The sequence below is a fragment of the Glycine soja genome, chromosome 7, assembly GCF_004193775.1.
Source record: "Glycine soja cultivar W05 chromosome 7, ASM419377v2, whole genome shotgun sequence".
In the NCBI taxonomy this organism is placed as follows: Eukaryota; Viridiplantae; Streptophyta; class Magnoliopsida; order Fabales; family Fabaceae; genus Glycine; species Glycine soja.
The window spans coordinates 1811120-1955298 of record NC_041008.1 but is presented as its reverse complement, the minus strand read 5'-3'; the positions used below and the strand labels follow the sequence as shown (position 1 = coordinate 1955298).

The 144179-nt window shown below is 31.3% G+C and overlaps 13 protein-coding genes, 2 long non-coding RNA genes and 1 pseudogene across 22 annotated transcripts; 8 read left to right on the top strand and 8 right to left on the bottom strand.

Moving 5' to 3' along the window:
- Positions 1 to 4525: 4525 nt before the first annotated feature.
- Positions 4526 to 8561, bottom strand: LOC114418067 (Golgi SNAP receptor complex member 1-1-like). 2 transcript variants are annotated; one of them, XM_028383215.1, is made up of 5 exons: positions 8318 to 8561; positions 6284 to 6523; positions 5476 to 5643; positions 5068 to 5181; positions 4526 to 4826 (listed from the first exon to the last, which is right to left on the bottom strand). In XM_028383215.1, exons 1-5 carry the CDS (start codon positions 8354 to 8356, stop codon positions 4713 to 4715), a joined length of 675 nt encoding a protein of 224 aa, XP_028239016.1. In that variant the 5' UTR covers positions 8357 to 8561; the 3' UTR covers positions 4526 to 4712. The 2 variants fall into 2 exon arrangements, with proteins under 2 accessions (XP_028239016.1, XP_028239015.1); XM_028383214.1 differs by having other exon boundaries at positions 6284 to 6813; positions 8318 to 8556.
- A 3647-nt stretch (positions 8562 to 12208) lies between these two features.
- LOC114417815 lies at positions 12209 to 12857 on the bottom strand. The gene is made up of 2 exons (XM_028382857.1): positions 12702 to 12857; positions 12209 to 12488 (listed from the first exon to the last, which is right to left on the bottom strand). The coding sequence occupies exons 1-2, from the start codon at positions 12813 to 12815 to the stop codon at positions 12309 to 12311; spliced, it is 294 nt and encodes a 97-aa protein (XP_028238658.1). The 5' UTR covers positions 12816 to 12857; the 3' UTR covers positions 12209 to 12308.
- Positions 12364 to 13046, top strand: LOC114417816. The gene is made up of 2 exons (XR_003667934.1): positions 12364 to 12480; positions 12721 to 13046. It is a non-coding gene; the product is annotated as an uncharacterized LOC114417816 (long non-coding RNA).
- A 6562-nt stretch (positions 13047 to 19608) lies between these two features.
- On the bottom strand, positions 19609 to 31697 carry LOC114418064 (annotated as a pseudogene).
- Positions 31698 to 35119: 3422 nt separating this feature from the next.
- On the top strand, positions 35120 to 37598 carry LOC114418776. The gene is made up of 4 exons (XR_003668094.1): positions 35120 to 35316; positions 35892 to 36395; positions 36934 to 37023; positions 37136 to 37598. It is a non-coding gene; the product is annotated as an uncharacterized LOC114418776 (long non-coding RNA).
- Positions 37599 to 51325: 13727 nt separating this feature from the next.
- Positions 51326 to 54432, top strand: LOC114419524 (aquaporin NIP6-1-like). Its single transcript, XM_028385207.1, has 6 exons — positions 51326 to 51571; positions 51909 to 51962; positions 52054 to 52272; positions 52494 to 52688; positions 53554 to 53648; positions 53912 to 54432. Exons 2-6 carry the CDS (start codon positions 51939 to 51941, stop codon positions 54087 to 54089), a joined length of 711 nt encoding a protein of 236 aa, XP_028241008.1. The 5' UTR covers positions 51326 to 51571; positions 51909 to 51938; the 3' UTR covers positions 54090 to 54432.
- A 5593-nt stretch (positions 54433 to 60025) lies between these two features.
- On the bottom strand, positions 60026 to 62951 carry LOC114419298 (putative pectinesterase/pectinesterase inhibitor 28). The gene is made up of 3 exons (XM_028384947.1): positions 62851 to 62951; positions 61382 to 62403; positions 60026 to 60828 (listed from the first exon to the last, which is right to left on the bottom strand). The coding sequence occupies exons 2-3, from the start codon at positions 62388 to 62390 to the stop codon at positions 60089 to 60091; spliced, it is 1749 nt and encodes a 582-aa protein (XP_028240748.1). The 5' UTR covers positions 62391 to 62403; positions 62851 to 62951; the 3' UTR covers positions 60026 to 60088.
- A 12710-nt stretch (positions 62952 to 75661) lies between these two features.
- On the bottom strand, positions 75662 to 78623 carry LOC114419279 (putative pectinesterase/pectinesterase inhibitor 28). Its single transcript, XM_028384919.1, has 3 exons — positions 78530 to 78623; positions 77116 to 78136; positions 75662 to 76555 (listed from the first exon to the last, which is right to left on the bottom strand). The coding sequence occupies exons 2-3, from the start codon at positions 78122 to 78124 to the stop codon at positions 75816 to 75818; spliced, it is 1749 nt and encodes a 582-aa protein (XP_028240720.1). The 5' UTR covers positions 78125 to 78136; positions 78530 to 78623; the 3' UTR covers positions 75662 to 75815.
- Positions 78624 to 81413: 2790 nt separating this feature from the next.
- LOC114418063 (factor of DNA methylation 1-like) lies at positions 81414 to 86722 on the top strand. Of its 2 annotated transcripts, none has more exons than XM_028383211.1 (8): positions 81414 to 81735; positions 82298 to 83187; positions 83346 to 83527; positions 84068 to 84157; positions 84270 to 84557; positions 84935 to 85150; positions 85463 to 85700; positions 86284 to 86722. In XM_028383211.1, exons 2-7 carry the CDS (start codon positions 82305 to 82307, stop codon positions 85691 to 85693), a joined length of 1890 nt encoding a protein of 629 aa, XP_028239012.1. In that variant the 5' UTR covers positions 81414 to 81735; positions 82298 to 82304; the 3' UTR covers positions 85694 to 85700; positions 86284 to 86722. The 2 variants fall into 2 exon arrangements, with proteins under 2 accessions (XP_028239012.1, XP_028239013.1); XM_028383212.1 differs by having other exon boundaries at positions 81415 to 81735; positions 86293 to 86722.
- Positions 86723 to 88803: 2081 nt separating this feature from the next.
- LOC114418061 (probable CCR4-associated factor 1 homolog 7) lies at positions 88804 to 90260 on the bottom strand. 2 transcript variants are annotated; one of them, XM_028383210.1, is made up of 2 exons: positions 89957 to 90260; positions 88804 to 89808 (listed from the first exon to the last, which is right to left on the bottom strand). In XM_028383210.1, the coding sequence occupies exon 2, from the start codon at positions 89800 to 89802 to the stop codon at positions 88969 to 88971; it is 834 nt and encodes a 277-aa protein (XP_028239011.1). In that variant the 5' UTR covers positions 89803 to 89808; positions 89957 to 90260; the 3' UTR covers positions 88804 to 88968. The 2 variants fall into 2 exon arrangements, with proteins under 2 accessions (XP_028239011.1, XP_028239010.1); XM_028383209.1 differs by having other exon boundaries at positions 88804 to 89866; positions 89957 to 90257.
- Positions 90261 to 93501: 3241 nt separating this feature from the next.
- LOC114418060 (40S ribosomal protein S12-like) lies at positions 93502 to 95497 on the top strand. Its single transcript, XM_028383208.1, has 5 exons — positions 93502 to 93649; positions 94012 to 94054; positions 94600 to 94897; positions 95032 to 95097; positions 95180 to 95497. Exons 2-5 carry the CDS (start codon positions 94047 to 94049, stop codon positions 95237 to 95239), a joined length of 432 nt encoding a protein of 143 aa, XP_028239009.1. The 5' UTR covers positions 93502 to 93649; positions 94012 to 94046; the 3' UTR covers positions 95240 to 95497.
- Positions 95498 to 97989: 2492 nt separating this feature from the next.
- On the top strand, positions 97990 to 98664 carry LOC114419236 (sister chromatid cohesion protein PDS5-like). The gene is made up of 3 exons (XM_028384874.1): positions 97990 to 98073; positions 98218 to 98406; positions 98578 to 98664. The coding sequence occupies exons 1-3, from the start codon at positions 97990 to 97992 to the stop codon at positions 98662 to 98664; spliced, it is 360 nt and encodes a 119-aa protein (XP_028240675.1).
- A 1623-nt stretch (positions 98665 to 100287) lies between these two features.
- Positions 100288 to 112045, top strand: LOC114418059. 4 transcript variants are annotated; one of them, XR_003667974.1, is made up of 17 exons: positions 100288 to 100695; positions 103091 to 103294; positions 103453 to 103634; positions 104734 to 104860; positions 104978 to 105175; positions 105750 to 105809; positions 105977 to 106036; positions 106202 to 106261; positions 106430 to 106489; positions 106620 to 107654; positions 107753 to 107848; positions 108331 to 108404; positions 109261 to 109312; positions 110139 to 110297; positions 110503 to 110543; positions 111303 to 111371; positions 111453 to 111471. XR_003667974.1 is itself a non-coding variant. In XM_028383206.1 (17 exons), the coding sequence occupies exons 1-17, from the start codon at positions 100579 to 100581 to the stop codon at positions 111595 to 111597; spliced, it is 2664 nt and encodes an 887-aa protein (XP_028239007.1). In that variant the 5' UTR covers positions 100289 to 100578; the 3' UTR covers positions 111598 to 112045. The 4 variants fall into 4 exon arrangements, 3 of the variants coding, with proteins under 3 accessions (XP_028239008.1, XP_028239007.1, XP_028239005.1); XM_028383206.1 differs by having other exon boundaries at positions 100289 to 100695; positions 110139 to 110225; positions 111456 to 112045; XM_028383204.1 differs by having other exon boundaries at positions 100290 to 100695; positions 110139 to 110225; positions 111453 to 112045.
- Positions 112046 to 116906: 4861 nt separating this feature from the next.
- Positions 116907 to 119924, top strand: LOC114418058 (cinnamoyl-CoA reductase 1-like). The gene is made up of 5 exons (XM_028383203.1): positions 116907 to 117123; positions 117227 to 117381; positions 117951 to 118136; positions 118574 to 118926; positions 119552 to 119924. The coding sequence occupies exons 1-5, from the start codon at positions 116991 to 116993 to the stop codon at positions 119721 to 119723; spliced, it is 999 nt and encodes a 332-aa protein (XP_028239004.1). The 5' UTR covers positions 116907 to 116990; the 3' UTR covers positions 119724 to 119924.
- Positions 119925 to 120914: 990 nt separating this feature from the next.
- Positions 120915 to 129149, bottom strand: LOC114418057 (metal transporter Nramp6-like). 2 transcript variants are annotated; one of them, XM_028383201.1, is made up of 14 exons: positions 129002 to 129149; positions 128581 to 128734; positions 127364 to 127442; positions 127231 to 127271; positions 125463 to 125541; positions 125239 to 125343; positions 124768 to 124877; positions 124435 to 124616; positions 124054 to 124123; positions 123480 to 123653; positions 123241 to 123345; positions 122716 to 122847; positions 121945 to 122040; positions 120915 to 121648 (listed from the first exon to the last, which is right to left on the bottom strand). In XM_028383201.1, exons 2-14 carry the CDS (start codon positions 128701 to 128703, stop codon positions 121307 to 121309), a joined length of 1638 nt encoding a protein of 545 aa, XP_028239002.1. In that variant the 5' UTR covers positions 128704 to 128734; positions 129002 to 129149; the 3' UTR covers positions 120915 to 121306. The 2 variants fall into 2 exon arrangements, with proteins under 2 accessions (XP_028239002.1, XP_028239003.1); XM_028383202.1 differs by lacking the exon at positions 129002 to 129149 and adding an exon at positions 128871 to 128995.
- A 9507-nt stretch (positions 129150 to 138656) lies between these two features.
- Positions 138657 to 140907, bottom strand: LOC114418056 (CBL-interacting serine/threonine-protein kinase 25-like). Its single transcript, XM_028383200.1, has one exon. The coding sequence runs from the start codon at positions 140269 to 140271 to the stop codon at positions 138946 to 138948; it is 1326 nt and encodes a 441-aa protein (XP_028239001.1). The 5' UTR covers positions 140272 to 140907; the 3' UTR covers positions 138657 to 138945.
- Positions 140908 to 144179: the final 3272 nt, after the last annotated feature.

The following is a 144179-nucleotide window of genomic DNA, read 5'->3' as shown; positions in this document are numbered from 1 at the left end:
AGAATAATGACAAGAAAAGGATACGTTGTGTGTCTACATCATATGGGAAATGCATATAGGGGTTAAAGATAAGTAATCATCGAGTGAATTAAACTAATTGTACTTGTGTGTTTGGATGCGCGGGATATTGTTGATAGGCTCTTAATTACTTGGTTAGTTTTGAAGTTTGAACGATAAATCTGATTGGAAGATGCGGTTTGGCTTCCCTACTTTGTTTTTTTTTATCAACTATCGTATTGCACATAACAACGTGATGTTTGGCCTATATGTAGATGGAACTGATTAATTAAGTGTAAGGAGGAGGATTTAAGATTGATACGAGACATTCGAATATCATACTCATATATCAAATAATTAATATCTATTTTTTCTTTTTTTATTACATTTATCACTAACTATTCATGCCTATTTTTTTCTCTTAGAATGTATTTTGTAGAAAAAAATATATGTGAAAAATAAGGAGGAGAAAAACAAACTAAAAATAGAATGAAATAAAAATAAGAAAAATAGAATGAGAATGAATGTATTTAGTTTAAGAGAAATGAATAAATAAATAAAAATGATTTATTCAATTAAAATAATTTTTATCAAAATGTAAAAATGTATTATCAAAATGTATAATCAATTATTCAAAAAAAAAAACTTGATAATCAATTGTATTTATGAAGTTTTTATGTATATGCACTACACTTGTCCAGGAAAAATCCCTAAAATGTATGACAAATTACAAGGAGTGAGTTACATGCGGAGAATTCAAAAAAACAGTATATATATATACATATATATAAACTTATTTATCATAATAATAATATTAATATAATGTGTTCCATTATAAAGAAAGACTGACTTCTCGAAAAGAATATTTACATGATGGATCGCGTAGGTGAAATTCATTGTTGTCGATCGAAGTTATTGAAACATCAGAATATGAATTGATATGGTTGGAGATAAATTAAGGCGTAATGGGATAATTAAGTATTAAGTTTCTCTCAAAGTTATCTGCTCTTTTGTATTGTTACGTTTGCTAAGTCTAATTTGACTAAAAATCCTTTTGAAGAACTTCTTGCTTATTTATTAAGTATGAATCAATGTAATAAAAGTAGTAGGAACTCAAGAATTTGTCCATTAACAACCCATCATATCAACATGAGAACATGTAGCGATAACTTGAACATCACCACTTATTTTCACTATCACACAAATCACAACACCATATGTTTCAAGGAAGTGTAAATCTGAATATGACAAAAGAGATACACGTAAACAAGTGTCTATGGCTCATTTGTAGTTATATTGCTACATACTATATCATGTATGATAATATTTAATGTGAAGTAGAAAAAGTTAGGTCAAAAGTAGAGGCAAAGTAGCCTCAATAATGATATTTCAAATGAGTTAAGGAGGCTGACTTTTGGATAAGTAATAGTATATTTGATTTGAATTCTGTCCAATTTATTCATGATCATAGGATACAAATAAACAACAATAAATTATATGTAAGAATTTCTCATTCGGATTGTTGATGATTTCCAATCAAACTAATATGTAAAGGACTAAAGGCTACCACTCCAAAAACATTAAAAACTAAAAAATTCTATGTTGCATCCTTTTTCTAAAAGTAAATTCTGTCAGTTTTTTTTTTCAGAATACGTTAGCAGTGTTGTTTGTTTTTTTAATAAATAAAAGATTCATACCTCTATGACTTGGTCCAGCTACCCGGCCATCTACTACCCTTGATGAATCTTGGCAAAGTCTGACTAAATTCTATTCAGTCCTGTCTAGCCCATGTAACAGATGTTGTTAGTTTGATTTGCTTTCTCATGGGAGAAGCCTGACAGCCTAATGTACCATGTCTGGATTAGGCCTATGAATATTACGCAGCACCATTGGAGTAAAAACTTGCGGAGTGCAAAAAACTAGTTCTGTGGCTAAAGACAAATATAATGTTTTATAAGTGGACTAACATTCACAAGTGCTTGGATTATGTAGATCTCGAGTTATTCTAGCTGTTCCTTGCTGACTAGGTCATATCACATTTAGAACAAGAGAAATGCTATAAAATATTTTCTAACTTTCCTTATTACTAACTGACACTTGTTGGAAATTATAAAATTATGTAAATCACATTTCTTATTTAATAAATCTTATTCATAATTTTTAATAATTTTAACCAATAAAAAGTGCATTAAAAGATTGTTGCTTGCACTAAAGTACAATAACCACTCTTAACTAAAACTCTCTCTTATTTACGTCTTAAAATTTAAAATTATAAGAATATCAAAATAAATAATTTTTTAAAATTTATTTCCTTTTCTTCATAACTAAATAAAGTATCTAATCAAAATCTTTTTTCTTTCTTCCATTGAAATCACTCACGTTTCCTACTCTCTATCCAAGCAGTCCCAGAAGCCACTATTTCAGTTTTATTTCTTCTTAATATAACAATGTAAAAATTAGTAACCATCTGCCCAAAACCTCATCAATTATATCATTCAACGAGAAACTCAATATATTTTGGTTGGATTTTCAAGATAATTTTTTCTTGTTTCAAACCATGAAAAAGAAAGAAAACACAAGTCCCACCTTGAAATGTTTTCCAGCCCCTCACCATGCCAAAATATCCTGGCAGGCAGTGACTACAAGGGCATATTTTGAGCAAAAAGTCTAAGATCTTGATTTCACCTTCTCTCAAATGATAACTACATAAGATAGAAGGTCTCTTATAAGGTTGATTTAACGGTTGGAAGAGAGAACTGAAGGGTGAAGAGTGAAGAAAAAAGGAAGAAGAGATTGCAAGTTTAAATCTTTCACCGATATTTCTAACAAAAACTAACAAAATAACATTTATAAATAAAAAATTAACAATTCTTGTTTCTCAAATTCCTTCTTATTATTAGAAGGAGAAGAAAAAAAAATTCAAAAAAAAACTCTTTTATTTGTAATCTCCTTGATAACTAGTGATGAAGATTGAGATATAATCTAGGAGAACAAGAATGAGTGTAGAGAAAAGATGAGAAGATTTTATATGACTTTAATCTTCTTTCTTGAAATAACTTTTATATTTATATTTTTTTTCCTCCCTTTATAAAAGTGGACATTGCTTCTTTATCTCCTTTAAATGAGATATTTATGTTTGTTCCCAAAAAGTCTTACTTAAACCCTCAAAGATCAAATATGAAATATGACTAATTTTAATTAAAAAAAATATGAAAAATATCAAGGAGTCTAACTCAATTATTTAAGTATCATGCATAAATTATTGTAAACTCTTTATTGTATCTATCTTTGATTCGATGAAAATAAACACACAAAAAAACTATATTTTAGAAAACTGAAAGCAATACAAGTCAAGAAGAATGATATTACTAAGACATAGCATTAGATTTATGAAATTTCAAGTATTACAGTACAATTTAAATTTTTAATAATTTAACCAATAATAAATACATTAAAAAAGTATTGCTAGCTCTACCCTTAAATACAATGACTTGGAAAGAGACCAAGATATTCAAGTTGTCACTTGCTAGGTAGGTAGGTTATATTACATCACATTCAGAAGAGAAATTTTAGCAAAGATAAATGTTAACACTATTATTAACTGAAATTTGTTATAAATTATAAAATTATTTAATTTTTGTTAAATTATAATTTTGCTTTTTTTTATTTTTTAAATTCATGATTTTGATCCTTCTGATTTTTAATTGTAATATTTGATCTTCCTAATTTTATAAATTTATAATTTTAGTCCTTCTAATAGAATATTAGACTAATAATTGTGATTCATAGATTTATAAATTTAATTATAAATTAAATAAAACATATTAATTATTAAAAAAATTGACAAAAGATCATTAACTCTAATGTGGTGTTGTTGCTAGCGGAGTCCCATGTGATGATAGAGGTGGAAAAAATATTTGCAGGAGAAAGGAAGAACACCATATTATGGAGGTTCAAGGTTAATATTTTTTATTAAAATTTTAATAATTAATAATTTTTAATTAATTTATAAATAACTTAATAACTATTTAATCATAATCATTTGTTGATAATCTACCGATGGAACCAAAATCATTAATTTATAAAATTAGAAAAATTAAATGTTACAATCAAAAGTCAAGAGGACCAAAATCTTAAATTTTAAAAAATAAAAGGATAAAAATTATAATTTAGCCTTTATTTTTATTATTTATTTAATAAATCCCATTAGTGATTTTTAAATTTTTAACAAATAAAATGGATATTAAAAAGTTTAGATAGAACTTCTCTTTAGAACATTATCTTCCCAAAAGACCCCGTTAAGAGGGTAGTTATGTCTCGACAATATTGGCAAGTTTTTCTTTTTATTCCATACCACTAAGATTAATTCAGGAAATATAATCATGTTTTATTTTCAATTTTTCAAAAACTATTTCAACAAACTGATATAAAAGTAATTCCTCAAAATAAATTGAGCCGAACACACTGTAAAAAAATATATTCTTTTCACTCACTACAAGTTATGATATATGAAATCGGAACCAAGAAATGGAACACTATGTAATATGTAATTTCTGATCTTTACTCGGTATTGCTTTCTGATACATGGATAAACAATCGATTAAAAAATAGACTACTTGCAAAATGTGTTTCAGCATGGCACGAGCTACCAAGGCCAATAGACAAGGAACATACAAGAGTTTACAAAAGTTGAGCACCCAACACAAACAACAGCTTCACTTGGATAGCCAGTACATGAAAATGAGAAATGTGCATACGGCAGAAACAAGGGAAAGTATAATGGTCTCCATTGACTTTTTTCTCTTTATTGCTGAAAGTATGTTATTTACCTGCAAAATTATTCAAAAAGTGGTACATCAAACACCAGAATTTCAAGTAACATCCATCCATGTTTAATAAACAAAAACTTCAGAACCAAAAGGTGGTTTCAACATTCTCAAAATATGAAATCCATCAATCATATTTTATGTATAACTTAACATCCTTATTTAATCTCACAAGACATGGACAATGTAGATGGCCAAAAGGAAATGATTAAAACACCAAAATCCATGATGATGAGAATCATACCGTTGGGAGGCGACTGCTCACATTGCCAAGCTTTGAATTGATACCGCCAAATGTCGAACGTTGGAAGACAAGTGCTCCTAGTGATGCTTGTGCTTGTGAAATTACATTGTCCATCTGCAGCACAAGAATAGGCAGAAAACCTCAAAATAAGACTAGCCCAATTGGACATCAGACACAATTTTGAAAAATCAAAGGCCTCTCAGAAAAGCAGTTTTTTGCAACAAGTTAAAAAGCTGCTAACCCAGTTAAAGAAAATTAGATAATATACAAATCAGATGCATTGTAGGGGAAAAATAAATCATATAATAGTGTAATATTCCGTTGGGAATATCAGGAATCTATGGATTAAAAAGAAAGAAAACAGCACTTTATATCAGAAAAGCAAAAAAAGTGTTTTGTATCACTGACATGTCCTGCACTTCGGCTGATAGATGAGCGCTCTTTTAGGAGTGCATGCTGTTCAGAGTCTACACCTTGTTCCAAATCTAATCTTGTTCGATCAAATTCTTTAAAATCTTCTAGCAGTGAAGCATGTTCTTGCTTAGCTTTAACACTTGAGTGAAGACGATAAAACTCCTGCAGTTCAATTACATCCAAGCTTAGTGCAAAAAGTTTGAAGAAATAAAGTAATTAATAAAAACAAAAACAAATAAAACATTACAAAGTAAAGACAAAGGTAAACTTTATGTCAAATATCTAAGAGCAAATTATGGATGTAATATATAGTAAAACTTTGAAAATCAGTATCAAGTATCACCTAGCTTAAAATATCTTAAAGACTTTGAGAAAGAAATTGGGATACAAAATAGGGAGATCATAGTGTTGAATACTGGTGGATAAATTAAAGATTAAATAACGTATATAATCCAATAACAATTCACAAGGTTATGGCATTAACAAGATACGATGCTGATTACAGTTACAAGCAGTTTGTCAAATCTCCAGGCAGTGAAAGGATTCTTTCTATACAAAACCTTATAAATAAAATTGGGAAAGTTCCAATATTCACTTGCCATTAATCGAAGTGAAGAAGTTGGACACATTTGTTTTAAAATCCTTAGTTATCAGAATAAACCATTGGTCTCAGGATACATGAAATGTATACCCCTATTTGCATGCAGAAAGCAATTCAAAATAATGAAACCACCACATAATGCATAGGCTCACCGCTCACACAAAATGATATAGGCTAACTCAAGCTCAGACTGTAGAATACCTGGGTGAGATCTTGAAGAATTTCTTGGTGTCTAGTCAATGTATGAGAAACCATTTCTGAACCACCAGATGATACCCAAGCTTGCATCTGTGTGTTTACTTGTTGGAGTTGCTTTAGTAAACGCTCAATCCAAGACCCTAGATCACTCTCTGCAATGTCAGCTTTTGTAGAAACATTAGCAGAAACCAATTTACGATAAGAATTCATCTGCTCATCCAACTGAGCTTCAAGTTTTCTCGCCTGCAAAAGATTGGGCAGGGGGAGATTTCTGCTATCAATCATTTGCAATATACATGAATTGCAAGCTTGAAGATGCAAACTACTAATACAACTAAAATTCCATAATACTATGTACAGTTATATCATTCATATAACTATTTTTTCCCTCTATATTACATCGACCATCTTATCTCACACTCTTCTTTCTTCTCTTTCCATCTCTCACTTTGTTGTACACAAAATTGTACAACTTCAAATACAATTTCTCTATTGCATAAGCTTTTCCATCAGGACTCCAGCAAATACTAGCACTGCCAAAAACATGGAAGGTTCTGACAAAATTAACATTCTAATCCATACTGTGTCAGTGTAGATAGAGAAAAGGCAAATATTGAGAAGCATATCTAAAAAATCTACTGATTTTAACCACCAGTACATATAAACAAAAGGTTTGAATTGTCAACGGCTTGCAACTTAACTATTCAGCATAAAATCTTACGATTCATGATTTTAATCATATGATTTGATGCGATTCAGCTAGCTATCAATTCGTATCATAAGATCAATTGCAATTTTCTTTGGATCTTATAATGTATGAATGAATTGATGCAATTTCATATAATCAACACCAATCACACGATTCAAGAATTTGTTATTTTTTTTTCTTTTTACTTTTCCTTACGCAATTCACATAAAGAAATTTGAAAAGTCATATAAGCTTAAATTGATAAATGAAAAATAATTGAAGAAGCATTTTTGAACTTATCCTATTTTATTATTCCACTACTTTATTTGTCACTCAATGCATGAACTCTAATTGGTTGTTGCATTTCTTCATTTCCATTCTTCCAAAATAGAGGCTTCACAAACTAAGATATAACTAATAATTTTGTTTTACAAGGCATTTTATCTATCTATAAATATTACATTGAACACCATGTATCATCTATGTGATATATTTAAAACTATTTTTCGTTGTCTTAGAATGTTACGATTCAATACAAATTATGATTAAAATTAGCTCAACAATTCACGTTTCACGATTTGAGTCTCAATTCAATTGCCTATTTGGTTTAGCATTGGAGTAAAGACAAAATAGAATTAATTTTGAAAAAGCTGAAAGAGGAATTGCACTGAAAATTTTATTATCATTGGAAAGTGGGAAAACTGATTTTATAATGGTAAAACAAATAGGGCATTAGTCACTCAAAATCACTTCATATTTTCGAAAGAGTTTACATCACTGTGCTCCAGTGTTGTTTAAGCACAAAACAATATCTCTACACCATCTATGATCACCTTGTTATCACAGAACATTTTTTTAGCTGGTAGCTTCACATAATATTCTTCTGCCTAAACTCATCCTCTGTGGATGTAGATCACAATGCAAAAACCTTGATTCCTAAACAAATCAGGTGCATTCCTAGCCTGCCAATCCTATCCTAAGCACCTAAATGTACGAACAAAACAATCATCTAAAGCATTGCAAAAATTCATAATCCAATCCATTAACAATTCAAAAAGCAAACTAAAGCCTCGTCACCGCGGGGGGGAATTCCAACACTGAAAACCTGCAACTCAACAAATCAAACCATGTTCAAAGCACAGATAGCAAAAGGGTAGTAGAATCCCATCCTTGATCCCATGAATTCCCCATCACCGACAAAATGAAGAAACCCTAGAAGAAGAAAAAACCGAAGTTTTACCAATTTGGCACTCGAATTGTGCATGCCCAGATTAATTGAATCATTTACAACATAATCAGAAGCAGAATCTGGCAAATTAAAGCATGATAAGGAGGAGAATAATTGGAACCTGTTTGCGAAGAGCATCCCAGGAACTCGGCACCTCCATGAATGGATCAGAAACAAAACAAAGATAAAAAATCGAAACTTGTTTTTATTTTATGATGAATTAATAGTGAACGTTGTTGAATGTTTTTGAGGTTGTTTGGCTATGAAGACAGGTCGTCTGCACCTGCGGGACAGACGACTTGCGATTCCTTCCTTCCTCTTCCTTTTTCTCTTTTAATGATTTTTATTCTCTTACTATTTATTGTGTTTTTCTCCAATAGGGCTAAAAAAGAAAAATAAATGAGTTTGCTTTCTTTCTAATCCAGAATTTTAGATAGATCTGAGTCTTTTCTTTTCTTGGATAAGACGTGTGTCGAGCAATGTTTATGGGGAAGAAAAATTAAAGAATCATTAACATGTAATCAATAGTTGAATTTGATAAAGTTCTTCTAAAATTCACAATGAATTGAAATTTTCTTTCATAAATTGAATATAAAAAAATTATTAATTCAGAATTATTTATATTTTATTTATATAAATTAAAATTAACTTAATATAATGTTTTTAAAATATATTAATAAATTAATCATTTAATTATTTTTATTATTACTCATTTTAAATAAAATTTAGATAAATAATTTTAATAATATATAAATAAAAATTATATTTTATATTAAATTATTGAATGATGTTATAATTATTTAAATTACACGGATAAAATTAGATCTTATATACATGTGACAAAATTAAAATTTACATTCTTGCTAAAAGATATATTTATATTGTTAATTAAATACACAATTAAAATAGAAGTCACAAGATATTGTTTTACTTTTTTTTAGACCATAAATATTTTTATTGAAGGACTCAAACTTGAGACTTACTTTTAATTAAGTTGAAATAATTTTATATACATTTATTTACACACTTGATTATAAAAATGACTAGTTAATTTTGAATTTGAATATTAAATATGTAATTTTCTTAAATATTTGGATTTTGTATTCATAACCGTCTGATTCATTGTGAACATATTTTTCTCCGTTGTACTGTACATATAATTTTAAAAAAGTGGTACAACTGTTGTCACCACTGTGCAAATATAACAACTTTCTATATTGTTATTGTGCATTTAATTAAATGTAAATTATTGCCACATTATATCATTTGCATACAACTTTATTTTGGAATTATGTCATAAAAAATGATTAAGAAAGTATCTGCATTTGATGGGGCTTTTTGGTACGTTTGTACTTTGCAGGCATTTGGCAGAGAAAACACCAGCTTTTCCAGGAAAGTTTTTTGCTATCCATTTCAGGGATAAAGTTGTTTTTGTGGCGCTCTGCTAACTGTATAATTGATGATTATTAATTCATGGGCCGGGCTCGCTATTGTTTAGGAAATTGCTTCCTGCACCGAAAACTTTTCTTCTTCACCAACAATTTTAGTGAAATGGCGAAATTGCCCTTCAGTTAAAATTAAGAACAGCATCCCCTACATCCATCCCCTTTCCCTGCTACTAGTTTTGTCGTGCTCCCTTGCTTCATCATGATCTCCCCTCCTTCATCCGTTCATCAAACGCTCCCTTGCGCCGCGAACTCCCCTTCGTTTGTTGCTTTCATCGTCACCATTGCATGAGTATGTATCTTACCCTTTAAGCTTTTCTTTGTTGCGAAAGGAAATCCATATGCAACATACGGATTGACAATTCATATGAATCTTACGAATTGTAAATTTGTACCAACTAATTTTTTTAAAAAGATTAAAAAATATATATTTTTAATGTTTTTTTAATTAATTTAATTATAGCTTTTTATAATTATTACATTAAATAGATTTTTGTTTTTGACCGTATTATAATTAATTTTGATCTAATAATGTATTTATATATATATATATATATATATATATATATATATATATATAAATTTTAAATAAAAATCATAGATTTAATAAAAATTTATATATGTAAAATAATTAACTATTAGATCAAAATTAATTATCAAAAAAATTATTATATAAACTTACATGTGCATTAAATATACATTAGAAATTTTAGTATTATATATAACTACATTAATTATTTTATAACATAATTGATCTATTAGCTCAATTGATTATGGATCATGAATCCGTAAGTCTCTTAAGGATTATGAATTGTATGTTTTATTAGCAAGGATAATTTTGGAAAATTTGAAAAAAATGTTGGGTGTAAAAAAGATCTTGACGCAGGAAGAAAAGGCGTATTTTTTTTGTTGGTTGGTATTTTTCCAGGTAGCTAGCAACATTTGATGCAACTTGGGTCTGTTACGTTCTGCTAGTCCAATTTTTTGTTGTACGCTCTTGCTATTTACGCTTAGGTATTTCCTAAGTACACCCCTGTACTCCCTCTACCTCTCAATTACCCTTTATATTCTTTTTCTTAAAAAAATATACCCCTTTTCTTCCCGAAACATCTTTCTCGAATTACACATACATATTCCCCTTTTCTTCCCGAAACATCTTTCTCGAATTACACATACATATTCCCAGAAATGTATCTCTAAAACTATGATTGATAGTTTCAGAAATATACTTATGCAATAGGTATACATTTTTTAATAAAGGGTGATTTTTCCATAACTGGGTTAGCAGCTTTTTAACTTGTTGCAAAAAACTGCTTTTTAATCCGTATATTTCTTTAAAAATAAAAAATATTTATTATCACAAATTTTTTACTATTACAAAATTTAATATATATTAAATAAATGTTTTTTATTTTATAATAATAACCCGAATTAAATATGCACTAAATTTTGTAATAATAACCCGAATTAAATAAAAAATATTTAATGTATATTTAATTGTCGTTACTATTACAAAAATATTTAATACATTAAATTTTATAATAGTAATCCGAATTAAATAAAAAATATTTAATGCTTTAATTCGGGTTACTATTACAAAAATATTTAATGCATTAAATTTTGTAATAGTAATCCAAATTAAGTATACATTAAATTTTGTAATAGTAACCCAGATTAAATAAAAAATATTTAATCCATATATTTTTTTAAAAATAAAAAATATTTACTTTAACAAAAAATTTTACTATTACAAAATTTAATATATATTAAATAAATATTTTTTATTTTGTAATAATAACCCGAATTAAATATGCACTAAATTTTATAATAATAACCCAAATTTAAAAAAAATATTTAATGCATATTTAATTCTGGTTATTATTACAAAAATATTTAATGCATTAAATTTTATAATAGTAATCTGAATTAAATAAAAAAATATTTAATGCATTAATTCGGGTTACTATTACAAAATTATTTAATGAATTAAATTTTTTAATAATAATCCAAATTAAGTATATATTAAATTTTGTAATAATAACCCAGATTAAATAAAAAATATTTAATCCATATATTTTTTAAAAATAAAAAATATTTACCATCACAAATTTTTTTACTATTACAAAATTTAATATATATCAAATAAATATTTTTTTTATTTTGTAACAATAATCTGAATTAAATATGCATTAAATTTTGTAATAGTAAAATACAAAATACAAAATAACATAGACAAATATAAAATAATCCAAAAATTTATAAACCAAAAACATAAATTAACTCACGGAAAAAGGTTTTTCCGTGGCTTCTTGCGGAAGAAGTTCTTTCGCGAGATGGCACAAAAGAAGGTTCTTCCGCATTTAATGTTACAACTGTGGAAGAACCTTCTTCCGTAAGAATTCATGGAAGAAAGTTCTTCCGTTGTTGTAATTTACAACTACGGAATAACCTTTTTCCGTGGCTTCCTGCAGAAGAAGTTCTTCTGTGAGATGACACAGAAGAAGATTCTTCCACAGTTGTAACATTAATTGTAGAAGAAGGTTCTTCCGCGAAAACGTTAAGGGGTATTTTGGGAATTCTAAAAATTACTGGATGCACCAGCAATCTTGCTGGGTGCCCCTAGCAATTTCCCTTTTCTGAGAGGCCTTTGATTTTTCAAAATTGTGTCTAATGCCCAATTGGGCTAGTCTTATTTTGAGGTTTTCTGCCTATTCTTGTGCTGCAGATGGACAATGTAATTTCACAAGCACAAGCAACACTAGGAGCACTTGTCTTCCAACGTTCAACATTTGGCGGTATCAATTCAAAGCTCGGCAATGTGAGCAGTCGCCTCCCAACGGTATGATTCTCATCATCATGGATTTTGGTGTTTTAATCACTTCCTTTTGGTCATCTACATCGTCCATGTGTTGTGAGATTAAATAAGGATGTTAAGTTATACATAAAATATGATGATGGATTTCATATTTTGAGAATGTTGAAACCACCTTTTGGTTCTGAAGTTTTTGTTTATTAAACATGGATGGATGTTACTTGAAATTCTGGTGTTTAATGTACCACTTTTTGAATAATGTTGCAGGTAAATAACATACTTTCAGCAATAAAGAGAAAAAAGTCAATGGATACCATTATACTTTCCCTTGTTGCAGCCGTATGCACATTTCTCATTTTCATGTACTGGCTATCCAAGTGAAGCTGTTGTTTTTGTTGGGTGCTCAACTTTTGTAAACTCTTGTATGTTCCTTTGTCTATTGGCCTTGATAGCTCGTGCCATGCTGAAACACATTTTGCAAGTTGTCTATTTTTTTAATCGATCGTTTATCCATGTATCAGAAAGCAATACCGAGTAAAGATCAGAAATTACATATTACATAGTGTTCCATTTCTTGGTTCCGATTTCATATATCATAATTTGTAGTGAGTGAAAATAATATATATCAGTTTGTTGAAATAGTTTTTGAAAATTGAAAATAAAACAGGATCATTTTTCCTGAATTAATCTTAGTGGTATGGAATAAAAAGGAAAAGTTATCAATATTGTCGGACATAACTATCCTCTCAACTAGGTCTCTTCGAAAGATAATGTTCTTTCACTAATGAGATTTATTAAATAAATAATAAAAATTAAAGGTTGAATCAATGTAATAAAAGTAACACGGCGGAAGAATTTGTCCATTAACAACCCATCATACTAACATGAGAACATCAAACAATAACTCAAACATCATTTATTTTCACTACTATACAAATCACACCACCATGTACTTCAAGAAAGTGTAAATCTGAATAGGACATAAGAGATATACCTATACACGTGTCTATGGCTCATTTGTAGTCATATTGCTACATACTATATCATGTCTAAAGATCTAATGCGAAGTGGAGAAAGTTAGGTCAAAAGTAGAGGCAAAGTAGCTTCAATAATGGTGTTTCAAATTATTAAAGCTACTTTGTCTCTACTTTTGACCTAACTTTCTTCACTTCGCATTAGATCTTAGACATGATATAGTATGTAACAATATGACTACAAATGAGCCATAGACATGTGTATAGGTATATCTCTTCTGTAAATTATTAAAGCTACTTTGTCTCTACTTTCGACCTAACTTTCTCCACTTCACATTAGATCTTAGACATGATATAATATGTAGCAATATGACTACAAATGAGCCATAAACATGTGTATAAGTATATCTCTTCTGTCCTATTCAGATTTACACTTCCTTGAAGTACATGGTGGTGTGATTTGTGTGATAGTGAAAATAAATGATGTTTGAGTTATCGCTAGATGTTCTCATGTTAGTGTGATGGGTTGTTAATGAACAAATTCTTCAACCCTGTTACTTTTATTACATTAATTAAATCTTTAATTTTTATTATTTATTTAATAAATCTCATTAGTGATTTTTAATTTTTTTAATAAATTTAAAATAGAAGGACTAAAACTCTCTCTTATTTAAGTTTTAAAATTATAAAAATAAGAAAATAAATAGTTTTTTAAAATTTCTTTCCTTACCTTCTTAACTAAATAAAATATTCAATTAAAATCTCTTTTCTCTCTTCCATTTAAATCACTCACATTCCTTCCAGAAGTTATTGTTTCGGTTTTATTTCTTCTTAATATAAATTAGTAACCATTTCTCCAAAACCTCATAAATTATATCATTAACCGAGAAACTCAATATATTTTAGTTGGATTTTCAAGATAATTTTCTCTTGTTTGAAAAGTGAAAATTAAAGGAAAGAAAACTCTAACACAAATCTCACCTCGAAATATTTTCCAGCAACCGACGATGCCAAACTATCCTGACTGACTTTGAGGAAAAAATCTATTGTCTTGGTTTCACCTTCTCTCAAAAGATAACTACATAAGATTTGAGATCTCTTATAAAATTGATTTAGTAAGAGAAATTAAGGATTAAGGGTGGGAAAAAAAAGAGATTGTAAATGTAAATCTCTCACCGATATTTCTAATAAGAACGATCACAATAACATCTGTTAATAAAAAAAATTAACTACACTTGTTTCTTGTATTCTTTCTTACTATTAAAAGGAGAAGAAAAAAAAAGTAAAAAAAAAAAAAACGCTCGTTTGTTTGTAGTCTCGTTGATAACAAATGATGAAGGTTGAGATATATTCTAAGAAAAAGAGAATAGAGTGTAGAAAAAAGAAGAGAAAATTATATACGAGTTAAGTTTAATCTTCTTTCTTGAAATAAATTTTATATTTATAATTTTTCCTCTTTTATAAAAATGAACATTGCTTCCTTATCTCCTTTAAATCAGACATTTATATTTGCTTACGAAAGTTCTTGCTTAAAACACTCAAACATCAGATATGAAAGTCGACTAATTTTGAAGAAAAAAACATGAAAAATACTAAAGATTTTAACTCAATTATTTAAGCATGATATATAAATTATTGTAAATTCTCACATTATCTATCTTTGATTTGATAAAAACAAACATGAAAAAACTCTATATTTTAGAAAACTCAAAGCAATAAAGTTAAAAAAATGATATTACTAAGATATAGCATTAGAATTATGAAATTTAAGTATTACAGTACAATTTAATCCGTATGTATTGCTAGTCTCATAAATCTATAAATAATAAAAAAAAAGGTTAGTCTTATTACCTTTCACTTTTCACCTCCTATCTAAATGTCGTGCACCTAACCAAATCAACCTTCTATAAATCTATGTACAAATTCAATTTTTCACTTATCACCTCCCGACCATATTCTAACAGCACCTAACCTTCGAAATCCACATGTTTTGACTCTTTCAACGTCACCTTCTCCATTTGATTATTCAAAATTACCAAATCAACAACAACTCAACTCCCCTTCCTACGTCAATCTCATATTCCACCTAATGCAAAATCAACCATAATTTTGTCTCAAAGATATAAGGTGGACAAAAATATACAATGGATTAATGATTAAAAAAATAATAATAAAAATCACAATTTAATCTATTTTGTTAATGATACTAATAATTAATATTTATTGTTCGAGAAAAAAAAAACATGATTTTATCTCCACGTTTCATGGGAAATGCCTAGTTATGAACTGATGATGCACTCAAGTAATAAATTGACATACATCATTTCCTCTCCACAATTGACACCTCAATTTCGTTTTCCTCTCCAAGGATAAAAAAAAAAAAAGACTTCAATGTAATTAGATTAGATATCTCTCCTTAAGTTGTAACAACAGTTACAACATTTCCATGGTTTCACCTATTTCTCGAGGTGTGTGGATTATCTCCTGCCATCTTGCCTCTCCAGCAAGAAAAACCAAGAGAGGAGAAGACATAGAATAGAAAAGAGAGAGATAAGTTGAAAGATAAAAGAAAACATAGAAAAGGAAGAGAAAGATGGAGATGTTGAAGAAGGTCGGAGAGGATCTCAATATTTACTCAAGCTAAGCTTGTAGTATCTAATAGAATTATTGTTTGTATTTTAAAAAACTCAGGATATTTTTTTTCCAAAAATTAATAACTAATCCTTTGAAGTATTGAAATGTATTTAAAAGACCAACCTTTTCTTATAGATTTTTTTTACTCCAAATAGATATCAAGAATTACAAGACTTAATTTAATAAAAAAAAATGAGAGACACAATAATAACTTTAAATAATTTAAAACTAACAAATTATAACTGCATTAAAATAATAAAATGTATACTAAAAATAATAAGATACAATTTTGACAATAAAATCATGAAAACAATAATTGAGTATTGTAATTTTATAATATATAATATATAATTATATAAATATGAGTGAAAAATATTTTCATAAATAAAATCATATGCTATACACATATACAAATATTTCACCAAAAAAAATAGATGTAGTAATATAAGTTCAATTTGATTTTTTTAAAATTAGATTTAAAATTTAATTTAATCTGATTTTTTATTCACAATTCCTTTTGCTTGAAGGGTCACCTAAGTTCTAAAAAGCATAAAATGAATAGAAACCATATCACATGCTGTATTCATGAAAATGGTATGGACTTTTTGCCTTACTAATACATTGTCAGAAACATTGTTTTCGAGATATTTTTAACCTTGGTTTTTGTATGGTAGAACCTCATTTTTTTTTACGTAAGGTTGAACTCAATTGAGGTGCTATATTCACTTTGTCTCTCGTGTGGGTTTCAAAGACAATAAGGTGGGTTAAATAAGGCGAGTGTTAAAAAAATTACCTTTAATGATAGCAACAACACCACTTGAGCCTTGAGCAGGAAGGCCCACAAAGTCCACCAACAGATCAGCTCACTTCAACGACTATGTGTAAAAGTGATGAGGATAGAAGTGTAAATTTGATTGAAGAAGATTTCCCACTACTTTAGTGAAGAAGATTTCCAACTACTTGACCATAATTTTATTACAACCACCTAGAAATATATTGCAAAGAATCTAATATTACAATTATCTTTCGTAATTCACTGTAAATACCACATCAATGAATAAAACAGGAAAGAGAAGCTTATCAGGTAATTCTAGTCCTTTTAGCATATTAGAGTTATAATAATTTGGTCTCACCTACCCTTTTCTGCTCCCTTTGTTTTCACCATGCTAGACCATCACACCTGCCAAACCACCACGAACCGCCTCGAATAAGCCATAAATCACCTCACGTAGGACCACCATACCCTCACTCAGAACCATGCTTCCCTCTCAGAGGCCCAAACAACCCTTAATAGCAAAATTGATTCCATATTGGAACGATTTGCTGTAATTCCAGCCACCAACACTTCGCCCAAATCCCCACCATCTTCCCTCATCCTTGCACTCATATGAAACTTGAGGTTCCCTGGTTTGATGGTCAGGATCCTCTAGGTTGGATTTTCAAGATTACACAGTTTTCCAACTATCAAGGCATACCTAATGTGGAGCACCTCATTGTCGGCTCATTCAACATGGAAGGTCCAGCCCTCTGCTGGTACCGATGGATGTCCTGGAATGGCTTCCTCACCACATGGTCGGCAATGCTTCATGCCTTGGAGTCGTGTTTCACCCCATCCTTTTAAGACGATCCTCACGACGCTCTTTTCAAACTCCAACAACGTGGGTTCGTGAATGATTATCTCACGGAGTTTAAGCGGTTTGCCAATAGAATCGTAAGCCTTGCACCACCATTTCTCCTCAACTGTTTCATTTTCAGCCTAAACCTTGAGTTGCGCAGCGTAGTCCAGGCCCTACAACCAATGTCCCTTCCGCTGGCTGTCGCCTTGGCTAAAGTACAGGAATACAAACTTTTGGATCATCGTCACGGTGCATGATTTTATCCCACTCCCTCAACCTCCCATGCGTCATCCTTCAACACAACTTCTACTTCCCGTTTGCCCCTTAAGCACTTCTCACCTGAGGAACCACCGTCGTGCTACCATTGTGATGACAAGTGGGTCCAGGGCCATCGTTGTAAACCATGCCTGCATCTATTTATCGCAGACGATGATAAAGAGGTCCAGCCTCTGTCCCCACTGTAGGTGTCTGAACCTCTGACGGAATCATCCCTCTCGAATTCCCCCGCTTACATCACACCTCAATGCACTAGTCGAGATACTCTAACCAGAAACCTTCCATGTTTATGGCCACATTCATCGCCATAGTGTCATGATCTTTGTGGATGGTGGGAGCATCCACAACTTCATCCAATCCAGTGTGATGAAGTATTTGAACCTCCCTTCCTCCCTGAAGCTGTGGCTACAAGTTATGGTGGGAAACATAACTAACATGGAGTGTAACACCACCTCCTATTCTCAGGTTCCCATCGATATCCAAGGCCATCATTTCACCCTTGGTCTATTTGCCCTTCCCCTCAACGGCGCAGATTTGGTACTAGGGGTCCAGTGGCTTAAAGAGTTGGGCCCCATTACCATGGACTATAATACTATCACCATGTCTTCTTCACATTTGGGCCACCCCGTTATCCTCCAAGTTGACGTCCCATTACAAGCCACTCAGCCTTGTTCTAGTTGTCCCTCACACACGACCTGGCCCAACCCTTCATTCTTTCAATGCCCAATTTTGACTTCTTTGAGCAATTACGCAAATCATTGCATTCTTCAACTATTTATTTGGACATGCTGTAGAATATCCGCCAAAATCCTAAGCAACAGTTAGGTTTCTAGGTCGATCGCTGGCTTATCTTTTTGCAGGAAAGGATATGGATTCCTTCGGACAATCCATTCATTTCACTTCTTCTGGCCCTTACATGTACATAAAAACTTCATAAATAATATATATATATATATATATATATATATATATATATATATATATATATATATATATATGGCCCTTACATGTACATAAAAACTTCATAAATAATATATATATATATATATATATATATATGTAATTATTTTTTACAATTAGATTAAAATATTTTATAGACACCTAGGTGCTCATTGACACTTACTCTTTATTTGATGTCACATAAATAATGAAAAAAAATAAGGTATAAAAAGAATAAATGCATGAGAATTAGAAAATTGAGTATATTTAGAGAAATTAAAATGTGACATTCACACATTTTCTCTCCAAAATAGTGTAAAAATGAATGGTACTACGTGTTTGTCCGTAAACACTCAAATGAAAATCAATTTAGAAAACTTAAAAATTGATTTTCATGTCCTACAATTGATTGTCACGTTTTTTTTGTGAATAATTGATTATACATTTTGATAATCGATTTTTACATTTTGAAAAAAAATATTTTAATTGAATAAACCATTTTATTTATTTCTCTTAAACTAAACACATTCATTCTCATTCTATTTTTCTTATTTTTATTTAATTCTATTTTTTCTTTGTTTTTGTCCACCTTATTTTTCACATACTTTTATTTTCTTATCTACCCAATACAATGTAAGAGAAAAAAAAACATCAATAGTTAGTGATAAAATGTAATAAAAAGAGGAAAAAATAGATATTAATTGAATATATTATTATGATATTCGAATGTATTATATTAATAAATCCTCCTCCTTACACTGAATTAATCAGTTAAACATCTACATATAGACCACATGTCACATTCTCAGCCACTATGTGCAACATGACAGTTGAACAAAAAAAAACAAGGTAGGAAAGCCAAGCCGCATCTTCAATTAATTAAGAGCCTCTCAACAATATCCCACCCAAGCACACAAGTACAATTAATTTAATTCACGTGATGGTTCATTATCTTTAACCCCTATATGCATTTCCCATATGATGTAGTCACAATGCATATCCTTTTCTTGTCATTATACTTTTTTGTTAAGCATTTGATTCCAAGCCAACGTGAGCTCAAGCAAAAGAGTTAAACAATCTCAAAAGTTATTAGTTATCCATCAAATGCAAAGGAATTATTTGCTAGTTAGGTATCACATCAAGTGTTTCCGCAATACAAGCCAACCATATGGCCTCAATTGCTTGTATACAACATTTTGTGTTGGCTGCTGTTACAATCAACAATAAAATGAAGTTAGTTTCAACCTCCACAGAAGGAAAAATTTATAAGAGTTTTAAGGGAGACTTCACATTTCTCATACCATTTCAAGATTATTGTCCATTTTCTTTGGTACTTAAAATAAGATAAAAAATTAATCATTCCTTGATTTATATCAATGCTTCATGTGAAGATGTGGCACAATTGTATTATGTGGTACAGCTGCCCCACTCCAATTTGCATTATGATGGTTACATTATATACATACATATGCTTTCTTTATATTAAATATGACAAACATTTATTAGGAAGAATTGTACCTTAGTACCAAGGCCAATTGTCTTGTTGTCAAAAGAAATTCATTTCTTGAGGAGCTACAATTAACAACATAAACGAGTTAAGGAGCTACAAGTAATAAAATGACTACAATTGAAAACACAGCACTCATAAATCATGCAGATTTTATCTTGTATAAACTGCCTCAATTACATTAGTGCCTCCTCAAACTAATATTTTGAATATAATAACTGCCCAATTTCATTGTTATTTAACATATATGTTTTTCTTTAGACTTCGAAGGATTTAATGAAACACAAATCAAAGGGAAAAAAAGCACCAAAATAGAAAATTGTACGTATTAGTAAAAATAGAGTTAGCTAGGGGTATGGATATTTATCCCATAATGGTGAATACAACAACACAAGACACCAAACAAAAGGAACAAGAAATGAGGCTAGAAACTAGCAAAGCACAACCCATGCCACTTCCATACATTTTGTCCAAATCACACTAGCACCCGTCACCACCTTGCAACCTTTCTTTCTCTCTTTTTGCGTTATGTTATCTTCACCCAATAACGCTCACGTTGGTGGCACTACTACACTACACTGCAACCAGCATCATCAGTGTACATATTCACTTAGTAGTATATAAAAATTTACTTAATTATTTAAATAACTTTTTCTTATCTTCTTCATGGTAATATTTTAAGCACCACTTTATAGGATACCTTAATTACACTGCAACCAGCATCATCAGTGTACAGATATTAACGTAGTAGTATATAAAAGTTTACTTAATTATTTGAATAACTTTTTCTTATCTTCTTCACAGTAATATTTTAAGCACAAAATAAACTAATCACATGATGCATATAAACCAAGCAAACCCCACTTTATAGGATACCTTAATTTCCTATATTTTAACCTCTTAATTTTAAATAAAAAAATAAAAAAAGAAACCACATGTAATCTGAACAAAAACAATTCAAAACTCATAAAAATCAATAATTAGACAATTTAAAATTCAAAGTTAAGATAATTCATTAAACTAAATTAACGCAGCTTAAATAATAAAACTTAAATAAATAAAGTCATTTAATTCATCATTGAGTAATAATAAGACTAAAATAACAAGAACAGGAACGAATAAAAGTTTATTAAACTCGAGATCAAACAAGTTTTACCTGAATGAAGTCTTAACAAGTATAACTAAATCATATAAAAAGAATAAGTATAGAAAGAAACCAAGGATTAACGCATTAAGCATGACACCACAGATCTAAATCATTGTTTTTTCATTTAGAACTAGAGCTAAATAAGCTAACAGCAGCATTAACAACTAAAATAACTCAATAACCGAACAAAAATCCCCACAATTAATACTGAAAATCATTTAATTAATGTCTCAATACTAATAAGTTTTATACATTGATCTTCAGTAGACAAGCCTAAGCTGATTCATTTAATTGGTGGGAATTCCAGGCAATTCCCGATTCCTGATCCCAATATATAAAAATTGTACTACATTTCGCAAAGCTCCATTCCAGTGAATGATTCACCCATTTAACTCTTGGGTGCTTTTAAGGTTCTGCTCTCTCTGCCCTATAATAGGATATACTAGTGGACACTCTCTGCCCTATAATAGGATATACTAGTGGACACTATTATGTGTGTAGCGTGTACACTTACCATGACTCACTCACTCAGCCTTTAAACTTTCATATAAACATATGTACCTACCTATTCTATGAGCTTCTAAACATTTTTTCCCTTATGCCAAAGATGTTTTCTTTGGCATAAGGGAAAAAATGTTTAGAAGCTCATAGGATAGGTAAGTACATATGTTTATATGATTTTCAGTAGACAAGCCTAAGCTGATTCATTAATTAAATAATTTTCAGTATTAATTGTGGGAATTTTTGTTCGGTTATTGAGTTATTTTAGTTGTTAATGCTGTTGTTAGCTTAGTTTAATGAATTATCTTAACTTTGAATTTTAAATTGTCTAATTATTGATTTTTATGAGTTTTGAATTGTTTTTATTCAGATTACATGTGGTGTGGTTTCTATTTTTATTTTTTTATTTGAAATTAAGAGGTTAAAATATAGGAAATTAAGGTATCCTATAAAATGGGGTTTGTTTGGTTTATATGCATCATGTGATTAGTTTATTTTAACATCTGTACACTGATGATGCTGGTTGCAGTGTAATTAAGGTATCCTATATAGTGGTGCTTAAAATATTATCATGAAAAAGATAAGAAAAAGTTATTTAAATAATTAAGTAAATTTTTATATACTACTACGTGAATATTTACACTGATGATGCTAGTTACAGTGCAGTGTAGTAGTGCCAACGTGAGCATTATTGGATGAAGATAACGTAACCCAAAAAGAGAGAAAGAAAGGTTGCAAGTTGGTGACTGGTGCTATTATGGAATAGCTTTCTTGATTTGGAAAAAATGTATGGAAGTGGCATGGGTTGTGCTTTGCTAGTTTCTAACATCATCCGCTGTCATCTATTGTTCCTTTAGTTTGGTGTCTTGTGTTGTTGTATCCACCGTTATGGATAAATATTCATTCTCCTAGCTAACTCTATTTTTTTACTAATACGTACAATTTTCTATTTTGGTGCTTTTTTCCTCTTTGGGTTGTGTTTCATTAAATCCTTCGAAGTCTAAAGAAAAACATATATGTTAAATAACAATGAAATTGGGCAGTTTTATTATATTCAAAAGATTAGTTTGAGGAGACACTAATGTAATTGAGGCAGTTTATACAAGATAAAATCTGCATGATTTATGAGTGTTGTGTTTTTAATTGTAGTCATTTTATGTTGTTAATTGTAGCTCATCCAGAAATGAATTTCTTTTGACAACAAGAGAACTGGCCTTAGTACTAAGGTACAATTCTTCCTAATAAATGTTTGTCCTATTTGATATAAAAAAACATATGTATGCATATAATGTAACCATCATAATCCAAATTGGAGTGGGGCAGCTCTACCACATAATACAATTGTGACACATCTTCACATACAGCATTGATATAAACCAAGGAATGATTAATTTTTTTATCTTATTTTAAGTACCAAAGAAAATTGGCAATAATCTTGAAATGGTATGAGAAATGTGAAGTCCCCCTTAAAACTCTTATAAATTTTTCCTTTTGTGGAGGTTGGAACTAACTTCATTTTATTGTTGATTGTAACAGCAGCCAACACAAAATGTTGTATACAAGCAATTGAGGCCATATGGTTGACTTGTATTGCGAAAACGCGTGATGTGATGTGATACCTAACTAGCATATAATTCATTTGCATTTGATGGATAACTAATAACTTTTGAGATTGTTTAACTCTTTTGCTTAAGCTCACGTTGGCTTGGAATCAAATGCTTGACAAAAAAGGATAATGACAAGAAAAGGATATGCATTGTGACTACATCATATGGGAAATGCATATAGGGGTTAAAAATAATGAACCATCAAGTGAATTAAATTAATTGTACTTGTGTGCTTGGGTGGGATATTGTTTAACTGATTAATTCAATGCACGGAGGAGGATTTAAGATTAATATGATACATTCGAATATCATAATAATATATTCAATTAATATCTATTTTTTCCTCTTTTTATTACATTTTATCACTAACTATTCATGTTTTTTTTTCTCTTACATTGTATTGGGTAGAAAAAAAATGAAAGTATGTGAAAAATAAGGTGGACAAAAACAAAGAAGAAATAGAATTAAATAAAAATAAGAAAAATAGAATGAAAATGAATGTGTTTAGTTTAAGAGAGATGAATAAATAAATAAATAAAATGATTTATTCAATTAAAATATTTTTTTTCAAAATGTAAAAATCGATTATCAAAATGTATAATCAATTATTCACCAAAAAAAAAACATGACAATCAATTGTAGGACATGAAAATCAATTTTTAAGTTTTCTAAATTGATTTTCATTTGAGTGTTTACGAATAAACACGTAGTACCATTCATTTTTACACTATCTTGGAGAGAAAATGTGTGAATGTCACATTTTAATTTCTCTAGATAGACTCAATTTTCTAATTCTCATGCATTTATTCTCTTTATACCTTATTTTTTTCACTATTTATGTGACATCAAATAAAGAGTAAGTGTCAATTAGCACCTAGGTGTCTATAAAATATTTTAATCTAATTGTAAAAAATACATACATACATACATATATATATATATATATATATATATATATATATATATATATATATATATATATATTATTTATGAAGTTTTTATGTACATGAAGAAGTGAAATGAATGGATTGTCTGAAGGAATCCATATCCTTTCTTGCAAAAAGATAAGCCAGCGGTCGACCTAGAAACCTAACTGTTGCTCAAAGAAGTCAAAATTGGGCATTGAAAAAATGAAGGGTTGGGCCAGGTCGCGTGTGAGGGACAACTGGAACAAGGCTAGACACTTTACATACGAAGAAGGCATTTAAATTGTTGTGTTGAAGCTAAAGTTGGCTTGTAATGGGACGTCAACTTGGAGGGTAACGGGGTGGCCCAAATGTGAAAAAGACATGGTGATAATATTATAGTCCATAGTAATGGGGCCCAACTCTTTAAGCCACTGGACCCCTAGTACCAAATCGCCGTTGAGGGGAAGGGCAAATTGATCAAGGGTGAAATGATGGCCTTGGATATCGATGGGAACCTGAGAATAGGAGGTGGTGTGCACTCCATGTTAGTTATGTTTCCCACCATAACCTGTAGCTACAGCTTCGGGGAGGAAGGGAGGTTCAAATACTTCATCACATTGGATTGGATGAAGTTGTGGATGCTCCCACCATCCACAAAGATCATGACACTATGACGATGAATGTGGCCATAAACATGGAAGGTTTCTGGTTAGAGCATCCCGACTAGTGCATTGAGGCTAAGTTGAGGTGTGATGTAAGCGGAGGAATTCGAGAGGGATGATTCGGTCAGAGGTTCAGACACCTACAGTGGGGACAAAGGCTGGACCTCTTTACCATCGTCTGCGATAAATAGATGCAGGCATGGTTTACAACGATGGCCCTGGACCCACTTGTCATCACAACGGTAGCACGACAGTGGTTCCTCAGGTGAGAAGTGCTTAAGGGGCAAACGGGAAGTAGAAGTTGTGTTGAAGGATGACGACGCATGGGAGGTTGAGGGAGTGGGATAAAATCAAGCACCGTGACAATGATCCAAAAGTTTGTATTCCTGTACTTTAGCCAAGGCGACAGCCAGTGGAAGGGACATTGGTTGTAGGGTAAAAAAAAGAAGATTTATAATGAAATTTGCCCAGGCTGACTCAAATATGAATCCTGTAGGAGACTGGCCAATTAGCAGAGGCAGAAACCTGAATAATCTGGGAAAATACTGCAAAAGGATTGCTGCACGCAGAAGATTTTTAGCAAAATTTGCTCCTGATATTCCCAAGTACTTTCGTAGGACAAATGATATCATTATCTGCAAATATTTCATCACATGTCATGACATGGAATTTGAAGAGTACACAATAAATCATTAGTCTTTTTCACAAATCGAAAACCCTTTCCTTCCCCTGCTGCCTGCTTGATCTCAAGTATATGTTCATGTTCATCGTCCACAGACTATTAATTCATCAGACACAATGAAAGGTTCAATCCTTGTGGTTCATTTCTATTTGAAAAAGCTGATATAGAACACTAAGCAGTTTATAAAGATAAAGATAGAAAAATGACAACAAAAATCTTCAGAGTTCTAATTGTAACAAGGTAATTGGTTGGTAACAAGGTACCATAGCCTTTATGACTAATTGTAGAGGACAGATCCCCAATTCTCTCATGTTCTAAATTAATTTCAAATTGATTACAAAATAAGTGGGCCTTTGGCATTTGTATGCTTCAAGGAGAAAGAGTTTTTGCATGCAGAGTTTGTGAGAGATGAAAACTATTTATGTGAAGGCACTTGACAATAGCAACTACAATAGTCCTATTATAGAAAACTTAATAGCTCATCACAAGAACTCCTTATTTATTTTGAATAAGAATATCACAACTAAAAACTGATATTTTGAAAGAAACAAGAAAAAACTCAACTTCATATGGCAACATCAAAGACCTCCTTATTTTCTAGTAAATCAAAGATACAAAGCCACTGAAAATTCAACGGAACAGATATCACACAATATGAGTAGAGAGAAAATACCGATAAGCATTCATGTTCAATTGTAAGACTGGTACGTCTCATAATTCACATCATAAACTTTGTGCTTTGTGGCACATAAAAGTGAATACCCAAAATACTAAGTTACGATGAGCAAACTCAGCCAAGGAAATTATATAAAGAAAGTTTCCACAAAGCAAAAAAGGGAGATGGTAAGAAGTTTACCTGAGGTAGAGGCAATACAACAAATAGGTCAATGAAAAAATAACCCTTCAGATAATTAAGAGCAATTTTCTTGGGATGATCAACTAAATCTCCAGCACCTACTACCCTTGACTCAGGAGAAACATAAGCCAACCTAAACTGTAAAGAAGCAAAAAAGACTTATAAAATAAAAAAAACTTACAAAAGGAAATTGAAAAGGTCGCAAGATCAAGTATAAGGATACAGAAAAGTTTGTATAGTAGCCTTCAGAATGTAAGTGTTGCATAAATAATGAAAAAAAACTGAAATTGTTTATTGACAATACTTCTATTGCCCCTATAGTGGACAATGATATCAACAAAAGGAACAACGTAAATAGTTCATCTTGAAGACTTGAATACAGTTTTTTTTTTTTTTTTTTTTTAATTTTAAGAGAGTGATCTATTTTAATGTACATGTACCTAAACAATGTAAAAAGCCTTTGTAATTTTAAAGCAAGGCAAAAAGGTCCATCTCCAAATATGGAATAAACTAAACTAATGGAAAGCAAATTCGCAATATTTGAAAAATATACAGACTTTTTAAAAGAATTTGAAAGATAGGGAATAAATAGAGCTTGACTAAAACAATAGTGATCAAATTAATAATTCTACATTAAATTTTTATTGAAATTAAATTCTACACTAAATTTTAATATGAATATTATATTAATTATATATAATATTAATATTTTAATTAATTTAATAAGCATTTAATCTAATAAAAAAATATTTATATAGATGATGATAATATATAATTATATAATAAAATTTTTATATGTTGACAATATATTTAAATTTAATGAATTGGTAAGTAATGACGTTAGATCCAAAAAATGTGGTGTCAGTCTATGATGAGAGTTATATATCCTCAGAAGACACAGTTATATCAGTGGATGACAATTTGAGATATCAATAATAATTGAATAATATACATAATATTATTATTATTATACGACAAATAAAAATAGTAATAAAATACTCGTATATGTTTTTCACGTGTTATACACACATCATCTATTCACTGAGAATTCAAGATTAAGAATAGTAATTAGTAAATGAACATAATGTATAGGCACTGATCAACAAAAGTTATATATATATATATATATATATATATATATATATATATATAAAACTCATATTTGGAACTAGTGGATATGGTGTGGACTCTGGATTCAATTGTGCCGGCTCCGTACTTTAAAAATTTATGATTATAAAGAGAAGAGATAAGCACCAAGCAAGCAAAAGCTTCTCCTAGAAATCAGTTTCCTAGTAGGAAATGCTAGTAAACATGATCAGAGTGGTGCCTTCAACTTAGAGAACATAAGTTATTTCCTAGAAATCAGTTTCCTTCTTTTCAAACAGTATTTTTTCTTAAAAAAATAATAAACATGTAGGAGCATCTAACCTGTTTAGAATCCCATATTCACAGTAGAAAAGCATAGTCAAATTAGTGTTTAAAAAATTTAGGAATTAAGTTACAGACTGCACATTAAACAATGTATAGTTTTAATTTTTTTTAGATTTTCCGAATTTTCTACAACATTGGCTACTTCTGATAAACCAAAATTACATAGCAGGAAAACTTTAAAACCTTAAAGCTAAATAGGGTCTTAGGACAATAAATCCGCAATCTTTTATCTTGAATATAGATGTAAGTAAATAGCAATTGAAACAGAGAACTTCTCATAGAAATATCATTCTGATAGACCAAAAGCCATCACTATATATTCATTGTATTGATTGATAATAACTGAACATAAAAGTTTGCTGATAAAAAAAAAACTGAACATAAAAGTGAAGTTGTGCATAAATATGAAAATTAAATGCTACTTAAGACCACAAAGTTACAGCATAATTCAATCAAATGTCTATAAATTATTAGATTAGTAAAATCATCTACATGAACTCCAGACTATGGTCAGAATAAAGATGATTGTACAGTGCAAAATCACATCTGTAAAATGATTTTTTTGGCTATGCAGCACATAATTAAAGTCAAGTTCAAAACATAGAATTCAACGTTCTCTTAAATTTAAGGAGAAACAAAAGTCTATTTTTGGAAGAAAAGCACCTTGGGATCAAATATAGCTGAAGTTCTCCGGGTTCTTGGCTGAGAAGCCTTGAAATAAGTGGGGCAAGTAGTACAATAAGGATCATTACACATTCCAAGTTGCCCAGACCTCATCAAGTGCTCATTCTTTCTATTGTAGTCGTTATCCCAACGATTTTCATCTGTGCCATTGAAAGTAGAAAACTTTTCTGTCTTGCTCTCCACTACTTTGGTTCGTGTCGCAACTATATTCTGTCATGAAAGATTTCCAGTTCCATTGGTAGCATACAGTGGACCACTCATCTGCACAGAGGGGGTTTTTCTCACACTACAAAGTGGACCAGTATGTCCCACAAGACTAGTTTCTTTCTCATATGATTCCAAGGAGGCCATAGGAATAGAAATTGAAGCACTTCGTGTCCTAGATACAAGCCTTCGGAAACTAGAATCCACAACTTCATCAGATAGTTGAGCATGTGTTTCTGACAGCATTGGCACCTCATCCTTTTCAAAATGAGCCATGTTTCCTAGATGATTCTCCAATTTTTATGAAACTAGCAAAACATCAATGTATACATTTCTGCACGATATCATCAATTTTAAAGCAAAACAATCCAATTTAGCTCACAACTTGAAAAGAGAAAGCATAAATTTTTGTTAAAAAAACAGTAAATGAAAAGCCAAAGACTATATTTGTTCCCAAGTGACAAAGTCAAATGGAACTCAATGCATCCTCATGAGGAAGATCATTGTTCTCAAGTGGCTGAGAGTCCAATTTGGTTAAAAGGACATGATGAGAATCGAAGTGGGTAACATAGCAAGGACCATTTAATTGCATATTGATTTTCATCCCAATTCCCAATCGCCATCGCAACGGAACATGAAAATGCAGATTTCAAATAATAATAAAATAGATGAAAAGTTGTTACCTTACCTTATTTAGTTGATCAAGTAACTGAGTATCATCTCATTCTCAGCTCAGCCTCCGATTTTGAGGTTTGAGAATTGAGAGCGGGAACGAACGAAATCCAGAATAACTAAACTACGATTAGTTTGCACTTCCTATCATGTCGGCCTTGGACGTAGCCAACACCTATAACAAGAAAGAAGGAACACCATCACTACTCACCTCATTCCACAAAGCCTATACACTGACATTTTTCCAGTTGTGTAATGTCAGAGCCACAGCAGCATCTGCATTCTACACCAATGCTCTAAAATAGGAGATTATTATATGGGGGAACATTAACTTAATTAATTAACATTGTTTTTTTTATCAAGGACTGAACTACTATTTAGTACTATGCTTTTCACCAAAATAAATTAAATGTATAGTAATATGCTGATTGCTGCAAGACTAACAATTAAGATCAAACCAAGCTAAACATGTGTTTGCATAGGCATTCGTTCCATAGAAAAATTATACATTCCAAGCATAAGCTCCGACGTAAGCTCTGACGAACAGAGGCCAAACTTTGACGGCATGAAATAATAGGATTTCCCATTTGTAGACACATGATCAATGCGTTATTTCTTACTCTAACTAAATAAAACTTAGTACATGTCAAATGTTTTCGAGCCATATGTGTCTGCAATATTGATTTCATGATAATGTCAATAAATTCTAGTTTTGGATTCTAGTGTTGTTATTGATGGACTAAATCCAAAATGATTTGCACTTGCCTTCAAGTAATGATTGGGTACTATGACGGCTATGGTGTAATGGTTTGAATTGAGAAAACGCAATACCGACTTCACATTTGAATTCACAAAAAGTCACTAATCCATATAAGACTAAAAGAGCCGCTAAAAAAATACTGAGGACGAAAACTCCCCCAATTGCCTTTTGAGTGTGGATAGTGGAGAGTGGAGACCCACCATTAGATTGAGAGGTCACACCAAATAACAGGGTTTCAATGCTAATGCATGAACCTGCATTATAAGAAAGTAAAAAAGCAATCATATTCATATATTATGCACAGTTTTGAGCGCACGCACGAACAGATTATAATATATTAGTAAAAATCTACGTGTGAGATTTTGTTGGTGAATTTCCTGCTGATAAAAGCCATCCACGTGTTAGGTGTGTGATTTTATTCTATTCTATTATAGTTAGAGTAAGAAATAACACACAGAGCATAGATTCAAACAGAAAACAAACAGAGCATAGATTCAAACACATTGATATTAGTTCTGTGAATGGTTTTGAACTGCAAAACGAACAGAGCATAGATTCAAACAGAAAACACACCTGAGGTTCACCGGGAACCATGGAGATGCAATCGGTGCATCCAAGCATAAGCTCCGACGTAATCAGAGGCCAAACTTTGACAGCAACTCGAACACACTGCGTCGATTTGGAATTTTCCATCTCCAACCAAACCGAATCAGCCTCGAGGCTGGAAACTCTAAAATCCAATCAAAACACAGAAATTAAATCAAACAACGCCATTTAGAGTTGCATTGCGCTCAAAACTCACAGAAATTGGTGTAGAATGGAACCAGAGGTTTGATAATCGTGTTTGTCATGACTATATATGTTAAACTTCTGTGGCGCGCTTTTATGTATTAGTAAAACCAAATCCACAAACAATAGATAATAGACAAATAGATATACCTTATGGAGAATCCATCAAACGTAGCCGCCACCATGATCAGTGATTACAAGAAGGGAGAGACTATGAAGAAGAAGAAGAAGAAGAAGAAGAAGAAGAAGAAGACTGAGAAAAGAGGAACATGGATGATTAGATGAGAGAGAAAGAGAGTAATTAAAGTTTTGCGCTCTCAGACTAGGAGAGAAGAAGAAGGAGGAATGGGAGAGAGTATTGTGTGTAGCTGTCTGCTTGCTTTTCCCTAATTTATGACTGAAAGGGACATATGAGAGAGAGAGCTCTAAAGTGACGACAGATACAGAAGAAACGAAGGTGAGAGAATATTTTATTAATTATTAATTAAACTCGTACAATTATTTAATTAACACTCATGCTTTATTATAATGTTAATGTTGGTGCTTGTTACTGTAATTGATTTTCGTTGATTAATTATTTTATTATTGCTAATCAACTCTTGTGCTTTATTCGTTTCTTTCCATGCATGTTATTTTCATTTTAAAAAAAGTACTTTTGAGGTTATTTTCGTTGATTAATGTTAATGTTCTTTGGATTCTCCAATTTGTCTTAAAGAGTTTTACTTACACCAACAATTGTAGGGATAAGACTTTTGAAATTATACCTACATCAATCACTTATAGGCACATATTTTGTAAAATTTTATCTACATAACATAGTTGTAGGTATAAGTTTTTTAAAAAAATTTAAAATTTTGCCTACACGGTGCTTCTGTTAATTCTTTTAAGTTTTACCTACACTATAATCAATTATAGGCATAAGTTTTTTTGGAGTTTTACCTACACAACATAGTTGTAGGTAGAAGTATTTTTTTAGTTTTAATGAATTTGCCTACATCAAATAACGGTTAGTACAAGTGGTTGACTTTTATCTACAATAGTTAGTTGTAGGTAAAAGTGTTTTTGAGATATACCTACACTAATTTGCATAGGTTATTTTTATTTTGGTCTGGAACTAAGAAGTGTTGTAGACATAGGTTATTTTTCTTGTAGTACAATTGTATTATGCAGTACAGCTACCCCACTCCAATTTGCATTATGATGGTTACATTATATGCATACATATGTTTTTTTATATTAAATAAGACAAATATTTATTAGGAAGAATTGTACTCTAGTACAAAGGCCAATTGTCTTGTTGTCAAAAGAAATTCATTTCTCTAGGAGCTACAATTAACAACACAAACGAATTAAGGAGCTACAAGTAATAAAATGACTACAATTAAAAACATATGTATGCATATAATCGTGTTTGTCATGACTCATAAATCATGCATATTTTATCTTGTATAAACTGTCTCAATTACATTAGTGCCTCCTCAAACTAATATTTTGAATATAATAAAACTGCCAAATTTCATTGTTATTTAACATAACATATATGTTTTTTTTAGACTTCCAAGGATTTAATGAAACACAAACCAAAGTAAATATAGAGTTAGCTAAGGGATGAATATCTATCCGTAATGGTGGATACAACAACAGAAGACACCAAAAGAAAGGAGAACAAGAAATGACAGCCAGCGGATGATGCTAGAAAATAGCAAAGCACAACCCATGTCACTTCCATACATTTTTTTCCAAATTAAGGGAGCTATTCCACAGTAACACCAGTCACCAACTTGCAACCTTTCTTTCTCTCATTTTGCGTTATGTTATCTTCACCCAATAACGCTCACGTTGGCACTACTACACTACATGCAACCACCATCATCAATTCAGTGTACAAATATTCACGTAGTAGTGTATAAAAATTTACTTAATTATTTAAATAACTTTTTCTTATCTTCTTCAGGGTAATATTTTAAGCACAAAATAAACTAATCACATGATGCATGTAAATCCAGCAAACCCCACTTTATAGGATACCTTAATTACATTGCAACCAAAAAATTTACTTAATTATTTGAATAATTTTTTCTTATCTTCTTCACAGTAATATTTTAAGCACAAAATAAGCTAATCACATGATGCATATAAACCAAGCAAACTCCACTTTATAGGATACCTTAATTTCCTATATTTTAACCTCTTAATTTCAAATAAAAAAATAAAGATAGAAACCACATGTAATCTGAACAAAAACAATTCAAAACTCATAAAAATCAATAATTAGACAATTTAAAATTCAAAGTTAAGATAATTAATTAAACTAGATTAACGCAGCTTAAATAATAAAACTTAAATAAATAAAGTCATTTAATTCATCATTAAGTAATAATAGGACTAAAATAACAAGAACAGAAACGAATGAAAGTTTATTAAACCAGGGATCAAACAAGTTTTACCTGAATGAAGTCTTAACAAGTATAACTAAATCATATAAAAAGAATAAGTATAGAAAGAAACCAACGATTAATGCATTAAGCATGACACCACAAATCTAAATCATTGTTTTTTCATTTAGAACTAGAGCTAAATAAGCTAACATCAGCATTAACAACTAAAATAACTCAATAACCGAACAAAAATCCCCACAATTAATACTGAAAATCATAATTAATACTAAAAATCATTTAATTAATGTCTCAATACTAATAAGTTTTATACATTGATTTTCAGTAGACAAGCCTAAGCTGATTCATTTAATTGGTGGGAATTCCCCGCAATTCCCAATTCCTGATCCCAATATATAAAAATTGTACTACATTTCGCACTGCTCAATTCCAGTGTATGATTCACTCATTTAACTGTTGGGTGCTTTTAAGGTTCTGCTCTCTCTGCCCTATAATAGGATATACTAGTGGACACTATTATGTGTGTAGTGTGTACACTTACCATGACCCACTCACTCAGCCTTTAAACTTTCATATAAATATATGTACCTACCTATCCTATGAGCTTCTAAACATCGCTTACTTTTTCTGGCAAAACCACTCCCAATCTATATTTACTCCCCTAGGGTCACAAGTGAAGTGATAATAATGCTTAAAATACGTTTATTATGAAAGTTCAGTGCAGGTTTAAAGGCATCATTTGGTATGCCAAAAGCTATCTTCTTCAAAGCAAGCTTAAAGGAATTATTTAGATGGAATTGTTTTAGTATAACTTTATTCAATGATGCCACACTCATACATATGATCTATTTTTGAAAATAGAAATCTATTGTTTAATAATGCGGGATCCTGTCCCAGCAATGAATACAAATATATATGTGATCATTATATTAAAATGTGAGATTCACACTTTCTCTCTCCAAAAGAGTGTAAAAATGAATGATATCATGTGTTTATTCATAAACACTCAAATGAAAATGGATTTTCAAAACTTAAAAATTAATTTTCATGTCCTACAATTAACCATCAAGTTTTTTTTTTGAATAATTGATTATACATTTTGAGAAAAAATATTTTAATTAAATAAATTTATTTATTTATTTATTCATTTTTCTTAAACTAAACACATTTATTTTCATTCTATTTTTTTATTTTAATTTTATTCTATTTCTTTTTTGTTTTTGTCCATCTTATTTTTCATAAATTTTTTTACTTTTCTACCAAATACAGTGTAAGAGAAAAAAAATACATGAACATTTAGTGATAAGATGTAATAAAAAAAGAAAAAAAAATATTTATTGAATATATCATATCAATCTTAATTATCCTCCTTACACTGAATGAATAAGTTCAACATCTATATATAGACCAAAATCCTGCAGCCTCAGGAATAGGAATCAGAATCAAACAATTCCACTCATGGTTAGCTTCAACCAATGGCAAAATAAGGCTTTCCGTTAAACCTGTACAGCGTCGTCACAGCTGCTCATTTTTCTCTAGCTCGCACACACCCAAATCAACTAGGGCTTGCCTTTCTCATTTCTCACTTTTACTGCACCGATCGTTTCACTCTCAAACTGTAAGTTCAACTTCTCACTATCTCAGCTCATAATGCGGTTGAAAATCATGTGTGATTTCTCGAATGTCACGTATGTTTTCATTTTTGCGATTTGCTGCATGTGCTTTGTTGCATGTGCTAAGAGACGCATTGTTCGAGGGTTTATCTGTTTGCTAGCCAAATGTGGTTGTTCTTGTGTCTGATTTAGGGGTTTGGTGACTATTGTTTGTGATACTTGGAGAAATTTTGTTAATAACTCAGTGAACGGCGGATTAACTAAGAAAATTGGCAATCAAAACTCTGAAGCTGCTGATGATAACTTGCGTCCCTGACTGTTTGCTATTATTGCTGTTTCTTTTTTGTTCTACTCATTTCATGAAGATGTGGATAGTCTGCCAAGGCAGACCATTGTTTGCTTGTCACTCGGTAGCATTATTTTTCTGTCGTTGTCTGAATTTTTTTGCGTGCAAATTATTAATGTACATTTCCTTAGTTTTTTCTGCAAGTTTTTGCATTGGTGCTTTCTGAAAATTTGTCTCCCCTCAAATTGTACACAACCGTTGTTCCTGGACTGATTTTTTTGTATTTGTATGCAGAGCTTCAATGGACTACAGCTCTGAAGAAGATTCTGATATCAGCGAATCTTAGATTGAAGAGTACGCAGAGAAACGATATGAACAGTTAAGGGCTGGGAAATACAAGGTTAAAAATTTGAATGGAACTCTTAGATGTCCTTACTGTGCTGGGAAAAAAAACAAGAATTCAAATATAAGGATTTATTGCAACATGCATCAGGAGTTGGTAAGAGTTCTGCTAACAGAAGTGCACAACAAAAGGCAAACCACCTTGCTCTAGGAAAGTATTTGGAGACCGACCTAGCCTGTGAAGCAGAGCCAATCCAGCGCCCAGCTCTACCTCAAGCTGTCAATCAACCTTTACATCAACAAGATCTTTATGTTTGATTCCTGGATGAACAAGAAAAGCTGAGTAGTGAATTGGAGGAAAAAAAGCGGAAGCTTGATTCCTGGAGTAGAGATCTAAACAAACGTGAGGCCCTAACTGATCAAGAGAAGAAGAAACTTGAAGAGGACAACAAGAAGGTAATGTATATTATATTTTTTGGCCTGTAAATATGTACTCATTTTAAATATAATTTTTATACCTGGATCTTTCTGGCTTATAAATAACTGTCAGTTCAAAACTTTTTGGCATGCTTTTGTCTTTTTTCTGTCACTAAAATTATTTTATTGGTTGCTACTGATTTGAGCCAAGTAATTTATTCTGATTCTATTCACTCCCTTAAGATTGGACCCTTAAGTCAATATTGGCAAATTTATGGCTTCCATTCATTGTGAGGAAATATCAATTCATAAAAATGGTTTCAGTTTTATTTATGTGATTATGCCATCTATGACAATAATTATTAAAAACCATTTGTATATAATATTCATATATTATGCGAAACAGTAAACTCTAACGTCTAAAGAGCCAATGTTAGTTTTTGGAGGAAAAAAAGCAGCATACTTGAAAACATTTATAGCTTCCACACTGCCTTGCTTAAGGTGCTTGCAGACTTTGAAAACAATAGCATTTATGATGTGCCTTTATAGGATTCTTACATAATATTTGTCTTCCTAGAAAGATCTGAGGAATGAGTCACTCCTATTGGCTTCAAAGGAAAAAAAGATAGCCCATGAGAGTGTCTTAAGGCTTGTTGAAGAGCAAAAGGTTTGCCTCTTATTTACTATTTAGTGTCTTGGTTATGAAAAGATTGCTTTTTATCACTTCATTCTTATACATTGTGAATACATCTTATTGGTGTAAACTTCAAAATTTTCAGCGAGAGAAAGAGGAGGCCTATAACAAGATACTTCAGTTGGAAAAACAGCTAGATGCCAAACAAAAGTTGGAAATGGAAATTGAAGAGTTAAAAGGGAAATTGCAAGTTATGAAGCATCTTGGAGATGAAGATGATGCAGCTGTTCAGAATAAAACAGAAGAGATGAATGATGAATTGCAAGAAAAAGTAGATAATTTGGAAAATATGGAGGCCATGAATCAAATCCTTGTTGTGAAGGAGCGTCAGAGTAATGATGAACTGCAGGAAGCTCGTAAAGAATTAATAATAGTATGACCTTGTTTACTTTCTCCCTAATAAAAGTATACCCCGTGGTTCCCTTTTCTCTATCCATATATAGAGATTTGCTAATTTACCCCGACCTTATTTAGTAGTATTTTAATTTAGCAAACTATACCTTGACCTTGGATGCATTTAAGAAAATCCTAGTTATATCATTCACTTAGATTCCATGGCTTAACTTTTCTCTCCATTGATTCTTGCAGATAACCGCTCTAAAAAGCAACTGTTTCTGTTCATGCGTCTTTTTATGCTATAAGCTGTGAATATGTTTGTACCAATGATTGATGTCTGACGTTAAAGGCCTCTTTCTCAAATTCCATATTACATTTGTCACATTCCACGTACAAGTTAACAGATAACTCTTCTTTTCCTTTGTATCTAACAGCCATCAGTTTTCCAAACTCGCCACACCCAACATCAGTTTCAACCAATGTATCTTTCTCACATCGAACACTTCTCTGTACAAGTAAACAACTACCTCTTCTTTTCCTTTGTGCCTAACTGTAATAAATTTCAAACCTCATGTATTTTTCCTTTCTTTCCATCTCGATTCTCTAGTCAATCACATTCCTCCTATGTAATACATACTTCTTCACTCTTTGTATCCTCGTCCCAGATCTAATAAACCAAAGACATAACAATTTTAACATCAATCTCAAGGGTATCTTTCTCTCTTTTTTCTCTTCCTATTTAGTCTAATATAGTTTTTCTTGTCTTATCTATCTACCCTTTATTTGGTTTTAGGGTACCAACTAATTAGAGATTAATAGAGAAAAGAATGAACATTATTCTTGCAAAAAAGATATATCCAAAATTGCACTAAGCTAAGTTCCTTATCTAGTAAAATGATATATGTGAATTGATGTTGTTGAGTTGAAAATTAAATCAGGTTGGAGCAGAGTTTATTGGCACATTTATTCTCATGTTTGTGACAATAGGCTCTGCAATTGAGAATGAAAAGACACATGGATCAGAAACTCTAATTATGCAGCGCTAGTGGACTTGCTGTCATGATCGTCATATTCTCCACACACCACATCTCGGGGGTTGAAATGAGCCCCAAAGATGTGGCATGTGGAGGATATGACAGATCATGACAGCAAGTCCACTGACGCTGCATAATTAAAGTTTTGCTCTGTCTTTTCCTTCTCAATTGCAGAGCCTATTGCCGCAAACATGAGAATGAATGTGCCAATAAACTCTGCTCCAACCTGGTTTAATTTGGAGTCAACTCATCAATTCACGTATATAATTTATTTTGTTAGATAAGGAACTTAGCTTAGTGCAATTTTGAACATACCTTTTTTGCAAGAGTAATGTCCATTCCTTTCCTTTCTCTGTTGATCTCTAAGTAGTTAATAACCTAAAATCAACTAAATGGTTGATAGATAAGACAAGAAAATATATATTAAACTAAATAAGGAAAGAGAAAAGAGAGAGAAAGATACCCTTGAGATTGATGTTAAAATTGTTTTGTCTTCGATTTGGTTTGGTTTAGGGTGAGGATGCAAAGAGTGAAGATGTATTATATAGGAGGGGTGTGAGTGATTGCAACTGACGTGGAGTGTGACAATGCAATATGAGATTTGATAAAGAGGCTCATAGTGGAAATTTGAGCAATTAAGGGCAGTTATTGTTGTATATAAGGTGTATCAATATATATTTTCAAAAAATTAGGGGGTTAGTGTAGGAGTAGATAAAAGTAGGGGAAATTTGTGTAATTTCTCAAAACTTTAGGGATAATTAGTGTAATTTACTTTTTAAACTAATATGTTTAATTAACATGTGTCTTCTTGAACTTTAGGTGTACTGGGACAAATATTTAATATTTTAAACCATATGAATATTAGATAATTTTTTTAATATTTCAAAATAAATGCTATTAGATATATGGTTCGGGGTAAGGTGTATCATCTTATGAGTGATGTATGACAAAGCATTAAAATTGATTTGATAAGTGATGTATGACAAAGCATTAAAATTGATTTGATATAGAAGGTAATTTAAACCGGTAAAGTATGGGTAAAATTGACCTAAAATAAAAGTTTTTATATTTTTTATTTGACCCTTGCCACTTTGTGGTTTATCATTTTGTAGAATATGTCTTTCATCTCTCAAATTTCTAATGTCTGGTTTTATTGTGTCTAAAAATTTGTTCATTTTTTTGTCCTTCTAATATTGAAGCGCACCACTTTTTATCTTTAATGTGACTTTGATAGTACTTATAGAGAGACAAAAAGTGGTTTAAATAATACTTGATGGGATAAAAATGATACATTATAAAATTAGAAGGAGAAAAAACAAACCAAATTTTTTAATAGACTAAAACTAAACTTCAGAAGTTTTATACAGATCAAAAACATGTTTTACCATATTATTGTTTAATCTCTATCATATTGAAAAGCTAACACTCTGAATCTCACAAATTCAAACTCGTTTGAAATTTATTAATTTATATATGCTAATAATCGAAAAACATTGAAATTCTTCATAAACGAAGTTCCTCCATGAGGGCACCATTTGCCTCAATACCCTTTGTTTGCTAATACAATGAGTAAAATAACATTGAGATATCTATAGATGGACCACAAGAAAACTACATAATCTAAAGCCATAAAACAAGTGATTTGCAAGTCATTTTCACTTAAATGTTGTTCAACAACATGTCTATTTTTATCCAATGTTTGACTTGTTACTTGCACTTGGACTCTAATAATGTTTCATCAAACTTTATTACTTTAAACAACTTGGTGCACCAAAGAAATTTTCTCTTGGTGTCAATAATCCTAATTTTTGGACAAGAATTATTTCAATTTTTTTATAAAGATAAACATAGAAACATTCAAAATTTATACAAATGAAAATTATTAATATACTTAAATTTGAAGTTTTAAATAAATAAATGAGATAAAAAGATTTGAGAGAAGGTGAAACCAAGATCATAGACTTTTTGCTCAAAATATTCCCCTATTGCCGCTTCCTGCCAGGATTGGCATGGTGAGGGGCTGGAAAACATTTCTAGGTGGGACTTTTGTTGAGTTTTCTTTCTTTTTCACGGTTTCAAATAAGAATAAGAGAAATTTATCTTGAAAATCCTACCAAAATATATTATGAGTTTCTCGTTGAATGCTATAATTGATGAGGTTTTGGGCAGATGGTTACTAATTTTTACAATGCTATATTAAGAAATAAAACTGAAATAGTGGCTTCCGGGGACTGCTTGGATAGAGAGTAGGGAACGTGAGTGATTTCAATGGAAGAGAGAAAATAGATTTTGATTAGATACTTTAGTTAGTTAAGAAGGATAGGAAATAAATTTTAAAAAATTATTAATTTTCATATTCTTATAATTTTAAATTTTAAAACGTATATAAGAGAGAGTTTTAGTTAAGAGTGGTTATTGTATTTAAGACTAGTGCAAGCAACACTCTTTTAATATCCTTTTAATTGGTTAAAGTTATTAAAAATTAGGAATAAGATTTATTAATTAAGAAATGTGATTTATGACAATTGCGAAATTAATTGATAGTCAAGTTTGACTAAAAATAATTAAAATTCATTTACTCTACTATTGTTTTTTATCAAATAATAAGGAATTTAATATGTTGTTAATTTTTAACCGGCAGGATTCAGAAGAAGAAAATTAGTATTTTGGAGAAAAATTGATACAAAAATTTGAAAAAAAGTTAGAGATTGAAACAGTTCAATTAGCAAATAAGACAAGTCCAGTGTGTCTCCTCATGGTTAGCTCATGTTGAACACGAAGAAGATACACAAAGAAGCTCAAAGTCGTGTTTAGTGTGAATACCGTGTTAACCACATTATCACGTCATACTCGCTAAGCCCAGAGGCCCACTTAGCAATGAAGTCAGGTGAATCTTAAGTGACCTTAGGCCTATAAAAAGATTAGGATGCAAAAGAGAAACACACACTGAGACTTAGAGCTCTATAATGAATACATACTGAGTATCTCTAATAGGGGAAACTTTCTCTATGTTCATTATTCTCTTCTCTTCCTTTATCCATCTCTCTTCTCCTATCCACATCAGTCCCTAAAGTGTAAAGACTCTCATAACAATGAGAGACTAAACCTCCATTGTTAGGAGCTGAACAACCAATAATGTCATTGTAATGTAATCTTTCCTTACTATCTATTGATCGAATGCAATGTCAATTTTTATTGTTTCTTTCTTGCGCTTTATTGTATTGTATGGTCTGATCATTCATGCATTTGTTTAGGGATTAGACATTGGAAAATGGTAATTTCTAAATAATTGGAAAAGAGCATCTAAACAAATCATTGCCAGGGAAAGAAAATCCTAACCTCATGCAATTTATTGTTTTATCTTTGCAAAGGAATTTATGAAATAATAGATAAATTAGACTCTTCATCATCATGAGGGACCAGGATGTGGGTGAAAATCAAATAACATTAAATAGAGAAACACCATCAAGGGTTAGGCATGCTTTGCCCCAACATATTTTAAATTTTGAATTTATCTTTAAGCATTTGAACATATTATCATCATTTTTATCTTCTATCTTTATCATCTTTTAATTTAAATATTTATCTTATCTTTTAACTCTTTAATTATCTTTTATTTTAAATTTCTTATCTCTTACTTGTTAATTATGTTTGCATCAATTTAAGTACAAATAAAATTCTTATGAATTCGACGCTCGTACTTCAATTTTAACTTTACTATTTGTGATAAATTAGTACACTTGACAATGAGTTAACAATTTATATAATTTTATAATTTCCAACAAGTGTAAATGATAAGGAGAGTTAAAAAATGTTATAGCATTTCTCTTGTTCTAAATGTGATATGACCTAGCCAGCAAGGAACAACTATAGTAACTCGAGATCTACATAATCCAAGCACTTGTGAATGTTAGTCCACTTATAAAACACTTGTCTTTAGCCACTGAATTAGTTTTTTGCACTCGGCAAGTTTTTACTCCAATGGTGCTGCATAATATTCATAGGCCTAATCCAAACATGTTACATTAGGCTGTCAGGCTTCTCCTATGAGAACGCAAATCAAACTAACAACATCTGTTGCGTGGGCTAGACGGGACTGAATAGAATTTAGTCAGACTTTGCCAAGATTCATCAAGGGTAATAGATAGGTAGCTGGACAAAGACATAGAGGTATGAATCTCTTATTTATCAGAAAAAACACTGCTAACGCAGTCTAGGAAAAAAAAAGCTGAAAGAATTTGCTTTTAGAAAAAGTATGCAACATAGAATTTTTTTAGTTTTTAATGCTTTTGAAGTGGTAGCCTTTAGTCCTTTACATATTAGTTTGATTGGAAATCATTAACAAATCCAAATGAGAAATTCTTGCATACAACTTACTGTTGTTTATTTGTATCCTATGATAATGAATAAATTCAGCACAGATCCCAACCACGGTATCACCGTAGAATTAGGCATAATTCAAATCAAATATGTTATGACTTGTTCAAAAGCCAGCCTCCCTGACCCATTGAAATAACATTATTGAAGCTACTTTGTCTATACTTTTGGTGTAACTTTCTTCACTCCGCATTAAATCTTAGACATGCTATAGTATGTAGCAATATGACTACAAATGAGCCATAGGCACATGTTTGCTTATAACTGCCATATTCAAAGCATTTTGATTATCCTTTTCTTGCCATTATCCTTTTTTGTCAAGCATTTGATTCTAAACCAACGTGACCACAAACAAAAGAGTTAAACAATCACAACAGTTATTAGTTATCCATCAAATGTAGGTGCCTGTGTATATTGGTGCACAAGTTTTGGCATCAGTGAGTGCTGCATTTGCTCTGAAGGCGCTTTTTCATCCGTACATGAGCGGTGGAGTGACGGTCCCTTCAATGGGATATGGGCAAGCTTTCGCTATAGAGTTCATTGTCAGCTTTATGCTTATGTTCGTTGTTACTGCAGTGGCCACCCGCACAAGAGTTGTGAGTATTTTATTCTACTAACCACTACTTTCTTCATCTGATAATTAAGTAACTAAGCCGAATCAGTTGAAGTATGCGAAAACAATGTTCTGAGACCGACAAAGCTTACTTAATTACGTCAAACAAGTGTTAATTTGAAGGAGATAAGTGATACTGTAAACTCTGAAGAACGTTTTGGTCTATTTCTAGGTTTTTATATGCTTTTGTGTCATATCAGATGATAAGTTTTGTTCGATTAATACATGATTTCAATTTTAAAAGTACACAAGTCAACGACAATATATAGGAGGCCCTCATGCCCTGTCACCTAGATCCAAGAAGCTGATATATTCGTGCATGCACCAAAAATAGACCATAAAGAAAACGGAGCATTCATTTAAAGAAAACAAGTTATAAATAAAATTATTTTTAAAAATTTGTTTGTTTTTTTATAATTTTTTTCCTATATTGTATATCTTTATTCAATTATTATCTTTCTAAAGTAATGAAATAGATTGAGAGATAAGGAAAATATAATTTTAGAATGATAATGTAATTAATTAACTTTTTTTTAGGCATGCACGTAGGGAGTAAGTTTCCGTAGTTGAGCCTGAAATTGGTTCTCATTGCTGATGAAATATGCAAGAGTCTACCTACCCAGACAAGAGGAGGGCGGTACGTACCACTTGAATAAAAAAAATCCAAAAATGGTTCTCACTGCAACCTATTTTCTTTATATTTTCAGCATCAAAGTAAGGCGGATTCCAGGTGATTTCCAGAACTCAAATCCCATAATTCATGACATAAATTGAATGCTCTATCTTCTGGTCTATTGCTAGAGAACCCTTCTTCATTAATGGAAAATAAATCTCCGCATATTTTTGTTCGTTAATTTGCGATATTAAACATGAACATACAGTTTGGTGTGTTTATGAGCTAAACAACAGAAGGGATTTGGAACGGTTAATTGCAACCCATATAAAAATTAAACATAGTTTGTTTGAAACAAAAGGGAAATGAAAGCTGCTGATGCTAGAAACTAGCAACACACAACCCATGTCACTTCCATACACTTTTTCCAAATTAAGAAAACTATTCCACAGTAGCACCAGTCACCAACTTGCAACCTTTCTTTCTCTCTCTTTGCATTATGTTATCTTCATCCAATAATAGTGCAACCAGCATCATCAGTGTAAACTAATCACATGATGCATATAAATCAACCAAATCCCACTTTATAGGATACCTTAATTTCCTATATTTTAACATCTTAATTTCAAATTAAAAAAATAAACTAATCACATGAGTTCATTGTCAGCTTTATTCTTATGTTGGTTGTTGCTGCAGTGACCAATGGCACAAGAACTGTGAGTATTTTACTCTACTAACCACTACTTTCTTCATCTGATAATTAAGTAACTAAGCGGAATCAGTTGAAGTATGTGAAAACGATGTTCTAAGATCGACAAAGCTTAATTAATTACGTAAAACAAGTGTTAATTTGAAGGAGATAAGTGATACTGTAAACTCTGAAGAACGTTTTGGTCTATTTCTAGGTTTTTATATGCTTTTGTGTCATATCAGATGATAAGTTTTGTTCGATTAATAATACATGATTTCAATTTTAAAAGGACACAAGTAAACGACAATACATAGGAGGAGGCCCTCATGCCCTGCCACCTAGATCCACGAAGCTCATGATATTCGTGCATGAACCAAGAATAGACCATAAAGAAAACGGAGCATTCATTTAAAGAAAACAAGTTATAAATAAAATTATTTTTAAAAATTTGTTTGTTTTTTTATAATTTTTTTATAATTTCTAGAATATTAATTTTTTTCCTATATTGTATATCTTTATTCAATTATTATCTTTCTAAAGTAATGAAATAGATTAAGAGATAAGGAAAATATAATTTTAGAATGATAGTGTAATTAATTAACTTTTTTTTAAAAACGTGAATTAATAAAAAAGATTTTAAAAAACATATTGTTATGATGAATAATTGAACAATATATAGCAATAACACAGGTGCATTAATATATGTAACAAATTAGTAAGTATATATATGCTATATTATAGTATATAGATTATTGATAACCGATAAATCGTATCGTTATTCAAATATGCTAATTGCTCGCGGGCCAGGTTATCCATAAAAGAAATTATAAACATATTACAACAAGCATCACTAGGAACATAATATATGCAGTCGTTAAATAATATAGTATTACGCAAACGTTTAGCTGTTGTTCTGATAATTTGGATTATTCTTGGAATAATCCAATCTTTTTTTTATTTATTTATAAAAAAATGGTCCCTTAATTAATATGTGGGGGAGGTGCATACACTGCTCAAGCTGCCTGATCACATCAGGAAGAGTGATCGCAACACTACAAGAGTGATAGCAAGACTTTACCCAGAATGAGTAATTTTTGCACATGCACTTATCATGCATGCATCTTCTGTGGCTGTTGTTGTTTTAATAAAAAAACACTGCTAACGCATTCTAGAAAAAAAAGCTGAAAGAATTTGCTTTTAGAAAAAGTATGCAACATAGATTTTTTTTTTTATTTTTTAATGCTTTTGGAGTGGTAGCCTTTAGTCCTTGACATAATAGTTTGATTGGAAATCATTAACAAATCCAGATCAGAAATTCTTGCATATAACTTATTGTTGTTTATTTGTATCCTATGATGAATAAATTCAGCGCAGATCCAAACCACAGTTGATTATCACCGTAGAATTGGGCATAATTCAAATCAAATATGCTATGACTTGTCCAAAAATCAGTCTCATTGACTCATTTGAAATAACATTATTGAAGCTACCTTATCTCTACTTTTGGCCTAACTTTCTCCACTCCGCATTAGATCTTAGACATGTTATAGTATATAGCAATATGATTACAAATGAGTCATAGGCACGTGTTTACTTATATCTCTTTTGTCATATTCAGATTTACACTATCACATGGTGGTGTGATTTGTATGGAGTGGAAATAAGTGGTTATGTTTGAGTTATCGCTAGATGTTCTCATGTTATATGATGGGTTGCAAATGGATAAATTCTTGAGTCCTTATTACTTTTATTATATTGATTCATACTGAATATATAAGCAAGAAGATCTTCTAAATGGATTTTTAGGTAAATTAGGCTTAGTAAACACAACAGTACAGAAACAGATAATATTAAGAGAAACCTAGTACTTAATTATCCAATTATACTTTAATTTAATTATATACCTCCAACTATATCAGTAAACACTCATATGAAAATCGATTTTGAAAACTTGAAAATTGATTTTCATGTCCTACAATTGTTTATACAGTTTTTTTTTTGTGAATAATTGATTATATATTTTGATAATCGATCTTTACATTTTGAAAATAAATTATTTTAATTGAATAAACCATTTTTATTTATTTATTCATTCCTCTTAAATTAAACACATTTCTCTTAAACCATTTTTATTATCCTTTTCTTGTCATTATCCTTTTTTGTCAAGCATTTGATTCCAAACCAACGTGAGCACAAATAAAAGAGTTAAACAATCTCAGAAAGTTATTAAATTATTAGTTATCCATCGAATATAAAGGAATTCTTTGTTAGCTAGGTATCACAACATGTGTTTCGGCAATGCAAGCCAACCGTCCTCATTTGTTTGTGCACAACACTTTGTGTTGCTGTTGTGACAATCAACAATAAAATGAGGTTGGGTCCAACCCTCTAGAAAGGGAAAGGTTATAAGAATTTCGTGGGACACCTCACATTTCTCATACCATTTTAGGATTACATCATTGTCAATTTTTCTTGGTACTTAAAAGAAGAGTAGAAATTAATCATTCCCTGATTTATGTCAATGCTTTATGTGAAGATGTGATACAAGTAACATGACAAAATATATAATAGTCTAGTTTTATCATTATAATAACTTATCTAACATCATGTGTCATGTCAAATTCAATGTCACCTAATTCTAATTAGCTATCTACTTAACAATACATTTGTGATCATAAATAGCAGTTTCGCTTAAAAGAGATTGAGGCATTTAATTTATTTCCTGAGAGAGGAGTAAGTGTGTGTTTGGACAAGAGATGCCAAAATTGATTTTGGTTAACTAAACATGTGAAATTTTCCATAAAATCATTTTAATTAATTAGTCTTTCAACATAATTTTGCAAGAATAGAAATGCTACAAGTATATTAGTTTTTGCTTGTCACCTTTACATGTCATATTTTTATTATTTATTATTAATATTCAATATTAAAGGTTCAGTGTTATGATGCAGTTTAATAATACTGTTTAATATGTGCGATAAAGTGTAAGACAGGTGCCAACCAAGTAGTATCTTAAAAAAAATCTAGAGTATAAACATTGCGGGAAAGAACCTTACGCAAAAAGACATAATATACAGCGCTGACAAAGAGATCACCATGCAGCAACATAAGATAAAGTTTGGCACCAAAGACCTTTGTCTAAGTACAACATGATCGATACTATAAATATAATTTTTTTTTCATGTTTGTTTTTATCAAATCAAACATAAATAATGTTAGAGTTTACAATAACATATGTATCACCCTTAAATAATTGAGTTAAACTCTTTAATATTTTTTATGTTTTTTTTTTAAATCAGTCATCTTTCATAATTGATCTTTGAGATTTTAAGCAAAACTTTTCGCAAGTAAATATAAATATCTCATTTAAAAGAGATAAAAAAGCAATGTTAACTTTTATAAAAGAGGAAAAAATTATAAATATAAAAATTTATTTGAAGAAATATAATCTTCTCTTCTTTTCTCTACAACCTATTCTCTTTTTCTTAGAGTATATCTCATTCTTCATCACTGGGATTAACGTGAAAAAACCAAAAGTACACAATAATTGTCAATTAATAATATCAAATCCTTAGGGATCACGTTTTATTTTAAAATACAAATGTAATACAAATGTAATACCGTTTTATATTTTAATTTTATAACGAACTAGCAATCATAGTACAAGGATTTTGCTTTTGGTATTAAAATAAAAATTTTAATATATTTTTTAATCCTTTGAGGTATCTTTTTCAAGTTTTCAGATAAAAATTTATATTTTTTATTCACTCAATTTTACAAAATGTTTGATTAGTCCTTCTATTAAAAAAAACTCCACAAATTATGTATCTAAACTATAAAAAAACTCAATTTGAAAAGACTAAAAAAGTATTTTATTATAAATTTAAGGAACTAAAAAAATATAAATTTTTATTTGAAGGACATATACCTTTTAATTTAATGAACTAAAAATATAATAAAGTTTAAAATAAATATTTGGATATGAAAGTAAGGTGGAATATATTTTTTCTATTAAGTTATTATTACTTGGGGTGCAATATACCTTTTAATTTAATGAACTAAAAATATAATAAAGTTTAAAATAAATATTTGGATATGAAAGTAAGGTGGAATATACTTTTTCTATTAATTTATTATTACTTGGGGTGCAATCAGTCAATCAAAGGTGCTATACATATCAAATCCCCACTGGTGCAACGGGCACTGAGGCCTATTTTCTTTATATTTTCAGCATCAAAGTAAGGCGGATTCCAGGGTGATTTTCAGAACTCAAATCGCATAATTCATGACATAAATTGAATGCTCTATCTTCTGGTCTATTGCTAGAGAACCCTTCTTCATTAATGGAAAATAAATCTCCGCATATTTTTGTTCGTTAATTTGCGATATTAAACATGAACATACAGTTTGGTGTGTTTATGAGCTAAACAACAGAAGGGATTTGGAACCTTGCCGGTTAATTGCAACCCATAAAAATTAAACATAGTTTGTTTGAAACAAAAGGGAAATGAAAGCTGCTGATGCTAGAAACTACCAAGCACAACCCATGCTACTTCCATACACTTTCTCCAAATCAAGAAAGCTATTACAGAGTAGTATCGGTCACCAACTTGCAACCTTTCTTTCTCAGTCTTTTGCATTATGTTATCTTCATCCAATAATGCTCACACTACTACACTATACTGCAACCAGCATCATCAGTGTAAACTAATCATATAATGCATATAAACCAAGCAAACCCCACTTTATAAAATACCTTAATTTCCTATATTTTAACATCTTAATTTCAAATTAAAAAAATAAACTAATCACATGAGTTCATTGTCAGCTTTATTCTTATGTTCGTTGTCACTGCAGTGACCAACGGCACAAGAACTGTGAGTATTTTACTCTACTAGCCACTACTTTCTTCATCTGATAATTAAGTAACTAAGCGGAATCAGTTGAAGTATGTGAAAACGATGTTCTGAGATCGACAAAGCTTAATTAATTACGTCAAACAAGTGTTAATTTGAAGGAGATAAGTGATACTGTAAACTCTGAAGAACGTTTTGGTCTATTTCTAGGTTTTTATATGCTTTTGTGTCATATCAGATGATAAGTTTTGTTCGATTAATAATACATGATTTCAATTTTAAAAGGACACAAGTAAACGACAATACATAGGAGGAGGCCCTCATGCCCTGCCACCTAGATCCACGAAGCTCATGATATTCGTGCATGAACCAAGAATAGACCATAAAGAAAACGGAGCATTCATTTAAAGAAAACAAGTTATAAATAAAATTATTTTTAAAAATTTGTTTGTTTTTTTATAATTTTTTTTAATTTCTAGAATATTAATTTTTTTTCCTATATTGTATATCTTTATTCAATTATTATCTTTCTAAAGTAATGAAATAGATTAAGAGATAAGGAAAATATAATTTTAGAATGATAGTGTAATTAATTAACTTTTTTTTAAAAGCGTGAGTTAATCAAAAAGATTTTAAAAAACATATTGTTATGATGAATAATTGAACAATATATAGCAATAACACAGGTGCATTAATATATGTAACAAATTAGTAAGTATATATAGGCTATATTATAGTATATAGATTATTGATAACAGATAAATCGTATCGTTATTCAAATATGCTAATTGCTCGCGGGCGAGGTTATCCATAAAAGAAATTATAAACATATTACAACAAGCATCACTAGGAACATAATATATGAAGTCGTTAAATAATACAGTATTACGCAAACGTTTAGCAGTTGTTCCAATAATTTGCTTTTGGTATTAAAATACAAATTTTAATATATTTTTTAATCCTTTGAGGTCTCTTTTCCAAGTTTTCAGATTAAAATTTATATTTTTTATTCAATCAATTTTACAAAATATTGGATTAGTCCTTCTATTAAAAAAAAAACTCCACAAATTATGTATCTAAACTATAAAAAAACTCAATTTGAAAAGACTTAAAAAGTATTTTATTATAAATTTAAGGAACTAAAAAAATATAAATTTTTATTTGAAGGACATATACCTTTTAATTTAATGAACTAAAAATATAATAAAGTTTAAAATAAATATTTGGATATGAAAGTAAGGTGGAATATATTTTTTCTATTAATTTATTATTACTTGGGGTGCAATCAGTCAATCAAAGGTGCTATACATATCAAATTCCCACTGGTGCAACGGGCACTGAGGCCTATTTTCTTTATATTTTCAGCATCAAAGTAAGGCGGATTCCAGGGTGATTTCCAGAACTCAAATCGCATAATTCATGACATAAATTGAATGCTCTATCTTCTGGTCTATTGCTAGAGAACCCTTCTTCATTAATGGAAAATAAATCTCCACATAATTTTGTTCGTTAATTTGCGATATTAAACATGAACATACAGTTTGGTGTGTTTATGAGCTAAACAACAGAAGGGATTTGGAACCTTGCCGGTTAATTGCAACCCATAAAAATTAAACATAGTTTGTTTGAAACAAAAGGGAAATGAAAGCTGCTGATGCTAGAAACTAGCAAAGCACAGCTCATGCCACTTTCATACACTTTCTCCAAATCAAGAAAGCTATTACACTAGATCCACCAAGCTCATGATAAACGTGAACCACGAAGGAGGCCCTCATGCCCTGCCACCCACCAAGCTCATGATAAACGTGCATGAAACACGAAGGAGGCCCTCATGCCCTGTTTTTATAATTTTTTTCAACATCTATATATAGGCTTTCCGTTAAACCTGTACAGCGTCGACACAGCTGCTCATTTTTCTCTCGCTCGCACACACCCAAATCAACTAGTGCTTGCCTTTCTCATTTCTCACTTTTACTGCGCCGATCGTTTCACTCTCAAACTGTAAGTTCAACTTCTCATGTGCTAAGAGACGCATTGTTCGAGGGTTTATCTGTTTGCTAGCCAAATGTGGTTGTTCTTGTGTCTGATTTAGGGGTTTGGTGACTATTGTTTGTGATACTTCGAGAAATTTTGTTAATAACTCAGTGAACGGCGGATTAACTAAGAAAATTGGCAATCAAAACTCTGAAGCTGCTGATGATAACTTTGCGTCCCTTTGACTGTTTGCTATTATTGCTGTGGATTAACTTTCTCTCTTTTTTTCTCTTTTTCTCTCTTTACCTGTTTAGTCTAATATAGTTTTTCTTGTCTTATCTATCAACCCTTTACTTGATTTCAGGTTACTTACCATTTAGAGATCAACAAAGAAATGGACATTAGTCTCGGAAGAAAGGTATATTCAAAATTACACTAAGCTAAGTTTTTTATCCAGCAAAATGATATGCGTGAATTAATGTTGTTGAGTTGACTTTAAATTAAACCAGGTTGGAGCAGAGTTTCTGGGCACGTTCCTTCTCATGTCTGCGGCAATAGGCGCTGCAATTGAAAAAGAGAAGTCGCAAGGATCAGTGGTGGGATGTGCAGTAATTAGTGGAGTTACTGTGATGATAATCATATGCTCCATAGGCCACATCTCCGGAGCTCATCTCAACCCCGCTGTCACCATCTCCTTTGCTGTAATAGAGCACATGCCGTGGAAGAATGTAATTCAAAATGAAGCCTTGATTAATTAATTTTCCTTCATTTTTTTGGACAAATTAAATAACAGTGACATACATATGTAGGTGGTCTTTCTGGTAATGTCTTTCAATAAAAATCCAGATAATGTTGATTAAGTAACTGCACCTAATTGATTAAGCTTTGTAGTATTTGTTATTTTCTGATTACTATATATTAAAGGTTTTTCTGAATTACTAATTTGTAGGTGCCTGTGTATATTGGTGCACAAGTTTTGGCATCAGTGAGTGCTGCATTTGCTCTGAAGTTAATTTTTCATCCATTCATGAGCGGTGGAGTGACGGTCCCTTCGGTGGGATATGGGCAAGCTTTCGCTGCAGAGTTCATGGTCAGCTTTACTCTTATGTTCGTTGTCACTGCAGTGGCCGACGGCACAAGAGTTGTGAGTATTTTACTCTACTAACCACTACTTTCTTCATCTGATAATTAAGTAACTAAGCGGAATCAGTTGAAGTATGTGAAAAGGATGTTCTGAGATCGACAAAGCTTAATTAATTACGTCAAACAAGTGTTAATTTGAAGGAGATAAGTGATACTGTAAACTCTGAAAAACGTTTTGGTCTATTTCTAGGTTTTTATATGCTTTTGTGTCATATCAGATCATAATTAAGTTTTGTTCGATTAATACATGATTTCAATTTTAAAAGGACACAAGTCAACGACAATACATAGGAGGCCCTCATGCCCTGCCACCTAGATCCACGAAGCTCATGATATTCGTGCATGCACCAAAAATAGACCATAAAGAAAACAAGTTATAAATAAAATTATTTTTAAAAGATTTTAGGCATGCACGTAGGGAGTAAGTTTCCGTAGTTGAGCCAGAAATTGGTTCTCATTGCTGATGAAATATGCAAGAGTCTACCTACCCAGACAAGAGGAGGGCGGTACGTATCCAAGACGAGGGTTATTAATGGAAAATAAATCTCCGCATATTTTTGTTCGTTAATTTGCGATATTAAACATGAACATACAGTTTGGTGTGTTTATGAGCTAAACAACAAAAGGGATTTGGAACTTTGCCGTTAATTGCAACCCATAAAAATTAAACATAGTTTGTTTGAAACATAACATATTGTTATGATGAATAATTGAACAATATATAGCAATAATACAGGTGCATTAATATATGTAACAAATTAGTAAGTATATATATGTTATATTATAGTATATAGATTATTGATAACAGCTAAATCGTATCATTATAATGCTGTTGATTTAATTTGACGTGTTATATTATGGTGCAGGTGCGAGAGTTCCCGGGAATCATTATGGTGCAGGTGCGATTGTTCGCGGGAATCGTGGTGGGAGCCACTGTCATGATCAACATACTCATGGCGGGGTATATATATGTCCCATCTTAATTATTATTCAAATATGCTAATTGCTCGGGGGCAAGGTTATCCATAAAAGAAAATATAAAACATATTACAACAAGCATCACTAGGAACATAAGATATGACGTCGTTAAATGATATAGTATTACGCAAACGTTTAGCAGTTGTTTCGATAATTTGAATTATTCTTGGCATAATCCAATCTTTTTTATTTATTTATAAAAAAATGGTCCCCTAATTAATTATTATCATGTACTACTAATTAAAGGGCAGCAACTGGGAGTTCAATGAACCCGGCTAGAACACTGGGTCCAGCAATTGCTGCACACAACTACAAGGGCATATGGATCTATCTCACAGCTCCAATACTTGGATCTCTATGTGGGGCAGGTGCCTACACTGTGCTCAAGCTGCCTGATCGCAACACTACTATGCAGGAAGAGTGATAGCAACAAAGGCACCTTCTGCTCATAATGGGAGCTTCAGAAGGTGATGATATGATTAACCATATCCCCGGCAATTCTTCATCACATGCTGCACGTACCTATATATTAGATTACATATCGATCTGTTTAATGTAAAGTATGAGTTATTTTTGCACATGCACGTACCATGCATGCATCTTCTGTGGCTGTTGTTGTTTTACTAAATATTATGAGTAGAAAGAAAACGAGCAGCATGGGATCTTTACCTCCCATTTTGTCATCTTGTTGTTGTGGACTTTTCCTATTCCATTCATCTTCACTTCACTCAAAATTAAATAATAAGGTTTCTTAATTTAATAATTTATCTTTTCTTCCCATAAGCAAAATTTTATTAGAAGAGAGTATTGCGATTAACGGGTATTTTAATCCTAGTACGTTAGTCTATATCAAGCTAGATTAGAGAGATAAATAAAGACAAGTCATAATATCAGTTCACTAATAAAAAAAACCATGTTCACGATCTAATATTTATTCAGTTCAAAACACTATGGAAGTTAATTTTTATAATACACAATATTGTTACACCACACCCTGCTTAATTTTGACCAACGAAAGCTCACGACAAAGAAAAGTAGGCACAGGCCGCGTAAATGAAATGATGAATTCAAAATGCAAAATTATACTTCAAGAATTTTTTTTTCCTTCCTAAAGATAAAATAATATTATGAAAATGATAGGTTCTTGCTATTTACATCCTCATTTTTTAAGTACATCCCTTATTTCCTTTTTTACCTCAATTAATTATTATGTCTTCTTCTTAAAGAAGTATACCCCTATGATTCATAGTTCCATAGTTTTAGAGATATACTTCAAGAATATGTATATTTTTTTAATAAAATATCACCTAAGAATTAAGATGGTTGACAAGAAACTAAAAAAGATTATAAACGTATTTATGTCCATGTTTATTAGTTTTATTTTCATCCTATCATTAATGTTCTTTAAATCTTATCTAAAATGTTATTTTTATCTTATCTTTATTATTCTTTAAATCTTAATTTTAAACTATTTTCACCATATATTTTTTATATTATATTATTTTTTAATCTTTATTATACAATATTTTATGTTTTACTTCATGTGAAAATGCGTTTCAAGGTACGTTCATCATTAACTTCACGTGACACTGAATCATTGACATAGACTATGATTATAAAATGAAGGAACACACTTAAAGAAAGAAAATCATCGTCAACAGTCTTGCTTTGTAATAAAGATGTATACTATATGAAGTTAGTGGTGAACGTATGTTGGAATTTAGTGTCACATAAAGGAAAACATAAAATATTCTAAAATAATGATAAAAATATTATATTATATAATGAATATACGGTGACAATAGTTTATGATTAAGGTTTAAAGAACATTAATGATGAGATGAAAATAAGACTAATAAACATGAATATAAGATAATTTTTTATTATATTTTTTTAATTTCTTATCAATCATCTTAATTCTTAAATGATATTTTATTAAAAAAAAATATACCAATTCTAGAAGTATATCTTTGGAACTATGAATCATAGTTTCGAAGATACATTTCCAGAATATGAATGTGTAATTCCATAAATACATTTCTGAAAGCAAAAGGGACATATGCTTTTAAGAAAAAGAGTATAAAGGGTAATTGAGAGGCATAGGGGGGTACAGGGGTGTACTTAGGAAATACGTAAGTGTAATAGCCAGAGCCTACATGAAATAGTTGGAGATGGAGAAAGTAACAGTCCAAGTTGCATCACATGTTGCTAGCGACCCTGGAAAAGTACCAACCAGTAAAAAGGTAGTTGTTTTGGTCACCCAACATTTTTGTTGGAACATCCAGTAACACGGGTGAAAGGAGTTGGTGATCCGTATGATTCATATGGATTGACGATCTGTATAAGTTATACGGATTAGTGACCTGTATGAATTTTTTTAAAACTCATACGAATTGTTGACCCGTATGAATCATATGAATTGTCAATCCATATGACTCATAGGATCACAAACATACAGGGACAAAGAATAGTCAAGAAAGCAAATTAAAATCTTCTTTTTCTCATCTTCTCCGGAATCAAAGTACACAGAAGAAAAACTTCACTGTGGACAAAGATACGCACTATTTATTTATTGTTTGTGAAAATCAATAGATAAATAGTGCATATCTTTGTCCATAGTTATAAAATTACAATACTCATATTTATATAATTATATATTATATATTATAAAAATACAATACTCAGTTATTGTTTTCATGATTTTATGGCCAAAATTATATCTTATTATTTTTAGTATACATTTTATTATTTTAATGCAGTCATACTTTGTTAGTTTCAAATTATTTAAAGTTGTTCTTGTGTCTCTCATTTTTATTTATCAAACAAATTTGATTAAGCCTTGTCATTCTTGATATCTATTAGGAGTAAAAAAAAATCTATAAGAAAAGGTTGGTCTTTTAAATCATTTCAATACTTCAAAGAATTAGTTATTAATTTATGAAAAATAAATATCCTGAGTTTTTTAAAATACAAACAATAATGTTATTAGATACTACAAGCTTAGCTTGAGTAAATATTCAGATCCTCTCCGACCTTCTTCAACATCTCTATCTTTCTCTTCCTTTTCTATTGTTTTTTTTTTTATCTTTCAACTTATCTCTCTCTTTTCTATTCTATGCCCTCTCCTCTCTTTGTTTTTCTTGTTGGAGAGGCAAGATGGCAGGAGATAATCCACACACCTCAAGAAATAGGTGGAACCATGGAAATGTTGTAACTGTTGTTACAACTTAAGGAGAGAGATATAATCTAATTACATTCAAGTCTTTTTTTCCTTGGAGCGGAAAACCAACGTGTCAATCGTGGAGAGGAAATGATGTATGTCAATTTAGTACTTGAGTGCATCATCAGTTCATCACTAGGCATTTTCCAGACAAAACTATGTTTTTTTTAAATCTAAATATTTATTGTTACTACTGTTAATAAAAGAGATTAAATTTGTGACTTTTTTCTCTTTAGTTTTTCTTTAATCATTCAATTCACCTTATATCTTTGACACAAAATTATGATTGATTTTGCATTAGATGGAATATGAAAATTGAGGTGGGAAGGGGAGTTGAGTTGTTATTGATATGGTAAATTTGAATAATCAAATGGAGAAGGTGACGTTGAAAGAGTCAAAATATGTGGATTTCGAAGGTTAGGTGCTGTTAGAATATGGTCGAGAGGTGATAAGTGAAAAATTATGTTTGTACATAGATTTATAGAAGGTTAATTTGGTTAGGTGCATGACATTTGAGGTTAATTTGGTTAGCAATACATACGATTTAAATTGTAATGTAATACTTAAAATTTCATAATTCTAATGCTATATCTTAGTAATATCATTTTTCTTGACTTGTATCCCTTTGAATTTTTTTAAAATATAGTTTTTTCAGGTTTGTTTTTTTTTAAATCTAAGATAGATAATGTGAGAGTTCACAATAATTTATGTATCATCTTAAGTTATTCAGTTAAATTCTTTAATATTTTTCATGTTTTTTTCCTTTCAAATTGATCATCTTTCATATTTGATCTTTGATGGTTTAAGCAAGACATTTCACAGTCAAACATAAATATATCATTTAAAAGAGCTAAATAAGTAATGCTCACTTTTATGAAACAGGAAAAATTATAAATATAAATTTATTTCAAGAAAGAATAATAACTCGTATATAATTTTCTCATCTTTTCTCTACACTATGTTCTCTTTCTATCTCTTAGAGTACATCTCAGCCTTCATCATTAGTTATAAAGGAAATTACAAATAAATGAGTTTTTATTTTTTATTTTTTTTCCTTCTCCTTTTAATAATAAGAAAGAATACAAGAGACAATTGTAGTTTATGATTTTTTTATCAACAGATGTTCATTTGTTAGTTTTTATTAAAAATGTTGATAAGAGATTTACCATTACAATCTCTTCTTCTTTTCTCCTTCACCCTTTATCTTTAAATTCTCTCACTAAATCATTCTTATAGAAAACTTGTATTTTATGTAGTTATCTTTTGAGTGGAGGTGAAACCAACACGTGAAACTATTTTCCTCACAATATGCCCTTAGTCGCTACCTGTCAGGATATTTTGGCATGATGGGGAGCTGGAAAACATTTCGAGGTGAGATTTGTGTTGAGTTTTCTTTCCTTAAATTTTTATCGTTTCAAACAAGAGAAAATTGTCTTGGAAATCCAAATAAAATATATTGAGTTTCTTGGTGAATGAATATTTCAGGAAGGAATGTGAGTGATCTAAACTGAAGAGAGAAAAAAAATATTTTAATTAAATGTTTTATTTAATTAAGAAGGAAAGCAAAGAAATTTAAAAAAAATTATTTTCTTATTTTTATAATTTTAAATTTTAAAACTTAAATAAGAGAGAGTTTTATTCCTTCTATTTTAAATTCATTAAAAGTTTAAAAATCAATAATGAGATTTATTAAATAAATAATAAAAATTAAAGGTTAAATTATAATTTTTGTCCTTCTATTTTTTTAATCTATGCTTTTGGTCCTCTTGATTTTTAATTATAACATTTGATTTTCTTATTTTTATAAATTGATGATTTTTGTTCCACTGATAGATTATTAATAAATAATTTTGATTAAACTGTTATTAATTTAATTATAAATTAATTAAAACCCACTAACTATTAAAATTTTAATAAAAATTATTAACCTTGATCCTTCACAAGAGAGTGTCCTTACTTTTTTCTGTAAATACTTCTTTCACCTCTATCATCACATAGGAATCCACTAGCAACAATATCATTAGAATTAATAATCATTTGTTAAGATTTTTTAATGATTAATAATTTTTATTTAATTTATAGTTAATTTAATAAATCTGTTAATCATAATTATTAGTTTAATATTCTATAAGGATGACCAAAATTATAAATTTACAAAATTTGGAAGATCAAATTTTAAAATTAAAAATCAGGAGGACCAAAATCATGAATTTGGAAAATGAAGGTAAGAAAAATTGTAATTTAACAAAAATTAAATAATTTTATAATTTCTAAAAAATTTCAGTTAATAATAGTATTAACAATATCTTTGCTAAAATTTCTCTTCTAAATGGGATGTAATATTACCTACCTAGCGAATAACAACTTGAGTAACTTGGTTTCTTTCCTTGTCATTGTATTTAAGAGTAGTGCTAGAAATACCTTTTTAATGTATTTTTTTATTGGTTAAATTAATAAAAATTTAAATTGTATTGATGGACAAGTCAAGAGGAAAATGTTTTATAGATGTAGGTAAGCTTAAGCTTAATGTCCTTGAAACCTATATATATATATAATTTCTTAATAATAATGTAGCTTGCACAAACAATGTTGTCATAAAATAATATGACACATTGATATTTTTTTTTATGTACAATGATCACACTAAGGTTCAAATCTAGTGGCTTTGATACGGATATACTTCATTTATAATAAAATATCATTAATTATTTGTTTGAAATATTATTTTTTATCCTTGTCATTTTTTTTTACTTATTTTTTTATCTATATAGAATACAATAAAGACTTGTGACAAGATTAATAAAACTTAAACAGCACATTCAATGAGTTAAATTTAAGTAGTCGTGTTGATTAAATTCACCAATATGTAAATGCTTCATCATAATTTTATTTTGATAAATGATGGTTGAAAAAGAAAAGGCCAAATGTAACAATTAAAAGTACATAGCAACAAATCACTTTACTTACGTAAAAATCAAATTAGATGCAAATGTAATTAAGAATATATAGAAGACCCATTTATTATCCACTAAACAAAAAGTTATCAAGAGAGGAATTGTGCTACATTGATTTCAATTCCTTGAGATAAAAAAATGTAGCTAACTCTAAAGTTAAGTAATGAAATAAAAATAATTAAAGAATAAAGAAGCACAATCATTACTTTTTAATTAATTTATATTGCTTGCTTTCGCAACTCATTACTTTTATTGCCAATTAAGTATTGTCTTTTTGTGCCTGTGGTGTTTCGGCACGCCAGGAAAGTAAGGAATTCCAGTAACCTCAATCCAATCAGTTCCATGAAAAAACTTAGATGGTGAGAACCAACGTGCTGCTTTTGAATTGAGGTTCCAAATCCCAGCCCATTTCACACGCTTGGATTTGTCTGAACCGGGGCCAATGTTGTGGTACTCGGCATAGAAGCAAGTATCCATACCAGAAGGACCCTCTAGTCCTTGCCATGGCAAATACCCATCAGCGTCAATCAAATCATCAATGTACGTGTCCATGATAATGGTCCTAGAGTAATTCTTCCATGGACGAGCTAGGTAAGCCTTGTTCTCAAATCTCACAGAGTAGAACTCAGGATCAGACACAATGGATCCCCCTTGGATTACTATTCCAGATGGTTGTTGTATCTCTTTTCTACCTTGTGCAGTCACAATGCATTGTTGGTTCTCCATTGGCTTTCGGACCACGAAAGTGCAATTTTGAAAAACAGCTAGTGCATTACCGAACACAAAGTCGATGGTACCTGAAATGGTGCAATCTCTATAGAATTGACGCATGGTGTGTGCATAAAGTGTGTCTTGATACCCATCCATTGAGCAATTGTAAAAGATGGACTTGTCTGCTTGGACTCTCAATGCCACCGCTTGATGCTTATGAGGTCCAGCAGAATTCTCAAACCCCATATTGATGGCCACAAAGTGATCTCCTTGAATAGCTGCATGCGTAAAGTAGTTAATTTATTTATTCGAATGAAAAATTTCCCTTGAATTGAAAATGGTTTATATTTTTATTTTTTAAATTTTGTAAATGTATCTTTTATTAATTTATTCATTTTGGGGCGGGTTAAAGGTGTTTTCAAATAAAAACTATGGACCTTAAAATGTTAAGTAAGGAAAGGACTTTTCAAAGAGTTTATTCAAGTTGAAGAACATGACATATGATATTTTTATAAACTTAAGAGTTTTATGGAGAAACTTATCAAATTTAGTTTTTTTAATCTCATTTTAGTAAGCTTCAAAGTTTGACTCAAGAATAAGGTTTCATTTAATAAATTTATTGAATAAGTTTTTAATTATGTTTTTTTTACCCAAATGCACATGAGTAATAAATTTAGTTTTTTTTAATCTCATTTTGGTAAGCTTCACAGTCTGAGTCATGAATAAGGTTTCATTTAATAAATTTATTGGATAAGTTATTAAGTTTTTTTTTTACTCAAATGCATAGGAGTAGTAAGTTAATTAAGTTGATAATCACGAAAAGAGACATACCGACAGTGGCAGTTCTATAAGTGTTCGTTCCATCTATGAAGTTTTTGTTACCAGATATTCGTGTCTTTTTCCCCCCTTCACCAATAAACACCACATGGGTCATTTTTTTTGTAACTTCAACATACTCTTGGTAAACGCCCTCCTTGATGTAGATCACAAATGGCTTTCGGTTTTTCTCAGGCACTTGCTTCAATGCCTCATTGATGCTTTTGAAATCTCCACTACCATCTATGGCTACAGTAACATTAGGCTTGCGTTTGAATGGACTTGCATTTTCATTAAGGAGTCTATGTTGATCAACCCATGACGGAAGCTCAGAATCTTGAAGGAGGCGACGCCCAAATGATTTTGTGATATTCCAATCATTAACAGTGTCAGCCAAACCTGTTACAATGGCAAGGGCATTGCTGCTCATATGCATGCCTATCGTCAACAAATCCTTCATCTTTTTGCCAGCATCACTAGTGGTGTTCTCAAACCCATCCAAGCAAGTATCTTGGTATGTAACCGCACCACTAAGCCAAACTTTTAAATTCATGAGGATTTTGTCAACATTTATGAGGTTAAACTCATTTATTCCATCAAGTGACCTTGTTAATTCCCCAATAGAAAGATCCATGAGTTGCTTGCAAGTGTCAAGTGCCATCTTGGCTCTGGGTTCCTCCTCAATCTCATGCAAAATATTAGTTTCTTTGAGTTTATCACCAATTTTTGTAATGGTGATGTTGAAGAAAATTTTGATGAGTTCTTTTGGATCTGTGGTATTTCCAGCCCCAGCTATAAGGCTTTCCTCGCATTCTTTCTCATAATTTGTGGGATGACAAAGGGTTTGGACGGCTTTTATGGAAGAAGCAACATGATCTTTCTTGTTGTCCTCTATATCATTGTTGGAACCATTCTCATTGAGATTGACCCCAATTGTGACCGCCACAACCATAGCCACCAACAATAAGGTTGAGACACCAATGATGGCGATTTTCTTTCCTTTCCCTGCATTTCCCTCGGACATTTCAACTACCTCCCTGTCATTAATGAGTATTACTGTAAAATTAGTTAATGTGACAAGTAATATGACCATAATATTCCTATACACTATTTAAGAATGGGCATGTTTTTAAACTCTAAACATGGCTTGTTTGATTTTGATTCTTTTTTCTTTTGTTTTTATCTCTACAATTGTTGAAAAAAACTTCATATAATGCGCTTGGTTATAAAATGTCATGCAGCTACTCATATCGCACCACCAACCATTTTGTTGTGACATGTAACAGGGTATAACTAAATGCATTTAACATCATCATCAAGTAATTATAGACACTATTTGAAATATAATAATTTTGTTGAAGATCAAAATAAACAAAATTAATTTTTTTAAAGATCAAAATCTAATAATAAGAAAGTCACATTTACATAACATATAAATATATTGTATTCCTCAAATTAACTTGTATATTAATTTATGCACATACTATGCGAAACAAGGAGCTTCAGGTAGAGAAGTCAAGGAAAATGGGATCGTTGGGGCAGTGGCTACTTTTTTGTCAAATTCCCTCAAAGAATACGTTTTTGTAGTTTAGGGATGCAATGTAAAGTGTTATTTATGCATACAAAAAATGGTATTGAACAGCTAATACAATTGAATCATTCAAATGCAATTTGTGGTTTGTTAAAACGTTAAAAATCATATTTTCTAAAATAAGAAAGGGAGAGAGGGAATGTAAAGGCCACATTGTGTATATGGTTAGCTTATATGACCTATTTTTGACAAATTTTATGCTAATCCACTAAGTTATAACCTTGATTTACGCTCTACCAATAGTAAATGTGGTATCAGACCAGGTCTATAGTTGGTAGTACAATATACACCAGTCTTAAACATGGGTTACAAATTGAAAGTTTTCTTACTTTAATTCACTCTTAAATGTCAGCAATAAAAAAATGATCAAACAAATAATTCTTTTTGAATACGAAATAATTAATATAATCTATTTTATTATATACAATTATTATCTTTGTATAATTTTTTTAATACTTTTTTCATATGCGTACACTTTGAAAATGACCTCCAAAGTTTAAAATTAAGGAACAAGTTTTGTTTGTACACAAATTCCTTAAGACAAGTTAGCACACACTCCATAAATATTTAACTATAATTTTAAACTATAGTAAAATACACTAATTAGCATTCCATGAGATTTGGTGTACATAAAGTTTTTCTCAATTTTTAATATTTACAAAAACCTCCCTTGTAGGGGAGGATGGCGTAATGTTTTTCAAAGCAATTAAGGGCGGTTAATGTAATGTATAAGGTGTATTGATATATATTTTCATAAAATTAAGGGTTTAGTGTAGGAGTACATACAAGTAGAGAAAATTTATGTAATTTCACAAAACTTTAGGAACGATTAGTGTAATTTACTTTTTAAACAAATATGTTTAATTAATGTGTCACTACTAGAGAAGGTGCATTCTACATCGATTAATTGAGTCATTCTAGATGACGTCGTAAAAAGGAGTAGGTATTCTACAACGATCGCGCAGAATCATCTTAGAATAGGTATATTTTTAAGACGGTCACGTGTGAAAGATCGTCTTAGAATGAGTATCAGGTACTCATTCTAAGACGGTCATTCATATGTGACCGTCTTAGAATGGATAGCATTCTACGACGATCTTTCTAGAACCAATGTAGAATGCAACTTTTTTTTGTTATTTTTGTTATTGGAGCTATTTTTTTTTGTTTCCTCATGATAGCACCCTTTGCCTACAAAGACAAACAGGTAGGAAAATGTTGTTTATAAGCAATATCAATCCGAAGTAATCACAAACATGTCAAGTCTCGTAATAAATTATAAATGAATATAAAGTGAAAAAATTTCGACACAGATACATAGGAAATGGTTTAAGAATATACCCTACAAAACACCTAGGTGGGTAACTCAGGCAACTATATAACAAGGGAAAATAATAAATATTGTTCTACAAATAAATCAACAGCATCATGGAACCAAATCTATACAAAAGAAAGGGGGGAGGCTCAGCTTGTATTAATCAACATGCAAGTGAAAATTACAAGTTATATCAAAGAGAAATGTTACCTCAGCAAGACTTGTTGCACTATCTTCCATTGAGGCATTTGAATTTCTGTCACCAGCAGCCTTTGCCTACTAGATCAACAACTGAGCCACCAGCCATGTATTCCATTATTATCCAAAGTTTAGTTTGATTGAGATAGGAACCATAATATTCAGTAATGTATGGACATCGACATTGGGACAGAACAGAAATTTCCTGAAAATATTGAACATAATCAAAATTTAAAAATTTGGGTACAACAAATATCAAGTACATGTAATCTACAAGATTATACCTTCTGGATATCATCAATTTCATCCTCTATGTGAAGTGATAAAAGAAAGGAAAGATAAATTACGAAGTATTAAGGAAGAAATGCATATAGATTCAGAGCACAAGACGGCAAAAATATGATGTTATTAATACTCCGTCCAGGGGTTTCCCATTCTACAATTGAGCTAATGCTCAGTTTTCTTAATACTAACTATTGAGAATGAAATCTCCTTCCACTCTTGTCCATCCATTTAACCTAATCACTTGACCAATTATGTAGCTAACTACTCTTAACCACCTAACAATGAAATTTCTTAACCATGTATAAATAAACCAAATGTGCAATTAGAATAAAAAAGAAAATGTGCATGAATTTTAATGATATGAAAAGGTTATGAAATTATTTTCGGAAAGAACGCAATTGAATAATAATACAATTCAGACCAAATCATCACCTGCACCGGATCAATTTAAATTATGTTGACGTCAAATCAGATCATTAACACTGCAAGTCCAATGATCTATAGGAAATTAATTTGAATAAAGTTGAGGGTGACTTAACTACTCCTCCAGCTAACTAATGAATATAATAAATAATATAGGCATTAAGTTTTTTTCCTTCTTACTGATGTAAATATTTACTTTCTAAAATGCCTAATTTCTATTGCAAAATGTAGCTAGTTTTCTCTCAATCATATATGTTTTACAATACAATTCAGATCAAATCACTTTAGTAAGATTTTTTCTTTTATATAAAAAAAGGAAAATTTCTTCTCTCAATCAAATTTTTATTTATTTATAAGATTCAAATTTAACATCTTAATTAAAAGATATGAATTTAGTTTCAGTACTCAAACTAATAGATATGAATTTAGTTTCAGCACTCAAACTAATGGCATGCATGTTAATATAAATCATATATGTGGAAATTAAGTCGAAATAAAATGAAAATAAAATAAAATAAGATAAAACATATATTACAGTCTCTGTTCTACTATTTGGATATTCATACTATATAGTATAAATAAGAAAACTTATTATTTACATTTTAAAATAGAAAAATAAGACCCTAAAAATAATAGAAAGAAATAAAAGAAATGAACACAAAATAGAGTAAATAGTATATATACGGATAAAATAATTTTTTTTACATTATTACTCAATCATAAACCTCATATTATATTATAAATTTATTAAATTTTATAATAATTATTTTATAAATTATACCAGATGACTTGTAATTAATTATTATGTAACTAACTACTCTTAACTATTGCATTACCATAATTGTTTCGACAGCCATATAGTTTGGTTCAAAGAAAAATTTAAATAGCACAAACATTTCTTAACTTACTCACTGCCTTAAAATAAATTTATCTCATGGTTATAAAAATAAATTTAAATAGCACAAATAATGGTGTTGCTTAAAGTGATATGTTGTAAGTGAGATATAACAATTTTCTTCGTATTTCAAAATTAATGTTATTAGATGTATGGTTCAGGGTAAGGTGTACCACCGAGTATCACCTTATAAGTGATGTATGACTAAATATTAAAATTGATTTGGTATAGAAGGTAATTTCAACTGGTAAATTTTTTGTCAAATTGACTTGAAATAAAAGTTTATATTTTTTATTTGACCTTTGCTACTTTGTGGTGTATCTTTTTGTAGAATATGATTTTGGTCTCTCAAATTTCTAATGTTTAGTTTTAGTTCCTCTAAAAACTTGTTCATTTTTTTTTATCTTTCTATTATTTAAGCGTGTCACTTTTTATTTTTGATGTGACTTATATAATACTTTATGAAGAGACAAGAAGTGGTTTAAATAATACTTGAGGGATAAAAATGATACATTTATAACGAAAAATAAACCAAATTATTTTAAGAGACTAAAACTAAACTTCAAATGTTTTATAGAGAACAAAAACATGTTTTACCATATTATTATTTAATCTCTTTCACATTCAAAATCTAACACATTCTGAATCTCACAAATTCAAACTCAGATTCACCTTTCATTACTTCTATTAATAGCGATTGATTAATAAATATCAAACAAATTGCAAATTTATATCTACCAATAACAGAAAAACACTGAAATTCTTCATAAACAAAGTTTCTCCATGAGGGATTGACGTGAAAAAACTGCAAGTACACAATAGTTGTCAATTAATAATATCAAATTCTTAGGAATCACGTTTTATTTTAATATATAAATGTAATACCGTTTTATATTTTAATTTTATAACATAAATTGGGAACTAGCAATCATAGTACAAGGATTTTGCTTTTGGTATTAAAATAAAAATTTTAATATATTTTTTAGTCCTTTGAGGTCTCTTTTTAAGTTTTCAGATTAAAATTTATATTTTTTATTCACTCAATTTTACAAAATGTTTGATTAGTACTTCTATTAAAAAAAACTCCATAAATTATGTATCTAAACTATAAAAAAACTCAATTTGAAAAGACTAAAAAAGTATTTTATTATAAGTTTAAGGAACTAAAAAAATATAAATTTTTACTTGAAGGACATATACCTTTTAATTTAATGAACTAAAAATATAATAAAGTTTAAAATAAATATTTGGATATGAAAGTAAGGTGGAATATATTTTTCTATTAATTTATTATTACTTGGGGTGCAATCAGTCAATCAAAGGTGCTATACATATCAAATCCCCACTGGTGCAACGGGCACTGAGGCCTATTTTCTTTATATTTTCAGCATCAAAGTAAGGCGGATTCCAGGGTGATTTTCAGAACTCAAATCGCATAATTCATGACATAAATTGAATGCTCTATCTTCTGGTCTATTGCTAGAGAACCCTTCTTCATTAATAACTGTAATTAAATACACTGCCTAATACACTGCTCTCGTGAGTATCATAATAACATATATATGAACATTTCCAAGATTTGAATTCAGAGAAACACAAACCTTATTATCCATATCTGTTTTTCTGTGGGCTTATACGTTTATGTTTGGACAAACTAAAACTGAGGGGAGCTGAGAAAAAAACCAGATCATGTTTTTTTTACACATAATAAAAGATGATGACACTAATTAACAAGTTGTTAATATACAAGTGATTTAGAATTTAGATTCTTTAACTAAGGATTAGGATTTAATTAATCTCAGTCATAAAAAGGGAATTGAGACTAGGTACCAACTTAATGCATTGATGTTAAGTTTGAGTCTTAGATCCAAATAAATAAATTGTTGACTCAATGTTGCTAACCCAAACTTTGACTAGAGTGAACATTTCTTTTAGGGACGTTTAGGAGGAAGAAGTTTTTTTATATTCAAGAATTATAATGTCTGAGAATCATATTTTTTAAAATAAATTAAATTTATTTGATTGATATTGGAAATCTTTAAATAAGTTTTATAAAAAATAAAGAATTACATATTTTTTATGATTTTTGTATTTATCATATTATATAATTTAATAAAAAATAATATGATATTTTTACTATAGGAAAAAAAAAATTTAAAAAATAAGATTCTTACTTCACATAGAAATTTTTTTCATCGGAAACTGATTAAAAAAATTCTTGAGAAACATTTTTTTTCAGAAATATTAATTTTTTAAAATACATATCAAATATTAAAACCTAATTTTTACCCCTCTAATTCACGGAAAATAAAAAATTTTCTCTGCCCCTTAATTTGAGAACTTTCGTTTTATACACTAAGATCTACCGTGAGATAAAAAAAAAAAAAGGTAATTAATTAATAAACGGACACAGCATATAACAGAATTGATCCCAGAATTATCTTACCTGCACGCATAATCACGCAAGAGTATTTATATTTGGTAACTGCCAACTTGTCTTGCCATTTCTTTGAGCCTGTTCTTATTCTTAAAATTTATCATGATATTAGTGGTGTTCGAAGTTTATTTTAATGTTAGTATAAAATAAATTGTTTTCAGTAAGATATCCTGGTCATAGGCCTAATCCAGACATGTTACATTAGGTGCTGGACAAAGTCATAGAGATATGTGATAACTGTTAAATAATTGTATTTTGATAATAGAAAATAAGGTAAAATTATCTTTATAAATAATTATTTAGTAGTTATTTGCGCTTAAATATTAAAGAATTGATGTTTTGTTGAATTTTGGCTGCAGATATAAAAATTGGGGGTGTAACAAGCAAAAAACTCAGAAAAATTGAAGAAAATAAAAAAATCTGAAGTAGGCCATGCCCAATATGTGCGCTTAGCGCACGTCACGCGCTAAGTGGGCCAGGAAGCACAGGCGCTAAGCGAGACATTAAGCTCGAGAGTTGTCATGTGCGCTAAGCTTGCAAAACGCGCACTAAGCGCGCGATCTACACGCGCTGAGTGAGGGGGTGTCGCGTTAAGCGCGCCTACGAAGGCTCAAAGCCCACTTCAGCAGCTATAAATAGAGAGTTAGTTCAAAGGAGAACAACACACCACCACAGAACCCCTCTCCCAAGGGTTTCATTTACTCCCTCTCTTTCTTTCACCCATTCTCATTGTAAAGTCCTCAATGATCATGAGTGGCTAAACCCTTAGTTAGGGCCTAGCAGGCCTAAAAGCAAACACGATGTATGATGTACTCTTCACTATTTATCAATGCAATATCAGGTTTTTCTTTCCTAATTTGTTTTTTGTTTTTATCTTGCATACTCATCCTTATATTTTGTTAGGGATTAGATGCTCGGGAAAGGGTAACTTCTAAATAAGATTTAAAGAAGATATGCATGCATTAGTTTTACGAGTTAGACGCTCGGGAGAGGATAACTTCTAATAGAATAAGAAGAAAAGATATCATAATAAAATCATTGTTAGGCATAGAGTGATTGCATTATGCCCATGTGTCAAAGCAAACATCTAGAATTAGAACTCCATGCATTTTATCTATTGAGTCTTTGCAAAGGCATTTGGAATATAGATAGGTAAAATAGGCTTGTCATCGTGAGGCATCAGGGGCAAGGCAAGTAAATAAATAGATGTGAGTAGGATAGAATTACCTGAATTGGTAAAGAAAAATCATAAACTAATACATCCTAGGCAGGCTAGGCAAGTCAGTTTCCAACATTATCTTATTTTATTTTGAAATTATCTTTTTTTATCTAAATCTTTTATCTTTCTTATCTTTCACTTTTCTAATCTTCTATCCTTTTCTTTATCTTTTAATTTTATCTTTAATTCCTTTATCTTTTTCTTTATCTTCTATTTTTATCTTTAAATATTTATCTTATCTTTTTTATCTTTTATTTTTGAATTTTTATCTCTTGCTTCTAAAATTGGATTTGCATTAATCTAAGTACAAACAAAGTTTTTGACGCCGTTGCCGAGGACTTTCGTACTTGATTATTTGCATATTCCAATTTTAAAGCAATTAGTTTTCACTTTTTATTTTTTATTTTTACTTTTTTTTATCTATTTTTATTATTTTTAGTTGCTTCATTTTTTTTCAATTTTTTTTCTTCTCTGTATTCATTCTTTTTTTATTCTTTTCTTTTTAACAAAGAAAAATAAAATTAAAAAAAAATATTTATTCTGTGATAACGTGCATGGTAGTTATTTCTCTTATGAACAATGCACATTTCTTCTTTGAAGAACTCATCATGGCAAGAGATCATCCACAAAGGATAACACTAGAGGATTACTCTAGTCCTATTATACTTCAATACTTCACCAGGATAGTTAGACCAGAGGTGCAAACAGCCAACTTCTCATATCCATATTACTTGATCCAGCTAATTCAAGGGAATTTATTTTACGACCTACCAAGTGAAGATCCATATGCACACTTGACCACATACATAGATATTTGTAACACGGTGAAGATAGTAGGAGTGCCTGAAGATGCCATCTGCCTCGACTTATTTTGTTTTTCCTTGGCCGATAAAGCAAAAACATGGATTCGCTCGTTTAAGGGGAATAGCCTGCGGACATAGGACGAGGTGGTGGAGAAGTTCCTGAAGAAGTACTTCCCAGAGTCCAAGACCATTGAGGGAAAGGTGGAAATCTCATCCTTCCACCAACATCCTCATGAATCGTTGAGTGAAGCCCTTGATCACTTTCATGGGTTACTTTGGAAGACTCCTACACATGGGTTTAGCGAGCCAATCCAGCTCAACATCTTTATTGATGTCTTACAACCCCATTCCAAGCAGCTCCTCGATGCCTTAGCCGGTGGGAAGATCAAGTTAAAGACTCCGGAAGAAGCTATTGAGCTAATAGAGAATATGGCGGCCAATGATCATGTCATTCTACGTGACCAAGAGCCCAGCCCACAGGAAGAAAGCACTAGGCTAGAAGAATTGTTATTACAATTCATGCAGGAAACAAGGTCACATCAGAAATCTGGAAGTACAACTAGCTAAGCTAGTTGCTGAAAGGCCCACCGAAACCTTTAGGGTCAATACTGAGATGAAGCCCAAAGAGGAGTGCAAAGTAATTTTAACTGAGGAAGATGTGGAAGAAGAAAATAAGGAAGAGATAGAAAGAAATGAGGAGAAAGCACAACAATGGGAGAAACACTCACAAGTAGAAATTCAACAAGAAACCCTCCTCATCAACTGATTGTCAAGTAAGAAAGACATGGAAAACATGATAAACCCTTAAGTGTCCTTCTCTCCTTGACCACCAGCACTTCCCTTGCAACAATATGGAAGGTGTTTCCGGGATACATGAGTTTCATGGCGTCTCTAGCTAAGAGGCGAAAATGCAAGGAAGATGTGTTTTATGTGACCTTCATGCCACCTTGAATGCATTTGACCCATCAAGCTAATGATGTTAAAGAAGCGCTTACTAGGAGGCAACCCAGGATTTCTTACTTTATCTCTTTTAGTTAATTGCAATTTGTTTCTTTTAGGATAATTGTGTTATTTCTTTTTTTATTTTGAATTTTTGCATTTTGATTTTATGCATTTTAATTCCAGTACTTTAAATTTAGTCATTGAATAAAAATTGCATGATATTTGTGAAGAGACTATTTAGACTTTTTCTTATGGATTCAACACTTGAAATGTTGCATGACAATTGTGAAAATACTGGTTTCCTGGAAGCAAGAGTCAGTCAAATAGTGGAACATGAATCACAAAGAGAGAAAAGGTTAGCTTGATGGAAAGAGATCATGGTCCGGTAAGCCAATAACTTTATCTTGTCCCGGTGAGCTGTGTGAACTTAATTATGAGAGAACATCTGTTTTTAAATTCCTAATTTTGCATCATTCTTAGACTGTTAGATTATTTATATAAGGTGGATATAATCAAGGCCATGTTTCTTTTTTTATTTTAGCCACTTAGCCAAAACGCCAACTTGTGATGAAATTTATACCTTGCACCCTTGTTGAGCCAAAATTAGTAATTATTTTTCTAAATAAAACCCCTGAGCCTAATTATGATATCTTTAACCTTATTTTAGGGTTCTAAGAGAGCATAAAGGTTTTGTTGAATTTTGGCTGCAGATATAAAAACTGGAGGTGTAACAAGCAAAAAGCTCAGAAAAATTGAAGAAAAGAAGAAAATCTGAAGTAGACCCAGTCCAATACGTGCGCTTAGCGCGTGTCATGCGCTAAGTGGGCCAGGAAGCACAGACACTAAGTGAGACGTTAAGCTCGAGAGTAGTCATGTGCGCTAAGCCTGCAAAACACGTGCTAAGCCTGTGATTCAACAGAAGCACGTGTTAAGCCTGCAACACGCACGCTAAGCCCGCGATCCAACAGAAGCACGCGCTAAGCCTGCAACAAGCGCGCTAAGCACGCGATCTACACGCGCTGAGCGAGGGGTGTCGCGCTAAGCGCGCCTACGAAGGCCCAAAGCCCATTTCAGCAGCTATAAATAGACAGTCAGTCCAAGGAGGACAACACACCACAATAGAACCCCCTCTCTTAGGGGTTTCATTTACTCCCTTTCTTTCATCCCTCTTCTCATTGTAAAGCCCTCAATGGCCATGAGTGGCTAAACCCTTAGTTAGGGCCTGACAGGTCTAGAAGCCATTGTAATGTATGATGTACTCTTCACCATTTATCAATGCAATACCAGGTTTTTCTTTCCTATTTTCTTTTATGTTTTCATCTTGCATACTCATCTTTATATTCTATTAGGGGTTAGATGCTCGGGAAAGGGTAACTTCTAAATAAGATTTAAAGAAGATATGCATGCATTAGTTTTAGGGGCTAGACGCTCGGGAGAGGATAACTTCTAATAGAACAAGAAGAAAAGATATCATAATAAAATCATTGCTAGGCATAGAGTGATTGCATTATGTCCATGCGTCAAAGCAAACATCTAGAATTAGAACAACTTCAGGCATTTTATCTGTTGTTGAGTCTTTGCAAAGGCATTTGGGAGATACCTGAATTGGTAAAGAAACATCATAAACTCATACATCCTAGGCAGGCTAGGCAAGTCAGTTCCTAACATTATCTTATCTTGAATTTATCTTTTATCTAAATCTTTTATCTTTCTAATCTTCTATCTTTTAATCTTATCTTTAATTCCTTTATCTTTTTCTTTATCTTCTATTTTTATCTTTAAATATTTATCTTATCTTTCTTTATCTTTTATTTTAAATTTTTTATCTCTTGCTTCTAAAATTGGATTTGCATTAATCTAAGTACAAACAAAGTCCCTGTGGATTCGACACTCAGACATCCGAGTACTTCACTACTTGTGACAATTTGGTGCACTTGCCAAGGAGTCAACGGTATGAATCTCTTATTTATTAAAAAACTGCTAACGCATTCTAGAAAAAAAAAGAAGCTAAAAGAATTTGCTTCTAGCAAAAGGATGCAACTTAGAATTTTTTTTAGTTTCTAATGCTTTTGAAGTGGTAGCCTTTGGTCCTTTATATATTAGTTTGATTGGAAATCATTAACAAATCCGGATGAGAAATTCTTGCATATAACTTATTGTTGTTTATTTGTATCCTATGATCATAAATAAATTCAGCACAGATCCCAACCACAGTTGATTATCACCATAGGATTGGGCATAATTCAAATCAAATATGCTATGACTTGTCCAAAAGCCAGCCTCCTTAACCCATTTGAAATAACATTATTGAAGTTATTTTGCCTCTACTTTTGGCGTAACTTTCTCCACTCCACATTAGATCTTAGACATGTTATAGTATGTAGCAATATGACTAGAAATGAGCCATAGGCACATGTTTACTTATATCTCTTATGTCATATTCAGATTTACACTTCCTTGAAGCACATGGTGGTGTGATTTGTGTGGTAGTGGAAATAAGTGGTGATGTTTGAGTTATCGCTAGATGTTCTCATGTTATATGATGGATTGCAAATGAATAAATTCTTGAGTCCTTATTACTTTTATTAGATTGATTCATACTTAATAAATAAGCAAGAAGATCTTCTAAAGGGATTTTTAGTTAAATTAGGCTTAGTAAACACAATAGTACAATAGAGATAATTTTAAGATAAACCTAATACTTAATTATCCCATTATACTTTAATTTAACTATATACCTCCAAACTTATATGAAAATCGATTTTGAAAACTTAGAAAATTGATTTTCATGTCCTACAATTGATTATCAATTTTTTTTGTGAATAATTGATTATACATTTTGATAATTGATTTATACATTTTGAAAATAAATTATTTTAATTAAATAAATTATTTTATTTATTTTTTGTCAAACATTTGATTCCAAACCAGCGTGAACACAAATAAAAAAGTTAAACAATCTCAAAAGTTATTAATTATCCATCAAATGTAAAGGAATTATTTGCTAGCTAGGTATCTCAAAACAATCTCACAACAATCTCAAAAGTTATTAGTTAAACAATCTCAAGAGAGGAAATGCATTACATTGTGTCATCAAACTTTATTACTTTAAACAACTTGGTGCATGATAACTATAAAATTTAAGTTTATTTGATAGTCAATTTTGGCTAAGAATGATTATAATTTCTTCATTTTACTTCATGTGAAAATGTGTTTCAAGGTATTTTCATCACTAACTTTACGTGATACTGAATCATTGACATAGACTCTGATTATAAAATGAATGAACACACTTAAAGGAAGAAAATCATCGTCAACAACTTTGCTTTGTAATAAAGATGTATAATATATGAAGTTAGTAATGAACGTATGTTGAAACTCAGTGTCATATGAAGAAAAACATAAAATATTGTAAAATAATGATAAAAATGTTATATTATATAATGAATATACGGTGACAACAATTTACGATTAGGGTTTAAAGAGCATTAATGATGGGATGAAAATAAGACTAATAAACATGAATAAAAGATAAATGTTTATCATATTTTTTTTAATTTCTTATCAATCATCTTAATTCTTAAATGATATTTTATTAAAAAATATATACCAATTCCAGAAGTATATCTCTGGAACTATGAATCATAGTTTCAGAGATACATTTCTAGAATATGTATGTGTAATTCGATAAATACATTTCTGAAAGCAAAAAGGGCATGTGCTTTTAAGAAAAAGAGTATAAAGGGTAATTGGCTATCTGTAGTGGGGGCATACGGGTGTACTTAGGAAATACATAGGTGTAATAGCCAGACCCTACATGAAAAAGTTGGAGATGCAAAAAGTAGCCCAAGTTGCATCACATGTTGCTAGCAACCCTGGAAAAATACCAACCAATAAAAAAGGTAGTTGCTTTGGCCACCCAACATTTTTGGTGAGACACCCAGCAACACAGGTGAAAGGGATTGGTGATCCATATAATTTATATGAATTGACGATCCGTATGACTCACACGAATTGGCGATCTATATGAGTTTTTTTAAAAAACTCATACGAATTGTTGATCCGTATGAATCATATGAATTGTCAATCCATATGACTCATACTGATCACAAATGTAGAGAGACAAAGAATAGTCAAGGAAGCAAAATCTTCATTTTCTCATCTTTCAAAGAATCAAAGTACACAAGAGAGAAGCTTCACTATGGACAAAATTTAATTGCTTGAGATAAAAAAATATAGTTAACTCTAGAGTTAATTAATGAAATGAAAATAATTAAAGAATAAAGAAGCACAATCATTACTTTTTAATTAATTTATATTGCTCGATTTTGCAACTCATTACTTTTATTGCCAATTAAGTATTGTCTTTTTGTGCCTATGGTGTTTCGGCACGCCAGGAAAGCAAGGAATTCCAGTAACCTCAATCCAATCAGTTCCATGAAAAAACTTAGATGGTGAGAACCAACGTGCAGCTTTTGAATTGAGGTTCCAAATCCCAGCCCATTTCACACGCTTGGATTTGTCTGAACCGGGGCCAATGTTGTGGTACTCGGCATAGAAGCAAGTATCCATACCAGAAGGACCCTCTAGTCCTTGCCATGGCAAATACCCATCAGCGTCAATCAAATCATCAATGTATGTGTCCATGATGATGGTCCTGGAGTAATTCTTCCATGGACGAGCTAGGTAAGCCTTGTTCTCAAATCTCACAGAGTAGAACTCAGGGTCAGACACAATGGATCCCCCTTGGATTACTATTCCCGATGGTTGTTGTATCTCTTTTCTACCTTGTGCAGTCACAATGCATTGTTGGTTCTCCAGTGGCTTTCGGACCACGAAAGTGCAATTTTGAAAAACAGCTAGTGCATTACCGAACACAAAGTCGATGGTACCTGAAATGGTGCAATCTCTATAGAATTGACGCATGGTGTGTGCATAAAGTGTGTCTTGATACCCATCCATTGAGCAATTGTAAAAGATGGACTTGTCTGCTTGGACTCTCAATGCCACCGCTTGATGCTTATGAGGTCCAGCAGAATTCTCAAACCCCATATTGATGGCCACAAAGTGATCTCCTTGAATAGCTGCATGCATAAAGTAGTTAATTTATTTATTTGAATAAAAAATTCCCTTGAATTACAAATGGTTTATTTTAAATTTTTTTGTTTAATTAAATTTTGTAAATGTATCTTTTATTAATTTATTCATTTTGGGGCGGGTTAAAGGTGTTTTCAAATAAAAACTATGGACCTTAAAATGTTAAGTAAGGAAAGGACTTTTCAAAGAGTTTATTCAAGTTGAAGAACATGACCTATGATATTTTTATAAACTTAAGAGTTTTATGGAGAAACTTATCAAATTTAGTTTTTTTAATCTCATTTTAGTAAGCTTCAAAGTTTGACTCAAGAATAAGGTTTCATTTAATAAATTTATTGAATAAGTTTTTAATTATGTTTTTTTTACCCAAATGCACATGAGTAATAAATTTAGTTTTTTTAATCTCATTTTGGTAAGCTTCACAGTCTGAGTCATGAATAAGGTTTCATTTAACTAATTTATTGGATAAGTTATTAAGTTTTTTTTTTTACTCAAATGCATAGGAGTAGTAAGTTAATTAAGTTGATAATCACGAAAAGAGACATACCGACAGTGGCAGTTCTATAAGTGTTCGTTCCATCTATGAAGTTTTTGTTACCAGATATTCGTGTCTTTTTCCCCCCTTCACCAATAAACACCACATGGGTCATTTTTTTTGTAACTTCAACATACTCTTGGTAAACGCCTTCCTTGATGTAGATCACAAATGGCTTTCGGTTTTTCTCAGGCACTTGCTTCAATGCCTCATTGATGCTTTTGAAATCTCCACTACCATCTATGGCTACAGTAACATTAGGCTTGCGTTTGAATGGACTTGCATTTTCATTAAGGAGTCTATGTTGATCAACCCATGACGGAAGCTCAGAATCTTGAAGGAGGCGACGCCCAAATGATTTTGTGATATTCCAATCATTAACAGTGTCAGCCAAATCTGTTACAATGGCAAGGGCATTGCTGCTCATATGCATGCCTATCGTCAACAAATCCTTCATCTTTTTGCCAGCATCACTAGTGGTGTTCTCAAACCCATCCAAGCAAGTATCTTGGTATGTAATCGCACCACTAAGCCAAACTTTTAAATTCATGAGGATTTTGTCAACATTTATGAGGTTAAACTCATTTATTCCATCAAGTGACCTTGTTAATTCCCCAATAGAAAGATCCATGAGTTGCTTGCAAGTGTCAAGTGCCATCTTGGCTCTGGGTTCCTCCTCAATCTCATGCAAAATATTAGTTTCTTTGAGTTTATCACCAATTTTTGTAATGGTGATGTTGAAGAAAATTTTGACGAGTTCTTTTGGATCTGTGGTATTTCCAGCCCCAGCTATAAGGCTTTCCTCGCATTCTTTCTCATAATTTGTGGGATGACAAAGGGTTTGGACGGCTTTTATGGAAGAAGCAACATGATTTTTCTTGTTGTCCTCTATATCATTGTTGGAACCATTCTCATTGAGATTGACCCCAATTGTGACCGCCACAACCATAGCCACCAACAATAAGGTTGAGACGCCAATGATGGCGATTCTCTTTCCTTTCCCTGCATTTCCCTCTGACATTTTAACTAGCTCCTGTGAGAAATGAATATTTATGTAAAATTAGTTAATATGACAAGTAATGACCATAATATTCCTCTGCACTAATTAAGAATGGGCATGCTTTTAAACTCTAAACATGGCTTATTTGATTTTGATTCTTTTTTTTCATCTCTATAATTGTTTTTAAAAAAAACTTTATATAGTCTCTTGGTTATAGTATGTCATGCAACTACTCATGTCACACCACCAACCATTTTGATGTGACATGTAACAGGGTATAACGAAAAGCATATAACATCATTATTAAGTAACTATAGGCACAATTTTTTAAAAGATCGAAATCTAATAATAAGAAAGTCACATTTACATAAAATATAAATATATTGTATTCCTCAAATTAACTTGTATAATAATTTATGCACGTACTATGTGACACAAGGATCTTCACGTAGAGAAGTCAAGGGAAATGGGATCGTTGGGGCGATGGCTACTTTTTGCCAAATTCCATTGAAGAATATGTTTCTGTAGTTTGGGGATACAAAGTAAAGTGTTATTTATACATACAAAAAATGATATTGAACACCTAATACAGTTGAATCATTCAAATGGAATTTGTGGTTTGTTAAAACGCTAAAAATCATATTTTCTAAAATAAGGGAGAGAGGGAATGTAAAGACCACATTATGTATATGGTTAGCCTTTATGACTTGTTTTTGACAAATTTTATGCTAATCCATCAAGTTATAACCTTGATTTACGTTCTACCAGTAGTAAATGCGGTATGAGACAAGGTCTATAGTTGGTACTACAATATACACCAGTCTTAAACACGGGTTACAAATTGGAAATTTTCTTACTTTCATTCACTCTTAAACGTCTACAATAAAAAAATGATCAAACAAATAGTTTTTTATTTGAATATGAAATAATTAATATAATATATTTTTATTATATATAGTTATTATCTTTGTATAATTTTTTTCGTATGCGTACACTTAAAAAATGACCTCCAAAGTTTAAAATTAAGGAACAACTCTTGTTTGTACACAAACATTTCCTTAAGACAAGTTAGCAAATGCTCCATAAACATCTAACTATAATTTTAAACTAGAGTAAAATACACAAACATTCAATGAGATTTCGTGAAATTACATAAAATTTTTCTCATTTTTTAATATTTACAATAACCTCCCTTATATGGGAGGATGGTGTAATGTTTTCCCGGCAATTAAGGGCAGTTATTGTAGTGCATAAGGTGTATGGATATATATTTTAAAAAGAATTAGGGGGTTAGTGTAGGAGTAGATAAAAATAGGAGAAATTTGTATAATTTCACGAAACTTTAGGGACAATTAGTATAATTTACTTTTTAAACTAATATGTTTATTTAACACGTATCTTCTTAAACTTTAGGTGTATTGGTATGAATATTTAATATTTTAAACAATATGAATATTAGATATAACAATTTTTTCATATTTCAAAATAAATGCTATTAGATGTATGGTCCAGGGTAAGGTGTATCACCTTATGAGTGATGTATGGCTATTAAAATTGATTTGATATAGAAGGTAATTTTAACTTGTAAAGTATGGGTAAAATTAACATGGAATAAAAGTTTTTATATTTTTTATTTGACCCTTGCTACTTTGTGTGTTATCTTTTTGTAGAATTGTCTTTGATCTCTCAAATTTATAATGTTTGGTTTTAGTCCCTCTAAAAATTTGTCCATTTTTTTGTCCTTCTAATATTGAAGCGCACCACTTTTTATCTTTGATGTGGCTTAGATAGTACTTTATACAGAGACAAAAAGTTGTTTAAATAATACTTGAGGGGATAAAAGTGATACATTATAAAATTAGAAACATGAAAAACAAACTAAAATTTTTTAATAGACTAAAACTAAACTTCAAAAATTTTATAAAGAACAAAAACATGTCTTACCATATTATTATTTAATCTCTTTCACATTGAAAAGCTAACGCTCTGAATCTCACAAATTCAAACTCAGATTTACGTTTCATTTCTTCTATTAAAAGTGATTGATTAATAAATATCAAACAAGTTACACATTTATATTTGCTAATAAAAGAAAAACAGTGAAATTCTTCGTAAATGAAGTTCCTCCATAAGGGAACCATTTGCCTCGATACCTGTTGTTTAGGAATACAATGAGTAAAATAAAATTGAGATATCTATAGATGGGCCACAAGAAAACTATATGATTCAACTTGACAACGGCATCCAATCTAAAGCCATAAAGTATACGATTTGCAAGTCATTTTCACTTATATGTTGTTCAACAACATGCCTATTTTTATCAATATTTGACTTGTTACTTGCACTTAGACTCCAATAACGCTTCATCAAACTTTATTACTTTAAACAACTTGGTGCTCCAAAGGAATTGTCTCTTGGTGTCAATAATCCTAATTTTTGTACAAGAATTATTTCAATTTTTTATAAAGATAAACATAGAAACACATTGGGGTTCTAATTTTGTTTCCAAATTTATACAAATGAAAATTATTAATAGACTTAAATTTGAAATTTCAAATAAATAAATGAGATAAAAAGATTTGAGCTAGAAAAGTATTCAACAATGTTGATGAAAATTACAATGGAAAACAAACACTAAAATTTTTTATTGAGCAAGAATGATAGTGGGTGAATTAGTAGGTAATGTTATTGGAAGACTAATGTATGATTGATAGTAAAATGTCACTAGTAGAAATTATATTTTATTAATTAACAATAGTTTATAGAATATTTAAGTTAATTTAATGTAATAATGTTATGTTTTGCATAAGTATAGACAATGATTTGCAATTAATCTATCAATTTTATATTTCTCATGTGTTTTCTTATTACTTTTATAAATAATTGTTTTTTCTATTCATTAAATTAGCTAATTTGAAAATACTTGAAATTTCATAATTCTAATGTTATATCTTAGTAATATCATTCTTCTTAACTTGCATTATTTGAGTTTTCTAAAATGTAGATTTTTTTTTGTGTGTTTGTTTTTTTATCGAATCAAAGATAAATATAGTAAGAGTTTGCAACAATTTATGCATCATGCTAAAATAATTGAGTTAGACTCCTTGATATCTTCATATTTTTTCCCATCAAAATTTATCATATTTCATATTTCATCTTTAAATGTTTAAGTAAGATTTTTTTAAACAAACATAAATATCTCATTTAAAGGAGATAAAGAAGCAATGTCCACTTTTATAAAAGGAGGAAAAAATTATAAATGTAATAGTTATTTCAAGAAAGAAGATTTATAAAATCTTGTCATTTTTTCTCTACACTGATTCTCTTTCTCTTAGAGGATATCTCAAACTTGATTACTAGTTATCAAGGAGATTGCATACAAAGGAGCTTTTTTGTAGAATATTCCAGTCTTTGTTGTTGAGTGTTGGAGTTGGAGCATTCCGATAGTAAGAGCATTCCCCAAGGGCGTTAGGAATCAGAATCAAACAATTCCACTCATCGTTAGCTTAAACCTGTGCAGCCTCGACACAGCTGCTCATTTATCTCTCGCTGGCACGCACGCACCCAAATCAACTTAACTAGGGCTTGCCTTTCTCATTTCTCACTGCACCCATCGTTTCACTCTCCCAACTGTAAGTTCAACCTCTCACTATCTCAGCTCATAATGCGGTTGAAAATCATGTGTGATTTCTCGAATGTCGCGTATGTTTTCGTTTTTGCGATTTGCTGCATGTGCTAAGAGACGCATTGTTCGAGGGTTTATCTGTTTGCCAGCCAAATGTGGTTGTTCTTGTGTCTGATTTAGGGGTTTGGTGACTATTGTTTGTGATACTTCGAGAAATTTTGTTAATAACTCAGTGAACGGCGTATTAACTTAGAAAATTGGCAATCAAAACTCTGAAGCTGCTGATGATAACTTGCGTCCCTGACTGTTTGCTATTATTGTTGTTTCTTTTTTGTTCTACTCATTTCATGAAGATGTGGATAGTCTGCCAAGGCAGACCATTGTTTGCTTACCACTCGGTAGCATTATTTTTCTGTTGTTATCTGAATTTTTTTGTGTGCAAATTATTAATGTACATTTCCTAAGCTTTTTCTGCAAGTTTTTGCATTGGTGCTTTCTGAAAAAATTGTCTCCCCTCAAATTGTACACAACCGTTGTTCCTGGACTGATTTTTTTGTATTTGTATGCAGAGCTTCAATGGACTACAGCTCTGAAGAAGATTCTGATATCAGTGAATCTGAGATTGAAGAGTACGCAGAGAAACCATATGAACAGTTAAGGGCTGGGAAATACAAGGTTAAAAATTTGAATGGAACTCTTAGATGTCCTTACTGTGCTGGGAAGAAAAAACAAGAATTCAAATATAAGGATTTATTGCAACATGCATCAGGAGTTGGTAAGGGTTCTGCTAACAGAAGTGCACAACAAAAGGCAAACCACCTTGCTCTAGCAAAGTATTTGGAGACCGACCTAGCCTGTGAAGCAGAGCCAATCCAGCGCCCAGCTCTACCCCAAGCTGTCAATCAACCTTTACATCAAGAAGATCTTTATGTTTGGCCTTGGACAGGTATAATTGTTAACATAAAGGGAAAATCTATCGATTCTGGATATTGGTTGAAGGAATTTGCTAAATTCAGACCAATAGATTTCCGTATATTCTTGAAAGATGATGACCTCATTGCTGGGGCTGTGGTAGACTTCAACAACGACTGGAATGGTTTCATGAATGCAAGTGACTTTGAGAAGTCATTTGAAGCTGCACGTCATGGTAAGAAGGATTGGAATTCAAGGAAATTAGAAGCTGGCTCAAACATTTATGGATGGGTTGCCCGGGAAGATGATTATAATTGTGGAGGGCCAATAGGGGAATACCTCCGCAACAAAGGAAGGTTGAGGACAGTTACAGATATTGTTCAAGAGGCATCTGAAAGCAGGAATAGTATTGTGACAAACTTGACTAATGAAATTGAGATTACAAACGAAAACCTTGATAAAATGCAATATAAGTTTAATGAAAAGACCATGTCCTTGAGTAGGATGCTTGAGGAGAAAGATAAGCTTCACAATGCCTTTGAAGAAGGTTTGTATACTTTTGATTTGTAGCTTCTTCTGAGTTTGCCTTTCTTGTATAATCCATGTTTTTCAAATGTGGCTATATACGTTCTACTATTATGAGATACATTCTCATGCAAACTTTGTAGTTGATAATACTACATAATTGTTTCTTTTCTTCTTCAGAATCAAGGAATATGCAGCGTAGAGCTCGTAATGAGGTACGGAGGATCTTGGATGAACAAGAAAAGCTGAGTAGTGAATTGGAGGAAAAAAAGCGGAAGCTTGATTCCTGGAGTAGAGATCTAAACAAACGTGAGGCCCTAACTGATCAAGAGAAGAAGAAACTTGAAGAGGACAACAAGAAGGTAATGTATATTATATTTTTTGGCCTGTAAATATGTACTCATTTTAAATATAATTTTTATACCTAGATCTTTCTGGCTTATAAATAACTGTCAGTTCAAAACTTTTTGGCATGTTTTTGTCTTTTTTCTGTTACTAAAATTATTTTATTGGTTGCTACTGATTTGAGCCAAGTAATTTATTCTGATTCTATTCACTCCCTTAAGATTGGACCCCTAAGTCAATATTGGCAAATTTATGGCTTCCATTCATTGTGAGGAAATATCAAATCATAAAAATGGTTTCAGTTTTATTTATGTGATTATGTCATCTATGACAATAATTATTAAAAACCATTTGTATATAATATTCATATATTATGCGAAACAGTAAACTCTAACGTCTAAAGAGCCAAGGTTAGTTTTTGGAGGAAAAAAAGCAGCATACTTGAAAACATTTATAGCTTCCACACTGCCTTGCTTAAGGTGCTTGTAGACTTTGAAAACATTAGCATTTATGATCTGCCTTTATAGGATTCTTACATAATCCCTTTGTCTTTCTAGAAAGATCTGAGGAATGAGTCACTCCAATTGGCTTCAAAGGAACAAAAGATAGCCGATGAGAATGTCTTAAGGCTTGTTGAAGAGCAAAAGGTTTGCCTCTTATTTACTATTTAGTGTCTTGGTTATGAAAAGCTTGCTATTTATCACTTCATTCTTATACATTGTGAATACATCTTATTGATGTAAACTTCAAAATTTCCAGCGAGAGAAAGAGGAGGCCTATAACAAGATACTTCAGTTGGAAAAACAGCTAGATGCCAAACAAAAGTTGGAAATGGAAATTGAAGAGTTAAAAGGGAAATTGCAAGTTATGAAGCATCTTGGAGATGAAGATGATGCAGCTGTTCAGAATAAAATAAAAGAGATGAATGATGAATTGCAAGAAAAAGTAGATAATTTGGAAAATATGGAGGCCATGAATCAAACCCTCATTGTGAAGGAGCGTCAGAGTAATGATGAACTGCAGGAAGCTCGTAAAGAATTAATAAAAGTATGACCTTGTTTACTTTCTCCCTGATAAAATTATACCCCCTGGTCCCCTTTTCTCTATCCATATATAGAGATTTGCTAATTTACCCCGACCTTTTTTAGGAGTATTTTAATTTAGCAAACTATACCTTGGCCTTGGATGCATTTAAGAAAATCCTAGTTATATCTTTCACTTAGATTCCATGGCTTAACTTTTCTCTTCATTGATTCTTGAAGATAACCACTCTAAAAAGCAACTGCTTCTGTTCCTGCATCTAATTATGCCAAGCTGTGAATATGTTTGCAAGAAGATTCTCTTCACCTTTCTGAAGGAAATAAGAATTTTGAAATTCTATTTTGTGTGAGTAGATTGTGGAGACTAATATTTTTATGTTTTAGGGGTTAGACGATATGCTGAATGCTCCTAGAACTAAAATTGGGCTCAAGAGAATGGGAGAACTTGATCAGAAGGTTTTTGTGAATAACTGCAAGAAAAGATTTCCTCTTGAAGAAGCTGGGACCAAAGGTGTCGAGCTTTGTTCTTTGTGGCAGGAAAATGTGAAGAATTCAGCTTGGCATCCATTTAAAGTGGTCACAGTTGATGATAAAGCAGAGGTATGTACAACCTTGACATGCTTTGTGTTCATAAAGGAGTTCTGCCTCAATTGGTTAGTTGGCGTGGTTGCTTGTAATTTTCTGTTCACACACGAAGGAAGTTTCATTTATATGCTTTATTGTCCCAAGAAAATGGTTTTCATTGTTAGTAATTAATTGATTATTTAATTTATTGTTAAGGACTTGTCTTGGCATATGTAAAAGGTCTGTGTTATTAATACTCTTTAGCTCTTGATCTGGCTTGTATCATTAATCCTTGTAGAGCAGAGTAGTATAATATGGAACACATATAATGATGTTTAATTTATACAGAATATTATAAATGAGGAAGATGAGAAGTTACGAAGCCTCAAGCATGAATGGGGAGATGAGATATATTCAGCTGTTGTTACAGCCTTAAAAGAAATAAATGAATACAATGCAAGCGGTGGGTATACTGTTGTGGAGCTATGGAACTTCAAGGATAATAGGAAGGCTACATTGAAAGAAGTTATCAATTATATTATGGAACATATCAAACCACTTAAGCGCAAGAGAGCTTAGGCAAAAGGTTAGTGTTTCTTACTTCCAGTTGAGTTTTGTTGAGCGTTGTTTTGTGTGGCTGATTAATGTGTTTCGATTGATATTCCTGTGATGGCCTTGCTGAATAAAAATAGAATTTTGAAAGAAAGAAAGAATTAAAAACATGGTTGAATCTCTGTGCATGTGACAACTTTAGGTTCTTATTGGGTGCAGTAGTAAATAATTTGTATGTGAAATATATTTTTTTTTTATCAGCAAAGAATTTGTATGTGAAATATGAACTGAGCGATTTAGGATTAAGTAATCTACTGATAGTATGTTGCTGACAATCCTTATTTTCTAAGCTTTGCATCACCATCTGTTAGTTGCTTTCTGTTTTATTCAATAACTTCATCAAGAGGTTTTTGGTTTCCTAGAAGTTGCCTAATTTTGCTATCATTGTTTATTATGAATAATTTTAGAAGCAGAAGATGAAAATGAAATGGCAATGAATGAGAAATAAATATACCGGTTTTATAAATTTGTTTTCAGAAAGACAAGAAATTCTGATTTGTACATATTTCAGTTTAACTAACATATCTCTTAATATTTGAATAAATGTTCCATCCAAGTCTTTGCAGGGGACAAATGCCTGATAGCTCAACGGGAAGATGGAAGTAGCACAGTTTTCTTGGGCTTATATGAGCCATTTGAAACAAGCTGCTGAAGATATGCGCAGAATATGATAACATGTCACCAATAATAGATTTGAATATCTGTAATCTGACAAATTTCCCTAAATACTATGAATCAATTTCTCTGAGGTTGTGTCCGCGGATTTTATGTCAATGGTTGCTGATCTATATTTGTGTGGCTGATTAATGAGTATTTAACCAATTATTAGTGATTTTAGCCATGATATAACTGACCAATGTGGCTCATTAGAGGGGGGAAAATGTGTTTTAGTCCTTATATTTTTTTATGAAACGTGGTCAAGGTCTCTACTTTTAGCGAATGTATTGGTGATTTGTGGATTGCATTAGCCAATAGATAAGCCATGGTTTTTAAAAATGTATATACCTTTATTTGCTATGATTTCCATAGTATTTTTATATTGTAGAATAGATACTTCAACTGAAATTGATCGGGTTTCATTAATGTGGTTTAGTGTTTCGAATTCACAAGATTAATCCAAATTAATGGACACTCCTAGTTTTTAAATGTTTTTATTATTTTTTATTATTTGAAGTCGTTACATTTTTTTAAGTTTTGAATAAGTTCTTACTATGATTATCATTATACTCTACTGATAAATGTTTACAATGATGTGAGAGCTACTGTTTGTTGTTACTATTGATTTTAATAACTTATTTATGGTTTATTTTGTATGATCTGCAGGAATTTTAAAAAATATATATATATAGTTAAATTACAAGCTATATATTTGAAGGTTTTAAAATAGATTAAGATCCTGTTAAAAAATAAATGGATAGACACGCTTGAAATTTTAATGAAAATGTAGGGTTTTACCTTTCAATCTTTCCCGTGTTTGATGTGGAAAGTTTAATAAACTCATTTTCAAGATGGAAATGTATGCTAAAATAAAATGACTTTCTTACTATTAGTTCTTTAAATTTATTTTAAAGAATTAAAGATGAAAAAGGTTATAATAAGAAAGAACATTTATTAACACAACCTTTTTCATCTTTAATTGTTTAATTTAATAAGTGTTTATTTTTCTTCAATGGCCTTAACAAACAAAGATTCGCAAATCAATCGCATTCCATATGACAACTTTTATAAGAATCATAAAAGCTAGGCTTTCAAGCTAGCGTGATATAAGGCATCTGGCCATTTTAAGTTGATTGAATTTGACAAGTTTATCTTAAAAAAAAAAAGAAAAAAGAAAAAAAAGAAGACGACGCTAGCGTACCCAGATTTTATGCAGAAAGGAATTGGTGCATTTGGTGCAGTTATCAAAATTGAAACCGTTGTCTAAAAATTAGACTATTCACATTCAAGTTCATGTTTCAAATCTGATTTTGCTGTGATCAAAATACGAGTCATTCAATCTGCATTATTGAATATCTTAAAAACTAAACAAGACAACATCAAGGAAGAGTGCATTGAGCGCAATCGTTCACAATTCATTGCATGGCATTTTAGTCTTGTGTTGACGCCAACATCCTACAGACAAAGCAGGTTAACAAACAAGAGGAAACCATTTTTTATTGACGAGAACAATGTCCTTCATGGTACACTAAAAACACCAGCAGAACTTATGGCCACCTTTTTTATTACAGAGGATTTTCTCCTTATGCTCTAGCAATGGTATAAACATGAATGTCCTACTAAAAAACCAATGAACAGCTTGTATGTTTTACTGTTGAATTGGCACAAAAGTAAAATAAAAACAAGGCCTCGGTGAAACAACCACCAAAGAAAGAAATACTTCCTTCCACCTTATCAAACAGCATTTTTTGGTCTCAAAATTCTAATCAAACCAAAGGATAAGTCGTTAGTTAAAGCAGCAAAGCTATGAAGTAAAATTAATATAAGCTGTTGCTACACCTCCAATTGCAAGTCAATGCTTTACCTCCTCTTCTATCTGATGCAAAAGTTCTTCCAAAATAGTTATCAGTTGTCATTCTAAGTTTGATATACACCAATGATATACTAGGAAGTATATTAACGTAACAGCATAATTATTTTCTTTCTTCAAATAATAAAAATATAAAAGAAAAACACCAAACAGTTTAGTTCCTTTGATGTTATATGAGCTCAACTACCAAGAAATCATAAGACACGGATAACATTTTTAAGGTACGTGCCGAGACCAGAAATAGTTGGAAAACCAATTGCTGACTCTGAACAACTGTCTTCCCCCATCCGTTCCCTGAAAAAATAAACCAATTCTGATCATAGTGACACCGAATTCATTGGCTAGAAGATGAAGTGCGTGTTTTGATTGACATCCAGGATGCATGTTAGCCTGCAAATTCATGTCTAAAACAAGCAAATAACACAGAAACAAGCCTGACTTGCTTCATGTTAGCCTACAAATTCACATCAAAAGCAAGCAACAACACAGATACAGGAAAAAGGATAATCAAAGCCAGAGAGTTAGGCACACACAACACAAGATAAAGTAGTAAGTAACAAAGAGGGAGTATTAGTAAAGACACTTAATGCCAAAGGTTTAAATTAATAGAAATTGGTATTACGCCAGATATACAGCAGCTCAAACAAAGAGAGATCTACCAAGTTTTTTTTTTTTTTTTTCTAATTTCATTTTTTATTTGTTTTTTTTTTCCTTCTCAATGAGAACCCTGTCCATTCTCAACACCTAACCCATACAAGACACCTGCATACTTCTCCAAGGAGCCACTAAAGAAATTGTCCTTCAATTTCCTGAATGTACAGGAAGTGAGCAAGCTATCGGAACCGGCCTGATGGCAAATCCCAACCCTCTCGACCTCCAACAACTCGGCAAGCTTGTTCAAGCCTCCATGGAGGCTGTTGCAAAACTTCATGAGGTGTTTTATGTCGTACACAGTTGGGAAATACATGTTTATCAAATTGAAGAAGCCCACTTGTGTATCGGGCAAATCCTGACACGTCAAGAGCTTCAACAAGTACCCGAAATCGTAACCGCTGTGGAAAGTAACCCAATGAACGTTGTCATTCAAGACGATCCCGGAGGACATGAGAAGCTCCCCGAAACGGTGGGCGTCGATGCCGTTTTCGTTGTTCCTCTTGAAATCAATCCCGCTCTGCCGCAAGAGCTCGATGGAGTCGTTGGCGAAGACGTCCTCGTTAACGTTGAATTCGCGAAAGTTGAATTGCCAGATGCAGCACGTGCCGGATTCGTCGCCGCACGTGGGAAGGTTGCCGTGCTCGTCGGAGAAAGTGAGGCCCAATTGGATGAGTTTGAGCATGTCGACGTTGTCCTTTAGGGTTTGGTAATGGTAATCGTAGCTGTTCTTGAAATTCCCCACAGGTCGGAGAACGATCCCTGGAAACTCCGTGTCCATGGCGATGTAAGGGTAATCGTCCACAATTTCGCGAATCAACGCGAACTCCTCTTCCAGGTTATCGTTCCATACCTCGCGAATCTGGATCGAATCGCTTTTCGCTAATACCAGCGGCATTCCTTGCTGCAACCACGACAACAAATTTCAATTCGATTCAATTGTGATGCACGTCACACCAGATCTGTTCAAAATTATTAGACTCAATAATCATCATCCAATTGAATTGTAATAAGAAACTGAAAACAGAAAGGAATTATTGTATGATTCTGACCTCAGGTGAGGAAAGTTGGGAACTCAGAAATGAGGAGAGAGAAGGAAGAGATTTTTTGGGGAATGAAATCTCTCCCGTTCTAGGGTTTTCTTTTTCGTTTTGCTATGAAAAAGCGGGAAAGAAAAAAAAAATAGAGAGAGGGAGAAGGGGGCGAAAGAGGAGGAGCAAATTAAAATATTTTGTTAGAAATTAGTGGTCATGGAATTGGTTTTTTCTTTGGTTGCTCAACTTGTTTTGCTTTTAATGTATATTATTATTATTATTGTGGAAGAATCTGTTTGTTTGCTTCGTGGAAGCCATTCTTTCTCTAGAATTGTGTAGAGAGAGAGAAAAAGGAAAGCAAAAGTGGCCATGGAAAAGGATTTATCGTGTACATATTATAACAGTTGCTATTTGTTTTGCAATTTATGGATTAAGATATTTTTTAGAATGAAACAAAATATTTTAATGGTAAAAAATGTGTACACGAACACGATCTCTTTATCAAAAGAAAATTGTGTATGTCATCTCAGAATCCTTGGCTACAAAGTTTTCAAGTCAAATGGGTTGTTTTATCATTTTTTTTCACACGGTAAATTCAAATCTTCGGCTAACCCCAAAAAATTGTTGGACAATAGTATAAAAGAGAAAGCTGAAAAAAAAGATGATTGACAACTACCAACTAATGACACCCTACCAAATTTTACACTGTTTTAATTTGTTTATCATGTAATATGTTATAATTTTTAAAAAATATTAAATTAATTAAGTTAGTTGTTAGAAAAGATTAAGTTTGTATTTTTTATAAATAAAAAAATTGATAAATATTTCATCATATGATTTTATTTTGATCAATAATATGTTATTTAAAATATAAGTAAATATTTATTGTTGGATGGCATATCAATAAATATCGAATTCATGTGAAATTTGATAAATATGAATAGAAGGATAATATAAATCTTTCAATGATTGTGATTGTGTGTAATAGAAGAATCAAATTATATTGTGTTCAGTGTCACTTTAAAAATGTTAACTAGACTTATTATTATTTATTGATTTTGTTATCATATAGGACTCTAATGGACTTTGACTCATTATTTTATTTATTATTATTGTTGTTGGTTTTATTATTGTTATTGTTATTGTAAGTATTGTGATAATAGTAGTGATAATGGTGGTGAATAGTAGTGAATTAAATATATAATTGAAATTAATATTAACCTTTAAATTAAACACAATTAAATGGGCATGATTTAATGTAAAGGTTTATTAAACTAATTAAATGATAATAATATCAACATGTATAACACTTTTAGAGTTATACGGGTATATTTGATTTTTCTTTCATATCTATTTGTGTTTTTGTGATAAATAGTCTAAAAAAAATTGACAACAACATTCCATTGGATTAGAGAATAAAGAGTTACAAAAATGGTCGAACCCTTGTCCTTATAAGCTTTTAGCATATGTGGCATAACTTGAAAATTTGTATCATGCTTTTGCTCAAGATATTTCTATGCGATTAAAAGATTGTTAAGAGTGAGATATGTATTCCACTCACTTGACGAAGCTTAAGAAGATAAACATAAAACTTTCAAATGTTCAAAAGTTCATTTAAAAAGTTATTATTCAAAAACACACTTCTAGAAGCAATCAAAAAACTATTTACTTTTAACTTAAAGACTTAATATACAACAAAATATGTTTTTGTTATGTATTTGGACCAAAAAAAAATTATATACAACAAAAATATGTTTTTGTGTTGTGTTAATGTGACTTCACAATATATGACAAACACATTTTTGTTGAGGTACACAACATAAGTGTGTTTCCATAAGTGTTTTTTTTGTCAATTTTGTTTTTTTTATGGATAAGGGTAAACTTAGCAAAATTGAGGTCATTGTTTCCTACACTCTTTTCATAATGTTTTTTAACCTTCCTGAATGGTTATTTTGAAAGTTAAAAAAGAAGTGCATTCTGAAAGTTAATTTTACATTCCGAAATATACATTCCAAAAGGAAAAAGGAAGTGATGGAAGCAACATGGAGAGTGTAAGAAGCAATAACTCAAAATCAAATGAGTTTATAACAAAACCCTTGTGAAGGTCACCTTTGAGCCCAACTAGCACAAAATACACAACTCAAGCAAATTGAATATAAGTAGATGCAGGCCCAATAGAACCCAATGAGAACATGATTCTATGTTTCTGTTCAAACGACCATTTTATGTATCTGTTCAAACGCCCAACCCCTCCCTCTTTCCCCTTCCTCTTACCCGCGGCCCCTTTTTCTTACCCTCGTCTTAAATACACAACCATGATTCTATTATACCTTAATTGAGATACACAATAAATCACATTTTTGTTTGTATTTTTAAAACGAAAACACAAATTTATTGTGATATTTGTTGAAGTACACAATAAAATTATATTTTTGTTATATATATTTTTTTGTTTTTAAAAAATACTCAAAGGAAATACAATTTCAATGTGCATGTTGACAAAATATATAACAAAATCGTATTTCTGTTTTTATGATTTTTTTTATTAATCAAATGCAAGTTATCCTTTTTTTAAAGTAGTCAATTAATTGTGATGCAATTTACCATTTTGTAACAGTATTAGGTATTTTTAATTTAAATTAAATTGATTGTATACAAATTAAAGGTAATTAAATTAATTATTATAAAAATGACCTTCACTGATAGTAATAAAATCAATTAATGGTATTAATTTGATTACAATAAAAATAGTAATTTATGTCATATTTACTTTAAATTTAAATAAAAAGGTAATTTAATTAACAATGGATTTGTTTACCGTTAAAAAGGTAATGTATGTGATCATTAATATAATTTATATCAAAGTAAGAAAAGTAACCTATTTTTATAATTATTTTTCATGAAAAAAATACCTAACGATATATGCATACAAAATACTCAAGGGAAACATGTTTATGTATATAAAATCTAAAACAAAAATATGTTTCAGTTTTATATTTTATTATTACAATAAAAATACGTTTTCGTTATAGATATTGTACACGACTATACAACATAATCATAATTTTATGAAAATGACATTTTCAAAATAAATAAAAAAAGGTTCAGCCTCATGATAACGGCCATTAACAATGAGAATGCGTCAATAACAACTCTTTAAATATAAGTGGATGTAGGCCTAATAAAACTCAATTTCAGAGTTAAAGGGATATTTTAGTAAATAAAAAGCGAGATAGTGGCTAGGGTTCTTCTCTCTTTGGTTATAAGATTCTTTACTCACAAGTTCCTTTCTTAGCAATTGGTTTCAATGCAATCGTATTCATTTCACGAACATGATCTCCACATCAATAGAAAACTGTGTACATCATTTGAATCCTATGTGACAAAATAGAGGGATCAAATTATATAATGTGTTATTAGAACTTAGGAGTATGACTTCACCGTACACATTTAAAAGGTATTGCCATCGAGGATATTTTTGTTAATTTTGTTTTTGAAAAGTTTAGGGGTGACCTTAGTAAACATGGGTAGAGAATAAAGGCCTCATGAAGATCATCTTTGAGCCCAACTGTGCACAAGAGGCCCAATAGAACCCAATTCAGAGTTAATGGGACATTTTAGTAAATAAATAGTGAGGTAGTAGTTAGGGTTTTCCCTCTCTGTTCACAAGTTTCGTTTCCAGGTTTCGGCGCAATCGGCTTCTGCTTCAAGGTACCTTTCTTTCTCCCCCTCTATATGATTGTGCTTTTAAGCGTTACCAAATACTGAGTACACTTCAAATAATTTGTCTCTACTCTTGATCGTGCTAAATCCTTTTTAATTTTTAATTTTTGGGGTTTATAGTAAAAGATTTTAGGATTTTTTTTTATTCATTTGGGAAGACATTGGTTGTTGCAGCTTTCTACTGTTGAAATTTGGTGATTTCCCAATTTAATTTTAGTATAAGTCAATGCTGCAGCTGCAAAGTTGCAACTTTCGCTGTATCTTAATAAATAAAGGAAGCGTTTGCATGAACGTCTGAATGCTGATTCATAGCATACGATCTGATTCTCTGTGTTATTTTGTTTGTGCAGGAAGGAGAGCTTGTTATTCTCTATCAACAAGTAAAATGTCAGGGTATGATAGTTTTGCTTTCGTGAGTGATTGTATAATATAATGATAATTATTGGTTATGCTATCTGACCTTCATGGATGAAAATCTTGTTAGAGATGATATTTGTCTAAGTTACGAATTGCAATTTTAATCGGAGCCTGTGGATTTGGTTATAATTTGTTCTCTTATACTATGAAAAGGGTTGGTCCTGAATTCGCTTCTATTCAAATTGACTGGTTAGGGAATTGGATTTGAAAACCTTATTTATGGAGTGAAAAATGGTTATTTTGTGGGCCTTTAGTAAAAGTTGTTCTCATTATTCCGATAGTGTGTTCTAGTCATTGTGTTTCTCTTGAGAATAGTGTATCATTATCCAAGTATCAATTCATATATGGGTTGCTCTGTTCATGGTATTGTTATGCATTGTTTCATTTTTAGGAACAAATGAAAAAGAATACTTTTGTGTGCTGTTAGTAAAAGTTGCCCATATTTTTCTAGTGTGTTAGTCTTCGTGTTTATCAAGTATAAATTCTTATATGGGTGTCTTTGTTCATATTTTTCCCTGCAGTGAAGAGGGTGTCATTGCAGTTGAGCCAGCTGCTGCTGCTGCTGCCATCCCAGGCGAGCCAATGGATATCATGACTGCCTTACAACTTGTGCTCAGAAAATCTCTGGCTTATGGTGGTTTGTCGCGTGGCCTTCATGAAGGTGCAAAAGTGATTGAGAAGCATGCTGCACAACTCTGTGTTCTTGCAGAAGACTGTGACCAGCCTGACTATGTTAAACTGGTTAAGGCCCTTTGTGCAGAGCACAATGTTAGCCTGCTGACAGTTCCGAGTGCAAAGACCCTTGGAGAATGGGCTGGTGTAAGTGTCATTGACAGTAAACCTTGTTGATTTCATTCCTTTGGGGAATTTCATTTAATTTTTGTTGGTCAATATTTAATATTGATTATGTCATTGTTCTTGTGTTTTAATTCTGGTGGGCCTTCTCCCTGCAGTTGTGCAAGATTGATTCCGAAGGAAAAGCAAGGAAGGTTACTGGTTGCTCCTGTGTGGTTGTGAAGGTATGAAATGTGTAGAAATGAAAATGTTTGTTTATAGTGTTTTACAATGCATTGTCATTATTTAACTATTGGCTGCTTGCAGGATTTCGGTGAGGAGCATGAAGCCTATAACGTCGTTCTGCAGCATGTGAAATCTCAATGAGTTGCAAGATTCATAGATTTTATGCACTTCACATTTTCATTTTGGGTTATTCCTTGAGAATGAATTTTGCCTTGTGGCTGGATTATATCTACCTTGGGTTTTGATTGTTTAATATGACTTTGCCACATTCTCAATGTTGCTGTTACTTTTTTTTATCCTCTGATGCATTGCTGTGGCTCTAATTAGGAACTCTTGTTTCACATTAATCATATAAAGTAGAAGTTAAGAATTTGGCCCTTTATTTGGCATTAATGTTAATTCATGCGTTGCCCGTGAAAATTTTGGTCTGACTACTGCAATTTAATTTAAATAGTGATATTGTTTAGTTTGTACTTCTTGATATATGGACTGGATATTAAGTTTAGGGCGTTAATTTCACTACCACATATGCCGTCGAGGGTATGATATGTTAAACAGCTCTATGATTCAATATGAGGGGTAATCCTAGTGGCACATTTGAAATGATATATAATTGGAAGTAGGATTGGATTCATAGTGTCTTTTCGGTGTGGCTTTTGTACTTCTTTAGTTTTTGTTTTAGATTTTTAGTCAAAATCATAATCAAAAATAATTTGAAAGGATTGATGTGATTTTTTAAACTGTTTTAACCCGTTTATAATTTTATAACTAGTTTGGTTTGAAATCTAGTTTTTGAAAATAAGCTTTCGGCTATCTTGAACAAGAGTGTTTTTGGTTTACCTTGGTTGGAATAATTATCGGCTGGCCTCGCCTTTGTTATTTCATTCAGGGAAAATTTCGACTCTAGGAGCTTAGGTTTGGTAGTTTGTGTTGGAAAATTCGAGTACACCGTAGAAATTACTTACTAGGCCTACCTTAGAAATTAAAAGAGGAAGAGATTACGGCCATACGAAGAAAGTGTAAAACCTATGTACCGCAAAAGGTTATTTTTTTACACTGAGCACTGCAAAAGTGTTTTATCCAATTATTCAATGAAAAATCATATTGGAAATCACTTTTAATAACTATTTTAAAAGTAAATAAAATTATTATACATAATTTCTAATTAGTTGATCGTGAAATTTTTTTTTACACAATTAATATGTGTATTATTTACTAATGAAAATTTAGTCTGTTTAGGTAATATATATATATATGAGAGAGAGAAGAGGTTAACTTATTTTAAGGATAACTAAGAGTTGTTCTTTATTATAGTCGTTGATTTTTTTGAATCTAATAATAAAGATTAACTGTTTATTATAATAATTACATTTTAAGAAAATAAATAATGAAAATGAAAAGTAACTCTAAAATAGTCAATTTTAATATGATATTTTGATATTGCTAAGTCTCTTGACTTTGTTAAACCTTTATTATATTATAAAAATGTTTTAGTTTTAAATATCATAAGAGAATTTAGATAAGTGATAAACTTCGCATTTGGAATTTAATATTAAAAGAATTAAACAAAAATCAGTCATGAATTTAATATTATTAGATTGTACAAATTTCTTTTGTCGAAAAATTAAAGCTACATGTCTAATTTCAATTTCATTTTTTGACTTTCTTTTATATTTTATATTTATTAATTAACCAAGAGAAAATCATTCCTTTAAATTCACACAAATTCAAGATTCAATATTGATATCAACTTCCAATAAAAAAAAGTTTTGTCTAGGAATATAATCTATTTTTCTTAGAAATATTTATTTAAATTTTGAAATCTCCTACTAACAAAAAATTAACAAAACTAACAACTAATATTTATGGATAATTTTTTTTGTTAGATCGAGGTAATTCTTGAATGACTTGGTAATGTTTTTGCTACAAAAAGAAGTTACGATGATAAGACGTGCTTAAGTTTTTGTGCTCTTATTATGAGAAGTGATTTTTATTAAATTCGTGAGTGGTCTGGGTGCTTCACACGCTATGAGCAAACCCAATAGAAAAAGTGAGAAATAAAAAAAAAGATCAACATTAAATTGCATTGAAAATTCGCCGAGTCAATACTTGTTCTGAAATATTGTACCGTTATAGAAGGGCTCAATAATTTATCCTCATTTGTGAAAGTTGTATACCTTAAAAAATCCTAAGTTTAACTTTTGAGAGAGACAAATTACTTCATCTCTCTAATCTTTTGACTTTAATCGATATTGATTTGAGAGTCAAAATCTTTACATAGACACCTTTTTTATACGAAGCAAAGAAGAATATCCAACTGAATGTTTTGGAATCTATAGTTAAAAGTCAAATTCCTCTAAGATCTTAAGGTATGTGATTACTCTCTCCCCTTGAGCTTGTGCTTAATAATACTCTTCTATTATTGTTATAAAATTCTGATTCTCGGTTTCCATCCTTTTGTTATGGTATTGAAATCCCTTAGTTTCAAAACATCTTTGTCTATATTTTTGTTTTAAAATCTGGTCAAAAGCACCTTTTTTTTTAATATAGTTTTTTGCTTAACAGAAGGCTTTGTTTTTAGTTGATCAATGTTGTCAATGTATTATTGTGAAATTTCTAGTCTCAAAATTAAATTCTTTTATACATCCATGTTTTTTTTTTAATTCATCAATTGACGATTGTGAAATCCCTAATTTTAAACATATATTTATCTTGTTCAATTCTTAATTTCAAATAATTTTCTTTTAAACCATTTTTATTTTCAAATCTCAAAAATAGTTCCCTCACATAAGAAATGAGGAAGGGATATAAAGGTAATTGCAGCAATCATAGTACTGAAACTCAAAAAATAAGCGCCAATGAATTGATTCTCATTGCGGGTTTCAGTGAAAATGCCGAATCCGGATGAGAGTGAGAGGAATGCAGCAGCAAGGAAGCTTGGACGTGTGGGGGAGAAGCTCCTCAAGAACTCTTCTGTTCATAAACTTCTGCCACTGCTTCAACTATTGTATTTTAGTGACTCTTATGAATTTTGGTACAAACTTTAACAACATTGTTACAACACAACATGCCTTCCAAGCTTATGGTATTTTTGGTTTTCTAACTTTTTGAAATTGGAGCTGCTACTATCAACCCTGGGACAAGAGCTAACCGAGCCAATTCAAGAATCACTTGTATCTTCAAAGAAGGCTTTGATTTCCATTAAACTTTTGAGGCTCACAGATGAGGATGTTAAGATTTCAGTTACATCTTGCCTCATTGAGATTACAAGAATCACTGATGTCCCTTATGATGATGGACAAATGAAGGTACGGTATTAATTTTACTTTGATGTATTTGTATTTTTTTTATTAAATTATTCAAGTATACTGTATAGTGTATACTATAAATATGATGTTAATGCTTTTTTTTTTCTTCTGTAACCATTATTTTTCTTGTTCAAATTACGATAGTATAGCATTTCATTTTATGGTTAACAGGAAATCTTCAAGCTTATAGTGGCATCTTTCGAGAAATTTTCTCACATATCTGGTCATGAAAAAGCACTTGACATACCTGGCTATTGAAATGTTTAAGCATTTTCTGATATTTATAAGGTTAGAGCCTTGACGTCTTTAATTCGTTTCTTCCTGTTCCAAACTTTTATATGTTTCTTTTATTCCAATTACTTTCCTTGAACTTGTGTTGAATAATATACTTTTATGTTATTGTTGTAAAATTTTGATTCTCAATAGTTTTTCTCTTTTTACTATAGTTTTGAAATCCCTAGTTTCAAAATATTTCTTTCATATTTTTTACTTTCATTTTTGGTTTTGAGATCTTCAAATGTCAAAGTTATTTTATTCTCGGTCTCAAAATTGAGATTCATGTATTGCTATAAAATCTCTAATCTCAAAATTAGGTCCATCTATACATCAATTAGTTATTGATGAATATTGAATCCCTAACATTGTAAACTCTTCTATATTGAAAAATATTCATAAGTTGATAATGAGATAGTTATTTATCTTTGTGAATTTGATAATGGAGTGGTCAACTTACATTATTTTCTAATTACTTTTCATCTTATAACATTTCCATAAATCTACATAAAGATATACATGCATATGAAAAACAGAGGAAATATAGCATAAAAGATTACATTAAGAAGTTGCTCTGCTTATGAACTAAAGAACACTTGAGAAACATCCACCCTACATGTCCAAGTTGCTTTATTGTGTTTCTCTCTGATAAATCTTCAGACTCATTAGTAGACACTTTTTTCTGCCTCAAGGTTTGTACATTCACACTCTAAACTATTTTATAGCCCTAATCTAATGTAGTCGTTGTGAACAATTATTATATCTTGTTGCTTGTGTATTTATTTTTAATTGAACACTTAGCATTGCATGACTCTTATGTGTTACTTACACATTAGCGTCTATTAGTCTATTATGTGAACAACTACAATTTCCATTTAGGTGTGTAATATAATTTTTTCTTAAATATTTTTTTCTTCTAAAATTTGATTATAAGAATTGTAAGTTTAATTTTCATGGACTTTTCTTATGAATATTTTAACATTGTTAATCAATTGGAAATTACTCTTAGTATGGTTTAATGAAAGTGATTGGATTTTAACTTATGGTATTTTTTATAGTAAAAAATATGAAATTTTATAATTTTGAGTGAAAGATATAGATACACAAGACAAATCCTCTTGTAAGAATTCAAGTTGTTATATAGTACGTTTGAATTAGATTTATGGTGAAAAATAATTAATTAAACTTTCATGGTAAAAACAAAATAATAATTTTATCGAGTAAAATTGATTTATGTATGTTATTCAAACACCTTAGTAATCTATTGAACAGAGTAGAGTAGAATGAATAGTATTTTTTATAACAAAAAATATGAAGATGTTTAATTTTGGGTGAAGGATAGAAATATACAATACAAATCCTCTTGCACACCTCAATAACAATTCAAATTTAAAAAATTGACGTACTAGATACTCTACTCAGCGGTATGCAAGTGTGTGTTAGTGACACATAAGCTCTGTAATTCAAAAAAATATTATACGAGCAAGTGGTATAATGGTAATTGCAGCAAGAATATTACCGAAGCTCAGCTCATCAGCACTGTCCTGGACGCTCAAAAACAGGCATTAAAGCGCCAATGAGGAAGAAAAGAAATGACCCGTTTAAAGCTTTTTCCTTTTTTCTTTTTAAGGTAATCAAAATCAAATAAAAGGAAAAAAAACAACAAAAAGTAATCCCAGTAAAGTGTTGATTTTCAACCCAGAAACAAACTGAATGATGTATGAAATTAATAAATCATTGACTGAAAGTGATGATTTTTGTGTGTGCCTGCTTGCATGTCCATCACTTGGCCTTAAGCCCTTGAATTTGGGTCCGCTGAGTTGTTTGCAGCTAGAGTGAGTCTTAGGGCTATAAAAAACGGTTTTTTAGAGTGCGAATGTGCAGAGCTTGAGGCACAAAATGGCTTCTGCTAATGATTTGACAGAGACAGAGAGGAGCACAGCAAAGAGCCTTAGACATGTGGGGAGAAAGCTCCTCAAGTGCTCTTCGGTTCACAAGCTTCTGCAACTCCTTGATGTAATTTCTAATCTTGTGTTACCTCTGTTTTTCAGATGCATGTATATCTCTCTGCTGGTTTTTTGTGTCATGAATTCTGCTGTGTCTTCTGAAATTGATCGTGAATTTCCATCAGTTGGACGATCATTTGTTTAAGAGATTTGTTGCTGTCTGTAATTTCTTATATTCGGTGTAGATACATGTTTTCTTCACAACCATTCTGTGATACAGTTGTTTATCTTCATGTTTGGTATTTCTGAACTCAAATGGATTGGGACGCCCAAATTTTGGATTTTTACCAAAGAGAATGTGTAAAAAAAATGTCTTTCATTTTTTCTGAAGCCTTCAAGTTTTCATTTTTCCTGAATTTTGTAAGTTTGAGTCTCTTTGGGTCCCTGTGGCTCTATTCACTTATCTAATGGGGCGTTTGTCTGAAAATCCCTTTTCCTATTTCCGAATCATTGGTTGAATAGAGTGACTGTCAGGTCCATCTTTATAAGCCCATTTGGATTTGGAAGTCCAAATCCTCCTTGAAGATCAAGTTTTTAATTTGAACTGTGGTGCTTGATAGAATTAATAGTTAATGCTAGTGACATTTTGTTACTGGGGCGGTTCCCATGTTCCCTGGGAAGGGGGATGTTAGGAAAAAGATGCTCTGCCATGGAAACTTGCCATAGGGGTAGTTGTCATTCTAGAAGTAGTTATTGTGGTGGTTATTGTAGTGGTTATTGTAGCGGTTATCGTAGTGGGAGTGCGGTTATTATAGTGGGAGTGCGGTTATTATACATATTTGATAGGCCTTTAAATATCAAGAGGCACTAAATAAAACGTAGAACATTTAGGCATAAGTTTGTTATTTCCTTTCTTCCTCTTGGAGACTACCCTTAGTCTCGAACTTAAGGGAACCACCGCTAACAATTGGTCCGACCTGCCACTCTTCAATGGCGGACACCGAACTTTCCACCGCCTGTGTGGATCGTCTTGAGGCCGCCATGGCCAAACTTGCTGCAATCCAAACTTCCACTACTGCAGCCCAAACTTCCATTGCTTCCAAACTTGATGACATTCTCCGGATACTGAATACCATGGTACCCAGACAACCCTCTCCATCTTCTGCCTTTGAGAAGTCACCATCTATGTCGCCTTTGCTTCCCAAGGTAACCAACCCATCTTCTTCCTCTGCTAAACCACCACCAACAGCAAAAACCATACTGCCTCCACCAACAGTAGAAACCACGTTGCCTCCCCTTCCCATGGCAACTTCCCACCTTCCCGTTAACAAGCACCACACACTCTCCTCCGACCCCCTCCCAACCGCCAGTAACCGGTCCCACACAAAGCCATCCAGTCGCAGCATCCTTCTCTTCGACATTCGCTTCTCCCTTTCTATTGTGTGTGCTGCCACGGTCAGGGACACAAATCTCAACCACCCCTTCCTCCTCATCCTCTTCACCATTCTCGTCGCTGCCAAAGGGCTCTGTCTCCGCAATCATCTTCAGGCACTAATTCTTACACCCATTTTCATTTGAGATCCAGGTTCTGTTTTCTGCACCCAACACCTTGAGGACAAGGTGTTTTTGATGGGCTAGGGAATGTTAGGAAAAAGATGCTCTGCCATGAAAACTTGCCATAGGGGTAGTTGTCATTCTAGAAGTAGTTATTGTCGTGGTTATTGTAGTGGTTATCGTAGTGGGAGTGCGGTTATTATAGTGGGATTGCGGTTATTATACATATTTGATAGGCCTTTAAATATCAAGAGGCACAGAATAAAACGTAGAATATTTAGGCTTAAGTTTGTTATTTCCTTTCTTCCTCTTGGAGACTACCCTTAGTCTCGAACTTAAGGGAACCACCGCTAACAGGGGAGGAGTTACTTTCCCTTGACAGCTACAAATCTGGGAGGCCATGCTAGAGTGCTACTCAAGAACAGCTTAGTAGTTTTGACCTATGGAGTTTGAGGCTCTCTATCTCCTTGATGTTATAACTTAGGCCCCTTTTGTATTTCTTGTTTGGTTGTGACAATTAGTCAAATGAATTTACTACTTTGTTGAATTTGATCGTGAGTTATATTATATGGCTTGTTAATTAGATGCAAACAAATATTTTTTTGTTTATTGGGGATGAATGTATGATTTACCTTCCATTATTGTTTGCTTTGATATTTGACATGTGCTCACAAATTGTGCAATAAAATATGGATATTCAGAAAGGGTTTTGTTTATTCCATCACCTGAGTTGAAAAGATCAAGTGGAATATCAGGTTTAACTCTTCTTTAGTAAAAAAATAAATTGGGAGTTTTCCTCATGTATTTCAGTGCTGCTTATGAATTCTGGGCAAAGTTTAACAACATTGTTACAACAGGCCTTCCAAGCTTGTTGAACTTTGACTTTTTATTTTTGGTTTTCTAACTTTTAGAAATTGGAGCTGCTATTATCATCCCTGGATCAAGAACCAACTAAGCCAATTCAAGAATCACTTGTACCTGCAATGAAGGCATTGATTTCCGATGAACTTTTGAGGCACACAGATGGGGATGTTAAGATTTCAGTTACATCTTGCATCAATGAGATTACAAGAATCACTGCACCAGATGTCCCTTATGATGATGAACAAATGAAGGTACTAATTTTAATTTGATGTACTTGTATTTTTTTATATTAAATTATCCAAGTATACTGTAAAATGTATACCATAAATGATGTTAATGCTTTTTTATAACTATGGTTTTTCTTGTTCAAATTATAATATAGCATTTCATTTCGTTTCATGGTGAGCAGGAAATATTCAAGCTCACAGTGGCATCTTTTGAGAAATTGTCTCACATATCTGGCCGTGGCTATGAAAAAGCACTTACCATACTCGATAATGCCAATAAAGTCAGATTATGCTTGGTCATGCTGGACCTTGAGTGTAATGACCTGGTTATTGAAATGTTTCAGCATTTCTTGAGATATATAAGGTTAGAGCCTTAACAATGTCTCTCTTATCTGTTTCTTCCTGTTTCAAACTTTTATATGTTTCTTTATTTTCAATTACTTATTTAACAAAGGAACATAACTCTATTTCTTCCTGCACCCAACTTTTAAGTTTCTTCTTTATTTCTTCTAAGTGGATATTTGAGATCTGTTGAAATAGTTGACATTTAAACAGTTCTGCATTTTTGTTGAAGCATGTTGTAGTTGATCACAAGACTAGAGGATCATATTTAAATTTCAGTCATGTGTAAGTTTATCTGCATGCTGTCCTGATTGAAATTCTTGAAAACATTTGTTAGACACCCTCCCATTGCTAAGGTGTATGTTAGGAAGATAGGGAAGGGCAGCAGGACATTGGGTTTCACCTGGGCATTGAGGAAAATAGTAGAGATAACCATCAGCGATATTTAAAATGCAATGAATAGAATCAGTTGTAAATTTGAAATGAAAGCAATGAGAGGAAGGGAGGAGGGATAGAGGGGGTGAGCAAGTTACAAGTGTGAGGAGCAAGGGGACGAAGCAGATCCAGGATCCTGAAGTGTCTGCATTGTCTGTGTTAGAATTGAAACCATTTATTAGCTTCCACCTAACAGGTTAAGTGGCTGTAAGGTGAAGGCTCACAGATGATTTTATATCTAACAGTCTCTATCTGTTTGGGTGAGCTTTTGTATCAGTTCTTGTACCAGAGGGATACTAATATCACTTTAGTATCAGTAGAAACAGAAGAAATTTGAGTGAATACTTTCAGTAAAACATGGCTCTATTTTACAGTTCTCCTATCAATTTACTTGAGATGCTTCTGAAGATGAAGCAATTTTCTTGTGAATTCTTTGTGTTGTACGTATTCAAGAATGAAGCAGTGTAGCCAAGGAAATTAAGGTCTCCTTTGCATTTTCCTTTTGCAAATGACTAGTCATAGATGAAACATTGGGTAGTTGTTTTACATTAATAAATGCTGATGAAAATGCAGATTGCTTGCTACTAAAACAAAAGTTGATTGCCTTTTCCTTTTTTTTCCCCACCTTTAAGTTTTCATTCACTTCTAGAATTATTAATTACTTAAAGTATTTGCTCAATTTAAAGGTCAGACCATCCCTGTAATGCAATTCATTCAATGGAATCAATAATGACCCTGATTTTGCAAGAAATTGAACAAATTTCCCCAGCTCTTCTTAGACCTCTGTTGGATAGCGTAGGGAATGAAAATCAGGTAACATGCTTTGCATGATGTTGATCTCTTATCTTTTTGTTTCTTTGATTTATTTGCTTATTTGTTATTTCATGTCCTTTTATGTAATTTACAATCTAGTTTGATTTATTTTCCCAGATTATTTCACCTATGTCTTGGTCATTGGGGGAGAAAGTAATTAGCAACTGTGCTGTTAATCTCAAGCCTTATCTCATGAAGGCGGTGGAGTCCTCAGGCAGAGCTCTAAATGAGTATGCACAGATACTAACTGATATTTGCCAGAACCAATCTGAATCCCCTCAGTGTGATGATTCAAATGGTTCTAAGAAGACAGTGGTGAGTTTTACTTGCAACACTCTATCAGATAAACTGTTATAGCTAATATGTGATATTCTTGCTTAGTATTAATTTTGCTGCATATTGGAAACCATGGAAGAATTTAGCTGAATTCTGCAAGTTCTCTAGAACCTTGAATGTTGCAGTTGTTTCTTTAGTATGTTAAATGTTTTCTAAAAATGTTTCAAATCATAAGCAGACTGGTTCTCCTTCTTGAAATATGCCCAAAAAGCATAGGCATACTAAAAACTCGAGTAGGAAATGAACAGCTGTCAACCATGTCACCTGTGTTCCATTCAAGGAGGAAGCTCTGATCAAATTCCAGCAGAGAAAAATAACCACTCTAGCTGATTGCTAATAAACCAGTAATTTACCATCAAAATATTCTTGCTCACTCAAGCTGTTCCCATATGTAATAACACTCTAGTTCTGTTACAAGGGGTTGGGGGATATGGATGGTGCCTATCACTATTACATTGAAATCTTCATATTTTTTTATTGTTATTTGCAACAAATTGTCACTTGATTTTAGTCTTTGAGCTAAGTTAAGATTGGTGGTGTTGCAATGCTTCAGGTTCAGGAAGCTGAGAACAAGCTTGATGTTCCTAAAGATGCAGAGGAACAATCATGTGATGTAAATTATCTTTTTCCCTTCTCAATGAGTTATTTGATTATAGGTGGTTCCTTTCACTATTACATTGATATCTTAATATTTTTTGTTGTTATTTGCAACAAGTTGTTACTTGATTTCAGTCTTTGAGCTAGATTGAAGTTAGGATTTGTTGTGTTGCAATGCTTCAGGTTCAGGAAGCTCAGAACAAGCTTGATGTTTCTAAAGAGGCAGAGGAACAACCGTGTGATGTAAATTATCTTCTACCCTTCTCAATGAGTTATTTGATTATGGATGGTTCCTTTACTATTACATTATCTTCATATTTTTTTAATTGTTATTTGCTACAAGTTGTTACATGATTGTAGTCTTTGAGCTAGATTGAAGTTAGGATTGGTTGTGTTACAATGCTTCAGGTTCAGGAAGCTGAGAACAAGCTTGATGCTCCTAAAGATGCAAAGGAACAACCATGTGATGTAAATTATATTCTGCCCTTCTCAATGAGTTATTTGATTATGGATGGTTCCTTTCACTATTACATTGATATCTTGATATTTTTTTTGTTTTTATTTGCAACAAGTTTTTACTTGATTTTAGTCTTTGAGCTAGATTAAGTTAGGATTGGTTGTGTTGCATTGCTTCAGGTTCAGGAAGCTGAGAACAAACTTAATGTTCCTAAAGATGCAGAGGAACAACCAGTTGATGTAAATTATTTTCTGTCCTTCTCAATGAGTTATTTGATTATTAAATTTTCCTTTAAATACAATTACAACGCTTGCTTAGTTAAAAGCAACTGTCAATATAGATGCAGTATTAAACTTTTAACTTAATCAGGAAACCAAGGGGCATGAACTGGATATTACTGGTGAGAGAGATGTCCAAATTTTGGATGATACAAAGTCAAACATAAGAAGTGGTACTTCTGCCATGGATGGTGAATCGATAAACATATCTGGTTCAAAAAGGAGACCACATTCTGCAATAACTAAGAACTCCAAAAGAGGAAGTGCAAAAGCCAATTTGGAAACTGACAATTTAGAGTCTGTTCAGGAACCAAAATCAGAAATGCAGTTGAATACTGTGCCAAGGAAGAGGGGCCGTAAGCCTAATTCTTTACTGAATGCAGAGGAAGGCTATGATCACTCATGGATTTATCAAGAAAGAAAACCTGGGAAATCAGCTCTATCCAGGAAGGCTTGCAATTGCAGTTCTCCATATCCATCTTCTGAAAAACCTACTTCCAGAAAGGATAAGTTGCATCGGAAGCCTAAAACTGTAAGTGAAACTCTAGTTTCTATGTTGAAAAGTGAGAACATAGCAAAACCTGCCCAATCCAGAAGGACTCAAAATATTGGCAGTGATTTTCCAGCTAATGATACAAGTGAACCTAAACATAAAACTGATGAGAATACGGATGCTGCTCCTGTAAATAATAACATTCCTGATGGACGTCATATCAAATGCGGTCAGCCAAGGAAAATAAATAACACTGGGAATCAAGATGTTCATTCCAATTCTCTGTCAATATTAAAGGAAGACAACTTGAATTCTCTTCTTGAGAAGACTTCTCTGGATTCCCCAGCAGTTAGGTTGGAAAAGGAATCTGAAGTAAGGAAGGATTCTGAAATAAAACCCATTAGGAAAATCAAATTTTCTGTAAGGGTTGATGGGAAACTTGTGGCTCCAGAATCAGTTGCTAAGAGGGAACCTAGCGCTTCTTGTGGATATGAGGGGAAACACAAGTCATTTGTGAATATTGAGCTAGAAAATATAGAAGAGAGCAGATCCTCAGCTCAAACAGATGTTAAGAAAAGGAGGAGGCTTAATGCTACTCCTAATAAGGGTGTCAACAAATCATCAGCTGTGAAGGTATAGCAAGTACCTTTTTACAATCCTCCAGAACAACACGATATATTAGTAAAACCTCACATGTTTTGTCTTTTGGGGCTGATGTCTCCACTTTTTAGGAGCTGATTGTAGAATCTGCAAGTAAAACGTTAGGTGGTGTCAAGGAAACCCCACAAGCAAGTTTGAGGAGGAGACACATTACTGCGAATGTAGAGGTATGCATTTGAAATTCATCGGAGTTATTGAAATTTTAGTTTTTTCCAATAAAACCCCCCATGAAATTTCATTGATTTACACTGGAAGGTCCTTAATGTGTGATACTCTCTAAGATTATGTACTAATTATGCAAACAAGATGATATGCCTTGGAAAGTCTAATGGCAGTATAGTGTTCCTATTGCTGCTTTTGACTTCTTAATTAAAGATTTATATCTGATCATCTCTCATTGACCAATGCCTATTCTAAAAATTGTACTCTGTTCTCCTCACTACTACATAGCAATAGTGGCATAAACTCTAACTAATAATATTTGACATAATATTTCAAGCTTTTGACAACGGTTTGAATTAGATTATTGTTCTCAATGTTGTGTGTATACCGGAAATTTCCTCTTCTATTAATTTTTCCTCCTAATTTATACCCTATTAACTTTTTTCTCTCTCAATAAATTGCTGTTTGCTGTACATTTTTTCTTCAGGCATCTGAATCTTGTGATGATGGTAGCTCATTGGTTTGTAGAAGGATCAAGGTCTGGTGGCCAAAGGATAAGATGTAAGTATCTCAGTAGCTTATTTTGTAACCTATTTCTATCTCTGTATTCCTCTATTTCCAATTTCTAAGCAAGTATACTGTAGCCTTAGCTACATTAGACCCTATGATGTGCAGGGATAAAGGAGAATAAAAAAAAACACAAGTGGGCTTTTCTTCCTCTTGAACGCTTTTGTGAAATATTTTTGCTAAACCATCTTGGTTCTAACATTTAGGTTCATGCTTATGAACTATGGGTTTAGGACAATACTTATATTTAGAGGGAACTTTGTTATAAGTCATAGTTGTGTTCGGAAGCATAGACACATAAAAATGGAGGATGAAGGTTTACCATGAGCCACCTTTTTATGATGTGAACTTCCTCTGTCAATACTTAATAGAGTTGGCATGTGCAATACTTTTATATTTTGGTGGAGATTGTTTAAAAAAGTTAATTGTAAAGGATTCTTTTTGAATTTTTATATTTCGAAATAACCATCCATGTCTTGCAAACTCATTCAGTAGGTTTATAAGATAATTGCATGTGCTTTTGAAAATAGAGTGGAGGCACTTATGATCATCTACCATCTCTTTTCTCTTGGTTTGCCTATTGGATTGTGTTAGAACATTTGAATTAAGAATCATGCTATGTGATTTAAATAAAGAATTCAAAGAAGGTTGTTTTTTAACTTTAGCTTTAGAGCTAAATGCTATGCTGTGGAAGTTTTTTCTTTTAAAGATATCGGTAGGTTGTTATTTAACATCTTCCCGAAACCTACTAAATGTTTATCTTGTTTCGTAATTTTAGTTTAAGTGTGTGTGTGCTGTTGTTGCTTGCTTTATTTTATCCAGTAATTCCGTGTGTGATTCTTTACTTCAGGTTTTATGAAGGTGTTATTGATTCTTATGATCCTATCAAAGGAAAGCACAAGGTGAGATGCCTGTTACTGATCTTTTTTTATTTTTTGTTGAGGCTTTTCAGCTCTAGTATTCGTTCATGCATCTTTGCATATTTAGGCTTTATATGTTGCTACTTATTTGGAATGCATTATGTATGCTATTCTATAAATCAAAACCATGTAACATGCTGATTCAAGATATTCTAGTCCTTGTGTTGCAAACAGTAGCATTGACTCTGATAATATCTTGGTGGCATATGACCTTTTAAACCATTCTTTTTTTCAATATTACTAATCCTGTGGTAAGTTTTATCTTTCTTTTTTGGGCTTTGTAACTACAAAGTACAATTTAGTTTAAGGCTTTAACTATTGAAAAGCATGGATTTTTATTTATTCATGTGCCTGGTTTCTCCTCATGAAAGTAGGTAACAATATTTTCTGTTTTCATTACTTGTTTTTACTATTAATTACAAAGTGTTACTTTGTTTTTACTTTATTTTCTGTTTTCAAAGATTTGTTTAGGAAATAAAAATCATAGACATTTTGCCAAACCAAATAGGTCCTAATATTTCTTTCTGATGGTTTCCCAACTTTAGCACTCATTTTCTAAGGTATATGAAAACAGTAAGAGCTAGAATTTAAAACTTCTGGCTACTGAACTGTAAGACTTACTGCCTTACCTGAGAGTTGAAAGGAAAATGTTATTACTCTTATATTCTCATTTTTTCACTCTTCTTGTGCACAATTATTTAAAACAAAATTATTCGTGTGAGTTAGACTTACACTTAACTTTAAAAGTATAAACCATTGAATAAGTTTATAATTATATTTGTTAATATTTTGGATTGCTTTTCAATAGATTTTGTATGCCGATGGTGATGTTGAAGTGTTGAACCTCAAAAGACAGCGTTGGGAACCAGTTACTGTAGATGTTTTGTTACATGAGGTGACCATAAAGCTTTGATGCTTATTTAATTACCGCGTGTTTGTGTGTTGCTGATGATTTTTCATAGATGAGGTGAGTATCATGTTTTGATGCTTATTTAATGATTGTATGTACATGTGTCACATGTATGTGCTGCTGTTTCCGTTTCATTAGATGAGGTGAATATAAAGCTTAGATGCTAATTTAATCATTGTATGTTCTTAAGTGAGTGCATGTGTGTGTAGTATGATATTGTATTATAAATTTAATTCATGCATGCCTGATATTCTGCTATCAGGAAGGACTTGCACATCAGAGGCATGCACAAGCATCAGACATGTAAGTATAATCTGGTCTTGAAGGACATAAATGCTTAATATTTTCTAATTTGATAATTTTTTAAAATGGAATAAATAATATAATAGATTAGCATAGCAGTCTTTTGCTTATTTTTTTATAAACATCGCATGACTCTCTTAATTTAAAATTAAAAATTTTCGTTCCTTTCCCTTTCCCTCCAAAATCTCAAATTCAAACATACCCTAAGACATCTCATAAGAGTAAAGGATCTCTCTTGTTTTGTCTAAATATTTATACCTTCATTAATCAATAATGCTACTGATAGATGCCATTACTCCTACATAATAATAAGTTTACTGTTGTGCTTTTTATTGGCCCAAATAACTGGTCATTAGTAAGTGTAATCTTAACATGTGGGTCTACTCAGTATGACTCTTTTATGTAAGTACCTCTATTATGTATTTTAGATGCATTGAAATTTTGTTATTAATAAAGCACTGTTTTCATTACTTGTTATGTTTCAACTTGTCATTTTTTCTTTTCCGAATCCAGTTTCAATTGAAAGAACCTCAAACTAGAAGGTTTTTTCTCTTATATGTTATTTTAAATCCCTCGAACTATATCATATCTATAGTATAGCAGACATAATTATCTTCGATTTCATACCAATAACAGGCCTTTTATCTAATAATATGATTGTTGAGTTGGTGTCCTCAACTAAGTTCTATACAGTTTTTTTGCTATTAATCCTTATCTGATATATTAAGCTTATACTGTCAAGTTATTCATAATGTACAGAGCAGAAAATGGCAAGGAAAAATCCGCATTGGAGTCAGCCAAGGGTGCAAATATAAATTCTCAGTCCAGGTTAGTCTCCATGCTAGGCAAGATATTTAGGTAAAGCAGGTGTGTTATTTGGATCCTTATTGGAATTTTTTAATGGATCAGTAGGGGAAGAGCTTCAGCTTCTGCAGGCATCTTCAAATCTGTGAAATCTGCGGATACTTCTGCTGTTGATTTGGCTGATGATTCACCTATCATTTTTAGCAGAAAAGACTCTAGGACACCTAAAACCAAAAGAAGAAGGGTGTAAATGAAGAAGGGCATGAAAAAGGTTACCAGCTACGGGCCTCAATGCAGTGAAGCTGTGCAGTGTTTACTAGTTAGTCTTGTTTTGTTTCATAGTTAGTGTCAAGAACCCTGCAAACTGGTTAGTCTCTAGCATGGTTTGATATATTATGGTGTCTAAGACTATTTTCTTCAGAAGGGTTTTTTCACACCCTTTTCAAAACTTGGTTCCATATAGGTAAATTAAGTCATCTATTTGTGTTAGAATAGAAGGGTTTGTTCATTCTTGTTGATTGGCAAGGTTAGTATTCTTGAATAACAGAGGAAATGATTTGTCACCTTTGATTCCGCATGGATAAGGGACTGGCTTCATAGGGTGAATTTCTTCAGGTCTCTCAAAAGTACTTAACATTTATGGTCCCTTTGATGCCTTAGAAAATGAAAAGGACTGACTTCATCTTTGATTTTAAAAATGGGCTTGAGAAACATAACACACGAGAACAACACAAAAGTCTAAATTTTTGTGAAAGACGAGAACATATAATGTACCCTCACACTATTAAACCTCTCCCATGTCAAAATTATAACCTCACTGGTTGACAATATTGTTCTTGTCATCACTATCGGTGGTCGGCATATTATATAATTTTTTGTATTATTATGTTTAATATTTTTGCATATCAAACATCATCATAGAGATACAAAACTAAAAAGTTGTGATGTGATTTAAATGGTATTACTTTATTGTATTTGAATTGTCCTTGAGTATGTACCAAACACACTACACACCTTTTAACATTTTGCTAATTTTGACGCGTCAAAAATTTATGTTGTGATTGTGCTAATAGCAAGTTTTTGTAAAAAAAAAAAAAGTGTTTTTTCAAAGACGAGGTGTTTAATAAAAAAAATATTTATAACCAGTGTTCAATTCAAATTAAATTCTGTTATTTTAAGTTCTAATAAAATTTTATTATTTTTAAAATATTATTGCTATACTTTACTATTATGTTCTAATTTAAATTAAACTAAATATTATTTTTGTATTTGATTAATTGAAATAATATAATAAAATAATTTAATATTTATTATTAAACAATTATATATAAAAAATATTGGTTTAATTACATATTTGGATTTTTTTAATTAGCAAGGGATCCAATTTGCAATCTTTTTCACATTTTCTTTTTTCTTAATCACCTATCCAACTTATTTGATCCCTACGGTTTAATTATTTTATTTCAATTTTATTCTTATAGTTGTCATTTTTCTACTTTTTGAGATGAACCTAGATTGAAGGAGTCATGCCACATTTATTAGTAAGTTGATACTTATGACGATGACTAAAAGATAAAAAAGATTAAATTTTTTATATACTTATAAGAGCTAAAATGAGATGTTTAAACTATAAAAATTAAATGAGAAAGTTGTTGTAGCTCTAGAGATGAAAAAGGTAATTAACTAAAAAAATGTTTATGTCTACGCATTTGCAAGGATTAACATGCTTGTTTGGGACAAGTCTCAGTCAATCTGTGACTCTTTTTTTCATATCACATTAGTGGAATTTTTTCTTCTTTTTCCCCCTCATGCCTCTCTTTTTCCAACCTACATACACCCTCAAAATGTACATCAATCGCTCCTTTATCTAGTTATCTTCTCCGTAGCTAAACTTGTAAAATTTATTATGAGTTATTTTAGATAAAATAAAATAAAATAAAATCTAATGACGCATTGCAGTGCAAGGGTAACGTCTGCAGTTACGCTAAAAAAAATTACAGCACCCTCATATATGTTAAGCTACAGTCTGGTAAATTAAAAGCATTGGCATTACAGCATCATAGGGTCAACTTCATGCTTGAATCAGCACAGCAGAGCTTTAGTTTGATGTTGTTGACATAGTTTTTAACTTTAAAGTCAAAAGGCAGAAAAATACTACTCACCAAACCTTTTGAAAACAAACTTTCCCATACTGTTTATACACTATTGCATTCGACATTCAATGTAAATGTAAGGTGAATGTTGGACATTGGACGGAAAGAATTCCTTTCATTGGGTTGGGGTTGTTGATTTTGGGCCATATTTACTCAATTACTCTAATACTAAGACCTCGAATTTCGTTCATACACCAACCCATGCAGCATATTTCGCCTTTCCCACTTAACAAAAGACTATGATTCCGTTCCCACCTCCCTTTTCTTGTTGTATACAAACAATGACAAATATCACTGATCCATGGTGATGGTAGATCCAAGCCCCCACATTGCATGACATTATAGGCAGATTTCGCTTGACCAGTCTACAAAATGGAGAAAATATGGCAAGTCTTTAAATTGTGATGGTTGCACATTACATCACTTCTGTATTATAATTATAATTATTACTTTGCTAAAAAGTCTTCCATCACAAAAATATGTGCAAACTAAAATTCTAAAATATTTCTAGTTAGGATCCTCTCCAACAAGTTCTCTCTCCCCACTTTAACAGTCTAAATCAGACTCGTAATTACATATATCTCAATCCCATCATAAATTTTAAATATTCGGATAATATAATAATTTGAGATTTTTAAAAAGAAAATAATGGAAACGAAATTTGCTTGATTTTAAAAATGGAAGGACTTGATTTAATTAGTCTGAAAAAACTTGAAGGACTGCATTCTTTAACAGTCTAAATCAGAAGGACTAAAAGTATAATTAAATGTTTTCATATTATTAAAAATGCTTATAAGTTTTAGATCCTGACATTTCGCATACTTTTGAAGAGACTAAAGAGAATTGACGCATGTGAAAATAAAAATCACATAAATGAAGAGAAGGTGCAATGTGTAGATAGTGCATTATTTTTCGATGATCTATAGGTGTATTTTGTAATTGATGGAAACCAAGTTATGAAAATGGGGAATAACGCTGCAAGCGAAAGAATTCCAAACGGTAGTTCAAAGACTACTTAATTATCATATTAATTTATTATTTAATTCAAAGATTTGTGTCTTTTTGTTTAAGTTTATGTTGTCACAAAAATAATTATATTGCCAGATATACGTACATAATAATGAAATTTAGGGTTCAATTATTGTCAGATTCTGTATGCGAATGCGATGTTTCATGCATGGCAGTAATCTTATTTAAGATTACTCGTCTTATTTACGACGATTCGTTTAATCCAATACAGAGACTTATGTTAAATGTATTGGAGAGGTTTTTATTTATAAATTATGTTATACTTATAATTTTTTTTTTTTACAATAACACAACAAAGTTAGAACTTAAAAATTTGCCCAAATTATCCAAAATCTTACCGATAGGTTAACCCTAGCTAGTACTTCTCTCATAATATTTTTATTCATTCATTTAATGTTTTATATAAGATATTAAGTAAAAATAAATATTTAATCTTTTAAAAACATAAATGTTTGATATTTTTATCCCAATAGAACGTAGTTTTAGTCTCTCAAAATTCTATTTTAATCCTATAAAATGTTAATATGATTTTATTTCCAACACCAAGTTTTTAAACTATCAGCATATATATCGTATTACATCTCAAATAGGATTACACTTACTGAGTTTTACAAAACACTAACAAACAAGTCAATTAGACAAACGTATGCATAGTTTCTGAATTAACAATGCACAATCTAACATCTTACATCTCAAAGGGAATCCCACCTATTAAGTTTTGTACCACGTAACAAACAATATATAAACAAACAAACACATATATAGTTTCTAAATTATAACGGAGACGCCTATAAACTATTTTTTATTAAATATGTTTTTATTATATTTTGTCAGTATATGTTCTCAGGACAAATTTTCTTCGCTTATACAAACATTTATACGGGCAAGCTATTTTTCAATTTTAGTTAATTTTTGAATAATAAAATATTATAAGTATTTTTTTTTAAAGTAAATATTAGAAGTGTTAGTTTCACAAAAAAAAAAAATACAGAACTGTAGAATGGAGATTACTCTTATGCATGTAATTAAAATTTGATTACGAGGTAAATAAGTTGTTGCACGATAAAGTAAAATGAGACGAGTTTTACGTCAACTCAAGTTTGAGTTGAAACCGCGTTTACAATTTTAAGTTCACACGTGTACAATGTTATATAAACAATTATATTCAAATAATTTTCAAGAACAAAGTACAAAGTTTGACCTAGTTGCTGAATATACACGAATTCTTTAAACATATGTTAATTACACTTCAACTATCAACCATGTGAATGAAAAATATTCAAAAAATAAAGTAGTTAATTTTAAGATTTTTTTTCTTGAAAGTAAATTAATATAGTCTTTGGTTATTAGTTATAGAATATCTTTAGTGAAAAAGAAGATCTCAAAAAGAAACTTCTCTCCATAAAATATAGTATCGATTCACATTAGCTACAAATTTAAGAACAAACATCATAATAAAAGTCCAATTCAGTAATTATTTGAAGCCATGACATTTTCACAACAGAGATATTTCTTTGCGATATCGATCTGCTGGAGATTCAATTTGCTTCCCTTTTTAATGACGTTTTGTTTAATATTATGATCACGTGATTCGATAGATGATGAAATGGCAGTCTTTAAATTTAAGTGGAATGCGAATAAGATTTGGTATAAATACAAAATTCTACCGTATGAATTATATAATCCTATATATATATAATTAGTTGCATAGCGGTTTTTTTTTAATGGTTGGTGTATATCCTATTTTTTCTTATTATATACTGTAATTTGTTTTTAAAATTATTAAATTATTGTAATTTTTAATTAAAATTTTATTCATGTGGGGTAAGTTGTAATTTATGAATTCAATTTCTTTAGTTTTAAGCAATTGACTTATAACAATAGTTAGTATTTTAATTCTCAGAGTCACAAGTATACAGAGTAAATATTTTCTCAACTTTCTACTGATTTATAACAATAATTTAAATTTAAAAAATTATAAAATATGTAAAAGTTAATCTTAATTACTTTCAGAATATAAAAAAAATAGTATAGTTAATTAATTGAAGTGGGTGAGAAAGGGCCAACGAGTATTCAAATTTATAAATGATTGTTTGGTATAAATTTAGTTTTGGGTTTTAAGAGAAATTATAATTGTGTAAACGTCATAATCTTGGCCTATTCTACAACTTTGTTCTTGAATTGATTGAAGATGCATGAGTTATTGTAAAATTCTGATATTATCTTCTTGAATTTCCAAACAGGTACTTGCTCGCAATATTAGTGATAAATTTTCAAAAACTTGGTCTACCAACTTTGATAAATTTAAAAGTAAATTATACGGTATTCGTAAAAAAGCCACATGATGTAGCTTTATAAAAGGCATCCTTTGGCCATACTGCTTTGTGCCACACTCATCATATTCCATAAGCATCTTCTTCCATCACCGCATTATCCTTCACAATTCATTTTATTTCTTAAGATGCCAACTGACACGTCATCAGTTTCCGGCGAAATCGTGTGTGTGACCGGTGCCGGCGGTTTCATAGCCTCTTGGCTTGTCAAACTTCTCTTAGAGAAAGGCTACACTGTGAGAGGAACCGTGAGAAATCCAGGCACGCATAATTTAATTTGTTTGTTTAACGTTGTTGGTTTAGGTAGCTGAAATTTAGATATGTTATGCATGCATGGTTGTTAATAAAATTATATATCTATCAGATGATCCGAAGAATGGTCATTTGAAAGAGTTGGAAGGAGGCAAGGAGAGGCTAACTCTGCATAAAGTTGATCTCTTCGATATTGCCTCCATTAAAGCAGCTCTTCACGGTTGCCACGGTGTCTTCCACACCGCTTCTCCGGTCACCGACAACCCTGTCAGTTTTCTCTCCCTCTTTCTCCTTTCCTTCAATCCATCATTATCATTTTCTGAACCGCCCAATCAGCTAACTACACATTAATTATTATTTTACAAAAACATTTGTTCAACTTTGTTTATTTTATTAAATAAGTTAATTGTTCAATCTTTACAGAATATATCTTTAGAAAAGTATTAAATTAAAATTAAACCGATTATTAATCTCATAATCAATTACATAAAAGTTTATTAAAGATCTAATATTACCGGTAGTTACAATAAACTAGTAAATTTTAAAAATATATATTTTAAAACATAATTAAATTATAAACTATTTAACTAAGTTTTATATATTTTGTATAAAACCTATAATATATTCTTTTTTCTATATTTACTTGATTAGGAGTTTCCCAACCACCAACATTTTTTTTATTTCCGTGGGACACCATCACACGGTACATATTTCTCACTGTGGCACATTTGTGTACTAATCATTTCACCAGAAAAAAAAAAAAAAAAGAACAATTGATTTTGTACTAAATTGGTGATATAATGAGCAACAATTAATCCTTTGTACGTGGTACTCAGGAAGAGATGGTGGAGCCAGCAGTGAAAGGAACGAAGAATGTGATCATAGCAGCAGCAGAAGCAAAAGTGCGACGCGTGGTGTTCACTTCTTCAATTGGCACCGTCTATATGGACCCCAATACGAGTAGGGATGCGTTGGTTGATGAATCATTCTGGAGTGACTTGGAGTACTGTAAAAACACCAAGGTCAGCAAACTGCTAATTCATTGACTTAAATACTAGGCTATATATTAATTTGTGCGTGACCTCTTACGTAGAACTAACAAGACTTTAATAATTTTCATACTTTGATCAATTAAAAAAAACATGGTCATTAATCTCATATACGAAGGCGCAGCTCAGTTGACAACTTGTAAGAAATGAACTATATATGTTCGATATCTGCAGAATTCATTCTTGGATATAAAGGTGATAAGTACGATTAAATTCTGGACCGAAGATTAATCTCACAGTTGAAATCCCACCGAAAAGCTAAAGACTTTAAGTACGGTGGTTTACCCAAAAAAAAAAAAAAAATGAAGTTGTAATGTTTGAAATGGGAATTTTAATAATTGACCGAATGAGAATTTAACATTTTGAAATAATTAATGGTTAGTTCTTAACTGATGAGGGCTAATTTGCAGAATTGGTATTGCTACGGGAAGACGGTGGCTGAACAAGCAGCATGGGATGTAGCAAAAGAGAGAGGGGTGGACTTGGTTGTGGTGAACCCAGTTTTGGTGATTGGACCATTGTTGCAACCAACCATTAATGCTAGTACAATTCACATCCTAAAGTACCTTACTGGCTCTGCCAAAACTTATGTAAATGCCACTCAGGCTTACGTACATGTGAGGGATGTGGCATTAGCCCACATTCTTGTTTATGAGACACCTTCAGCTTCTGGTCGATTCATATGTGCTGAAAGCTCGCTGCATCGTGGTGAGCTAGTTGAAATTTTGGCCAAGTTTTTCCCCGAGTACCCAATTCCTACCAAGTAAGCTGTGTTTCTTGTCTTTTCTTTTCTGTTACTTTTACTATATATTTTATTTTATTTTTGGACAGAATCCAAAGAATTAAATAACTCCCTAAAAGGCTAAAATGAAATGCCTCCACACAAATGGCTTGAGAAGTTTTGGGGTCAGACATGGCCATATAAGAACCTTCCGAGGTTCATTATTCATGCAAGAAAAGGGGAAAAAAAGAAAAAGAAAAATGAATGAGTCATCACTTTGTTAATTTGGAGTATATAAATGTAAAACATTGTGGAGACAAATTCAGAAAGGTATTGGGCCGTAGGTATACCAAATTTGACTTGTTTATGTATACTAATCTCGGCGTCTAGGACAAGGAGAAAGTTGAGTCAAATTGAAATCCAAGTCTCACAACAATTCAATGATTTCGTCTCGTATGAAAAAATGAGTAGACAGTGCAGTGGACCTCACCACTCTAACCACCAAAGACTCTGCTTGGCTGCTTTCACATTTTACCTAGAAGATTATGTCATATATAATTATATATAGTTGAAATTGGGAAACCTACAACCCAAGACCAATATAAACATTTTATATTATTACATCTCAGTATATTATGGAACTTAACATGATTTTTGACTTGTGCAGATGTTCAGATGAAAAGAACCCGAGAGTAAAACCCTACATATTTTCAAATCAAAAGCTGAAAGATTTGGGATTGGAATTCACCCCAGTGAAGCAGTGTCTATATGACACCGTTAAAAATCTGCAAGAGAATGGCCACCTTCCTGTCCCCCCAAAGCAAAAAGATTCCTATTGAAGTTAGATCCTACCTAGCTAGGTTGCCATAAATTAATTAACAAGTTTAATTCTGGTACAAATTACAATTGTAGTTGTTAATCAATTTATATTTAATCCTTAGAAGTACGTATTTTCAGTTTTTAAGACACACACCACACAAATTGTTGCCTTTTGTAAAAGTATAACCGATAACATTAATGGATTATATTTTGTCATCATATATTTTCTTTTAATTTTTTTTTTTGCTGAATTCCTTTTCTTAATTTACATCAAGTTTTTTTTTTCTGTCTAATTAATCCTTACTTGCTCCCTTCCGAAGGCCAAGCAACTTTCCGTACAATTTGATAAATGTAGGCACTGAGTCTGACCTTGACATTTAGCGCTGGTTTATGTTCACTGAGATTATGTATTTGTTAGTACTGAAAATGAAAGAAATGGGAAGGAAAAAATCATGTAGCTAGGGACACGTTTAACTTTATGAATGATCAGTTTTTCGTCTTTTGGTAAGAGGTCATGTGAATCATGAGCCTCATTATTTTTTTCCTCCAAAATGTTTAAATAAATATACTACGTTACTCAAACTCCATCATTCTCCACAAGTTTCTCCTTTTTCACATTACTTATAAATCTCAAACTTTTTATTTAGATTGGCTATGGCTTATACGCGTGTATATATGTGGGAAAAAGTTTGTTGACGGAAGGATCTTTTTTAATGGTAGCTAGGGAAAGAGGAACTGTTCAACAATGAAACATGAAAAGGTGGTTGATAGTAACAAATACTCATAGTCATAGTGAAGTATCTTTAGATGACTTTTGAAGTGGAGTTACACCTACTCTATTTCAATTATAAATGGGTGTATTTAAATAAATGATTTAGTTAAGCGTTTATTAAGCTTTTACAATATGATAACTATGTTCAAATTTTGACTATGATTTTTTTTAAAAATAAGATAAAAACTTATTTTTAATAATCATACCCAGAAATTTAATAAAAAATAAATTAAAGAGTTGTAAGAACCTTATATTATTTTCACAAACTCTATAAATTCTCCCAAACACTCTCCCATAATAAACGAAGCACTATACAAAGCTCTTTTTTGAGAGGAAAAATGTTTTTTCTGTTGATTATGAGCAATGTGGTACAACAAGTGACAATATGAGGGGTGGAAAGGATAACACAGTCCTTCCACCCAAATTTCAAGAAAAAGGCTATCAATATAAGCACTAAATGAATAATTAAAAAGCTTTAGCAATTCCAGCCAAGTGATACCAGAAGTCCTGCTCATCAATATTCCAAAGAGATACTTATCTTCTATAAAATTATGTTACCTACACTTAGATACACACAACCTATTTATAGTTCCATAGCTTTTACCATCTCATTACAATTGATCTCACCCATTTTCTACATTCGCACTGATAGTAACTTTATACATATATGTGAGGTGATGTGCTTGGTACTTAATTTGCACCGAGCAATGTTCCCTTTTGCATATGTTCAATTTTTAGAAATTAACATAAAATTGGATATTATTATATATTATATATCCTTGATGAAACCTTTGCTAGGACTGTAGTTAATCTTCCTTATTGAGATATTTCTCAATCAATTTCTGCTGGACTCCTTTTTTGAGGCAATTGCATGCTTACTATGTCTTCTCTTGGGAGACTATAAATTGATATATCACCTTGTTCATTTGCCACTTGTTGTTCTTCCAATGTTCTAAATGCCAAAATGTGTGTAGTTTTTTTATTTTTGCGAAACACTAGATACGCAATGCCTCCCATATATAGTGCCACACCCGAAAATCCCAATATCCCGAGAAACACCTTAGTAACAATTTTTAAGTGGACATGCAGAAGCAATTTGACAAAGCTAGTCAATAAATAGTATATATTTATGCCCATGATGAGGGAACCAATGATCCAAGTAACAGCCGAGATCTGCAATTAAAGTATATATAGAAAATCATATATCAGACAAGATGCAGAAGACAAATAACTTGTAGCATGAAGCAATAACACCCTTTTCCAACATTAACTTCAAGAATTATGGCTAATTGAAGTGTAGGGGAAACTGCATGTCACGGTTAAATTAAGCAAATAGTACATGCGTCTTTCTTGCTTTCAAATAGCATATGTCAGACAATGATTCTAAATATTTTGACAACATTTGTGAAGTTGGCAATCAATTTACTATTTGTAACAAGTTTCAATTTTCATGTCACCAAAAAAATTACCGAGATTGAGTTGACATGTTCTCCCATCTTGATTTTGCTGCTAGTGAACTTGAGGAGTGGAATCAAAGCAAAAGGAAGCTCAAATGATAAGATCATCTGATCAGCAGATACAGAAGGACTTCAGCACATATAGCCCAAATGATAATCTCACAAGGTCAATTGTATCATACACGGGATTTATCAATACACAATCTGACAGCAATTACAGAATGATGTCATGTATACAAAATTGATCACAGAAGCACAAGTGGTGCATAACTGCATATGATGCACAAGATGTACCAATACACAATCTGACAGGAATTATAAATTGATGCCATGTATGCAAAATTGTTTTCAACAACAAAAATGGTGCATATCAGCAGAAGTAACTGTATGCAACTGCATGAGTGGTCCTACAATCCTAGTTATGCCCACCAGTGCAGTTATGCTTAGTTGTGACTTGTGATTACCAGAGTTGTTGCATCTCTTAAATTTGGGGCTTGTCCCAATAAAATGTTGTCATTTGTCTATGACTTGATCCATCTTGTGTACGATAGAATTGTCCAACATTAAACCCTAGGTCAAAGGGTTATGAATAATGATATAACATTGTCTCTACAGTTCATAGGAGGCCATGTATTCAAATTACATGAGTACGAGAAACTTCCATGAATTTGTGACAATGTGAACAACTTTTTTACTTTATTACCAACAAATTTCTAAATGAAATGCATAAGATAATATGATATGGTTAAAAAAATAGAGAACCTAATGGCAAGGTATTCTTACCGATGCAATTATGATGAGCTCCCCAGCTCCAGCAGAGCCACCAATGAGTGCAACAATCAAACTAGGAACAATGGCTAAGCAACGAGTTAGCAGATTCCGAATCCATGACTTCAGTCGCAAATCAAGAAATCCCTGAAATAACATGGAAATTACGGGGAAATGAAAAATAGAAATTGCCTAAGATGAACAATACTAAGAGTGATCATTATTAGGGATGTCCATCACCACCATTCAAAGCTCTTTATACACGGGTTCATAATTGAATATGAAAATACAAAAATGGTCAACTGCTTACCCTACCTTCATAATTTACTTTAAAGAATCATAACCCGTCCTTCTTAATTTTTTTAATGGAAAATTCAAATCACAAAATGCTATGTAAGGCGTTATTGTGGGCTATCATATGGTGAGATACATCATGTAATCTAATCTATGGATTCATCATAATGAACATGACCAAAAGAAATATTTTTTATGCAAACTAATAAATAAGTATTAATTTGAAGGGTGGAGCTAGCAGTATACCTGCATGACGTATTGTCCTGCATATGTTCCTGTTATGGTAGAACTTTGACCTGAGGCAAGTAAAGCAATTGCAAATAGTTTTGAGCTCCATTTGCCCAAGACATTCTGTGTGTGGCCCATATAAGAAATTATCATCAATGATTTTATTAGCACACTTTCCAGCAAAAATGATATATGATGTTCAAGAACTAGGCACATATGGTGTTTGTCATAAGAAGACATGTGGCAGTGTCACGTACTCTTAATAAAAAGGAGGCCTTGTTCAAATCCAAATCCTGACAGCTATTCTGATCTTCAACACTTAAATTTGAAGAATTGCATACTGCACCACTTACAGAAATAACAGAAATATTTATGAGGAAGGCCACCGTAAGAGCAAAGGCACTTTCTATCATGTAAAATCTACAGGCCTCCTGTAAAAAAAAATTGAATAAGGGGGTCAGTTGACATCAGTTACAACTTTACCATTGTTTTTGTTGTCTCCAATAAGTTTCTAAGTTTATTCTTTCACAACACAATACTCTCTGACTGAACAATGAAAAAGATAAAAACTATGGGTTGTTACAAATTGAACAATATTTTCTCTTTAATCTGTAAATGGGTCAGATAAGGTCATTATTAGACAAAGACAATTATATTGTGGAACATTGTGAATGAAGTAACCATACTATTGAATAACCCATTGTAATCTGGAAGGCCTCACATATCCATTGATTTTATTATATCAATATTCCAAGTAGGTCAACATCACTTAAATTAAACTATAACTAGAAATGAAATTTAATGCATGCACACAAGAGATTAACAGTTTACTTTGATTCCACGAACTGATCGCGGTATTTTCCTGGAAAGCACCAGTGCTGAGTGGAGGAATAGATTGTGGCTGAAGCAAATGTATAAAGAAATGTAGAATAATGTGACCAACAGAGATAAAGTAAAGAAGAAATAATCCACAGATTTTACGTGGAATCGTGAAAAAATCACGGCAGAGGAAAAGCAATTCACTGTTGAAAAAGGGTACAAGAGAGAGCATACTAGTGGCTAGGTTACAGCAACACATATATTATATATTGTAACTGCTAATGTAAAACCCTATCATAATAAAAACAAATGTATAAAGAAACATATCATTAGATCACATTATATGTTAAGGGACAGAAAAAGAAATGGATGCAAAAGAAGTGAGACACCCACGGCATAACCATTGCCCCAAGGAGTGAAATTGCAAGACCAGTGGCACCATGCCCCTGAAGTTTTGGAACAAAAAGACCGGCCACAACTTCTTTGGCCACCGGCTTTGCATATCCAAGCTCAGCCATAAAGCAACCAGCAATTGTGAATACTAGAAATGCAATGAAGAATTCAAGTTTCCTAACCTGTTTAACAACAAAGAAAATGCAATGTCAACCATTGATTTGTTCAGGATATAATAATATAATAATTTCTATATCATATCAAATCATAGAAAGATGCCAGGTACCCATGGGGAAGAGGGCTGTATAGATTCTATAGAATATAGAAAACTACCCCATATTGCTGTAATGCTAAGAGGATCAATGTACTGAATCCTGTCAGAAGAACACCAACCCAAACTGGTATGTTGAAGAGCATGTTCAATGCAAAGGCTGTCCCAATTACTGCATACGCATGGCAGAAAGTCAAGATAAAAATAAAATAGAAGTTAAAGAGAACCCAAAAACATTATGTGATGACTTTCATTATTGTCATCCAGTAGTGTACCAATAACTCTAATCGTATTTTTCTATCAAGTGTACTAAATGCATCTCATGTTGTGGTAGGGGTGGGGGAGAATGTGTTGAATTTATTCAATACCATGGTTATTGTATATGTTTTCATTTGTCATGTACTCATGTTATATATTTCAAAAGCATTCCTATCAACCATCTAAGATCAGCATTAGAAAACAATGTATGATATGTACAATTTACAAATAAGTAGCAACAGTTCAAAAATATTAAATTAGCCTCTATACTATACCTTCAGGAATGTCACACGCCACTATGGCAATTTCAGCAATCACCCAAAGGATAAAGTTGGGCACCCGAGAATATTCAGCTTTACAATGCTCTGCTAGGTGCATTCCTGCAAGCAGAAAATAGAATTTAAAAGAATTGATAACAAAGAAGTTAGCATCCATTCCTATACTGATCAAATTTATTCAGTAAAAAAAAAAAAGAAGAAGAGAGAATTGAATCAAGTACCAGTGACAACCCCAAGATTAGCTGCCATTGTTTGAATTAGAAGTGCAGCACATGACGCCACCAATATGATCCAAAGTAACTGGAAGTATAAATGTGACAAAACAAAAATGGGAAGACTAGAGCATAGGTGTATAATAACCTATTTTTCAATGGAAAATGGATTAATTGCATTCAACAACAAATTTTAAAAGTGCAAAACAATCATCGATGAGAAACAACTGAAGTACACAACCACCATCCCCAATGAAGGCATCTGTGGAGGCATGATCTGGACCCAAAAAAATCACTGTCCAGCTCAAAATATGGACTTATTTAGTAAGAACACAAATATAACAAGTAATTGATTGTGGCTTTTAAAAAAGCCATGAGAATCTGGTAAAGTGACCCTGATAAATGCTATATATGCTTACAAATTTTAGCATTTATCTTACATTTTTCATTACTTAGAACTTTGTTTTAATCACTCTGATGCTAATAAATTTAGTGTCTTTAACTTTTAATAAATTTTATTAGTTTTTTATGTTTTATTGTAGGGAAAGAAGAAGAATTGAAGATTTTGAAAAAATAGCTTTGGAAGTTCAAATCACACATCTTTGGAAGCACATTTTGAAAGCCTAAAGCCATCATTTTCCTCTTTGCTAGCTGAGGCTGGACTTGAAAGATTTGAGGTTGGGCCAGAGAGTATTAGAAAAACATATTTGCTTGTTGTCCACCTGAGGCAGGACGTGAGAAAGCTAAAGCTGGACGTGGGAGTGCTAATGTGACTTAAGTGAGGTTGAAACACAAGCATAAAACGTCCAATTAAAGGAATTTTCGGGAGTTTTGATTTTGAGGAGCTATCTAGGGATTGTGAGGAGCTGGAAAGCTCTCATTTGTTCTCTACGGCTTCCTTACCAACTCCATTTTGTGCATGATTTTCCTTCATTTTTTGTATCTTCTTCTCTTCTTGTAGTTATATAATTAGGTTTACTCCTTGTGCGGATTGATATAACTGAATTCATCCTTATATTTACATTCAAGTTAAGAATCTATGTTTATTGTTCATTGTTAAGTATTCTCTTCTATGCTTAATGTTTGTCTTGTCTTGATCATCCATTGTTTGATTTTGTGATCTGAATTATCATTGAAAAATGTATTTGAACTTAGAAATGAAAAAGAAAATCTAATAGGTTTTGTGTCTACAAATGGAATAAGACTTATTAGTCATCTTTTGACTTTTATTCTTAAAATAAATCATTTGATTAGATTAATTAATGGATTGATAGTTTGGTTAAGGAACTCAAATTCTTTCATTTAAAGGATTTAGATTTGAGTATTTTTTGTGAGTTAATGATAATAATTGAACTTTGAACTAAATAAGTGATCATTGTTTGCATGAGGAGATGGTAAAATCAATCTCAACTCTTGTGGTTTTGTTATTTTACTTTTTTATTGTACTCTTTATGTTCTTAAAAATGTCAAAAATATTTTTTGTTTATTTATACTATTGTTATTTACATTTTCATAATCCAATTAAAATCTTGATTCCAATAGCCGTAATTTGTGAATGTTGTTGTTTTGTAAAATATTATGGGAGTTCTTGTGGATATGATCCTCATATTTTTCATTTTATATGTAACTTATGATTTCTAACAGGATAACTAGTAAACTCCAAGGCATACATACTTTGACTTCATAAACTAGTTCAAGACACCTCTTGTCTAGAATAGAAACAAAATGATAAATCCAAGTTGAAGCAACTACATGAAAATATATATACCATACATACCTCATATTTATATTGCGCTCCTGATTGAAGATCTGTCTCAACTGCAAGTCAAGGTGAAAATACAATAATCATATCTATGTTGGGAATATATTTCCTTTTCTTTCAGAAGAAAGTGATGAATAAGTGATCTTACAGTTTCCCGGGTCGATATATGCAATGGAAACTAGAAATCCAGGTCCCACGTATGCAAATAGGTTTTTCCAGCCTGTTGTCTGCAAAATACAAACAGACATAAATGATGGATACCAAGTTAATTTCAGTCCATGGCAATGAATATGAGTTACCGAAGTGTACTTTGCAATCAAATCACTAACTCGGGCTGTGCGAAATAAATCTTGATATTCTTTTCACTTCATAAAGTGCCAAATGAAAAATTATTTTATTTTCAACATGTCACCAGTCAAATAATTACTTGAAAGTTTACTACAGTGTGTTTGGAAATAGGTTGCTGAAGCAGATTATGACATTAGCAGGCTAAAAGCCGTAATAGTTACAATTGATAACTTCCATTGAAATGTCGAAAATCACATCTACTGTCTCTCTGGATCAGTAATCAAACATGTCCAAAGCTACTGACATAAAACTGGAGAAATTATTATTATATGCTTACTATATATGTATCTATAATTTCGGTCAATTTCATATGATACAACTGAGTATTTTATTAGTTTCATATAAAATTTGATACTGATCTATAAACACGTAGTCCTCCTAGATTATACAATAATTTATCTACAAATTTACCATAAAACATACTCTTATCTATTGTCTTTTGTGATACTAGAGAAAAAAAGAAGATTGACGTTATATTTGGTAACTACAGCACCCAGACCAGACAAAAAGAAAAGGTTAAAACACATTTTATGTCATATTTTTATGTTAAAATTAAGAAAAAATTATAATCAATCAGATAGAAAAAACTATAGAGAATTGGTTTTATATAATTTTCTGAGAAAAGTAAGAGAGAAAAAGATAATAAATTCTACAAATTGAATCTCAATAAATAAGGATTCCTCTTAAAATTAATTTGTCCAAGTCAACTCAAATGCCTACTTTGTGCCCCTTTTACGACTTATTCTCTTTCCATTTTCCATGTAATATTCCCAGCATCTTATGAGTATATGCAAATCAATCAAACTAAAAAAAATAAGATTTTACTTTAGCATTAGGATATAAACTGAGAATAAAGCATCCCACTATGAACTAATAAACCTTAATCTCAAACATAAAGCAATATTCGTGTATGTCCCACACAATTTTTCAAATCAATAAAGCAAACATCTTAAAATTATGCGAAGTCAATCAGTAACATTAGATGAACAATTATATTAAATGGCAAAACAAACTCACATCAGGTACAACAATTTGATCAGTATCTGAGTTTTCAATCAAGGGTGCATTCGAGAAGTTCCGGTTACCACCGGTGCTGGCAATGAATTGAGGTTGCCCAGATGATGAACCTGTCACAGTCATATTCTCTACTCCTTAATTTCTGCACCCAAAACTGAGAAAAAAAGAAGTCACAAGTCTTCAATATATTAAGATTCTAGGTAACATAAATGTTAAATTAATAAAAAACTTGGTGAAGAACAAGAAGAATGAAACATGAAGATCGAGGTGTAAAGCAATAGAGAGGCTACTTGCTATATGAAGTTTGGTAGGTGGAAAGAATGAAAAGAGTCGGAGAACTGAAACTGCAAGTATTGTATATGTACTAATATGTATGCATAAAGGAAAAAAGAAGAGAGAGAGTGCAGTTGTTAGTAGTTACAATGATTGCGTACACCGTCCAGTCCACCTTTTGCAATACAAAACTCTTCTGAACTTAGCAAACTGCAGCCATTGTCCAGGAATGAATGTCCCAAGAATTGTCCTTATATCGTGAATGGTTAAAATGGAATAACTAATCAATACATTTACTAGATAATTAAAAAAAATATGGAATAAGTCAACAAGTATTTTGCACGTTCTTGTGGAAAAAAAAGGTTTATGAAAAGGAATAAGGTGTTTTTTTGTTGTCGTAATTTTTATGTCCGATGAAAAAAATTATTGATTTGTGTGTATATACGTTGTCATTATAATGCTTTTTTTTCCGTCGATCATTAAAATTTGAGCGAATTAAATAGTTTAAATCATACTTATGGCACTTCAAGTGTGAGAAATATGTATTGTTTATGTAATATAATTAAAGTAACAGCACCTTCTTTTTAGGCATAAAGTAACAGCACCTATTAATATCTTATTTACGTGCTGCTATTCATTGTTTGTTGCAGTCGATCGCCATCTCCTCCTTCTATTTTATTTCTTAATCTCGGCTAATTTGTTTTTGAAGAAGTCAACTATCCGAGTGAGACATGATACTCAATTGAAAAATTGTGTTTGGCTTCTAACACTAAATATTGTAAACTATGAAGATAGTGTTATTTAGTATAGGATTAGATTAATCTATATATTTGTAATATATCGGATTATACTACATTAAATATTGAGAAATTGCTCTTGGTTAATTATACTTTTAATATATATTTTTATAAATACTAAATTTATCAATTAAACTGATAAATTATAGAATATTATCCTGGCGACAATATATATTATTAAATAATTTAAACATTCATAAACATGTGATTTGTTATTAAAAAAATTGATTGTACTTTAAATAGAATGCTACAAATTAAAATAAAATATTATGATAAAGTATTGATCAATTTTTAAATTATATAAAATGCGTGTTCTGCATTTATTCCATAAAAGCTTATTTCAATATAATTAGTATATTGATAACTGTTAATGTTTATAAAAAGTTATATATCAAATTAACATCTAATATCAGTTCATATTATTTCACGTAGACACAATACCCGTTCAAGGAATTTATTAGTAGACTAAGCGAATAAGATATTATTAGTTTATACCAAATTGGCTTAGGTGAACTACCCTGCTGCACGTGCTTTGAAAAGCTTCATATTTCATATATCGAAAAAGGGGAAATAAAAAACTGAAAAACCTATTTATCAGATCAGGGAAAGATAACCCTGCTGGCCTGCGGCATACTAGTGCTTTGATTTTTTTTTTTTTAATCAACCAAAATTATATGTGTATAATTTAAAAAAAATCTATGTCAAATGAATAAGTTAACTCATCTCTTAAAAAAAAAAAAAAGAGTTAGCTCATACCTTAAATTGAAAAACAAGTCATATTCAAACGATAATTAACGAGCCTGTATCTAGTTTAATCTAATCTTTGGACTCTGACCCTTCTCAACAAAGAACAAAGGAAATGCTTTGTTTTTTTGTTCTTCTAACTATAATGCAGGTAATTATTTAATGCACCAAAGCAAACACACTATGCGTTAAGTAATTGCCTAGAATGCAATGCGGGAAGCTGACAGGTCCATCAGGTGGCCCAAAAGCAATCCTGGCATGCAAATTTAGCGAGCCCAAATCCAAGTGATGAACTAGCTTTGTAATACCATTATAGGTTTCAGTGTTCTTGTGATCAACAGTGTTCCACAGATTTCTATTAATTTAATTTTCATAGTACAATCTTATTGTAAAGATTTGATGATTTAGATTATTCTATTTTTGGTTAAAGGCAGAAATACATTTGATCCTAAGATTTTTAAATTTTTTTAACTAAATAGAAATTATATCATATATGTCTTTTAAAGTAATTATTATAAAAACAAAATCTTATTATACATAAAATTTTATGATTGAACATCAGTCTAAAATATGTTGACAAACTTTGTTATTATTAGTAAATTTTAATTAAATTCTTAAATAAAACTACTAAGCTACTATCATTCTCGAGTTGTCACGTAGTAAGAGCTTATTTATTACATATTTATCAAATACTTTGTCAATGTACAGGGGAAAGAGATAAATGTTAACAACATATCACTTTGTTCTTTATATACTAATTCTTATTAAATTATATTTATGTTCATTAAATATGTGAGTCTATTTTCTATTTGATAAAGCAATTTATAAGTGAGTGAAAAATTAAAATATTAAAATACTCTTTTAATTTTTATAATGTTTATAACTTAAAATCTTAATAAATGCATGTTTGAGGGCTAAAGAAGAGAGTTTAAGGGTGAAAGAAGAAGAAGAAAAAAAGAGATTATAGATTCCAATCTACTAACTAATATTTTTTAAAAAATTAATTAACTAATATTTATCCATAAAAAAATCTTAATAAATACATGTTTGAGTCAGTTATATACTACTAAAAGAAAACTGTCCTAATTTAAGAAAATGACAATTTTCAATTTTCCCTCCGAGTTGAATGGCATGTCAGGAAGCAATATTATCAGGATAAGGGCAAATAATAGCCAAAAGAGATAGGGACACATGGACATTTCTAGTCTCCATTATCCAATATGTTACTCCCAAGTTATCTGGAGAACTCCTTCAAGTTACCAATCACACAAGGGATCCAGAAGATCCCCAAGCCTGCTAGCTATGTGGCAAATTTTTGTTTGTTCAACTAATCCACCTACCATTCATTCCATCATCCCTATAAGATTGCATGTTAATTCATTCCAAGCAGTGTCAACATCTTGGACTCAACAGCAACATCCAGTTAACAAATTAAGAGAAAAAGGAAAGAAGAATACAATTCCATTAGTTTGAAAAAGTATCAATTATGAATATTTTTTATGCATGATGATTTTAAATTTCACATCACACTGATTCTATCAATTTGTTTTGTTTTCAGCACGGCGTGTATGAGATCGTAATAATGCAACAAGCTACATATTTGACTTACGCAAATACGGCAGAGATTGTCTTACATACGTATCTAAATATATGAAATTCATAAGTTATAACCTATTATTTATTATATTAATTAAATATATTTTGTTATATATGTATGTTAGTTAATAATTATTAACAGTAGTATTACGTATTAACTCTTTTTAATTAATTTCCTTCCTTTATTATTACTTTTTTATTTTTTAAATTTTAACTTTCTAGATTTTGTCAAATTAAAGTAAGGAATTTCCTAGATTAAGTAATCAATGAGTGTTTTATCTCAAGGATTATTTGACAGATTTATTCATTACGGTTATAAATATCAAGGTAAAAGCAATTAATAATCTAAGAAATTAACTAATAAGAAAAATCAATTAATTGGTAAAAAATATTTTACGGAAACAACCAATAACCATATAGACAAGTTTATCACATGCAGAATATGTTAAACAAAATTACAGTATGTATCAATCGATCGAAACATGTTAACAAAAAAAATCCAAATATTTTACAGATATTAAACAATCATGATGATATTCCTATATCATAGCACGGCTTTGTCACTAAGTTAATTATCATCGCATGTCAACTACTGAATAAAAATAATCACCGATTAAAATCACGACTTATTGATATAATAGACCATAAAATAGTCCAATTATATAGAACTGTTCTTAAACCTGTAAAACTAGTTAAAAATCATTCTATAATAGATCATTTGGCATCGAGTATACTCATCACATGTTTATCTTTGTCGTTTTCTTTATAGTATGAGAAGTGCACTTTTATTACCAATACATACAGGACTCGATCAATTGTCAAACTAATGAACTAAACCTTTAAATATATATATATATATATATATATATATATATATGCCACTAATGCGTGCACACAGTCTATTTTAACGATGGTGCTGATTGCTGAAAGCCAGCACATAATCCATTTTTAACGACGTGGAATCTGCAGAGAGGCTTCTTTGAGTAAAACTTTTTATCAATAACTTTAAAGTAAAACAATGTGAGACTAATTCTGGGTTCAGACAAGAGAAACTTTGAGTAATAACAAACTATATGTAAACCTTCTGTATATTAAAGAAATAAAAAAATGCAACAAAGTACGTTAGAAAAGAAAGAAAAAAATAATAGTTAGTTTTAGTAGTATATAAGATTCTAATCCTAATACGTATAATATCTTAAGACAAAAAGCTTTGTATTGGTTTAATACATACTTAAAAGTAACGCTTAACTTTTATTTTAATGTTATGAAATGAATATTATGTTATTTTATTATATATTGCTTAATATATATTATATTAAATTTTAAAAAGTAGAAGTATTAGTTAGTTTTGGCTTACTTTTCGTACTTGGAGGAATATACGGTTCTTAATGTTGAACTCTAGGTATCCTCCATGGAATTCATATTGCTTGCCAGCCGGTTTTTATAACATTATTGTTGAATCAGATTTCCTTTGAATTCAGGCAATTATATATACTTCTTAGACAAGGGTGTTTCAAATCTCATACGTGCTACGTTTTAGTCCCGAATATATATATATATATATATATATATATATATATATATATATATATATATATATATATATATATATATACATATAACAGCCTTTAGAGATAAGGGTGTAGTTTTTGCAATTAATGATGGAGTCATATTTATTGTGAAGCCAATATATCGACCGACAGATGTTATGGCGAAGTTTAGATTGTCTCGTGCCCAAGTCAATTATATGTTCCTATATAGTTTGATGCTACTCTTTCTTTTCTTTTTTTTTGTTACATTCATTTTATTTTCGTCAGGCTTGCTAGCTCTCATCGTTATCTTTTAGTTGGGCTTAGGTCCCCTCTATTAAAAAAAATAAAGAAAAGAAAAACTATTCCCTCTCCCTTCGATTTTGATATACACTTCTCTGACACATGCCGCGGTTTGACTTAACCACTTTGTTTTTTAAGATCTTATGTGCAAGAAAGGTGTAAAATTCACATTTTAATCCTCACATAATTGTTTTGTATGTGTTCGTTTTTAATCTTCAACTCTGGAAACAACCAAGACAAGCAATACATAATGATCACGATTAGCTTGAAAGGACTACGCATTAGCAAGCCCAGAATCAACCATTAAGCAATATGATTGGCGTGTGGCAATCACTGATTAAAATTTCCAAATTGGATGTTCTTTTCTTTGTATTTCTCTTCCCCAAATAAAAGAAATTTATTTATTCGATTGAATAATTATTACATTTATATAGTATTATAATTTATAACTTATTGGCGAGTGGGATTGTCACACCGATAGAATTTCCGAATCAGGTGATCTTTATTTTCTTTGTATTTCTCTTACCCAAAGAAATTCATTCATTTGACTTAGTGGTTACTACAATCATACAGCATTATAATATATGTGCTTGTCTTTGACAGAAACCTCAAGATATATACAGACTTCTGTCTTATAATTTGTTATATTTTTTAAGCAACACAACTATTTCATTATAACCCTTTCCACTCATTGTAATAATCTAATTCAAACAATATAACCCAACTTTTTTGAATAATCGAATTCACTATTATAAATATTTCTCGGTCGATGAATTTTATACAAAGGAAGGCATAATATAATGTGTCAAACATCAAGCTGGGGAGAGAAAAATTAGTTTGAGTGGATAATCAGTGAGCTATGCATCCCCACTTACGTAACCTGCCTCTTGTGAGAGTACCACACAGATGGAAGTTCTTATTTTGTAAATAACGCAATTAATTAATTGACATGATTTGTAACTCAAATATAAAATTCTGTACAATTAATAGTGAAGAATTAAGAAGATGAACAAAAAAATATATATATAGTGATAAAAGTCGTTATGTGTAATTAAGTAATAATTAACATGATCATCTTCAATTTTAGATAACTTTCTCATTTTTTTTTAGGGAATAACTTTTTCAACTTAAGCATATGACATGCATTCACCTAATCATATGATATGAATTGAGTTTATCGATAATATAGTTCTCTCACCAAGGGATTAATTATGTATTTAGGTGAGAGGCTAGTGTCGTGGAAAAAATGCATCATAATATATTTTAATGTCTATTTATAGGCAACTTGACAAGTTGAGCATGAGAAAGATTTGAATGAGCTGTTGAAATATCCACTGTCAGAGGGCATTTGGAGCCTCATTTTGACAAAACTGAGTATGATCCGAGTCAGCTGATGGTACGTCCTATGTTGTGGAGGTCCCATAAATCTTGATATATACAACCACTGTTGGTACTTGTTAGTGTTTTTTTGTGTACAGGGTACAAACACCATTCGCACTCGAGCCTTTTCTCAAAAGGGACACCTCCTAATGTTTCCTCCACTGGTACTGCCTAATATCCATTTTATTGAGAAAAAAAATAGAATTAAAAATAATAATATGTAAATCATTCTTTATTTTAAATATTTTATTAATATTTTATATTTTTTTTATCTATTCTTTTATTACATCATAAATTTTATTATATTTATATTTTTTTAAATGTAAAATAATATATGAGATGTTTATCAAATATTTTTTTACATTCAATGTCCTTTGGAGATGTTAAACTGGCACCACGAAAGATGGATCACATAGACAGCAAGGGCAGTTTACCCATTGGATTATTTTGGTTAAAACTTAGACAGCAGGGGGACAGAACTGCAAAAAGGGCACAACCTAAATACTATAATAATAATTAACAATGATTAAACCGTAGAAAATCCCAAGCCTTAGCTTGCATGTCTTTCAATTTACCCTTTTCCAACCTTGTTGGTCCATGCTCTTTGACGTAAGTGGATTATGAATTTATGAATCTATGATTATGAGCCGAAGGTCATAATTTACCCCTTCAAATTCTCAATCAACGTATTTGACAAAAAAATGGTGCCAACACAAATTTCAACAAACCCCTAATTTGGGATGCATAACAGGGGTATCCATGATTCTTAATTAGTATTTAAATTTGACATAATTATTTTTTCAAATTTAATTTAATTTAATTAAAATTTCCAAAACTTAAAACTTGACTCACTAATTAATTTGTTTTTGGCTTTAACTCTTTTTTACATTTTTCTTCAATTAAAGTTCTATTTATTAATTTTATATTTAAAAAATAATTTTATGTTGACAAATAAAGTATTCATAAATTATAAATATATTTTTAAAAAATTGTAATCATTTATTCAGAATATGAATCTTGAAAATTAACATTAAGTAAATGATTAATATATGAAATGACTATATACAAAATTACAATATTTAAATAAATACACCAAATGAATTACAGTTACTTAAATTATATATATATATATATATATATATATATATATATATATATATGTAAATATTAAATATCAAGTTTATAAAATTTAAATTTAATTTATATAAATAATTAATTCTAACTATAAAATAATCTTATTGTTAGATAAACGAACTTGAATAAAAATTTAACAATCAAAGTAAAATAATTCATTCATAATTCAATTTATTTATAGTCTAACACATAGTATTCAATTTATAAAATATATTTTTTTAAAAATAAATTTAATATATTAATTTTTAATTGTTAAGTACTTAAAATATCTAAGTTAGATGGCATGCCATGATAAGAAAGTGTGTCTCGTGCCCTCCAGTGCACCTTGTGTTTGGTTGGTATCCATCACTGCTCCAAGTAGGGTGGTACAGTTCTTCATGTATAAGGGCAATCCAAACACGCACCAACTTAATCTAATTGAACTGAAATTCGGTAATTAACATATACAAATTATTTAGTTTTAAACATGTCATTTGTACCTATAAAATGATTTATTTTGATTTTATTATCTAAATTTACTCTAACATTTTACCAACAATAAATATTAAAATCAAGCATAAAAAAATGTCAGATAATATAATTATAAAAAAATAGTTGGGGTAATAAAATCAAAATAAATGATTTTATAAGTATAAAAAATATTTTAAGTCATATATTTATTAATTTTATTAATAATTAATCTCTTTTATTAAAATCTTATTTTAGTATAATTAATAATTATTTTTTTGTCAAATATAATTAACTTTTATTTAAATTTTGATTTGACATTCAACTAATTTTATTTGTTGAATCGGCCCATTTTAAATAAAATAATAGTATTCTGATTGTAACTTCATTCAAAAGTCAAAAATCAAATCCTAAAATTTATTAAGAATCCAAGTGCAATCACTTTTTTTTTCAAGATTAAGTGCAATAAATTTTTAGATAAAATCTCTTCTTATAACTACATTTTTTTAAATGCATTTAAAAAAACATTTTTCTGAAATTGAAAACCTTAAGCTTGTGTTTTTTTTTTTACAGAATTAAACTTGTGTTTGGTAGGGAAAAAAATAAGAAAAAAACCAATCTCGTATGAATCTCACATATTCTATATTTTACTTTAATTTAAATCTTTTTCTTCTATTTTCATCCACTGGATCAAAGAGAGATTAATGGATTCAAGTCTAACATCACACTAATGTTGGTGCCCACTTGGTCTTTCTTATGCTCCATGGTCCAATTCCAGCCCTTCCAAATCTCTTTTAAAATAATTTGGAAGCAATCTACCCCACCTGCCAAAATATGAAAAATTATTAAGTGATCTTAAATCTTCACATCAGTTTTGATCCCGGTTAATAAGGTAATAATCATGAGATATATAGCTTAAAAGATACTTACCGGTGTTGGAGGAAATCAAATGTTTTGAGATTTAAGAAACAAACTAATCGATTTAACAGCCAAAAAGGAGAAAACCACAACTAATCAAATAATTAAAAATTAATTTCCAAAAATAAGTGCGAATCATCTACCCAAGTAAGATCTTCCACTGCTAGAAACGTTAACGCCCTCTATCTGCAAAAGATCATGGTCCTTTTTTTACTGCTAAAAAATAAGGTGCACACCTTGCTTTTAATAACATTTTACTTTTAAAACAATTTGCTTTAATTTGATCAAATGACTTTATCTCCAACAAAAAGAGCAACAGTTAAACGTCTTAAATTACGGCAATGTAAATAGCGTTGCTTGTTCTTTTATCACATCAACCTTCAAAAGCATCAAATAATTTGCTCTAGTTTGATCAAATGAGTATCTCTAGAGAAGATAACTTACGCATGTGTAAATTATATTTTCAAATTCATGATGAGTTGATGACTGTCGTGAATAAATTGAAATTGAAAACCAATGCATATGTAAGGAAACAACAAACATGTAAAACTGATTTGGAGCACCGAGAAGCGCTGAAGCAAGCTTAGTTTGTTTTTTAAAACTGATTTGGATGATTGATTTGTGTAAACGATTTGTACTTATTTTTTAAAGTTGATGTTACGATATGATTAATCGGGATTTCCACGTTTTCTGGCTGTTTAATCAAATAGTTTGCCTTTTAAATCTCAACAACATCTTGTTTCCGCTAACACAGTTAGCCTTTCAAAATTTCTCCCAAAATACCCATCAAACTTTTAATAACACTACACGAGGGACCCAATTAACCACCAACTACGATCAAACCAAACCCCTGAATCGGTCATCACCTCCACCAATCATTTTTCGTTTTGGTGAACATCAATCATATTCTGTTAATTGGAGCCAGCCAACTGAAACTCTAATAAAAAACCAAGACTAGTGCTGTAAAGTGAACAACAATGTTTTCACTTTTCCATGATTTGCGGGATTATTTTTGCTAGTATATATATATACTACTGTAGTGTAGTAGTATATTCAAATCAAACACCGTCACAAACTCCACAGTCCAAATTTACATAGTATGTATGAAATCAAATTAAGCAAATCAAAGACAAACTAAATTAAACCACGACCATGATGGATCATAGAAAGTACTAGTACTATAAAAAAAAAAGACACAGAAATGAGAAATGACTTAGTAACTACTGTTGGAGTTATTATTAGTATCAATCACCCTGCCAGCTCCAAACAATGTCTTTGAGGGAAGGCCTCACTTGCTCCTCACAGAACTTAACATACTCCAACGTATCTCCGGCAGACTTAGTAAACTCCGCCACCGCCACCTCCGGCGCCACCTCGAAAACCTCCACCGTCATCGCCAGCTTCCCCTTCCTCCCCTCCTCCGTCCCCTGCATCCTCACCACAAACTCCTTCTTCCCCGTCACCCTAAAGTTCAGCTTCTTCGCCACCGCCTCCACCTTCGCCAACACCGCCGAAGCCGAAAACTTGCATATGAACATCGACGGCGACCGCTTCCTCGTCTCAAACAAACTCCTAAGATCAAAGCCGTGCGACAAGGACGATATTATCTCGAACGCGTTGTAAAACGGCCTGGCAGGTTTCCTCATTGTAACCTCCTCCTCCTGGTTGTTCTCCACATCGTCGAAATCAATGTTGTCTTCAACGTAAGACTCCTTAATAGAAAACGCGATTGGCCTCATGAACCCAACTTGAAACCAAGGATCCCTCATTATATCAGGAATGGAATACCTCTTGCCAGGATCAGCAACGAGGAGATTCGAAATAAGATTCTTGGCCTGCGGAGAAATCCATTCTGGGAATTCATATTCAGCTCTGAAAGCCTTTCGGTAAATTCTCATAACGTTCTCACCTTGGAAGGGTAAATAGCCACAAAGCAAAGCGAAGAGGATTACCCCACAGGACCATAAATCGGCCTTTGAACCGTCGTAACCTTTTTTCTTTAAGACCTCGGGTGCAACGTAAGCAGGGGTCCCACACGGGGTTACGAGCATGCCGTCGGCGCGGCGCTGCTCCGGCAGCGTGGAGAGTCCGAAGTCGGAGACTTTGAGGTCTTCGTTTTGGTCTAAGAGGAGATTCTCCGGCTTGAGGTCGCGGTGGGTGACGCCGCGGCTGTGACAGAAGTCGACGGCGCTGATGAGTTGTTGGAAGTACTTTCTGGCGAGATCTTCGGTGAGTTTTCCTTTGTTGACTTTGGCGAAGAGTTCACCGCCTTTAACGTATTCCATGACGAGGAAGATTTTTCCCTTTGTGGCCATGACTTCCTTGAGTTCAACGATGTGGGGATGGCGGACGAGTCTCATCACCGACACCTCGCGCTTGATCTGCTTCACGAGTCGCTCTTTCTTGAGCTTCTCTTTCTTGATGACTTTGATGGCGACGCTCTCGTTGGTGTTGAGGTTTCGGGCGTGGTAGACTTTGGCGAAGTTTCCTTGCCCCAGGACCCGCCCCATCTCGTACTTGTTGAAGATAATGCTTCTCGGGTTAGGGGGGTGTTGGTTTTGTGGATCCATAGGAGAAGAAGTATAGTGTTGTATTGGGGTGTAGTGTAGCTGCTAATTGGGCCAGGAGAGGATGGACATTCTGAATAGGTAGAGATGGGAAACACCCAGATGGGAAAGATTGATGCTTTTCAGGAAGATGGTATCGGATGGACATACCACGTTCCGAAGAAAGCATTCAGAGGGGTTGAAAATCTTCATCATGCATGTATGATGAAGAAGATGCAAAGTAAAAAAGAATACCCAGTGGGACTGGTAGGAACAAGATGGTGTGTGATGGGAATGAGTAGATAGAGATTTCTATAGTATATAAGGAAAAGGTAGCAGCGGGATTTGGAAGAGGATAAGGGTGTTCAGTTCTAGATGAGCAAGTTATGCGGTGTAACGTTTGAAAGAAGAAAAAAAATGAAGGGGATAATTTGTTTGGGTTGGGGTGTGTGTCTAGAAAGATGTGGAGAAGAGGTTTAAGAAAGTGAAGAAAGAGAGATGTGGTTACTGTTCTGTTGCTGAGTATTTTGTGAATTAATAATAGAAGATGAAATATTCGGGGAAGCCAAAATTGGATCAACTTGCCTACATCACGTCTTGGGGATATAAGCCAATTGGTTCCCAAGTTCCTACTGAGCGCCGTTAGGTTTTGTTGTAATCATTATTGCAATCCAATTTGTATTTTTTTTTTCTTTTATATATAATAATAATGAGGTGTTCATTTAAATTTTATATAAAAAAATAAATTATCTATGACATTCATATAATTTAATTTTTTCTTATCATCCTGAATCACTTGATTTAAATAACTTGATTCAAGACACAAATTATTATTATTTGTATAAATTATTGTTGGTTAAAGTAGTAACTCTTTAAAAGTTTTTAAAACTTACTTGTTGATTTTATAACTACTCAATTTTATTATTAATCTTATATATAAAATTCAAGACTTTCTAATAAGAATTAGACGGTCTACCCTCTTCCCAATTAAAAATTACTGACGTTTGTACTTATTTTCATACCCATATTTAAAGAAAACTCATTTATAACTTCATACTTATTTTGTAAATAGCATTTTTTTTTAGTATTCATTCCTACTTATGAATATCAACGTATTCATACTCATATTTTTAATCAGCATCTTCTTAATTTTAACAAATTAGTAACATAAAATTGTTATTTTAATATTAAAGTTAATTGCAAAAATATTAAATATCTAACGTTTATTCTAATAAAAAATATTTTAAAAAAATTCATATCTTAATTATAAAATATTTAACTAAATTAAATATAACATAATAGTATGATTAATTTGCAACCATAAAATATAATAATTTAAAATTTCTATATATTGTTAGCGTTAAAAATAATACATTATCAATCAATTAAAATCATGATTGAATGATATTTATTGTAATATAAAAATCTATGAATATAATAATAGTTTTATTTATATTTAATTTATTAATTAATATGTAAAAATAGAACAAACTAGTCAGCAAAAGTAATTATATTCATATCTTAATTTTTTTAAGGATGATTCTCTCTTCATTAAATTTTTTCTATGATTGTGTCTTATAATTTATTAAATTTATCTTATTTTAATTTGTTCCTTGGGTGTCGCCAAATTGGCATTCGCCATCCTACATTATATATGATCTTACTTTTGAACTCTTTATGTTTAGTGTTACTATTCTTAAATAAATGAACCTGAAGATAGGATGGCGTTTTATTTATTTAAAAAAGTAACCCAACTCGGTGCCATTCAAAGAGGGAGATAGGGCGGCGCTTCTTTCTTCTGAAATAACAATCTATAAATTAAATGAATGTGAAAAACTTTTATATTATATGAGCATTATACATAAATTATTTGTTTGTTTTATTTATTCTGTGCCAAAAACGTAGCTGTTAAATGATAAAATTGTCTGTAAAAATATTCTATTTTATTTTTTTACATAATCAAATAAATGACTAAAAATTTTAATATTTTTTTATTCTTATTTCAAATATATGATTTCAATATCTATTCACCTAAGCAATGTATATTTCTTATCTCGAAAAAGCAATGTATCTGATCATTTGTCTGTATTCTCTCTCCTGTGTTTCATTCTTTTTTCTTTTTTCTTAACCAAACAGAGTATCAGATCCGTGGTTGGATTGGAATAATGGTCATTTGTTTTCATAAAGTTTGTGGGTTCCCGGTTAAAGTTAGCAGGGTTAATGATTAATTGAAAGGTAAAATATTATTGAGTTGATCCTTGAAAATGTTGTCCTAATAAATAAGTAGAGTGATAAAAAAAATTACGATCATTCATCAATCAATTTAAGAAAATGGTTGAGTGTTTTGGAAAAAAACTAATCATGTATCTATACTAGTAATATTATATTAATATTTGATATGTTTATAACATATATTAACTTTTTATACTAAAAAAAATATCTATTAACGTAATAAATCTTACTGCCACAATTCCTCTCTTTGGCATTATGGTTTGCTGATATCTTGTCAAATCATCAAAGAAGTATGAGTGCAGCAAACACTACGAAATCAACAAACTATCATACTATTAATATAAACATTAAGCTTAATATTTATATTCACGTTTCGATTTTCTTTAAATATAAGTTATTCCAACACAGTAATCTAAGGCAAACTTATTAGTATAACACATATATAAAGTGGAGGTTTACTCTTACCATTTAGTTCATTATATATCTAAACTTTCGGTGTATGTACTAATTAAAAAGAAGTCTCCTAAACAATTTATATGAATCAATTAAGTAATTTTTCTTCTTCTTATATTTTGTTTAAATATAGTAGCACATAGTATATGGTCCTCTCAAATTAAAAAAATCACATAATATATGGAATGGAATAAAAAAATGTTAATACTAGAAGATCGCAATTAATTAGTTAGACATCCCACCACACGTTAATAATGATAAATGGGCGCCGTTATCTTTCTAAAAAAATCCAAACGTGGTTTGAAACCTAGGTCAAGGGTAGAGAAGCGTGGGACTCCTGCTGACGTGCGTTTGAGTCGATTACAGCTAATATTAAGGCATAAAGCTAAAGCCAATGATCGAGTGTGGCTTGGATTCTTGTCCAAGTCTAATTCCAATGCCAATGCCCACATAACATTGTTCTTCAATATACTATAAAGCAGGTAGATATATATAGGTTTGACATGAATGGCTGTGGAGAATTGGTATCAATCCCTCATCTGTGTGGCCATCGTTTTCAATTTTCCATGGCCATATACAGAACCATTTAGCTTGGTTATCAGGAATTATTGACATGAGAAATGATATTTGTATAACAACAAACTCATACAACAAATTAGATTGTGCTTAGCTTTATCTCTATTTTTTGTTTTTTTATTTTATTTTCTAAAAATAATTTATTTTTGAAATTTTTAAGATTTAGAAAACATATATTGAGAAAAAAGTATTCTAAAGTGTAATTGCAATTTTATTAAAAAAGACTGAAAAAGTTAATTTATTATTTTTAGTTTTGGATCCATTTTTAAAAATATAAAGAAAACGTATTTTTTCTCCTATTTTTTTAAGATAAAAACAAAAAACACTCAAATTAAGCACAACCTTATCTTCTTATAAGAGAGAGAAGAAATATAATGATGCAATTAAGAAATATAGACACAACAATATTAAAAATTATAAGTTTGATTCGATGATAAAAGAAAAGGGAAGCAAGAGAAAGATTCTGGATTCATAGTTATCAAATTCTTAAGTTAACTCGTTAACTTTTATAAATTCATTTATCTTTTACTAGTTGACTCATGTGCAAACTCTCCTTTAAGTCAACTTGATAGACTTTGAGTTTACCATCAAGTCAACAAATTAAAAAAAATAAACCAAAACACAAATCATTTTAGGTTGTATTTTTGTGTGTTTAAGGTTCAATATACCTT

Bases quoted from the DNA above. Each gene is read 5' to 3' on its own strand.
- LOC114418067 (XM_028383214.1), bottom strand. From the start codon at position 6,565: ATGATTGATAGCAGAAATCTCCCCCTGCCCAATCTTTTGCAGGCGAGA. The intron at 5,644-6,283 runs GTATTCTACAGT...ATTGAACTGCAG, and splicing joins TTCTTCAAGATCTCACCCAG to GAGTTTTATCGTCTTCACTC. The intron at 5,182-5,475 runs GTCAGTGATACA...CTTGTGCTGCAG, and splicing joins TCAGCCGAAGTGCAGGACAT to ATGGACAATGTAATTTCACA.
- LOC114417815 (XM_028382857.1), bottom strand. From the start codon at position 12,815: ATGAAAATGAGAAATGTGCATACGGCTGCAACAAGGGAAAGTATAATG. The intron at 12,489-12,701 runs GTGGTACATTAA...CATGATGATGAG, and splicing joins CCTGCAACATTATTCAAAAA to AATCATACCGTTGGGAGGCG.
- LOC114419524 (XM_028385207.1), top strand. From the start codon at position 51,939: ATGGACATTAGTCTCGGAAGAAAG. The intron at 51,963-52,053 runs GTATATTCAAAA...AAATTAAACCAG, and splicing joins ACATTAGTCTCGGAAGAAAG to GTTGGAGCAGAGTTTCTGGG. The intron at 52,273-52,493 runs GTAATTCAAAAT...ACTAATTTGTAG, and splicing joins AGCACATGCCGTGGAAGAAT to GTGCCTGTGTATATTGGTGC.
- LOC114419298 (XM_028384947.1), bottom strand. From the start codon at position 62,390: ATGTCCGAGGGAAATGCAGGGAAAGGAAAGAAAATCGCCATCATTGGT. The intron at 60,829-61,381 runs GTATGTCTCTTT...TTACGCATGCAG, and splicing joins TTATAGAACTGCCACTGTCG to CTATTCAAGGAGATCACTTT.
- LOC114419279 (XM_028384919.1), bottom strand. From the start codon at position 78,124: ATGTCAGAGGGAAATGCAGGGAAAGGAAAGAGAATCGCCATCATTGGC. The intron at 76,556-77,115 runs GTATGTCTCTTT...TTATGCATGCAG, and splicing joins TTATAGAACTGCCACTGTCG to CTATTCAAGGAGATCACTTT.
- LOC114418063 (XM_028383211.1), top strand. From the start codon at position 82,305: ATGGACTACAGCTCTGAAGAAGATTCTGATATCAGTGAATCTGAGATT. The intron at 83,528-84,067 runs GTAATGTATATT...TTGTCTTTCTAG, and splicing joins TTGAAGAGGACAACAAGAAG to AAAGATCTGAGGAATGAGTC. The intron at 84,558-84,934 runs GTATGACCTTGT...TTTATGTTTTAG, and splicing joins CTCGTAAAGAATTAATAAAA to GGGTTAGACGATATGCTGAA.
- LOC114418061 (XM_028383210.1), bottom strand. From the start codon at position 89,802: ATGCCGCTGGTATTAGCGAAAAGCGATTCGATCCAGATTCGCGAGGTA.
- LOC114418060 (XM_028383208.1), top strand. The intron at 94,898-95,031 runs GTAAGTGTCATT...TTCTCCCTGCAG, and splicing joins CCCTTGGAGAATGGGCTGGT to TTGTGCAAGATTGATTCCGA. The intron at 95,098-95,179 runs GTATGAAATGTG...GGCTGCTTGCAG, and splicing joins GCTCCTGTGTGGTTGTGAAG to GATTTCGGTGAGGAGCATGA.
- LOC114419236 (XM_028384874.1), top strand. From the start codon at position 97,990: ATGCCGAATCCGGATGAGAGTGAGAGGAATGCAGCAGCAAGGAAGCTT. The intron at 98,074-98,217 runs GTTCATAAACTT...TTGAAATTGGAG, and splicing joins AGCTCCTCAAGAACTCTTCT to CTGCTACTATCAACCCTGGG. The intron at 98,407-98,577 runs GTACGGTATTAA...TATGGTTAACAG, and splicing joins ATGATGATGGACAAATGAAG to GAAATCTTCAAGCTTATAGT.
- LOC114418059 (XM_028383204.1), top strand. From the start codon at position 100,579: ATGGCTTCTGCTAATGATTTGACAGAGACAGAGAGGAGCACAGCAAAG. The intron at 109,313-110,138 runs GTGAGATGCCTG...GCTTTTCAATAG, and splicing joins CTATCAAAGGAAAGCACAAG to ATTTTGTATGCCGATGGTGA. The intron at 110,544-111,302 runs GTAAGTATAATC...CATAATGTACAG, and splicing joins CATGCACAAGCATCAGACAT to AGCAGAAAATGGCAAGGAAA.
- LOC114418058 (XM_028383203.1), top strand. From the start codon at position 116,991: ATGCCAACTGACACGTCATCAGTTTCCGGCGAAATCGTGTGTGTGACC. The intron at 117,124-117,226 runs GCACGCATAATT...TATATCTATCAG, and splicing joins AGGAACCGTGAGAAATCCAG to ATGATCCGAAGAATGGTCAT. The intron at 118,137-118,573 runs GTCAGCAAACTG...GCTAATTTGCAG, and splicing joins AGTACTGTAAAAACACCAAG to AATTGGTATTGCTACGGGAA.
- LOC114418057 (XM_028383201.1), bottom strand. From the start codon at position 128,703: ATGACTGTGACAGGTTCATCATCTGGGCAACCTCAATTCATTGCCAGC. The intron at 127,272-127,363 runs GTAAGATCACTT...CTTGACTTGCAG, and splicing joins ATATATCGACCCGGGAAACT to TTGAGACAGATCTTCAATCA. The intron at 124,124-124,434 runs GTGGGTGTCTCA...CATTTGCTTCAG, and splicing joins CTTGGGGCAATGGTTATGCC to CCACAATCTATTCCTCCACT.
- LOC114418056 (XM_028383200.1), bottom strand. From the start codon at position 140,271: ATGGATCCACAAAACCAACACCCCCCTAACCCGAGAAGCATTATCTTC.